This window comes from Rhinatrema bivittatum, chromosome 2 (genome assembly GCF_901001135.1).
Source record: "Rhinatrema bivittatum chromosome 2, aRhiBiv1.1, whole genome shotgun sequence".
NCBI classification, from domain to species: domain Eukaryota; kingdom Metazoa; phylum Chordata; class Amphibia; order Gymnophiona; family Rhinatrematidae; genus Rhinatrema; species Rhinatrema bivittatum.
The window spans coordinates 804412917-804523255 of NC_042616.1; the positions used below are offsets into that span (position 1 = coordinate 804412917).

The window sequence follows — 110339 nt, forward strand, 5'->3', positions numbered from 1 at the left end:
GTATTTTCATTTGTGGCTAATTTTCAGTTCATGCCATTCTTATGAACCGAAAATGGTCTCATATGTTGCATTTTTGTCATTCGTTCAAAACCAATGCACACGCCTACCAGGGACTGTCCTTGCAATAGCTTATCTAAGAAAAGGTTATAAACAGAGGAGAAAGAGCTCAGGAAGTTGCAAGTGAAAGCTTATGATGCCATTGCCAAGGAGAAGCCGGTTCTGATCGAGCTGGAAACCCAAAAAAGCAGGATATAAAAACCCCACACACAACACATTGGGCCAGAAAATACAATAATCACACTACCCCCTATCCACCTCAAGCTTCAGTCGTTATTTTAGCCTAGTGCGGCAGTAGTGGGATCTTGTGTACTTGTGGGTGGGGGAGGCATTTGCCTCCCGCTCCATGAGTTTCCAGCTCAAGACAGAACCAGCTCCTGTTTGGGCGATGGTACCATGAGATCTTCATTCACAACTACCCAAGAAAAATCACTAATTTTTATAACCTTCCGTCCACCATCTATTGCAGTGATGAGCCTCAGCTGCAGTCCATACACCAGGGCTCCCTCCAGAACCCTGCAACTGGTGGGCCCTACATCTGGTCACGGGGTGTCATCATCGTACGATGCCTGAGACTCCCTCCCCAGCAGCAGCCATCGACGCCACTGCTGCAGCATCTCCATTCTTGGAAGACCTATGGGGCGGAATACCTGAGCAAGAAATCAAACCCAAATATCCTTCTCCATGGCAGATTGAAGTGCCGCCACTGAGCCAGCTCCCAACGTCAGGGTCTTGTGTCCTGATGCTGGGAACGTGATACCGCCGCGTGGATTTCAAACCTGTATAGACAACAGAAGCCAAGGTCCCGATAGCATGTTAAAAGAAAAAAAAAAGAAATACAATTTTTTTAAACTGTTGTGATTTCCAAAAATCCAACCTATGTGTAGGGAGCGTGAGGTAGCAGTGCGTAAGACTGGGAGGGGAAGAGCTGGACGGAGGAAGGCAGAGTGGAACAGCAATATGCAAGAGTGGGAAGTTTCAACAATTATCCCAGTGCCACCCTTTCTTCTAGAATTTCTTTTCCTTGGAAACCTTCTTAACTCTTGGCATGGTTTATAGCTTTGGAGGTCTTTCAATGTTCCTATCAAGTCTATATGGCAAGTAGCAGTATCCAGCTTGGCGTGATTAGCGGTTGTAATTCTATGGGGTTTTTTTATTATTGGCTCTCTGCTGCAAGACTGGTATCCAGTTGGTTGCTAGGTTTACATCATCGTGTATGCCATCTTAGTCTATAGGAATCAGTAAGATCCAACAGGTGGGAGGTTGTGTAGAAGAAAACCCCAGAATCCCTTAAGAGAGTGGCTCCAGAAAGCTGGCCCAGTCCACCTTAAGGTAAACAAAGAGAGACGGATGCCTTGATCTTTTTCAAATATTTATTAAAGTAGAGACGTATTCATAAAAATGCCCGACTCAGGCCAAGTTTCACAGCTCAACAGCCGCTGCCTCAGGGGCTTTGACAATCAAGAATCTCAGATGAATTACATTGGCGTTGAATCATCAAGAGACAAAGAACTGTGAATCAGCGATGTGAAACAACTTGCAACACGCCGTCAAGAATTCAGTCTCTACGAGATTCTTGATTGTCAACGCCCCTGAGGCAGTGGCTGTTGAGCTGTGAAACTCGGCCTGAGTCGGGCATTTTTATGAATCCGTCTCTACTTTAATAAATATTTGAAAAAGATCAAGGCATCCATCTCTCTTTGTTTACCTGACGGCCATGATAGATCGCCTACCTCTTTGCTTCTTGGGACCAGTCCACCTTAAGCCCTATAGCAGCAGGGAATACTAATCCAAGAGCAGGTCTCTAGGGAGAGAGAATAACTGGCCAGGCCAGGCTGAGTTATAAACTACATAGCAGTTCTTGAATGAAAAAAAAAAAAAAACCAGCAAAACTAAGCCACAGACCGCTCATGGTACCACAGAGGTATTTCGCGACACTGCTCAAAGAATTGCCGTTTCCTGGGGATCGCAGGGGAGTGGCTTAAGGGATTCTGATGATTTAAAAAAAAAAAAAAAAAAAGTTATGCTGGGCGCACTCTTTTAAATCATTTTCAAGGACAATTTACAGCACCTTCATGTCATCATCGATTTAAAGATGATTTTAGTGCTATTTCTGCAACTGGAAAACAGTGATACAAGGGGCTCTGGTCCCTGGCCAATCAGGTGCGACTAAGGTCAGAGTCAGCTGACTGCACAGCAGTCTATGACATCACAAAGAACGCAGCGGCCAGCAACAAAGCAAAATAGCCCGTCACAGCCAAACCAGGGCCTTCTCTAAATGTCCTTTTAAGCAAAATGCCATTCTGTCGTAGAGCGCAGGGGCAATCTGCACCGGTTCCCAAGCACACACAGCGAATATGTAGCGTAAAGCGGTTGAATAATTAAGCTTCAAATGTATGCCAGATCACCCATTTTTCCCCTGCAGGGCTAGGGGGAATTGTTTTGCCTCTCTGTGTGAGCGACTGCTGTACTGCCTCCTCCGGCGGCAGCGGTGGCCAACGATGCACGTCACGCAGCACGGGGCCCTGCGAGGCGGCACACCCTCCCGGGCTCCACTGTGGCCTTGTCCCCCCACCCACCACCACCACCATCACCACTACCATCCCCCCAGCCTGCGCTTGAAGTGGGTGCAGGGACCCCGAAGGACCCGAGAGGGCGCGCAGGCTCACCGGTCCCCAGCTCCACGAGGGCCCTCCGCCCTCTTCAGGGGAGGAGGGAAGACGTGGTGGGGTTGGAAAAGGGTGAAGTACCGCCTATCAAATATTGTAAGCAGTTTACAAGATAAAACGATCATAAATTGTATATAATTCAAAAAGCTAGAAGTAATATAGGTGGGACAATTGCTCGCTTACACTAGGGGCTGGAAGAGGAGGAGAGAGTCTAAGAGACAGGGCCCGCCCCCTATTCCCCCGTGAGAAATAGTTCTGAGACCTTTCCTTCAGGGAGAAAATTGTTTAAAAATAAAGAATGAATGCTTCTCGCTCCTCTCCTATGCTTACCCTCTTAACAATCCTGGCCGCTGGGCTGCTCGCTCGCCTGCCTGCAGGGGCCCTCGGTGGGCCACAGTCCGAGCTGCGCAGGCCTGTCACTTAGGCCCTCGAGTTAGCTCTGCCGCGCCTTAAAAAGCCTGCCTCACCCACATCCCGCCGCCTCTGCCTCACCCACATCCCGCCGCCTCTGCCTCACCCACATCCCACCGCCTCTGCCTCACCCACGAGTCTCCCCAGCGCTGTTCCTTAGCCCTGGCTCCTGGTGAGGCCTACCAGTGGCCCTCTTGCCTGATTGCTGTCTGCTCCCCACTTTGGCTGGCCATGTACCTGGTCTCGGCCCTGCCTGCCTTGTACTCCGCTTGTTAGAATCATGGCCTTGTCTTGCCCGCTTGTCCCTCTGTCCTGCCGGTGCACTCCTTGCCCCTTGTTCTGTGCGCACTTTCTAACATTCTGCAGCCTGGCCGGCCTCGGTGGGTGTCCTCCTGTGCACTTCCAGCTAAGCCCTGCCGGTCATCGGAATCTGCGGCCTCAGCCCAAGGGGGGAGGCGGGGGTGCCGGTCAGGCAGAAGGCCCTGCTTTGCCCCTGGTCCATGAGTCCTGGGCTGTTCGTGCCTGGGGGTTGCCTATATCCTGGGCTGCCAAAAAAAAAATCGGCCTACAAGGCCATGACATCCTCTTTGTCTAAATCTCTCCTCATCGCCTATTCCCTTCCCCTTTCATTTTCTCTTTTTTGCCCCTCATCCCCCTCTGTCCCTCCTCCCCTCAGCTTGTCCCCCTCCAAACTCCCCTATTTTATTTTTTTTCCTCTTAAGAGCCAATACTGCCCTCTGTCCTGGTCCTGCACAGACCGTAGCCTTTTCTCAGGCTCAGCCAGGCTTCTGCCTTCTCCTCTGAGTTCCTCCTTTCCTGGGCCCTGATCATGCCACTGCCTTTCCCTTCTCCCCCCCCCAGTCTTTTCCCTCTGGATATGATGTCTGTCACCTCCCTCCCATCATAAGTCCTGATCCCTTAAAGCCCGTATCTGGCACTGCTGCCCCTCCTCCCCTTTCCCACAGGTCCTGATCTGCCACCGCCTCCCTTCAAATAAATTCCTACATTGTTCACTCACTTGGGTTTATCCAGGAGTTTTCCAGTGGGCCAGAAGAATGGGTCTGCTAACAGTAAAGGAGGTTCACCTCGTCATGTCCGAGTTCCTTGTCTGTCTGAGCATCGCTTAGTCCTCTCATCCCGTTGTGGATACTCACCGATTCCTTCAAATTGCCTTGTGGTCATGCAGTAGGAGGCAGAGGAGTTGCAGATGCTTCTCTTCATGCAATGCCGTCGCACGTGAAACACATTAGAGAGTGAACTGCAACAACAAAATACATATTCATCTTAACAGAAGAGATATTTTAGCTCTAGCCATTTGAACGATATGCACCCTACAATTTGTTTCCCATGGCAAACATGTTTTTGGCATCGCGTTCAACAGATATAGGGGCTGGTGCCCTCTGTGCGTTGTAGTACGATCGGATCGTAGAGCTGGCAGTAAAGGACCAAAGGGATACTCCAGAAGAAATGATATGGTGCAGAATGTCGGCATTTTATTTAGTTTACGCTATTCACAGACATGTTCAGAAGCACCTCTCAGTCCTTTAAACCATGCAAGACCGTACAAAAGAAACAATTCATCAGCACTCAGTGTCTTACTAACTGGCTTTTACATAGTAACAATACACAGCAGATACAAGGTCAACTGGACCATCTGCTCTACCCAGTTAATTCCCAACTGCCAGTTAAAGAAGCTTGGTCATGTATAGGACATTGCTCCTTATCAGAGTCAGTTTTTGTTCTCTAACATCCTGAGGAGTTGAGCCAAGAGTGTACTAGTCCAAATACTTAATCCAACACTACATCTTACCCCCAAGCTTTGTAACAAAATCTCAACAGCAACCAAACTAGTGGAAGTGTTCCTCAAACATCTGGCTGCCTGGGAGGGTCCCTGTGACCTCGTCACCAACCTGCTGGGATCGGCCCTGTTGGTTTCCAGGGAGTTGTAGCCGATGACTGGTCCCCATGATCTGTGGCGTTGCTTTATCGTGCTTCCTTTATTTGTCCCTTGTCTTTCTCTGTCCACTTTATTGGATGATACCCTGCCAGCGCTACCTTGCTGCTATCTACCCAGATGTTTTAACTGTGTTGTTGCTAGGCTGTGCCTCCTTTATCAGACAGAAGACTCGGCCAAGTGACTTTACCCAGCTGACGTCCCACTCCCCATGCTATTAAATATGGATCCCAATGTTATTATGGGTGTACTGTTGCAGCTACAATTAGCCACTGGCTGCTAGGCCTGTGCACAAAACACAACAGCAATGGATGGCCCGCGCCATTTTTTAAGATGGCGCCGGCCGTCCATTGCTCCTACCATGTGACAGAGGCCGGCCAATGGCACCGATAGCCCCTGTCACATGGTAAGGGCAAAGGGCCACCGGTGCCAATTTGATTAGTGGCAGCCGATGGCCAGAAAGGAGGAGATCGCTCCCGGGACCCCCGCTGGACCACCAGGGACTGTCGGTACATTTTTTTTTGGGGGGGGGGTTGTAATTAATTAAATCTGAAGGGTTGGGATGGGGGGGGGGGGGGTTTCGGTTTGGGACAGCGGAAAAAAAAAAATCGGCCAGAACCGTGGGAAATTTCATTTCCCACAGCGGGCCGATAACGAAGGCCGAATCAAAAGGTTTGGCCGAATCACATCTGTACAAGACACCAGTTAGGATGCGGCAACGGAAGCATTGTTGTCATTTTACCACCACAAAAAGAAAAGGCTTCTGTTGTAAAGCATAGCGTGGCGTATAGTCATTGTGATGGGAAAACGGCCTGCCATTGGTTTTCTGTCCGGAGCAGTGGTTTCCTGCCAGTGGCAGGTCGTTTTGCGATCACAGTGCTTATTTTACATGGAACTAGTGAGGTGGCTATGAATCCAGTCTGCCGCGGGTGCATTTGCAGACTGTATCACACTTCGGGTACCCCTCAGGAAGTTTAACGAAACTCAGCCTGTGTCGGGTCTCTTTGAAGCTGGCATTGTGCTGAGCACTAGATAAGCATCCGTTTTTAAATGAAATAGACATTCCTTCTGAACACCCCCCTTCCCCCTCACAAGAGAAGGAATGTGACCGTTTAATTGAAATGCAGCAGAAAAAAAAATTAAAAAGAAAGACAATGCAGCTATGTAACTTGAGCTGCCAGCTCAGGAAATTGAAAACATTGCATGAGTAAGCTCCAACGTCTGAGGGTCTCAGCATCCTGTGATGTGGGATTCTAAATCTGTAGTTATTAGGAAGCTCATATAAAACAGACAGACCTCCACTGCACTGCAGGACAGAAGAAACAGATTGAATGGAGGATATTAACATTTCTAAGAGAGGCTGTGCTAGTGCGGGAGGATCTCAATCTGCTGGGTGTCGATTGGGAAATTCCCGGTGCGGTGTCCTCTAGATATAGGAGGAGACCCTGGAGGAATCTCCGCAAGAATTGTTCTGTCAGCTGGTACCAGAACCCACATGGGAGAGACAACAGGGGACCTGGTGCCTGCAGACCAGAACGGTATTTCTGATGCAGTGGACGATCGTCTGGGATCCGGTGATCCCCCAGATGGTGTGGCTCAGTACTAGAGCATAGGCAGAGCTGGCTCTTTCAAGAGGAGATGGGCCTAGACTTCAGGAAAACAAATGTTGTTAGATGGGGGAGCAGCTCAAGGAGTCCTTGGCTGGATGGGAAAATCTCAGGGAAGTGGAAGCGCACTGTGCAAAACAAAGGAGAAGTAAATAGAGGAAAGACAGGTTATGCTTTCCTAAAGAAGTGGCTGAAAACGTCAGGGAAAAAAGATTTCCGGAAGAAGACGACGACGATGGGCAACAACATCTGGAAGAGCTAAGAGAACCTGGGAAAGTAGGAATGCAAAAATTCAAGTGGAAGAAAAAAATAGCAAATACACAGGTCGATACTGTAAGGCCGCGTTAGAAAGAGTGCGGCAGTGCCGGGCACACCCTCGTTCCCCGCACGCACAGTTCTCTTTACATACCGCTGGATACTCTATGTAAATTGCTTGCAAATGCAAGCCGCGTCTGCGAAGCGTTAGGGAAGCGTTAGGCCCGCGCAACACATTTTACTGTATAGGTGCTTAATACAGCGCCTATACAGTATCCTGGGTGCGCTGGTACCTGTCATTTCAAATGTCATTTCAAATGACATTTGAAATGACAGTTACCAGGAAGTGGATGGTTCCCCCCCTCCCGAAGCAAGGCGCAGGGCGAAAATTAAAACAAAAGGGAATAAAGTGTAAAAAAAAAGTAAACTTACTGGCGGGAACTGGCGGGCGCACGTTCGATCCAGGCGGCGGCGGGAGCCAGCTGGCACCCGTTCATCCAGGTGGCGGCGGGAGCCGGCGGGCACCCGTTCATCCAGGTGGCGGCGGGAGCCGGCGGGCACGCTTTCGATCCAGGTGGCGGCGGGAGCCGGCGGGCGGGTGGGCGTGCGTTCATCCAGGCGGAGGGAGCCGGCGGTGAAAGCGGCCTCCGGCAGCCCCCGCCGGCAGTGAATGAATGCAGGCCTGTGTACGCCCGTGCGATTTCGGCGCTCAAGGCGTGACGTCATGACGCTTGACGTCACGGCATGTGACTGCCTTGAGCGCCGAAATCGCACGGGCGTACACAGGCCTGCATTCATTCACTGCCGGCGGGGGCTGCCGGAGGCCGCTTTCGCCGCCGGCTCCCTCCGCCTGGATGAACGCACGCCCACCCGCCCGCCGGCTCCCTCCGCCTGGATGAACGCATGCCCACCCGCCCGCCGGCTCCCTCCGCCTGGATGAACGCACGCCCACCCGCCCGCCGGCTCCCTCCGCCTGGATGAATGCACGCCCACCCGCCCGCCGGCTCCCGCCGCGGCCTGGATTGAACGCGCGCCCACCCGCCCGTGTGGAGATGGGGGATTCGGAAAGTGACAGGTATTTATTTATATATATATATATATATATATATATATATATATATATATATATATATATATATATATATATAACAACTTTACGCTGCAAATGTTAGTATATATGGTGCAGTCCGGTACGTAGCTGTTCGAACACCAGGTAGAGGGTAGGCAGTAAACTAACAGGTTAAGGACGCGGCAAAATAGCGGGTTACAAAGGAGATAATCGGAGCGCGCGTCATAGTATCGGAGGGGAATAGCTAATTCCTTCATTAAATAGCTAATTCGTTCGTTTACATATCATATACATGCTGCGTGCAGAAAGGGTTACGCGTCGGTTTCAAGAAGCGCTAAGGACGCGTGAAACTGGAGACTGTATCGCAGGATCGCCTTACGCGTCCGAATTGTGCGCCCACAGCGGGTTACAGACGGGGAATCTCCAACCGCACGTTACAGTATCGAGCTGTCAGTATGGTGCGCTCGGCTGAGCCCACCTTTAGCCCCGGTTTGGCCGCGCATTTTCGACGCCCTATTTTTACCCCTATACAGTAAGGGGAAATAGCGCGTCGAAAAATCGCACGTCCAACCCCCCCCGAAACTAATAGCGCCCGCAACATGCAAATGCATGTTGCGGGCGCTATTAGTTATTCCTGCGCGATACAGAAAGTAAAATGTGCAGCCAAGCCACACATTTTACTCTCAGAAATTAACTTCTGCCCAAAGGCAGAAGTTAATTTCGGCCGGCACAGGGAAAGTGCACAGAAAAGCAGAAAAAAACTGCTTTTCTGTACACCCTCCAACTTAATATCATAGCGATATTAAGTCAGAGGCCCCAAAATTTAAAAAAAATGTAAAATTTAAAAAAAATTTAAAATCTGCCCGCAGGTTGGAAGACGGATGCTCAATTTAGCCGGCATCCGTTTTCCGAACCCGTGGCTGTCAGCGGGTTCGAGAACAGACGCCGGTAAAATTGAGCGTCGGCTGTCAAACCAGCTGACGGCCGCCGCTTCTGTCAAAAAGGAGGCGCTAGGGAGGCGCTAGTGTCCCTGGCGCCTCCTTTTACCACAGGCCCTCATTTAAATACTCGATCGTGCGCCCAGGAGAGCGGGCGCTCCCGCGGTTTTTACTGTATCGGCCCGACAGTAAATAAGGTGATGGGACTGGATGGGATACATCCGAGGGTACTATGGGGACATAGAGATGTCCTGGCAGCTCCGCTGGCTGCCCCCTTTTCAGTGCTTCTTTAGAGGCGGAAAGAGTTTCAGAAGACCGGAGATGCCTGGATGTGTAAGTAAGGAGGAGGCTACCGGCCAGTTACTTTCATCTCTGAGATGAGTAGACTAATGGAATGGCTGCTAAAACAGAACCTGGGTGCAGTTTTTGTTGCAAGGCAGCATGGTTTCACCAAAGGTGGATCTTGTCAGATGCATTTGATCAATTTATTTGACCAGACCACCTGGAGCAAAGGAGAGCGCTAGATGTAGTGTGCTTCTATTTCAGCAAGGCCTTTGACAAGAGTTTTGCAGAGGTGACTGATAAATGAATTGTGTGCCCTTGGTACCGGTTCTAGAGTGACTGAGTGGGTTAGAAAGTGGCTGACTGGGAGGTCTGTCTGTCTGGGCTCGCTGCTCTCTGCCTGCACAGCAGCCGAGCTCCCTCTGGGCTCCCTGCCGCGATCTGCTTAAAGGCAAGGAGGGACGACCCCTCCAGTCCCCCTCAGCGGGGCCCCCTCTTCCTTGGCCCCGCGGGTTTCTTCCGCACAGTAAACGCCCCCGGGCCCGTCCGCCCCCAGCCTGGCACATTTCTCCCAGGCTGAGGACGGATGGGTGCCCCGTGGCCTGGAGCCAGGCTAGTCGGGGGGGGGGGTGGAGAGGAGAGCGGGGCTTACCTGGGAGCGCGCAGAGGGCTGCAGGCAGCAGTGGCCCCCTTCATCCTCAGCCCAGGCGCTCAGAGGACGGGATCCCCCCCCCCCCCCCCCCGGCTGCAGCCTCCGCCCGCCAGGCTGTGCCGCCGGAAAAAAAAACAAACCACAATCCCAAACCAAAGGCTGGGCTTTCTTGTCCCCCTCCCTCGAGGGATGGTTTCCAGCAGCAACCATGGGCGTGCACTCCCCTTCTGCGCTCACATTGCCTCCGCCCTCCACGCCAGCCCCAGAGGTGGAAGCTGCAGCTAAATGCAGACTCCGGAATGCTCTCTTCAGTCTTTTGCCAGCCTGTTTTTTTTTTCATCCTAAGTTATGGTGGTTATCGGGGTAAGAGAGAGATGTTTCCTTGCTCCCTACAAAGAGGAGGGTTTTTGGGGGGTTTTTTGGTGGGGTGTGGAGAGACATATGGCGCGTTGGAATGAGCCTGGGATATTCATGTTCTCCCTGCTCACTCCAGTTGCACGTGTTCGCTCGGTTTAGGTGAGCAGGGAAAGGAAGCTGAGCCCAGCTATGGCAAATAAAGGCGATAGAGGGAGGGGGAGGGACCCTGACCCTGGGCTGGGGCAAGGAATAGCGGAAAGAAACACAAAGCTAGCAAGTGAATTTCATGTAGCCTGGGGCTTTTTTTTTTTTTTTTCCAGGAATTAACCTTAAGACAATGTTCATACCTGGGAGCTTTTGAGTTCTGCTTCCCTGAGATATGTGTGGCTGGGGGGCAGGGCCAGGCGCAGCGATGTTAATTGACTGTTGGGCCTGGGCTCTTAACAATAACAACCCAGCCTATGAAAAATATTTCAGCAGATGCAAGAACATCACTTGAGTACATCTCTTATTGGGAAAAGAGAACAAGCCAGACTGCTATGGAAGTGACACCTGACCCAAGAGAACCTACTCACCTGCCGAACCCCTCGGCTGGTTACTACATGCAGGACATGGACCCTCACCAAATACTCAATTAGTAACCACAAATTAGAAAATATGCAGACGCCAGTCCCCAAATTCCTTCTCTCCACATTGCCCAACCAATCTCAGAGCTCTGCCGCGCAATCCCACAGTCCCTGCTTGCACCCTCCCCTCCCCCACCCAATCCAAAATCCCCGGGGTCCCCTCCCACACCCTCTCCTCCATTCAAAACCATGGGCCTTGCTCCTCTCCCTTTTGAAGTTTCCACTCAATTCTCCAATCATTCCCACGCCAAGAAACCTAATCCCCTGCACTCCCTCTTCCCAGTTCTAAGCAATCAGATGCTTTGGGGTAGTGACTCTCCCCTTTCAGTGCTAGGGTGGGCAGCGGTACCGGGGTTACTGCTGGAAGGGAGTGAGTCAACACCAGAAGTTACCCAAGCTGATGGCTGGGAGAGGAAAATGTTGCTCTTCTTCCGGATGGGAGTGAACCCACCCCGGCAGTCTCCCAGTGTTAGAGCTGGAAGACAAGAGTCTTGAAAACAACAATCGGTTGGGTTACAATTGCTTTAATAATAACTTTAGCTAATAACTTTTATTTGTTTTAACACCCTAAAAAATATTTGCAGAATCAACAACACGTTTGCATTAACGGTGTCAACATCAATATTTTATCACTTTTCTCTTTTGCTTGCATAGGTACCAGTAGAGACATTATTAAGAAAAGAAATAGTTCTTTCAACTAGCTGGAGTACCGGCAGGGCAGCCCCAGGATAACGGGCGAGCCAGGCAAACTACGGCTGCTCAGAGCCGGAGAGGGGAGGGAAGGGATGGTGTGCAAAGGGGGGGAGGTAGGTTTGCGGGCAAGTTTCGGCGCGGCAGCAATTAAATTTGAAGAATGCTGCCGACGTGGCCTCGCCCCATTGGACGGAGGTCGCGTTGACTGTCGGGATTCGCCTGCTTCGGCGGCGAGTGGCATCTTCGTTGCTGAGACGTTTGCGTCGTTATTATTAAAATTCTGTAAAGGAGGGAGGGGGGGGGGGGTCCGGTTGTGCTCCGCGGATTAGTATTGGGGATTCTCTGGCTGGGGAGGCATCCGGCGGCAGTGCCGTGGCTGTTGGGGCCCCTCCCCCATGTCGTGCCCGATGTCAGGGCGTGTCCAGGGCTGTTGGCTAGGGCGGGTGTGGGCAGCACAAATGCTCCTCCGGCGCTGTTTGGCTACTTTTTGAGGGGGCAGAGGAACCTGCTATCGCGCTCTGTGTATAGCCAGGGAGAGGGCAGGGCTATAACTGACCCTGTCACTGGGAGTAGGGTCATTGGTGGGGAAAATGCCACTGGCAATGATGAGCCTCAGCGTGCTGATACTGGCTTGGGGCAGTTGGCTAGGGGGTGCACTAGAGCAGGGCCAGGGGTCGGAGAGTGTAAGTGGCATGGGATGGAGGGATGATGGGTCAGGGGTGTGGCCCGGCATGGGGTTTGACGGATCGCACGGCTCTGAAGCGATGTTTCAGAGAGGTTGGTCTGGAATATGGAATGATCCTCAGCAGACGAGGGGACCAGTCAAGGCACAGTTTGGTCCAGGGGGCCTTATAGCGAGTCTTGTGAAGGCATAATGCCTAGGCTTGGGGAATGGGGAGTTCCCCCTTTGGTGGGTCCCAGTCAAGTCTCTCGCGGGGAGGTGAATTGGGGTTTTCCTGGGTGTTCTTCGCAGATATCGGGTTTTGGTGGGTCAGAGGGTGATATGGGATGAATGCCAATTATGGCATGTGGTGATTGGTTTGGGGGACTGGGCATGTCATCCAGGTGCTACAGAATTGTAGGCCTGGGGGATGCCTTTTAGTGGTGCCGCTGCTTTTGTTCCTGCGTCTGTGTCGGCTGTTTCTTCTTCACAGCTTGGCGCTGCAGGAAGGAGGCAGCCGGGGCCACTGCATGGAGGTTCGGTAGAGCAGTCAAATGATGATGGTATTGCAGCAAGTTCAGAGCTGGGGGAGTGTTGCAGGAGCTTCTGGAGTGGCTTCAGAATCTGGCGCACAGGTTGAGTTGCTGGCATTGGGGAATTCTGGGACAGAAGAGGATGAGTCCTGTGGGCACACGATAGAACAGTGGGAGTACAGGGGATTGAGTAGAGCAGGGGATTTCAGAGAAGGGGCTGTTGAAGGAGCGAAAGAGGGGGCAATCGAAGCATAGGGGTCAGCGAGGTCATTCCCATTCATCCAGTTCATCATCTTCTACGTCGCGTCCTCTAGTTCCACATCCATGAGTTGCATCCATGAGATGCAAAGTCCAGAAGAGAAGATACATTGATATTTTCAAGTCTTTGCAAGGTAGGAGAGGTAGTAGGAAGGAGGCAAAGAGAAAAAGGATAGGGACTGTTTGTTAGGAACCCAGAAGAGAGTCCATTGGACTACTTTGAATTGGATACTTTGTTTTTTTGAGATTAGCCAGTGTCATTGGACATCAGGATTCTTCGCAGTATGGGCCGATGTTAGCTTATGTGGATGCTATTTTGGCAGCACATAAGGATTATGAAGGTTGGATCTGGCTCAACTATGATGGGCATTTTCAGGACAAAATGGAGGAGATCAAATTTATGTCCTGGGGAACTCAGGACGTGAGCTTATGGCTCACTCAAATGACGAACAAAGGCACTCCAACAATGCTGAGTGGTGGACAGGCCGCGACCTTGAGTGGTGGAGCTAGTAGTCGGCCATTTCGGGCAGCAGCCGCAACTAGCAGGGCATTCAAATCCGTATCCACATCAGGGGTTGCCGATGTGTGTTGGCATTTCAACCGATCCACATGCAACTTCCCAGATTTTAAGTTCAAGCATTTGTGCTCCAATTGTGGAGCCGGTCATCCACCCAGTAAATGTACAAAGCGGAATGGAGCTGGGAGTGGAGGTAGTGCGGCGACCGGAAATTCTGGGAAATGATGCGATGTGGAAGGCTCCTTCTCCTATAATTCTGGGTGCAATAGAGCTGTGGTTGCGGGTTTATCCCAAAGTGGAGGTGGCCAGGTTTTTGTGGGAGGGGATTTTGTTTGGTTTTAGAATTCCGTTTGCAGGCACAGTGGAGCAATCTGATTTCATAAACTCTAGGTCGGTTGTCTGGTTGCGTGAAAGGTAAATTGGACACTGAATTGGAAAAGGGGAGAGTTGCGGGACCCTTTGACGAGCCTCCTTTTAAAAAAATGTTTTTGTCACCATTAGCAGTGGTTCCCAAGAAAGAGCTGGTTAAGTTTAGGCTTATTCATAATTTGTCTTTTCCGACTGGGAGTTCCGTTAACTATTTTGTGCCCAAGGAATTGTGCAGTGTCCTAGGCCTCCTTTGATTCAGCAATTTGGTTAGTGGTTAAATGTGGAGAGGGGGCCTTAATCGCCAAAGTTGATATCGAGTCTGTTTTCCGCCTATTGCCAATTCACCCGGACAGTTTTCGTTTATTGGGATTTCGTTTTCAAGATAAGTTCTATTTTGATAAATGTTTGCAGATGGGTTGTTCCATTTCTTGTGCCTATTTTGAAATGTTTAGTTCCTTTGTGCACTGGGTGTCTGAGCAAGTGTCAGGGGTACCTAACATTATTCTTTATTTGGATGATTTTTTATTTGTTGGGTCTAACGATTCCAGTACATGTCTGGATATTATGTGATGTTTTCTGAGAGTGGCTGAAGATTTTGGGATACCCATTGCGGAGGGAAAGTCTGAGGGGCCATGTAGTTACTTGGTTTTGTTGGGGATTGAATTGGACTCAATAGGCATGTGTGGAAAATTATTTTAAGGAGGAAGTTAGCATGCGGAAGAGTATTTGCTGCAGTAGGAGTGAAGCAGAGAAAATGACTGATATTATTAGTGTAATTATTTAATATAAGGCCTATGAATTCTGAGAATAAATATGCTATTTTTTTTAGCCTGCTTGTAACAAAAAAATGTTTGTAACAAAACAAGTCCTGAGAGATATATTGGAGAGCTGTTACTCAGAAAGGCTAACTGCAGATATCTGAACAGAACAGGATTTAGCCTCCTGGCCACACCTCACTGTTGCTGATGCAATAACGGATAGTTGGGGCCTCAACGAACACATGGGTAGTGGTCCAGAGAAAGAAACTAGGACAAAGGTCAGAAGAATTAACTTAAGAGCAACATGAGACTAACAGTTTGAAATCAGAGAACCAACAGCTCGGAGGAAAAGCTTGTTAGACATTACCAGTGTAATGAAGTTGTTGCTGATTTTCCAACATGTTGTCCAGATTTCCAAAATACACCACATTGGGAATTGTGAGGAAAGTATTTTGTGTATATATTCTTTAATGCAAACTCTATGCTTTGATTGCTATTCTCAAACTTATAAGCAAAGCTTCTATACTTGTAATTAAGTGTGTTGCGTATTCTGTGACATATAACCTACCACTCAGCCACCCCCCCCCCCCCTCCCCACCTTGTACTGCATGGTGTCTCATTTGCCCAAAGATAAAGTGGACAAATTGAGAGAATTGGTGGTGGGTGCTCACTTTAGCAAAAAAGTTGACCCTGCAGCAAATGCAGTCCTTGGTTGGAGTCTAAACTTTGCGTGCAAGGTTATACCGATGGGAAGGGTGTTTTTAAGGAGACTGTTCGTCGCTATAGCGGGTGTGCATAAAGCTAATCACCATATTAGAATGACTAAATGATTGCGAGAGGACCTGGACATGTGGCAGGTATTTTTGGAACAGTTTAATGGTGTTTTTGTGTGGTAGAAGGAATTGGTGTCCATTCAGGATCTGGAATTGTTTCTGGATGCTTCGGGAGGAAAAGGATTTGGGGTTTATTTCCAAGGGGCTTGGTATGCGTCCCCATGGCTGGAGGAATGGACACAATCAGGGGTTACTAGGAATATTGCTTTTCTGGAATTGTTTCCGATCGTGGTTGCGTTGCACCTATGGGGAACCCGGCTGAGGAACCGTAGGGTGGTATTTTGGTGTGATAACATGGGAGTGGTAGAAGTTATTAACAAAAGGTCAGCTAGGTGCTTAATGTCGGAACTGATACAAGAATTTGTTCTACGTTGTATGTTGTTAAATGTCACTGCTTGGGCAAAACATGTTCCAGGTGTATGGAACAATATTGCTGATTCTCTTTCTCGTTTCAAGTGGGCAATATTCAGAAGCTCGCCCCGACGGTGGATTCATGTGGGGTCCCCATTCCAAGTTCTCCTTGGAAGTTCGGTTCCCTGAAGCATGGCAATTGTTGCAAACATTCTTAGCTCCTTCGACTTGGGCAGGGTATATAAGTGGAGCGGCGAAGGTGGTGGACTTCCTTTTTCTGAGGGGCTGGACTTGGGGACCTGAATCAGATGTATTGCTAGCTATTACAATACATTGAGGAAGCTCGTAAAATGGGGGGGATCTAAAGCTGCAGGGATGCGCCAGTTAGCTGTGTTCTCTTTTTTCATGAAAGCTCATGGCTTGTGGTATCCTGTAAGGCGTTTTTTGATTCGGAGGTTATTGGCAGGTTGGTCTAGGTCCATGGGAGTCCTGCAAGACAGCAGGCGCCCTATTACCCATGCTATCTTATTAGAATTGTGGGACGCAGCTGCCGCTGTTTGTTCCTCTTCTTTTGAGGTAAGCCTATTTTGGGTAGCATTTGTTTTAACATTGTTTGGGGCCTTTTGAATAGATGAATTGGTCGCTAGGGCTGGAAAAGGGGCGGAACATACTGGCTTACAGTTTAATCAGGTGTAGATGTCGAGAGACACCATTAGAGTGATTATATCCAGATCCAAGACGGATCATGCGGGCAAAGGGGCGGAGCTCATTTTGAGAGCTGTTAGGGCTCTGCGCACTTGTCCATTAGCCACTGTGAAACATTATCTTTCTAAATGTCCTGCTGGGGGATGTCCATTAGTTAAAGGCTGAAGGTGCATAATGACCTTCAGCCTTTAACTAAATACCAGTTTGAGATGGTGCTCAAAGTGTTTCTCACTAAAGTGGGTTTGGAGTCCTCCTATTATGGGACACATTCCTTTTGGATCATGGCTGCTACATCAGCTGCAGGGTCAGGTCTAGCGGGTTATCTTTTCTCCTTAGATCAGACTACCAGTGGCCATCAGATGTGGATCATAGGGCACTCTTTTGTGGTATGGGCCTTCAGACATGCTTGTTAGCGGCCTTATGGTCCACATCTTGGTTTGGCGGCTTATGGTGTTACACTGTATTGGTTGGGACGTTGAGGAATGCGCTGGAGTGAATTGCTGCCGCATGTTCGGCTTTGGCTGAGCTGAAGAAGACATCCGGATGCTGTTGTGGTGCACTTAGGGGAAAATAATAGGGGGAAAATGTCCAACCGCCAATTCATTAGTATGGTATAAAAGGACCTTGCCATGTTGATGATATGGTTGTCGGGCATGATTATTTTTTGGTCAGACATTATTCCAAGGCCTGCTGAAATGGAACAGTGCATTTGGCAGCATTGTTGAGCCAAAGCTAATCAATAGATTGACTCTTGGCTGAGGGTAATGGGGGGTTGTCATATTAAACACGATTGGTCCTGGGATGTGGAGGTGCGTCTTTTTTGACCTGATGGAGGTCACTTGTGATTTATTGGCAGGGACTAGTTTCTCATTTACATTCAGGAGGCCTTGGAATGTGTGTTCTTTGGAGGGTTACAGGATAGGTTTTCCTTCCTGTTCTTGTGGTGGATTGCCTGAGCCTCATTTATGTGTTGTGGGTCGGACCGGGTAGCCAGTTTGACCATTGAACTGGTAGGGACGACACCCATCTGGTGAGTGGTGACATGGGCATGGCTCCTTGATGGCTGGTGGCGGGGGCTAGGCCTCAGGTGGTGTGGTGATGCCTGGAAAGATGTAGGCCAGATGGCCTGTGGATGTGTTGTCTTGCTGGATTGTGGCAGATGACCATCTTGTGGTGTTATCGGGACTCGGGCTGGTTGTTAAAAATTGTTTAAATAAAGCTGCGGCCTGTTGATTCCCGTATCAAGAAGTATTGGGGTAGATTTTCAAAGGGTTACGCGCGTAACCCTTTAAAACCTACCCTTGTGTACGCAAGCCCCGGGATGTGCGTTATGTCCCGGGGCTTTGAAAAAGGGGCGGGCCGGGGGTGGGGCGGAGGTCCAGGGGAGGTCCCGAGTCCTCCGGCACAGCGGCTGTGCCGGGGGTTGGCGCGCCGGAGGCAGGCGTAACACCTGAAATAAAGGTAGGGGGGGGGGGGATTTAGAGAGGGGAAGAGAGGGGAAGGAGGGGGGGAGCGAAAGGAAAGTTCCCTCCAAGGCCGCTCCAATTTCAGAGCAGCCTCGGAGGGAACGGGGAAAGCCATCAGGTCTCCCCTAGGGCTCGGCGTGCACAAGTGTGCACCCCCTTGCGCACACTGACCCTGGATTTTATTAACATGCACATGGCAGCGCGCGCATGTTATAAAATCGGGTGTACATTTGTGCGCGCTGGGTATCGCGCACAAATGTACCCCACACGTGAAAGATTAAAAATCTGCCCCATTGTATTTATTTGTGAAAGTGATTGTAAAAGGGCAGCAGAGTGAAGTGAAATCCTGGTTTCGTCTGTTATCATCAGGTAAATATGTTACTGAAAGAAACTTTATTTTCTCTAAATGCATTTGTTTGACTACTAAACCTCAAAGAATTTGAGTCTTTGTATCCTCCTTTTGTTTTCCAGGTGCTGTGTAATACCGGTACCACTGTTTCTTAGGTAGATGGTAATTATTAAACTGTTTGCTCTCCTGTTTCTGTGTCCGTTTTTCTCTTGACTTTTCCCCTAAAGCATGCAAGTAACCCTTTCTCTTTGCTTTGTTTGTGAATTCTGCACCACTCTGTGTGTGCTCTCTCTCTCGGTTTTGAAGTTGTTGCATCAGAACTAGTGGGTGCTGCTATCTTACAAGACCGATGCATATCGGTGCGGGGAAAACGGACGCTCACGATTGAGCACCCGCCCTTGCCAACGCACGCCGATCGACCTCTCCGGGGCGCCCAATTTAATATTTACATTGGCAGCCATGATAAAGAAGAGGCACTAGGGGAAATTGTGTGCCCCTAGCACCGCCTCGGCAGTGGGAACCCGGGAGAGGTGGCTGTCAGCCGGTTAGGAAAACAGACGATCAATTTTATGAGCGTCCCTTTTCCTAACCCGTGCACAGCCACGGGTTAGGAAAATGGATACTCATTAATTAAGCGTACCTTTTCCTAACCTGACCACAGGCACATTTAAAAAAAAAAATTTTTTTTAAAGGCTGTCTTTTTTGTTCCTCCGACTTCATATCACCACGATCTTAAGTCGGAGGTAGTGCAGAAAAGCATCATTTTCTGCTTTTCTGTATACTTTTTTGAGCTGCTCAAAAATTAACATCTGCTCCGTGCAGGAGTTAATTTCTGAGCGTAAAAATGCGTGCGTCAGGCGCACTATTTTTTTAGCTTCACGGGGGATTTGGACGCATGTTTTGGACGCGCTAATCCCCTCATACATTAAGAGGTTGTGGACTCGCATCCAACCACGGGTTCACCAGTGCGCTCGGTTAAGCGCACTGTATTGCATCGGCCTGTTAGTCTCTCTCTCTCTCTCGTACTCTGTTTCAGGCTGTGATAATATCTCAGTTCTTATTTGGTCGCCTAGCTAGACTGTGTGTTAGTTCCGTGATGTGTACACTCAGCTGGATCCTGCTGATTTCTCTCTGGTCGTCATCTCCTCCACCGGTGCTGGTCCACTGAGCTGGCAAAACGCTGGTAGCGGGCACAGTTTAAGGAACTGGATGGGCTCCTTCTCCAAAGACTGTGTGGCGAGCGCCATCTCCTGGCTTGCTGCTGGACCTATCTAAGCTTCAACTAAAGTAATAGAGTGTTCCTCCTATACTCTGGCCTTGCTTATCTTCCGAAGATGTACTAAATAGGAGTTCCCTAAATTATGTCCACAAAGGCTGATTGGAACTTGGCTAGCTAATTTAATATACAAAAACCAATAATTTAATTTCCCTATTCTCACTAGAACACAGAGGAAATGTGGGAATCAATGTGAGAGAAATAAACTCTCTCCCTCACACACTTTCCTTTCTACTCACAAATCTGGCACACTCGGTCACTTTGTTTTAGCTGCTGCTGCAGGTGAGTATATAAGGACCATTTATTTATTGAAAATGTTTGTATTCCTCCTATAATAACTTTGTTAAGGTAAGCGAGTTACAAAATCAACATAAAACAATGTTAAGGCAAACAACAATAAAAAGTAAAATATGAAAACTAGTCAGAAAACACTTCAGTAGGGTGGCGTGGAGTCTGTAAGTGTCGATTTTGAATGCTCTGCTCGTAACAGAATTTTGTTGCCAGCTCTCTTTTGCTGAATTTGTTTCACCGTCCTGTCATGGAGTTGTAAGCACAGACAAAATTCCCTCTCTTTTCTATACCAACTATGTATTCTCCTTAGCTCAAGAATTGTTTTCAAATTCACACTGTCACTTACTACACAGCTTTCAGTCTTAACGAATCTGGCATCTAAAACCTGTGATCCCTGATTTATGATTTTTTTTTCCTTTCAGGGAAAGCTTAAATTTAACCCTTACAGCTCTACAGTATTTAGGTACAGGATAATGTCTCAGATTTTATTCCAGTGAAAATGAGAGTTTAGCAACAAATCCATCTCATAACAAACTCTCTCTCTCTTATCTTCCTCTCTCAATCTCTGTCTATCAAAGGTGGGCTTCAAATCCCACGTGCCTACCAACATTTTTATACAAGTAACTGACTTTCCTGAACCTATTTCTTACCTTTGACTCTAATTTCAAACACACACATTTTGTTAAACACTCGCAAAACTCTTCCACAGAATGACATGCCGTATCAACTTCAGTGGTTTTCTGGCCCTTTAGAGCAGTCTCTGAAGAGATAAGGTCTGACACCTTCTGCTCCCTTATTTGACTTCTGAACTGACACACTTTAGTGAGATCAGTACTCTATGACCTCAGCTTAAATAGTTCCCAAGGGTACTTTAGAGCAAGTTTTAATCTATATTTAGCCCATAAATGCTCCTCTTTTTGGTATTAAGTTAGAGGCATGAACTTTTAGAAATCTTTGAGCCGGATTATGAATCTGGATGGTATCTGGATTTCTTGATTAGTGGGGAACTTAAATGTTATTCCAGGAGGGCGAGAGCAGAAGGAGGATACCTTTAATATCTGTTCGCAGCAGCTGAGTTTCCCGGGGGTAAGCAGTTTCGTTTGCCCCGACGGTTTTGAGATCTCCAGCCTGCGACTGACGCCGCCGGAGGGGCGTGACTGTGCCCGGACCCGGAAGTGGGATCGTATAAAGAGACTTTCTCCCTCTCACTTCTCTGAGGGCGAGAGCAGAAGGAGGATAACTTTAATTAATTTATTTATTTTTTATTTAGCATTTTTTTATATACCGAGGTATAGCATAGTTGCCTTCACTCCGGTTTACATATAGAACAACTTGTTACATTGAAAGATATTAAACTTTAAATTTAACAATAGTGGGAAATGGCACCAAAAAAAGAGATATGAACAAAAAACATAGTGTAAACAGGGTAGATACACTGAATAGATAGAAGAGATAACTGGGTTCTTCAAAAAGGAGGCATCAGTGGCTTGAGTCAGTAGAGATTGTCCAAATGGAATATTTAAAGTTGGCAGTTAAAGAGATTATAGACAGCTCTGGGTCGCCCTAGCCTCATTTCTCTTTACTCCTGGGATGTGACAGCTCCAACCAGAGGCTCCCCAGGGAACAGGGAAATATTTAAAACCTCCCAAAAAACCTCACCCTTCTTTAAATGTTATCCTCTGGTTACGCAACCATCTTTTGCTCCCTCCACAAATCCCAGAGTTTCTGCTCTGCTAGTCAATCACAGCCCAGTCCCTGCTGGCCCCGCCTCCTCATCCCTGAATCCCATACTCCCTTTCCAAACCTCTCTATCTTCCCTTGTCATCGCTCTCCCCCTCTCCACCTGAGGCCATTCTCTTGTCTCTTTCCCTCCCTCCCTGTTGTACAGTGTAACACATTGTCACTTGTCGGTGAATAATGATGATTTTACATCACTGCTCACAATTACTGCTGTAGTGGAGTGAACCGGTCGTCAGAATCACCTTACTTGTCCAGTCTTTCAGGCCCCAGCAGCCGAGACTTGGGGCCTGGCAATGCATTGCTCTCTCTCTCTCTCTCTCTCTCTCCTCCTCCGGCACCTCACAAATGGTTAATGTGCTGTATGCGCAGCTACCGAGACTGGGTCTGCTTTGGACCCTGCCAGAGTGAAGATCCTCGATCCTCCCGTCCACCGCAAAGGCTGCATATCAGCGAAGCAAGCCGCGGGGAGCACTGAATTGTCGCGTCAGCTGGAGGCAGAGCTAATGTGCACCGAGGGGGCGGAGCACAGGCAAAACACTGCCAAGGAAGCAAACACCGACACTGCGTTTGCGCCCTCCAGCCTCTCAGTGAGTCAGCGCAGCACCCGGAGACTTGCACACCCTGAAGAAGACCCGGAAATCTGTGTACATATCCGAAGTCTCCGGGCTAAATCCGGAGAGTTCCCAGGGTGGAAATTATGTTATATCTAACAAGCAGGCCGATACAGTACAGTGCGGCCGCGTTTACCCCGCTCCTAACCCGCTTTCTACCCACTTTCCGGCCGCGTTAGCCCTTCCTGCGATCCACAATCCCCTTTAACCTACTCTTACCGCGTCCTGAAATCCCCGGGTAACCCCTTCCGCCCGCGGCATGTATATTACATGTAAACGATCGAATTAGCTATTCCCTACCATCCAGTAACGCGCGCCCCGACTATCGCTTTTTTACCCTGCCGTTTTGCCGCGCGTTTAACCTGCTAACTTACCGCCTACCCTTACCCCTGCGTTAGAGGCAGGGGTAAGGGTAGGCGGCAAACTTTCCCCCAGCCCCCGCTCTCCTGCCCTGGCCGCGTCCATGGGTGCCGGTCTCCGGGGCAGCCCCAGTCCTCTCCCCTCCTCCCGAAGCAACAAAAGCGAAAAAAATAAAAAAAAAGCGAAAACAAAAGTTGCAAGAGAGAGAGGGGAGAGAGGACGGGCAATCCTACGCTCGGGATTGCCAGTCCTCTCTCCCCTCCTCCCGAAGCAAGGCGCGAAAAGCAGCCTTGCTTCGGGAGGAGGGGAGAGAGGACGGGCAGTGTAAAGCGATGAAGCGACTTACTTTTTTTGCAGCCGCCCTCCGGAGACGGACATCGGCGAGGACGACCGCGGCTCCCCTGCCTCCAGCTGCTCGCGAAGATGGACGCCTGCACGGGGGAAAGCGGCCCCTGTTCGTGCAATTGGGCCACTCAAGGCGTGACGTCACCATGTTTGGCGTCACGGCATGTGACGTCACGTCTTGAGCGGCCCAATTGCACGCACAGGGGCCGCTTTCGCCCGTGCGTTCATCTTCACGGGCAGCTGGAGGCAGGGGAGCCGCGGTCGTCCTCGCCGATGTCCGTCTCCGGAGGGCGGCTGCAAAAAAAGTAAGTCGCTTCATCGCTTTACACTGCCAGTCCTCTCTCCCCTCCTCCCGGAGCAAGGCTGCTTTTCGCGCCTTGCTTCAGGAGGAGGGGAGAGAGGGCTGACAATCCCGAGCGTCGGAGAACCGTCCACTTCCTGGTACCTGTCATTTCAAATGTCATTTGAAATGACAGATACCAGCGTGACCGTGAAGCGTTAGGCCCGCGCACCCAGGATACTGTATAGCGCTCTATACAGTAAAATGGGTTGCGCGGGCCTAACGCTTCACGGACGCTTCTTAGACGCAGCTTGCATTTGCAAGCTATTTATATACAGGATCGAGCGGTAGGTGAGCTGGACTGTGCGTGCGGCAACCGCGGGTGCGCCGGGCACTAACGCAGCTCTTCCTACCACTCGTTACTGGATTGACCTGAAGGAAAAGAGTCGTCCTATTTCTAATTGACTCCTTTTCACCACCAGGTGGCATCAGAGAGTGGCTGATTTACTACAGACCTAAAAAACCCATTGCATTCTAGAGGCCCCATACACTCCTTCCCTGCAGATGTTAGTGGGTATTTATATTTGATATTCTGCTTTTTGACACTTCAGAGTGGATTACATTCAGGTATTGGAGGCATTTACCTATCCCCAGAGAGCTTTTTGTATGGATACTAGGGCAAAGCTTCCCAAACCTGATCTGGGGAACCCTACAGCCAGTTGGATTTTCAGGATAACCACCACGAATATGCATGACAGAAATGTGCATATATTAAGGTTTGGAAAGCCCTGGTCTAGGACAGTGGGTCCCAATTTGGAGTCTGCGAGACCATCCAAGGGTCCATCCAAGGATGCAAGAAAGTTTAACTGTGGGAAAAAAAAAAGAGTGTGCTGCCGTTCCCTGTGATTAGTTGAGTTGTGATAATTGTGGGTGGATCCTTGGGTCAGTGGCAGATGACCCCACTCCCAGGGAAAGATCCCGAGAGGGACCACCGGTCAGGCTCAGAGTTAGGAGACAGACACACACTAGATCTTTTATTAAACTGTATAGTGAACCACCAGAGGTGGCAGTAGTGAGCTGGGAGAGCCCGGCTGGGCTGTAGTCCCTCAGATACTGGAATAGTGATCCCAGGATGGCTGAGCTGTAGATATAAGGCACCTAGTCACTTGCTCTACTTGAATTATAAAAGCAGTCACAGGTCCATCACTTGAAACAGCTGATGAATTTGCTATTTCACCCCCCACTTGTAGGTTGTGGTATTTGTGGAGGAGAACACACACCCGCACTAAGGGAGATTTCGCTTGCTTCACCCGCAGCTGACTCTTCTGAATGTGCATCTAGTTGAATGAGGTACTGACCCATCTGTCCCATTGTGGGTGTCGAGGCAGAAGGGACTAAGTTAGAACATAAGAACATGCCATACTGGGTCAGACCAAGGATCCATCAAGCCCAGCATCCTGTTTCCAACAGTGGCCAATCCAGGCCACTCTCCACTTCCTCTCTTCCTTTTTTCCCTCATTCTAGCATCCGCACAAAAGAGAAACTGCCAGGTGCGTGGCTTTTGGTGAACCAGCGGCAGTGCGCCACAGGCCAGCCACTTAAATCCACCCCTGAAGGCTGCCTCACTGCCTGATGGAATCTTCAGGCAGGAGGGACAGACACAACATGTTGGACTCAGTATCAGAAGGGACCCCACAAGCACTGCAGGCTAGCTGCTTAAATCTACCCCTGAAGTCCACGTCAGGACCTCAAAGTGCCCACCTCACTGCCTGATGGAATCTTTGGACAGGAGGGACAGAGACAATGCACTGGACTCGATAGCAGCAGGTCCCCCGAAACATCACTACTTTTTTGAGCATTGGTTTGTGCTGCCAGTACATTATTTATTTATTATTTATTTACGGATTTTATATACCGGGGCACGTAAGAAACATCACCTCGGTTTACATTCAAACATTAATTCAGCATATTGCTTTACATTAAAACATTAAAACTGAAAGAATACAAATCCATGTAAAAAACTTTGTATAATAGGAATAAATATCAGAGTATGAGTGTCTGTGGGATTAAACTAGAACGCAAAGCAAGGACTCAGTTCAATAATAGTAGGCTTTTTTGAATAGCCAGGTTTTTAAGTTTTGTTTAAATTTTTGGTAGCAATATTCCTGTCGTAATTCTGATGGCATGGTGTTCCATAGTCTGGATCCAGCAATGATGAAAGAACATTCTTTTGTAGTGGACAGATTAGTCAGGTTGGGTGCAGGGGTCTTCAGTTTAGCTAAATGCTGGAATCTGGTTGGGCGGATTGATGTTTTGAATTGAAGGTGATTAGAGAACCAGTTCATATCTCTGTTGTGGGTGGCTTTATGAATCAGCGTCAAGGATTTATATATTATTCTGGATGCCACGGGTAGCCAGTGTAATGATTGAAGCGCTGGAGTGATGTGCTCATGGCGGCTTGTGTCAGTGATGATGCGGGCAGCTGCGTTTTGTAAAATTTGCAAGGGTTGAATTGTAGTTTTAGGAAGCCCAAGTAGCAAAGCATTGCAGTAATCAATCTTTGATAATATAGTCGCCTGTAGTACAGTGCGAAAGTCGTATTGGTATAAAAGAGGTTTAATACGTTTTAGTGTATGTAACTTAAAGAAACCACTTTTAACTGTATCCGCGATGAATTTTTAAATTAATGTTAACATGTTAAAGTTATTTAAAAGATTTGTGACTGTATAGGCAGGGGTTTAAATTCTTATCATCCTCTTAACTTACATAATCTCAACATCTTGTATTTTGGCTCTAATTTTCTTCAAAGTGCAGGTTTTGAGCATTTTTGTATATTTCCTGCCACTTTTTTTTTTCTGCTGTTCTGATTGATTCTGTTAATTTTAGTAGTATAACTGATATAAAAGTGGTATAGTGAGTAGGCAGGGTATGCAGAGTTCAGGAACAGAGCCTTGATGGTAACACTCACACTGTAGTCTCTTAGAAGCAGCCCAGGAGCTGGAATGGATTAGGCCCTCGAGGAGCGAGCACCTGGTTCCAGGGAAAGCTCTGAGAGAGAGCAGATAACTCACTGGTGTTGTAGGCAGCGGTGACTTCCTGGCAGAAGTTGTATTCGGTAGCAAGTCCGGGAACGTGGGCCCTCGAGGAGCGAGTACCGGTTCCAGACTGCGACCTGAAAAGCAAGAGAGAGAGCGAGGCCCCTGAGGAGCTGGTAAAGTCCGAGGAGGCAGAGTAGCAAGGAAAGCGGAGAGTGAATCCCATCCACAGCGATACCTGGAGGAAGCCCTTGCTAACTCGAATAGCTAGCGAAAACGAAGACCTTAAGTAACTGGTGAGGATGACGTCATCTCAGGGGGACGCCCCTGCGGTTCGCGCCACAGCTGGTACCTGTGGCCTAAGGGCGCAGCACTTGCCGTGCTGCACCCTTAGGCCTCAGGAGAACATGGTGGAAGGCAGCGTCTAGCCGGTCCGGGGATGCCGGAGGAGGTCGACAAGATGACGCCGCGGCAGCCAAACTTCCATCAACCAAAGAGGGAGTCGCATAAGAGGTAAGGTGGGCGGAGTGGAGTCGTCGGGCAGCGACGGTCGCAACAAGTTGCTGTCACAAGAGAGAGAGAGGGGGGCCCATTGCTGCCCTGGACAATTTACCCCACATTGGCGCAGATCAGGAGGAGGACCTCAAACTGCAGTGCCATATTGTCCAGTGGAGGTGGGGAAGGGAGGGACCGATTGCGGCCCTGGAGAAGTTAAAAACTAAAACTGCAACATCGTGAGGATGTGGGAGAAAGCAGAGTGACGGCAGTGCTGAGAAGCATTTCCTCCTGCTGCCGCGTGCCCTGCCGCTGGCCTGACAGAGGGGAGAGAGGAGAGAGCTGCACTGAAAAAAAAAAAAGTGAGCAGAACGACTGAGAGGAAGAAAGGAGGAAATGGTACCGGGGTTCACAATATGAGGAAAAACGCCAGAAATGACGGCAGAAAAGGACCAACTGGTCCATCCAGTCTGCTCAGCAAGCTTAAGGTAGTAACTGCCACTCTCCAGGCCCATGTTTCTCTGCCGTTCTGTGCAGTTATTCCCAACCCATAAAAAATGATGCTAGCAACACTTTTACTGGGTGACGAGCTTTCTTGATAACTCAGACAGTGCTGCTTGATGGGCTTTGCTTATGGGCTTGGTGGCAGAAGCAGTCCTGTGCTTTTTTGCTTATACTGTACCTTCGCATCAGTTCCCCAGAATATAAAACCCGGGGGCCCCCTTGCTTGTTGCCCGAATCCAATTCCCCTTTTTCCCCTGCCGTCAAAAAGGGGAGCAATGTTGCAGTTGCATGAAAAGTATCCAAGCTTATTGGTCAAGGGAGGTAACCACCGCCCCAGCAAGTTACCCCCATGCACGCTTTCTTTGCTTCCTTTAGGACTAGGCCATAGACGCAGTCCTGGGCTTTTTTCCTTTTTTGTTTGCATATCGGTATCCTGGACCACAGATGGCAGGGCACTCAGTTGTTGTCTGAATCCAATTCCCCTTTTTCCCCTGCCGTCTAAGCAGAGAGCAATGTTGCAGTTGCATGAAAAGCATCAAGGCTTATTGGGTAAGGGTAGTAATCTCCAAGCCTTCTGCTGAGGGTACCAACAGCCGCACCAGCAAGTTACCCCCCTGCACGCTTATCTCATTTCCATCCTTTAGCCTTAAGAGATCCACGGTGTTTATCCCATGCCCCTTTGAATCCTGTCGCTGTTTATGTCTTCACCACCAACTCCGGAAGCACATTCCAGGCATCCACCACCCTCTCCATGAAGAAATACTTCCTGATGTTGTTTCTGAGTTGTCCCCCCTCCTCCCCTGCAGTTTCGTTTCATGACCCCTAGTTCTATTTTCTTCCCAATACAAAAGGTTCAAAGTCCGTGCATCACTAAAATCTTTCAGGTATCTGAATGTCTGTATCTTATCCCCCCTGCACCTCCTCTCTTCCAGGGTTTACATATTCAGATCCTTCAGCTTCTCCTCATAGGTCTTGCGATACAGACCTTGTACCATTTTGGTCGCCCTTCTCTGGACCACCTCCATCCTGTCTCTGTTCTTTTTGAGATACAGGTACCAGTACTTGGAGGAGAAGTCCATTAATGGCTATTAATCAAGTTTATTTAGGGAATAGCCACTGCTATTACTGGCATCAGTAGCATGGGATCTTCTTGGTGTTTGGGTACTTGCCAGGTTCTTGTGGCCTGGATTGGCCACTGTTGGAAACAGGATGCTGGGCTTGATGGACCCTTGGTCTGACCCAGCATGGCAATTTCTTATGTTCTTATGCAGTACTCCAGGTGAGGCCTCACCAAGGACTTGTACAAGGGCTTTATCACCTCCTTTTTCTTACTGGTTATTCCTCTCTCTGTGCAGCCCAGCATCCTTCTGGCTTTAGCTATCACCTTGTCACATGGCTTTGCCATCTTCAGATCGCCAGACACTATTACCCCAAGATCTCTCCCTTGGTCTGTGCACATCAGTCTTTCATCCTTCATCACAAACAGCTCTTTTGGATTACTGAACCCCAGATGCAGTACTCTGCAATTCTTGGCATTGAATCCCAGCTCCAAATCACACACCGCAATAAAGACACTCTGTCAATACCTAGCAAAAAACACCTGCATTTCCTTTAGGAACACAGTCACTATCAATATACCAACTCTTCTTTTAAACTTTGTTTCTTTATTATGATTGACTATCTTGTCATTACTTCTATTTCACAATTTTTGCTTAACATTATCTCTAGAATGTCATCATTCCCCACTTTTTATCCCACATACACTCTCAAAAATCCTTTAACCTCTATAATCACATAAACCTCCCCTTTCACATTCATCACATCACCTCTCCATCCACACTCATCCCACATTCAACACTACCACACACTCTCACCATCCGATATCTATGGAAATAGTTTCAACATATAGCAAACTATACAACATACAGCAAAATGCAGCCCTATATGTCTTATAGATCTTATTATATCAAGGGTTGACCCTACACAATGAATTACATTCCCAAAACCCCACAGTCTTTATACAGCAGACTTCAGATGTTTATTCCTTGTTTCACAAATGTAATCTCTTGTGATTGTGCTTGTTATAAATTGTTTCTCAGTCCACTGTGAATTTCCAATTCTAAACCACCTTGCTTGATGTCTCCCCCAGCGATCACTTGTATTGTTCCAATTTCAAATCGGCTCAATGCACGCTTGATTTTCTCTCTCACTTATATAGGCTCTTAATTACACATTTACACACATGCTGTCTATCTTTTCACGCTTACACACACACAGGCTTTCAATCACATAAATACATGCTGTCTTTTTCTCTCACACACAGACTCTCATTCACATGCTTATAAACATGTCCTCTCTTTCTCTCATTTACACACAGGCTCACAATCACATACTCACATGCTCCATCACCTAAACCAGCTCTCAATCACACACAGACACACATGCTCTCTCTTACTTATACACACAGGCTCTTAATCGTACATACACATGATTTCTCTCACACACACAGGATCTCAATCATACACACATAATCTTTCACACAAACAAAACTTGCTTACTTAGTTTTGTTCAATGTAAAAACTTCTTTTTTTTATTCTGTTCTATGTAAACCGCTATATGTAGCGATAGTTACTGTTCTTTGTGAACCGGGGTGATATGTATATTATACAGGAACCTCCGGTATATAAATTATTTAAATAAATAAATAAATAAATAAATAAATTAAATAAACAGGTTTTCAATCACAAACTTACACGTACAGGTTCCCAATGGTAAACTTACATTCATGCTCTCTCTCTCACAGGCAGGCTCTCAATCACAGACATACTCTCTTTCACATATACAGGCTCTCAATCACAGACATACTCTCTTTCACATATACAGGCTCTCAATCATTCACATACATGCAATCTCTCACTCACACACACAGGATCTCAAACACACATGCTTGCTCGCTCATTCACTCTCTCTCTCCCCCACCCCGGGAACTCGCAGCAGCAGCAGCCTCCTCCCAACGCTAACCTCCTTCATTTTCAGCCCTCGCGGAGGCGGAGTCCCATCGGCCACGGTTGAAGCTCTTCATTTTCCTCCGAGCCGCGCTGCAGTCTTCTTTTCGTCGGACACTAGCGTGGCCTCTTCTTGCCGCGCACGCACCCGATGCTCTCCGGGCCGCGGGGGGGGGGGGGAAGGAGCAGGGCCAGGCCGGGGGAGGGGAAGCCCATGCAAGGAATGGGATTTAATGTTAAATCCTCCTGCACACTTTCATGCAAAGTACACAGCTACAAATGCACTTGGCTATCCCTTGCCGGCTTGAGTTTTCAAAAGGGAAACTCTGTAAACCGTCTCCCTTTGAAATTCAGGCTGCGCGTCTGCTGCTACCGGGGCTGAGTTTCTTCCTTTTCCCCCATTGCGGCTGGAAAGGGAGATGGACGTCACTGTTGGCCTCAACCTTCAAATTATTAGAGCAATTGTTAAATAGCTGTAGGAATTCCTCTTCCTGTGCATTCAGTTTAGTTCAGTAAGCATTGTTTAAGATTACATTTTATACACGGTTAACGATTCTGGCATGCATGCCATCATTTCTTTTGTAATGGCATGAAAAAATGAAAAAGAAGGGAGAGGGCGTCTAAGAAACGTTTTGAGGCCGAAAGGGGGTCTGCATTCTCTGAAAGGTTGGGAACCCCTTAACTCTAGGTTATGCTGTAGTTGGGTAGGGGATAGACCCAATTTTTGGCTGAATTTAGCTTGACTACCTTCCAGCTTCCTAAAATGAACGCAGGGAAGATCAAGGTTGGGGATAAGTATCAGGGTGAAAATGAATTGTATTTATGATATTGTATTTTAATTTTGTTTTATTATTCTGCTGCTTTGGATGTTCCCCTATGGTTCAATAATGCAAGATAGAAGTTGAAACAGAAATAGAGGGCTGGGGAAGAAGTGAGAGAGAAAAGAAGGAATGGGAGGGCTGGGGAGAGAGCGGGAGAAGGAAAGTTGGTAGGTAGGTGAGGATGAAAAAAGGAAGACAGATCTGCACCACTGGCAGGGAGAGAAGGAGGGGTGAGATTTAGCGGTGAGTGGATGGAGAGGCAGAGAAGAGGGAAATGAACAAAATGAAAGGGAAAGATTAATGTTGGAGACTGATGTAGGAAAGAAGGGAGGGAAAGAAAGAGAAAAAATGGAAAATGGATAAGATACCCTGGAAAAGGATTTAGGAGAAGGTCCATGAAAGAAACAAGGAACAACCCAATTAGAAAATAAAATGTCCAGACAACAAAGGTAGAAAAAAAAAATTTTATTTTCAGTTTTAAGAGAGTGGAATATGCATTTCGTACATCTTTGCATTTGGCTCAGTACAGGTGCAAATACATGTATTTCTCTCTCTGGTGTCACACAGCATGTAGATTCTGGCTTCTCGGGCCTTTGTCTGTCTTTTTGTTTCTAATTTCTGCTCTCTCATTTTATATTAGGTAAGGATTTGTCCGTGTTTTGCCTGCGTGACTATGGTGAGGGATTCTGCCGGCGTTTAGTGTCTGTGCAGGGATCCAAGGCAGTCTGGCTTGTTCAGTTTTTTCCCAGTAGGAGCTGCATTGATGTTCTAAGGCCTAGTTTACTCTTTGCAGTATTGCCTTTTCCTAGGATGAGTTGCTGTAGTTTGAGTCCTGGGAGTTAATGCTGTTTTGGTACGGCAGGTTTGCTGAATAGGCTCTGAGTGGGTTGGGTTTTTTTTTTCAGGGTTTTGTGTTACTTCACAGAGGTTCTGGCGGTGGAAAGGTGCTTGTGTTGCTGTTACTGAGGTGACAACATTTGTATGGCGAGCTGTAAGGGAAACATCCTAGATCTGTTTGTTGGGAAACCTTCTCTGGCTGTGGAATTTGAGTTATGGAAATGGAGGTACGGGAAGCTAGAATCTGCACTCTGTCTTCACTGGGATTTCGGGACGCTGCCCAGTCTTGGTTCTCTTCTCACCTCTCCCATCACACTTTTAGTGGATCCTCCTCTATCACCATCTCACTATCCATTGGTGTTCCTCAGGACTGTGCGCTGGGCCCTCTTCTCTTCTCTGTCTGTACTGATTCTCTTGGTGCTCTGATCTCCCTCCCATGGCTTTCGGCACCAATTTTATGCCTATGACTCCCTGATCTACCTCTCTCCACCAGAAATTTCATCAGACGCCCGGTCCTAGATCTCAGCTTGTCTGACGTTGCTGCAGTATTGGCTGGCTTGCAAAGATAGCCGGATAATCTTAGCTGGCTTTTTGTCAGGATATTCAGTGGTGCAGTGGGGCCACCCACTATACCCAACTATCTTGAAAATAGCCAAATAACTGTAGGGCTACACTATGGCATGACTAGAGGTTATAACTGGATAGCTTGTCTGGCTAACAACCTCGCCCCAGAATGCCCCTGAATTGCCCCTACATTATCCAACTACCTTTTGGCTGGATAATGAGTTATCTGGGCTAAAATGTAGCTGGATAAGTGCCCAAAATATCCAAAAGATGGCATTTAGCTGGTCAACTCACTAGTTATCTGAACATGGCTAAGACAGAACTCCTTATCTTCACCCACCATGCGCTACATGCAATACGTTGATGAAAATGAAACTTCTTGGTTTGGTTTGAAAGGTTCATGCATCCTGTTTTCCACTTTTGTTTCAAACAAATGCAATCCTTCTCATTGATGGATTGGAAAAGTTGCTCCCTCACGGAGGTATCAATTTATCTACCTCTGTGGTGCTTGATTTTGTGTCCGAGTGTTTCTGTGGGGGCTGATTGTTGCATTAAGGGGTAGATTTTAAAGCTCGTGCACGCGTGTGGTTCCCGGCGCGAGCATGTTATAAAATCCATTGGCCGCACGCGCGGGGGGGAGGGGTGTGTGTGTGTGTGCTGAATTTTAGTAAATTAAACACGCGACGACGCAATCGGGCCTTCCCCCTTTCCCTCCCAGTCAGCGGACTGGGAGGGAACTTCCCTACCCCCCTACACCCCTGCCTAACCTTCCTTCCCTTTCCCCTCTCCACCCCGACCCCTAACCCCTCCCTATCTACCCAAACATGTTTTATTTTTCCACTTACTGCTCCTCCCAAGCAGAAGTAGTTTGCACAGGCCGGCTGGCTGCCGGCGCACACTTCCCCGGGACAGCAGCGTGGCCGGGCCTTTTTGAAAATGTGCACGCCCGGCCACGCGCGTTAAGTCCCGATTTTTTTTTACGCTCGCGGCCATTTTAAAATCCGGCCTTTAATGTCTGGCCTGACTCACCAATGCTTCTCCACATTTTCTGTGTTGAATGATACATTAGAGAAGGAGCTCGAGTAGGGTCCTCTTATGTGAAAGTTTTTCCCAAGTGGGTGACTATGGGTCCTGTGATATGTGTAGGCAGAATATGCAAGGTGATCTACCATTTTCTTCTTCCTGAGTTTATTTTCGTAGCTCGTCTATCCCTGCAATGAACTGATCCTTTGACTGGTTCTTTTCAACATTTTTGTGAGTCCATAGCAGAAGAAATGTCAGGAATGGTCTGTCTTTAACGATGATACCAAAATCTGCATCAGGGTGGAGAGCTTGAAAGGTATGAAAACCATGAGGCGGGATCTAGCAAAGCTAAGGTCTGGCAGCTAAACTTTAATTCTAAAAAAACGCAGAGTAATGCATTTAGGATGCAAGAGCCCAAGGAAAAGGTACAGAATTTGAAGTGAAATTCTTCTAAGCACAAAGGATCTGGGGGTGATTGTATCTGAGGACCACAAGGAAGAATATCTGGTACAACTGAGGGAGACAAAGAAAGTAATCAAGAAGGCAAAAAGTCAAGCAGAAGAAAGGATTGCCAAAGAGGTAAAGCGAGGTGACAAAACATTTTTCAGATACATCAGAGAAAGGAGAAAAGTCCAAAGTGGTATAGGGAAATTGAAAGGTGAAAAGGATCAATGTGTAGAGAGAGATGAAGAAATGGCAGAAATATTAAACGAATACTTCAGTTCGGTGATCACTAAAGAGGACCCTGGAGAAGGACCGTCACTAATTAACAAGAAACTGGAGGGGAGTGGAGTAGATGTAACTCCATTTACAATAGAGAATGTACCGGAAGAGCTGGGGAAACTGAAAGTGGAAAAAGCCATGGGGCCGGATGAGGTTCATCCCAGGATACTGAGGGAGCTCAGAGATTTGCTGGCGGCTCCGCTGAGTGACCTGTTCAATAGATCCCTAGAAACGGGAGTGGTGCCGAGGGATTGGAGAAGAACGGTGGTGGTCCCGCTTCACAAGAGCAGGAGCAGACAGGAGGCTGGAAACTACAGGCCAGTTAACCTCACCTCAGTGGTGGGAAAAGTAATGGAGTCACTGCTGAAAGAAAGAATAGTGAACTATCTACAGTTGGGAGAATTGCTGGACCAGAGGCAGCATGGATTCACCAGGGGAAGATCCTGTAGGCAAACCTGATTGACTTTTTCGACTGGGTGACTAGGGAATTGGATCGAGGAAGAGCGCTCGATGTCATCTACTTGGATTTCAGCAAAGCTTTTGATACAGTATCACACAGGAGGCTGGTGAGTAAAATGAGAAGCTTAAGAGTGGGTGCCGAGGTGGTGGCCTGGATTGCAAACCGGTGTACAGACGGAAGTCAATGTGTGATGGTAAATGGAACTTACTCTGAAGAGAGAGCGGTGTTAAGCGGTGCTGCATGGATCGGTGTTGGGACCGATCTTGTTCAATATCTATGTGAGCGACATAGTAGACGAGATAGAAGGTAAGGTTTGTCTTTTTGCAGATGACACTAAGATCTGCAACAGAGTGGACATGCTGGAAGGAGTGGAGAGAATGAGACAGGATTTAAGGAAGCTGGAAGAGTGGTCGAAGATATGGCAGCTGAGATTTAATGCCAAGAAGTGCAGAGTCATGCATATGGGGTGTGGAAATCCGGAAGAACTGTATTCGATGGAGGGTGAAAGGTTGATGGGCACGGAGCAGGAGAGAGACCTTGGGGTGATTGTGTCTAACGATCTGAAGTCGGCAAAACAATGTGACAAGGTGATAGCTAAAGCCAGAAGAATGCTGAGCTGCATAGAGAGAGGAATATCGAGTAAGAAAAGGGAAGTGATTATCCCCTTGTACAGGTCCTTGGTGAGGCCTCACCTGGAGTACTGTGTTCAGTTCTGAAGACCGTATATCCAAAGAGACAGAGACAAGATGGAGGCGGTCCAGAGAAGGGCGACCAAAAAGGTGGATGGTCTTCATCGAATGACTTATGAGGAGAGATTGAAGAATCTAAATATGTACACCCTGGAGGAAAGGAGGAGCAGAGGTGATATGATACAGACTTTCAGATACTTGAAGGGTTTTAATGATCCAAAGACAACGTCAAACCTTTTCCGTTGGAAAAAAATCAGCAGAACCAGGGGTCACGATTTGAAGCTCCAGGGAGGAAGACTCAGAACCAATGTCAGGAAGTACTTCTTTACGGAGAGGGTGGTGGATGCCTGGAACACCCTTCCAGAGGAAGTGGTGACCAAAACTGTGAAGGATTTCAAAGGGGCGTGGAATAAACACTGTGGATCCATAAAGTCTAGAGGATGTGAATGAAGAGAGAGTGGCTGCGGGAATGACGGCTACTACCTGGAGATAATACCCTTATTCAATAAACATACACACGGTTAATGCAACTTCAACATTGCTCTATGCTTCAATGTCAAGAGAAAATGTGGAAAAAAATGGATTTGCATTCACAAAAAAGCACGGAGTAGCTTGCTTGTTACGGCAGTTACTACCCCAAACCAAATAAGCCTGATACTTCACTTTCAATGCATATTCAACATAGCTCTCTGCTTATCCAGCATAGCTCTCTGCTTCAACGGCAGGGGGGAATGAATGAAAAGATGATTTATATTCAGACAACAACCAACAAGGACTGAATTACATAGTCTGGGTAAACAAATAAGCATGGGTGTAGCTTGCTTGTTATGGCGGTTACAACCCCGAATCAATTAAGCCTGATACTTCACTTCAATGCATATTCAGCGTAGCTCTCTGCTTCAACGGCAGGGGGATGAAGAAAAGAGGATTTATATTCAGACAATAACCAACAATGAATGAATTGCACAGGCTGGGCAAACAAATAAGCGTGGGAGTAGCAAGCTTATGGAGGCAGTTACTACCCCTAACCAATCAAGCTAGATACTTCACTTAGATGGAGCTCCAGCCTGCTCTCTACATTAATGGCGGGGGTGGAAGGGAATTGGAACCAAAAGATTACTAAGGGCCAAAGAGTAACAGTTAAGTATGAGAAAAAAACAAGTGTGAAAGCTTGCTGGGCAGACTGGATGGGCCGTTTGGTATTCTTCTGCCGTCATTTCTATGTATGTTTCTGTGATGATCTTAATGTGGCCAAACAGGTAGATAAAGTGATAAAAGCCAGAAAGCTGCTTGGCTGCATAGGGAGAGGAATGGTCAGCAGAAAAGGGAGGTGATATTGCCCCTTTATAAGCCCCTGGTGAGACCTCACTGGGAATATTGTGTTCAGCTCTGGATAATGTGCCTTCAAAAGGATATAAACAGGATGGAGTCGGGCCAGAGGGAGGCTACTGAAATGGGCAGTGGTCTTCATTCTAAAGCATAGGGGGAGAGACTGAAAGATCTAAACATTCACACCCTGGAGGAAAGGTGAGATAGGGAAGATATGATGTTTCCATGAACAGGTGAGTCGAGCCTTTTCAATGGAAAGGAGGCTATAGAAAGAGAGGTCATGGGATGAGGGTGAAAGGGGGTAGACTCAAGAGTACTCTTAGGAAATAATTCTTACAGACAGAGTAATGGATGCATGGAACGGCCTCCCAGTGGAGGTGGTAGAGACAAAACCAGTATCTGAATTCAAGAAAGCATGGGTTAAACACATGGGATCTCTAACTTAATTGGATGGATTGACAGACTTTTTCTGCCGTCATGTTTCTATGTTTCTGTATTGTAGGACCCCCACAGTCACTTAGGAAAATCATTCAGCATGAGTGGATTCTACTCATGATCCTTATCCAGTGTAGTATTGTGATAAAATTTATTAGGGGTATCTGTTTAGTGAAAATTTACCAGAAGGGTTCCAGGAGGCACAGCTAGGTCTTGAAACTGTCTCACACTTAGATAACAGAAAAGACAAATGTATCATTTTTAGGAAACACAATGAAGAGTTATAAAATCAAGGTTAGTTAGAGTTCTCAGGATATTTAGAAATGTAATGTCAACAAATGTTTTTCACCTTGTGCTCTTAAATCAAAGGAGGGTTGTACTAATCTCCTGGGCAAAATTGTATTTAAGTACAATCAATTGGATATCTGATTAAGTCAGTCTCTCAAACTTAGGAGCTGACTTCCTTATGAGCATAAGAAATAAAGGCTTTTGATCATGAGAAATACAGTCTCTGTTGTCCTCAGTAAACTTTTATATTGCAGTATATTCAGTGTTGTCTGGGTAAAGTTACACACCCGAGTCTGATGAGATAAATCACAGTCCTAACTTTACCTGGATGTAGTCAGACATGTGTATCTTACTGAATATTCGGGACTAGTTACGCTGCTCACCAGATCAGGGAGTATTGAGTTCACCATTTCTGAAAGGCATCTGACTTTAGCCCTGGGACCAGGCATGATCGCACCGCTCTCCTTTGCTCGCCAGATGGCGCTCCAGCTCTCTCAGGACAGATCCACGACGGGGGGAGGGGGGAAGACTGTGCCATGTAAGTAAACAACAAAAATCAAAAACAGCCCTTCCATCTGGAAGACGTACAACCCTTTTCATCAAGAAAGAAATTGTCAGCTTTGCTGGCTGACGAAAATCCGCTTCTCCCACTCCTTCTGGTGAAATCTAAACAGGTTTAATAATGAATGACTTGGTAAGTTTCCTATTGAAGGCTCCACTTGAAGCTGCAGCGGGTCCAGGGAAGGGAAGCTAAGCTGTCACCTCCTGCTTTGCCTCTTTTATTCTTTACAGCTGTGTCTAGATGGGGGGAGGAGTCCGAGGAGTCCAAAGATTTGTCCGGCTAACTTGAGAGCTGTGGAAATTCAGAGACTTAAAAAAGTGAGTGGAAGCTCTCTCCCCATGCAGGGGTGTGTCGGGTTAAATCATCAGAGAGAGACAAAACATAGGAGGGCAGATAAGGATCCCTGGGGCTCATCTTGTCTGAGCAGACCCGTTCCTGTCGGGAAGCCAGAGACCGCAGCTAACGTCTGACTTTCCAGCACGTTTCTCAGGGCTGCGAGGGCCTGGCAGGGAGAAAGGTCGCCCTCGAGTTTGCAGGGCGATGGGGCGTGGAGGGAGAGAGAGTCTCTGGGAGATGCTGGCTTTGCAGAGAGGTTGGGGGACAATGCCTCCTTCTTTTGGTGATTTCTAATGTTGGGGTGTGGCAGTCATCATTTTTCAGATTTCTCCAAAGCTGGCGATGATGCCCCAGCAACCTTTTCCCCTGCCCCCACCTTTCCCTTATATCTGCCTAACTAGGGAAGCAGGGGGTGGGATGGGGTTTTGTGTATGTAGGGCGCCCTCTCTCACACCCGCCATGTGCTCTTGCTCTCCCTCCCTTCCCCTTTCTGATCTCTATCCTCCACCGCTTCATCCTTCTCTGCTCCTCTCACTCCCTTCTCCCGCAGCAATGCCCGATTTGTGTGGTAGGAGCAAAACAACCCCCTCTGGAGACCCCTAATCCAGCGAGAGACACTCGGACTTGACATCTGGGGTTATGATAATGGGGATTTCTGCACTCTGCACCTCCAACGCCTGAATCCTGCTTCCTCTCCCGCATCTCCAAAGAGAACAGTAGGCACGGCCGGGAGCTCCAGGAACCACCATCCCCCTTACCTGGCTTTCTCCGGCAAGCCCCGTAGGACCCACAGCTCGCCTTCCTCCCCGCGGCCCACGCCCCTCTTCCACAGAGGCTGAAAACGCCCTGTGGCTGTGCCGCAGCCTCTCTCCCTGTCTTCAGCCCGATTGGCTCCACGTGCACAGCACCGGTATAATCGATGGTCCATATTCCCTCCTAGCTGAGAAGAGGCTGACCTCTGGACCATAAGTGAGCTTTACTGGTGCATTCTATGGTGCAGTGCTACAGACTGAGAGCTCTGTGGTTGTTTGCAAATAAAGATCTTTAAAAAAAAAAAAGAGTTGCAGATAGGGAATTTGAAAGTTTGTGGGTACAGAGAAGACTTGTGAAGGTTTGAATGTTTGTTGGGACTTTCATGCCCATCCCACGGATGCTGAATGGTTTGTGTCATTTGGTGTTTTCACCGCTCGGGGGTCACCTTTGGTCATTGGTCCACTAGTGGAATATTTTTGAAAGTTTTTAAAAGTTTTTCAATATTTGTCGGGAGAGAATGCTTCCCCCTTCGGCGCGATGCCACGTTTTGCGGCTGCTGCCCCAGGCGCTCTCCGGCGATTCTTATCCAGCGAGGAAAATGTCGATTCCAAATTCAAAGTAACAATTCTTTTTTTCTGTAAAATAGAAACTAAAAATGAAAAACATGGCTTAGACAACGGGAGCAATGTCTGAAATAGCTTCTAAATTACTAGGTCCCAAAAGTTAAAAATAATTAAAAAAAAAAAAAAAAATTTAAATCAGCGGGTTGAAAACCGGACGCTCAATTTTCCCGGTGTCCGGTTTCCGAACCCGTGGCTGTCAGCGGGTTTGAAAACCAACGCTGGCAAAATTGAGCGTATGACAGCCGCCGCTCCTGTCAAAAAAGAGGCGCTAGGGACGCGCTAGTGTCCCTAGCGCCTCGTTTTACCGCAGGCCCTCATTTGCATGCGGGACGATACTAAATCGTGTGCACAGAAGAGTGGCCTGTGCCCACTCTCCTGCGACTTTTATTGTATCGGCCCGTTACTGAGCGCCGTAATGACTTAAGCACATTGAGCTTCTCTGTGTCCATTTTATATACTCACGTATGCTTACGTACAAGATGTGTCAATGAACGTGAGGAAATTAACATACAAAAGAAATGGCCTGTCTTGTATTTCACATGAATATCAACCACTCTTATCTCTCGGTTTAAGCCATTTGGGAGGACCGTTTGAAGACGAAAGATCCACCTTTGTTCATGTTGTCTGAGTCTCTTAACTCGATCTCCCCCTCGCCAATATGGTGGGATAAATTTCTAATATTTTCCACTTTATGTCCTAAACCGGTGATGGAATTCCATAAAATGAGCTACCAGGGAGGCCTCAATTTTACCAGTTTTTAAACAACTTCTATGCTCTAGTAGATGGGTGTTAACCATATGCTTTGTCGTACCCACATATCTCATCAAACAGGGGGCAGATAATCATGTACACTACAAAAGTAGCTTTTTCTTATTGTTTTCAATTTTACCGATTCAGTTTTATGATTTAAATTTTGTATTGATCATTAATTATGTATTTATTATTTTATAGTTGGCTATTTGTTTTATTGATGATTTATTTACAATTCTATTTCATTTCTTTTATATTGTAAACCGTTGTGACAGAATACCCGATACGATGGTATATAAAACCTGAGAAACTAGAAACATAATGCAGGCGATCGGTGGTGCCCATGCACAGGCATGCCCTGCCCACGCCTGTCTAAATGTGCTGCCGCTTGCTTGCTCGACGCCAAATACGTGAGCTGGCGGCAGTAATGGAAATGCACTCCTGGCACTGCCCCTGCAGGCCAGCTCCAGCTCCTTTCTGTCGTCACTGCCGTGGGCCGGATCAAGCTCCTTCTGCCATAGCTGCCTGGGGGGTGCCGGATGAAATTCAGCCAAGGGCCACATCCGGCCTTCGGGCCGTAGTTTGGGGGACCCCGGCTTCACACGTAGGACTCCTCTGAGCTCTGCCCGGGATTTCTTGAATTCAAAAGACCGTTTCGGTTTCCACTAGGAGGCCGTTCCATGCATCATAATTTTCACTCTTATTATAAAAGGGATGCCCTCCTCCTCTCTTCTATAAGGCTTTTTTATTTTTTGTGAAATGGATGAAAGTTTGTGGGCTTGGCTGGTAATGTTCCGTCATGCTGTACTCTTGTGTGCTCTCTCCAAGGGCACCTTTTTCTCCTCTCTGTCGTGATGCACAGAATTTATATTAGGAAAAAAAAAACAAACCTTTAATCATTTGTGTGGCGTTGCTAGGATTTTGCTATTGCGCCCTCTCTGGTGATTCTGCCACTCCTCCTGTCATTCCTGGGTATCCTTACAGATTGTCAATGCCAGCCCAGTCACAAGCTTCTCCCTCGCAGCTTGCCCGTTGACCCTTATTTCTGCGAATCCAAGCGGACTCACAAACGGCAATCACGACACGGCGCCCATTTTCTCATGAAAACGGGGCTGCGGAATCTATTTGTTCTCCGATGTTAATTTAATTCTGCGCGCTCTGCCCTCGGAACAATTATACAGCCAGCAACGGTTTCACAACCAGCTGAAACATCTGCGGCTTCGGGGCATGGCAACCACCATATTTCGGGGAAGGGCGCGGCTTAGTGGTTAGAGCAATGGGCTGAGAAGTAGAGAAAGTAAGGTTCAAAGGCCGTGCACCTCCAACCCCCCCCCCCCTCCCCCGACGCTCCTTGTGACCTTGGGCAAATTGCAGGGAGGGCATTAATCAAAGGCACTTCCCTGGGAAAGCTGTTTTGGATTATTGCCCCCACCTGCCTGCGGGTTAAGGCATGTGCATTTCTCAACAGTGCGTGCACTTTTACCTGTGGGCTGCAGAGGCGTTCCCGGGGGTGGGGGTGCGGGTGCTGGGGGAATTACAGCTTCGTGTGTAGCTTTGTGCTGAAAAATAATGTGCAGCGAAAGTGAGAGGCAAATCCCGGCGCACAGCTTTTCTTTGGGCAGTAATCAAAATAAAATCACTGGCCTGGTTTCAGTTTGATTACCCGGGTTACATTTCCTGTGGAGTTTGCAGCAAAGTGCCCAGTTTTCATTATTTAACCCCTTTATCAGCCATTGTCTCAGGCGCCCACTTGGATGCTAAGCTCTTTGGGGAAGGGGCTTACGGTATCTAAATTCAGATAAATGCTTTCAGCCGCCCCCCAAACATGATTTAGAAATGGTGGACTACAAATCAAAAGATTTCATTTCAGGTTTAATTGGCAACACATAGTGCCATATCACTGGACCTTTGTGAGCGACATTGCAGAAGGGATAGAAGGTAAAGTTTGCCTATTTGCAGATGATACTAAGAGTTGCAACAGAGTGGACATGCCTGAAGGAGTAGAGAGAATGAAAAGTGATTTAAGGAAGCTTGAACAGTGGTCGAAGATTTGGCAGCTGGGATTCAATGCCAGGAAGTGCAGAGTCCTGCGTCTGGGGTGCGACAATCCAAAAAAGCTGTACGTGATGGGGGGGTGAAAGATTAATGTGCTTGGACTGGGAGAGGGATTTTGGGGTGATAGTGTCAAGCAATCTGAAGATGCGATGCAATGTGACAAGGCGATAGCTAAAGCCAGAAGAATGCTGGGCTGCATAGAGAGAGGAATAACCAGCAGGAAAAAGGAGGTGATGATGCCCTTGTACAGGTCCTTGGTGAGGCCTCACCTGGAATTGTGTTCAGTACTGGAGACCTCATCAGAAAAAGGATAGAGACAGGATGGAGGCAGTCTAGAGAAGGGCAACCAAAATAGTGTGGGGTCAGTATCGGAAGACCTATGAGGAGAGGCTGAAGGATCTGAATATTTATACCCTGGAAGAGAGGAGGTGCGGGGGAGAATTGATACAAACCTTCAGATTCCTGAAAGGTTTTATTGATGCACGGACTTTGAACATTTTGTATTGGGAAGAAAATAGAACTAGGGGTCATGAAATGAAACTGCAGGGGGGGACAACTCAGAAACAACGTCAGGAAGTATTTCTTCACAGAGAGGGTGGTGGATGCCTGGAATGCCCTTACAGAGGAGGTGGTGAAGACAAAAGCAGTGAAGAATTCAAAGGGGCAAAACTCATTAAAAAAAAATCCCCAATTACTCGGGGTACACAGGTTTCTTACTGCATTATTAGCAACTATAACAACAAGAGACAGCATTCAGTACTCACGAATCCTCTTGCATCTTCTTCCACTTTTTCTTATCATGGGCACTATCCATGCAAAATTATAATATTTTGATGAATCTGGGGGGTCAGTTATCAAATTTAAAATGATTTCAAATAGCCTGAATCATCTGATAATAAGTAGTTTGTGGATACATATAAAAATAAAGTTACTTTAAAGTGTCTGTATGCAAATGCCGGAAGTCTGAACAATAAGACTGATGAGATAGACTGCATGATGCTAAAGGAAGATATAGGCATCTCAGAGACTGGTGGAAGGAAGATAACCAATGGGACACTGTGATACTAGGATACAAATTATATCGAAATGATAGGATGGATCAAATTGGTGGAGGCATAGACTCAAGCAGGAAAATAGTTTTGCAGGAAACAAACTTTATTCTGGAATCCTTGTGGATAGAAATTCCAAGAGTAAAAGGGAAGAATATAGTAGTGGGGATATTTTACCTGGCCAGGGTGAGGAAACAGACTGTGAAATGCTAACAGAGATTAGACTGGCTAGTAAAATGGGCAATACAATGATAATGGGAGACTTCAATGACCCGGGTATTGATTGGGTAAATGTCACATCAGGACATGCAAGGGAGGTAAAGTTCCTAGATGTCATCAGTGACGGCTTCATACAACTGTTGGTCATAGAACCAACGAGAGAGGGAACCACATTATTAGATCTAGTTCTCAGTGGAAAACAGGACCTAGTTGGCCACAGTGATCATAATGTCACATGATCTGACAATCCCTGGAGGGCAAATATTAAGGAAAAATGACCGCAGTAGCCATTAACTATAAAAAGAGAGATCTTATAAAATGAGGAAATTTGTTAGAAAAAAAATGGAAAAGAGCATCCAAAAGGTTAAAAGCTTGCAGGAGGCTTGGACACTGTTTAAAATTACTATTCATGAGGCCCAGACAAAGTGTATTCCATACATTCAAAAAGGCTGAAGGAAAACCAAACGACTGCCACCGTGGTTTGTTAGTGAGGTGAAAGAAGCAAAGTCAAAAGGGTATCATTAAAAAAAAATGGAAATCAGACTCAAATGAGGAAAGTAGGGAAGAGAATAAGGAGTGGCAAGTTAGATGTAAAAAAGTAATTAAGCAGGCTAAGAGAAAATGTGAAAAGAAGTTTACTATAGAGGTAAAAACAAGTAACAAAAACATTTTTTAAAGTAAATTCTAAGTAAAAAGCATGTGAAGGAGTCAGTTGGGCCACTAGATGACAAAGGAATAAAAGGGAGGACAAGGAAATAGAAAAACTAAATTAATTTTTTTTTTTTGCCTCTTATCTATTGAGGAGGTTGGGTCATACTTACACTGGAAACATTTTTTGATGGTGGTTACATTGAGCAACTAAACAAAATCACTGTGAAACTGGAAGATGTAATAAGTCAGTGTTGCAACCGTCCCTTTCCGATGGCTTCACTCCTCCTACCTTTCTTTATTTGCTCCTCCTCATGCTGCGGATGGACGCCTGGCTGCCGTCCTCTCCGGCGTCCCCGGACCAGCTTGGGTGCTGCCTCCCGCCATGCTCCGTTTATACCATAGGGCGCGCGCGCCGCGTGGCCCTCCTTCTTATTTCCTACTTGGCGCGAACCTTCGGGGCATCCCCCCCGTGATGATGTCACGCTGCCCGGATATTTAAAGCCTACAATGTTTGCTAGCCTTTGAGTTAGCAAGGGGGTAATCCTTGGAGATTCCTATGGATGGGACTCGCTCTCCATAACCAGCTACTCTGCCTCTCCAATCTCTAATTCTCTATTGGACTCTTTAACGCTAATTGGGTACCCGCTCCTCGGGGGCCTCACTTGCTTTCCAGGTCGCTATCAGGAAACCGGTACTCGCTCCTCGAGGGCCCATGTTCCCTGACTCGCTGCCTGCTCCTACCTTCTCTTCTGCATGGAAGGATTCGCTAATCTTCAACATCAGTGAGTACTACCATGTTCACCTCAGAGCCGTTCCCTGGAACCAGGCACTCGCTCCTCGAGGGCCTGCCTCCGTTCCAGCCCCAGTGCCATCTCCGTGGAACCGCTGCGTGAGTACATCATCTACAAGCCTCCCAGCTCTCAGGGATCAGGTACTCGCTCCTCGAGGGTCTGTTCTCCGTACCCTGGGGATCTCCGTACTGGGGTCTTGTATATATTCCACTGTACTCATTCTCTCAGTTCTTTCCACTACAGCACTGCTACCGGAGGAGTCGCTGTTCCAGCGCCTGAGGGATACTAGCCCTGGCGGGCTACTCCAGCTGCTCACTACTGCCACCTCTGGTGGCTTCATCACATTGTCTAATAAAAAATCAATCTCTGTGTGTGTGTTCCTGAGCTAAGCCTGACCTGTGGCCCCTCACGGGACTTCCCCCCGTGGGCGTGGTCAGCTGCCACAGTGTCCAAGGGTCCACCCAAACCTCACAAATTATAACAGTCAGATGGACAGATTAAAGAATAACAAATCACCAGGACCAGATAGTATTCACCTCAGAGTTTTGAAGGAACTTAAACATGAAATTGTAGACTTGTTTCAGGTGATTTGCAATCTATCATTTAAAATAGCCATGGTACCAGAAGATGAGGGTGGCCAGAGTTATGCCAGTTTTTAAAAAGGGCTCCAGGGATGATCCAGGAACTATAGACCAATGAGACTGACGTGAGTGCCAGGCAAAATGATAGAAGCTATTCTTAGCAACAAAATTACTGACCATATGGTTTAATGTGGGAGGAGTCAATATGGTTTTTGCAAAGGGAAGTCTTGCCTTACCAATTTACTAGATATTTTTTGAGGGTATAAATAAACATGCGGACACAGGTGAGCCGGTTGATACAGTGTATTTTGTTTTTCAGAAGGCATTTGACAAAGTTCTTATGTTCTTATGCTATTAATCAAGTTGACTTAGGGACTAATCAGAGAAAATTCTTTTTCTCTCAACGCACAATAAAGCTCTGGAATTTGTTGCCAGAGGAGGTGGTTAGTGCAGTTAGTGTAACTGGGTTCAAAAAAGGATTGGATAAGTTCTTGGAGGAGAAGTCTATTAATGGCTATTAATCAATTATACTTAGGGAATAGCCACTGCTATTGATTGCATCAGTAGCATGGGATCTTCTTAGTGCTTGGGTAATTGCCAGGTTCTTGTGGCCTGGTTTTGGCCTCTGTTGGAAACAGGATGCTGGGCTTGGTGGACCCTTGGTCTGACCCAGCATGGCAACTTCTTATGTTCTTAAGTCATGAAAGACTCCTCAGGGACTTGGGAGGGTATGGGATTGGAGGCAGTGTCCTATCGTGGATTGGTAACTGGGTTAAAAGACAGGAAACAGAGGGTAGGACTAAATAGTCAGTTGTCTGAATGGAGAACTGCCATCAGTGGAGTGCCCTAGGAGTCTGTATCGGGCCCTGTGCTATTTAGTATATTAATAAAATGATCTGGCAAGTGAGGTGACCAGATTTGCAGACGACACAACATTGTTTTGAGTTGTCAAAACAGCAGCAGATTGTAAGGAATTGCAGAAGACCAGGAGACTGAGCTTCTAAACGGCAGATGCAATTTAATGTGGAGAAGTTCAAATTAACGCATATAATCCCAACTACAAGTGCAAGATGCTAAATTCTGTGTTAGGAGTCACAATCCAGGAAAAGGAGCTCTGAGTCCCTGTGAATAATACTTTGAAATCTTCAGCTCAGTGGGCTGCGGCAGTCAAAAAGGCAAATAAAATGTTAGCAACAATCAACAAGGACTGAATTACATAGTCTGGATAAACAGATAAGCATGGGTGTAGCTTGCTTATTGTGGTTAATACCCCTAACTAATTAAGCTAGATATTTCACTTAGATGCAGTTCCAACACTGCTCTCTACATTAATGGCGGGGGTGGAAGGGAAATAGAATAAAAAAGGTTACTAAGAGCCAAGAGAAACAGATAAGTATGTGAGACCAAAAAAAAAAAAGTGCGAAAGCTTGCTGGGCAGACTGGATGGGTCGTTTGGGCTTCTTCTGCCGTCATTTCTATTTTTCTATGATGCTGAGCTTGATGGACCCTTGCTCTTACCCAGTATGGCATGTTCTTATGTTCTTATGTAATTATTTGGAAAGGGATAGAGAATAAAACTGAGAATGCTATGATGCCTTTGTATAGATCCATGGTGCTGTTATGGAGTCTCAGTTTAGTGGACCCTTGGGCCGACCTGCAGGAGACTGAGAAAGATATTCAATGTCTCTGGTACACCGCAGGATGGGAGGCAGATGGTCAGGCTGGACGTAGAGGTGCTCTTCACCCTGGAAGCTGGTGCTCCCCCAGGAGGAGCCCGTAGGAGCCCAGCCACTGGGACTTAGGCGGGTTGATGATCAGGACTGGGAACTGGAACCAGACTAGAACAGTAGACAGGAACTGTAGCATGACTCGGGTACTGGAACCAGGCAGGAACTGTAGCAAGACTCGGGTACTGGAACCAGGCAGGAACTGTAGCAAGACTCGGATACTGGAACCAGGCAGGAACTGTAGCAAGACTCGGATACTGGAACCAGGCAGGAACTGTAGCAGGCAGGCAGGAACCAAGCAGGTACTGTGGCTGGCAAGCAGGAACCAAGCAGGTACTGTAGCTGGCAAGCAGGAACTATAATTATAATTGTATTTAAATATGTTTTATGTTAACCCATATGTACAGTATAACCCTGGTTTCCCACACCCTCTAATCCACCTCCCCTTCCTCCCCGCCCCCTCCCTCACCCCCCTCCCCTGTTCATTGTTTATTGTATCAGGTTCATTGTAAAGCCCTGTTGGCTATTTTATAGTTCTATGGAAACCGATGTGATGTTTTCCTAACGAATATCGGTATACAAAACCTTCAAAATAAATAAATAAATAAATAAATAAGTAAGTAAGTAAGTAAGTAGATACTGTAGCAGGCAAGCAGGAACCAAGCAGGTACTGTAGCTGGCAAGCAGGAACCAAGCAGGTACTGTAGCAGGCAAGCAGGAACGGAGCGAGCTCCAAGGCAGCTCACTCCGGGGCACGAAGCAACAGGGATCCGGTAGGTAGCCCATTGCAAGGCAAAGACTTGAGTGTCTGCGGCCGGTTTATCAAGGCCACGGCATCTGACGTCAGGAACTGGGCGGAGTCACCAGTGGCGGGAAATGGCCTAGAAAAGCGCCCAAGTGGCGCGCGCCTAGAGGCAGGGCATCCCTGAGAGGCTTCCCGGCGGCACGGCCCTCGCGGGCACGCCGCCGAACAGGCCGCGAACTAGGCCACCAGAAGCGGGAACAGGTCCAGGAACTCGGAGGTATGGGTCTGGTCGCAGGGCTCGCGGCCAGAACCGTAACAGTACCTCCCCTCTTACGCCCCCTCTTAGCAGGTCCAGGTTTACTTGGGTGATCCAGATGGAATTGCCGTAGTAAGTCCTTGTCGAGGATGTTACGGGCAGGTTCCCACAAATTATCCTCGGGTCCGCAACCCTCCCAGGCAAGCAAGTACTCCCAGTGTCGTTGATGGAATCGTACATCCAAGACCTCACATACTTGATACGTAGTATCGTCCGTTACTGAACCGTTATGGGTTCAGGAGCCCGGGAGTGGTATCTAGACAGAACAAGAGGCTTTAGTAATGACACATGGAACACATCATATATGCGCATGGAGGAGGGTAGGTGTAGTCGGTACGAGACTGTTCCCACTCGTTTGGCGACTCGGTAAGGCCCACAGAATCTCGGGGCTAGTCTTCAAGATGGGATTCGTAGTGGTAGATTCTTAGTACTAAGCCAGACGCGGTCTCCTGGAAGGAAGATAGGCGCTGGCTGACGATGCTTATCCGCCCATTTCTTGGTGGACTGGGCGGCTTTACGGAGCTTTCCCTGGATAGAGGTCCATAAGGAAAGCTGGCGAGTTGAAAGTTGCACTGCCGGTAGTGCACTAGGTTCAGGCGAAGGCAAGGGCGGTCGAAGTTACTTCCCATAGACAATGAGGAAAGGAGAACTTCCAGTAGTGGCATGTGTATGATTATTATACGAGAACGCCGCCCACGGGAGTAACTTGGCCCAATTATCTTGTCATTCATTCACGAATGAACGGAGAATGGTCTTTAGGGTTCGGTTAGTCCGTTCCGTTTGCCCATTACTCTGAGGATGGAACGCAGACGAAAGACTAAGTTGCACGCTGAAGCATTTGCAAAGTGCTTTCCAATATCAAGCAGTAAACTGTGGTCCTCGATCAGAGACTATATCCTGTGGAAGGCTGTGAAGTCTGAAGATATGTTGAGCGAAGAGATTGGCTAAGTCAGGTGCCGAAGGCAACTTTGGCAAGGGGACAAAGTGCGCCATCTTGGAAAACTGGTCTATGGTCACCCAAATGACCAAATTACCTCCTGAGACGGGAAGGTCCATGACAAAGTCGGTGGAGATGTGTGTCAAAGGTTCCACTGGGATGGGTAATGGTTGTAACAAGCCCCTGGGCCTCCCGATGAGTGGCTTCTGTACGGCGCAGGTAGGGCAAGAGCCCACAAAGGCTTGAACGTCCTGTCTCACCGTTGGCCACCAGTAGAATCGATTCAACAGGTCTAAGGTCCCTTTACAGCCAGAATGGCCTCCAGTGAGGGAGTCATGGGCCCAAGTAAGGACTGCTCTCCAGGAGCAACGTGGAACGACGGTCTTTCCTTGAGCGGACACCGAGGTTGCTGCGAGGTTCACTTTCACGGGATCCAAGATGTACTGGGGAGTGTCAGAAGTCTCTTCGACCTCAGTGGAGCACGAGAGCACGTCGGCTCGAACATTCTTAGAGCCGGGTCGGTAGCGTAGAGTAAAGTCAAACCGATCAAAAAACAGCGACCACTGGGCTTGCCTCAGGCGTTGGGCTTGCTTCAAAAATGCTAAGTTCTTGTGGTCGGTGTAAATCGTATGTGGATGGTTGGCCCCCTCCAACCACTGTCTCCATTCCTCCAGGGCAAGTTTCACGACTAGCAACTCTTTATGACCAACACAGTAGTTGCTTTCTGCCGGCGAGAATTTCTTCGAGAAATATGAACAGGGTAGCAATTGTCCAGAATCAGAGTACTGGCTCAGCACGGCCCCCACGGCCACATTGGAGGCATCGACTTCCGCCACAAAGGGCCAGCTGGGGTCAGGATGACGAAGGCAGGTATCCAACAAGAATGCTTCCTTGAGGGCCTCGAAGGCTTGGCAAGCGGGAACAGGCCAATCCACCGCGTTGGCTCCCTTTCGGGTGAGGGCTGTCAACGTGTCCACAACACTGGAGTAGTTAGGAATAAAGTGACGGTAGAAATTGGAAAAGCCGAGGAAGCGTTGCAACGCTTTGAGACCCCTTGGCCTGGGCCAATTCTTAATTGCCGCCACTTTCTCAGGATCCATTTGGAAGCCTGTTGCAGAGATTATGTAGCCCAGGAAAGGCAGGGACGTCTTCTCGAAACTACATTTTTCAAGTTTCGCGTACAGACTATGTTCCCTAAGTATTTGGAGCACTTGACGGACATGCTGACGGTGTGAAGGCAGGTCCTGGGAGTAGACTAGCACATCGTCAAGATAGACAATTACGCAGGTATTCAGAAGATCCCGTAACACCTCATTCATAAGGTACCTGAACACCGCCGGAGCATTACATAAGCCGAAAGGCATCACGAGATATTCGTAATGCCCGTCTCTGGTATTAAAAGCGGTTTTCCACTCGTCTCCAGGACGAATTCTGACTAAGTTGTAAGCACCTCGTAGGTCCAACTTTGTGAAAATCTTCACTCCCTGGAGCCTATCGAGGAGCTCCGGAATTAGCGGGAGCGGGTAACAATCCCACTTGGTAATAGAGTTTAGGCCTCGATAGTCTATACACGGTCTCAGCAAGCCGTCCTTCTTGCTGACAAAGAAGAAGCCTGCCCCTGCTGGTGACTTGGATGGGCGAATAAACCCCTTGCCCAGATTCTCTGAAATATACTCGGACATGGCCCGGGTCTCAGGTAATGATAAGGGATATACCCTTCCCTGGGGGGCATAGTTCCAGGTAGCAGGTCTATAGCGCAGTCATACGGGCAATGCTGCGGAAGGATCTCCGCCTTGGACTTGGAAAAAACATCCGTGAAGTCCTCATAAGGTGCAGGAGGACCTAGGGCAGAGTGCATCAACGGAAGTCAGGGAGTCTTAGGCACCTTCATACAGCTGGCTAGGCAGAAGGGACTCCACTTGACAATCTGTAGAGTATCCCACTGAATCGTGGGTGAGTGCTTCTCTAGCCACGGCAACCCTAGCACCACAGGGTGGACAGCCTTATCCAACACTAGGAAGGCTATCTCCTCCAAATGGATCGCCCCAGTGCGGACAGTAATGGGTGCCGTGGACATCACAATAGTTCCTGGAAGAAGTGTCCCCTGGATTGAGGTAATTCGTAACGGGACCTCCCGTCTATGCGTAGGAATTCGCAACTGGGAGACTAAGTCCTGCAGGATGAAATTACCCCCGGCTCCAGAATCCAGGAACGCGATCGTCTCAACGGATCCTCCAGGGTATTCCAGGGTAACAGGCACGGTACATTGAGGAGCTGTAGCACAGCCTAGGAGGAGCTCCTCCCGACCTCCTAGGCTTTTGGCGTTTTCCGCATGCTCCTGGCAGCGTGCCAAGAAAGCAAAATTGCTTACCTTGTAATAGGTGTTATCCCAGGACAGCAGGATGTAGTCCTCACATATGGGTGACATCATTCACGGAGCCCTTAAGCGGGAAAAAACTTCTGGCAAGTTTCTAGAAGCTTTTGGTTTGGCTGCCTGAGGCTACTGAGCATGCCCGGCATGCCATGATATTCCCTGCCACAGGTGTCTCTCTTCAGTCTCGTATGTAGCAATAAGCGTTAGCAAAATAAAATAATAAAGTCTGATGCCCAACTCCGCGGGGTGGCGGGTGGGTTCTGTGAGGACTACATCCTGCTGTCCTGGGATAACACCTATTACAAGGTAAGCAATTTTGCTTTATCCCAGGACAAGCAGGATGCTAGTCCTCACATATGGGTGATTAGCAAGCTAGAGGCTGAGTCATTGTCCATGCAGGTAACCGGAATGCTTTGTTGAAGAAATGAGTCAGCCGAAGATCACAGCAGATTGGATGTAGAAGGAGTTGGGATTAAACTGGAAACAAGTTCTTTAAGACAGATTGTCCATAGGCTGAATCCTGTCTTCCTTCCTTATCCAAACAGTAATGAGCTGCAAAGGTGTGAAGGGAACTCCTTGTTGCTGCTTTACAAATGTCAATAATTGGCACTGAACGAAAATGTGCTACTGAAGTTGACATGGCTCTTACTGAATGTGCCTTGACTCGCCCTTGGAGAGGAAGGCCTGCTTTTTCGTAGCAGAATTGTATGCAATCTGCTAACCAATTGGATAGAGTATGTTTTCCCACTGCTTTACCTGGCTTATTTGGATCATAAGAGACAAAAAGCTGACTGGATTTTCTAAGGGATGTAGTGCGATTCAAATAAAAGGACAATGCACGTTTACAGTCCAAAGTGTGTAAAGCTCTTTCCCCTTGGTGAGAGTGAGGCCTTGGAAAGAATGTGGGTAGAACTATCGTTTGATTTAAGTGGAATTCCGTAACTACCTTACAGGTCGATACAGTAACGTGCGGTTGAAGATTTCCCGTCTGTAACGAGCTGGGAGCGCACAATTCGGGCGCGTAAGGCGATCCAGCAATACAGTCTCCAGTTTCACGCGTCCGTAGCGCTTCTTAAAATAGACACATAACCCTTTCCGCACCCAGCATGTAAATGATGTGTAAATGAACGAATTAGCTGTATAATGAAAGAATTAGCTATTCCCCTCCGATACCGTAACCCGCGCTCATATTATCTCCTTACTAACCCGCTGTTTTGCCGCGGCCTTAACATGCTAGTTTACCGCCTCCCCCTAGTAGGAGTTAGGACTGAGAGTCTAGTAACAAATCCATCGACACCACTTAAGATACTCAAACACAATAAAAAACAATAAAAAAAAAGCGATAAAGAGATGATCGAGAAAATGTAATGCTGTGGGACACATAAAACCTGTCAGAAAAAAAAAAAAAATTTAAATACCTGTCACTTTCCGAATCGTGCGGTCATCCAGGCAGCGGCGGGAGCTGGAGGGCCGCGTGGGTCCAGGCGGCCGGAGCCGGGTGTTCGATCGAGGCCGCGGGCGGATGGGCGCGTTTAATCGAGGCCGCGGGCGGATGGGCGCGTGTTTAATCGAGGCCGCGGGGGCGGGTGGGCGCGCGTTGGTTTCAGGCGGGCAGCGGCGGCGGCGGGATCCGGGTGGGCGCGTGTTCAATCTAGGCCGCGGGCCGGGTCGCACAGGCGCGCATTCATTCAGGCGGAGGAGCCGGAGGCGAAAGCGGCCTCCGGCAGCCCCCACCGGCAGTGCATGAATGCGCGCCTGTGCGACCCGTGCGATTCGGCGCTCAAGGCAGTCACATGCCGTGACGTCACGCCGTGAGCGCCGAATCGCACGGGTCGCACAGGCGCGCATTCATGCACTGCCGGTGGGGGCTGCCGGAGGCCGCTTTCGCCTCCGGCTCCTCCGCCTGAATGAATGCGCGCCTGTGCGACCCGGCCCGCGGCCTAGATTGAACACATGCCCACCCGGATCCCGCCGCCGCTGCCGCCGCCCGCCTGAAACCAACGCGCGCCCACCCGCCCCCGCGGCCTCGATTAAACACGTGCCCATCCGCCCGCGGCCTAGATTGAACACGTGCCCACCCGGATCCCGCCGCTGCTGCCGCCGCCCGCCTGAAACCAACGCGCGCCCAGCCGCCCCCGCGGCCTCGATTAAACACGCGCCCATCCGCCCGCGGCCTCGATTAAACGCGCCCATCTGCCCGCGGCCTCGATCGAACACCCGGCTCCCGCCGCCGGCCGCCTGGACCCACGCGGCCCTCCGGCTCCCGCCGCTGCCTGGATGACCGCACGATTCGGAAAGTGACAGGTATTTAAAAATTTTTATTTTTTTTTATAACATTCAGGTTTTTACATATTTTTGTTTTTTTGTTTTTTACACTTCCTGGTACCTGTCATTTCAAATGTCATTTGAAATGACATTTGAAATGACAGGTACCAGCGCACCCAGGTTACTGTATAGGCGCTGTACTCAGCGCCTATACAGTAAAATGGGTTGCGCGGGCATAACCCTTCCCTATCGCTTCACAGCCGCGGCATGCATTTGCATGCAATTAGAAGAGAGTATCGGGGACTAAGTGAAGAGAACTGTGGGTGCGGGGAGGAAGGGTGCGCCTGACACTGCCGCACTGTTTCTACCGCAGCCTTACTGTATCGTCCTGTTAGGAAGGAATTTTGGATGTGTTCGGAGAACCACTCTGTCATGGAGAAACTTTGTGTAAGGTTCGTATGTGACAAGTGCTTGTAACTCACTAACCCTCCTAGCTGATGTGATGGCTACGAGGAAAATAGTTTTCCATGTGAGAAATTTAAGGTCACAGGAATCTATGGGTTCGAAAGGAGTATGCATTAACCTTGTTAAACCAGATTCAGGTCCCATTGTGTAGCTGGAGGCCGAATTGGTGGCTTAAGGTGAGTGAGACCTCTCATGAATCTAGTGACGAGAGGTTGTGTGGATATAGGTGCATCTCCTATCTTATTATGATAAGCTGAGATGATTATTATTATTATTATTATTTTTATTATACCGAGTTTCATGATGGAATCACATCAACCCGGTTTACAATTAACAATGTGAGTAAAGGCAGAGAGTAACATAGTAAAACATTTCCCAATTCAACGTCACATATAGAATGAAACTTAACAGATATAATAACAATATTTAGGATGTGAGAAAGTTACAAAAAACAGATTGCGCTGAGATGTACTCTGATTGATGATGTCTGAAGACCAGAGTCTGAAAGATGGTACAAATAGTCCAAAAGAGAAGTAGTGGGGCAAGTGAAAGGATCAATATGGTTCTGCTTGCACCAAAAAGTGAACCGTTTTCACTTGTAAGAATAATTGCGTCGTGTGGAAGGTTTGCGGGAAGCTATAAGTACCTGAGAAACATTAGTTGAAAGATTAAGGGATTGTAGGATTAAGCTTTCAACATCCATGCTGTCAGGGATAGGGATTGAAGGTTGGGATGGCGCAACCGACCCTGATCCTGAGTGATGAGATTGGGAGCTACTCCCAGGCGAATTGGATCCCTGACTGACAGGTCTAGCAGTGTGGGAAACCATACTTGTCGAGGCCAATACGGGGCTATGAGTATCATGGTCCCCTTGTCCTGTTGTAGCTTCACCAGTGTCTTGGTGATAAGCGGTATTGGAGGATATGCATATAGTAGGCCGGAGTTCCAAGGGCGAGCAAAGGCGTCCTTGGCTGGGTGGTTCTTCTGTTTGTGCAGAGAACAGAAGTTGTGCACCTTGTGGTTCAGATGCGACGCAAAGAGATCTGTTGATGGTTGTCCCCACCGTTGGAAGATCTTGGTCACAATGGAGGGATTCAGAGACCACTCGTGTGGCTGGAACTGGCGACTGAGTCGGTCTGCTAGGACGTTGTGAATCCCTGCTAGATAAGTGGCCTGCAGGAACATTGAGTGGTCTAGGGCCCAGTCCCAAATTTGTGCTGCTTCCTGACAGAGGAGATACGAACCCGTACCTCCCTGTTTGTTGATGTACCACATGGCTACTGTATTGTCCGTTTGGATTAGCACAGTCTTGTGTGAAAGGTAGTCCTTGAACGCATGCAGCGCATAACGTATAGCTCGAAGTTCCAGAAAATTGATTTGATATGTGGCTTCGAGTTTTGTCCAAGTCCCTTGAGTTTGAAGAGTGTGTAGATGAGCTCCCCATCCCAAGGTGGATGCATCTGTAGTTAATGTTATCTGAGGGATCGGTTTTTGGAAGGGTAGGCCCTTGCGTAAATTGTCCTTGATTGTCCACCATTGTAGCGAGGCTCGAAGTTGGTGGGTTACCTTGACTTGATAATATAGCGGTTGAATGGCTTGGATCCATTGTGATCGTAGAGTCCATTGGGTGAGTCTCATGGCAAGTCGTGCCATAGGAGTGACGTGAACCGTGGAAGCCATGTGGCCTAGCAGGATTAGAAGCTGATGAGCTGTCACTTGTGGTTGAATTGATATATAGTACGCCAGCTGGGACAGCGTGTGTGCACGGTCCTTTGGAAGAAAAGCGTGTGCTAGGTTTGTGTTTAATTCTGCACCTATATATTGGAGTAAATGAGATGGGTGCAGGTGGGATTTTTGATAATTGATGAGGAATCCCAACTTGTGTAGTAACTGTATTGTGCAATGAAGAGAAGTTACTGCTCCTTGCTGTGACTGACTTTTTATGAGCCAATCGTCGAGATAAGGGAACACATGAACATCTTGTTTGTGCAAATGTCCCACCACCACAGCTAGGCATTTGGTGAATACTCGTGGAGCTGAGGCTAGGCCGAACGGCAAGACTCTGTATTGGAAATGGAGATTTCCCACCTTGAATCTGAGGTATTTGCGATGAGGTGGGAAGATTGGAACGTGAGTGTATGCGTCTTGAAGATCCAGAGAACAAAGCCAATCTCCTTGTTGTATGAGTGGAAGCATGGTTCCTAATGATACCATCCTGAATTTTTCTTTTCTGAGAAATTTGTTGAGATTTCTGAGATCTAGAATGGGACGTAGGCCTCCGGTTTTCTTTGGAATGAGGAAATACCGGGAATAGAATCCTCTTCCCTTCTGATTGTGTGGTACATGTTCTACAGCTCTTGCTGTCAGAAGAGCAGATAATTCTTCTTGCAATTGAGGATTGTTGTCTAGATAGGAGTTTATTGGTGGTAACTCCTGAGGGGGAGATGTGAAGTCTAGTTGGTAACCTTGACGAACTATTGATAAGACCCACTGATCTGTTGTAATGTTTTCCCATTGCGTGTAAAATTGGGAAATTCTTCCCCCAACTGGTAACTGTGGATGAGGGTTTGGTAGTTGGCAGTGTTCCCTGGAACGGTTTTCAAAAACCAGAGGTTGAAGTTGTTTGAGGTGGTGGCTGAGGCCGTGCGGCTCGTTGCTGTCGCTGTTGAGGACGCTGTTGGGTTCTCGCAGGCCGTGGTCTGGTGTTCTGTGGATAATATCTCCTTGGTCTGTAGAATGGACGCTTTGTGTCCCTACGGGGCGGCCTACGTGGAGGATGAGATGATGTATCATGTGACAAAGTGGAGAGCTGTTTCAAAGTCTCAGAGTGATCTCTAAGCTGTGCCACAGCGTCTTGCACTTTTGTGCCGAACAAATTGTCACCCTGACACGGCAAGTCCACCAATTTGTCCTGAACTTCTGGACGCAAGTCCGAAGCTTTTAGCCAGGCCCATCTTCTTGCAGAGATTCCAGATGCTGCAGTCCTAGCAGAGGTCTCAAAGGCGTCGTATGCTGCTCGAACCTCATGCTTTCCAGCATCTAGGCCCTTTTGGACAATCTGTTGAGCTGCCTCTTGTTGTGACTGAGGCAGGGAGAGTATAAAGTCCTCTATCTGCTTCCATAAATTTCGTTGGTGCTGCGTCATATATAGTTGATAAGCAGCAATTCTGGAATTGAGCATAGCCCCTTGATAAATCTTTCTGCCGATGAGGTCTAGAAACCTGTTATCCTTTCCAGGGGGAATAGAGGCATGCGTTCTGGATCTACGTGACTTCTTTTGGGCAGATTCCACTACTAGGGAATTGTGAGGAAGCTGAGTTCTTTCAAATCCTGGTGCAGTTTGGACCAGATAGGTAGAGTCCACTCTTCTGTTGACTCCAGGGGTTGTGCAAGGGTGTTCCCAGATTCTTTGCTGGAGTTGCAGCAACACCTCATGTACTGGAATAGCCATATTATGTTTTGGGGGATCTACGAATTGTAGGATTTCCAGTGTTTGTTGTCTTTCGTCCTTTTCAGCTTGGAGTTGAAAAGGAATAGATTCTGACATCTCTTGGATGAACGCCGAGAATGATAAGTCCTCTGGAGGGGACTGTTTCTTTGCTTGAGGAGGAGTATGTTCAGATAGGAAATCCTCCGAAGAATGGTCAGATTGTGTATCTGACCATGTATCTGATATGGGCTGGTACTTATGAGAAGTTTGTACTCTAGATGGGGACATCCCAGATGTGCCCTGCAAGGGATCTTGATGGTCAGGTGAAGTGTCACTTACTTCCATTTCTCTCTCTATTTCTTCCTCTTCTTCAGGTCCAACAGGCAGGGATGCCAAAAGATCTTGGTATCGCTTCGTGAGGATTGCATGTAATTTCCTTTCAGAAGAGATGTCAGGGACAGGTTTGGAAGTGTGTTTAAACTTCCCTGGTGCCTTTTTTGAGGAAGGAATTAGGCCTTGTACAGGAGGTTCAGTTGAAGCTATTCTATAGTGAGGTGTTACTGTGGAAGTAACTGGTATGGAGATGGGAATCAGTGAAGAAATAGGCCTGGGAATCCATGACGATGCAGAGGTCATCGATGCCATTGATGGCTGCAGCTGGATCAACGATGAGGCTAGTGATATCGAATCGGTAGCCCGTGTCGTATCTGAGCAGGTCAGGAACGTTGCCGGTACAGATAGTGTTGTTAAAACATCCGTTGATATCGGCATTGTCATCGATGGTTGTAGAGCCATGGAGATGGATGGTGGCATCGACATCGAAATCGATGGCGTCATCGACTCTGTAGTTGGCATCGACTGGTCCTTCGGCATCGGCTCGATGGCCGGCATCGACTGTAAAGTCGGCATCGACCCGGTGGTCGGCATCGACACTGAGGTCGGCATCGGCGATGACGCCGGCATATTCTCTTTGAAGGCCTCCGTAACTATTTGCTTGATTAAAGCCGTTAAGTCAGATACGGATGTCGATGGCAGCGATTCTGTAACGCTGGTCGATGACTTTTTTCGGCGTTTAGGCACCGGTTCCTCTGGCGGTGGAAGTGGAGGAATTAAATGATGTCTACGGTGCTTATGTGGCGGACGAATGTCAGATGCCGATTTTGTCGACGATGTGGATGGGGTTGGCGAGGAAGCGTCCCCCGATCCTTCGGTGAGGCGTTTGGTTATCACGTCCCCCGATCCTTCGGTGAGGCGTTTGGTTATCAATAACTTTTTTGTTACGCCGGCCGGCGAGGATTTAGAGGAAGTTATCGGTGATGGCGGTGTTTGAATTTGAAATATTTGGGCCATCTTTTCGTATCTGAGTTTCCTACCTTTCGCCGTCATTTCTTGGCACTGGGTACAGGCCGCGATGTTATGGTCCTTTCCCAGGCAGCGAACGCACTCGACGTGCGGGTCTGTAATTGACATAGTCCGGTTGCAGGCCGGACATTTTTTGAACCCTGAAGTTCTGTCGGTCGACATCCGTCGATCGATCGGTGTTTCTTCTTGAAGAAAAAGTTATGGTGTTTGTCACCAGCCGGTGACAAACCGAATGAGACCCGGTAGGGTGAAAAAAGTTGTAAAAAACTTGTAACGTTGTGAGGTAATCACAGGCTCCTGAGAAGAACGCGATGCAGTCAGCAGCGCGGAAAAAAGAAGACTGGAGTGAGACCCCTGTGGCAGGGAATATCATGGCATGCCGGGCATGCTCAGTAGCCTCAGGCAGCCAAACCAAAAGCTTCTAGAAACTTGCCAGAAGTTTTTTCCCGCTTAAGGGCTCCGTGAATGACGTCACCCATATGTGAGGACTAGCATCCTGCTTGTCCTGGGATAAATGGCCCTTCTGGCCACAATACAAGCACAACTTCAACGAACGGCGACGTTGCCTCTCTTCAGCAGAGAGCGGGCCCGTCCCAGCTGCATGGGTTCGCAGGTGGGAGCGTCTGAATGAAAAGTCTTCGGAGAAGATGCGGATCTCGCCGACCCAGAGGCAGGACTGTGGTGGGAGGAGTGCTGCTCCTTGGCCCGTTGTTGTAGGCGGCGGTCAATGTGGGCAGCCATCTCTATCAAGGCATTGAGGTCTTCCGGCAGATCTCGGGCTGCAATCTCATCCTTTATGCGGCCGGAATGGCCCTCCAAGAAGATGGTCTTAAGACTACCATCCTGCCAACCTACTTCTTGGGCTAAAGTCCGGAATTCCATAGGATAGTCTGCCAAGGAGCGCGCCCCCTGACGGAGCTGTAGCAGTTCAGACGTAGCCGTAGCTACTCGGGCTGTCTCATCAAAAGCCTGTCGGAAGTTCGAGATAAACTGTTGTAAGTCCATTAGCAAGAGATCATTGTGTTCCCAAAGGGCAGAGGCCCATTTTAAGTTCTTTCCCATCAAGCAGGGACAGGATATAAGCTACTTTCACCGCATCCAAGGGGAACTGCCGGGGCAACAGGGAGAACCGTATGAAACATTGGTTCAAAAAACCGCGGCAGGTCCTTAAATCTCCAGCGAAACGAGAGGGTGCCGGCAGCTGAGTTACCGAAGAGTCTTGACCCTCGGGTGCTGGTTCGGAGGCGGACAGGGCCCTGGCATCCAGTCGGGCTGATAATTCCCCTACCAAACCAGTAAGGACCTCGAGGTATTGTTGTTGATACTGCAGCTGCTGGGCCAACCCTGGCAGGTCCAAGGGGGACAGGCGCATCCGCCGAGTCCATGGTCTTGCAATCTGTTATGGAGTCTCAGTTTAGTGGACCCTTGGGCCAACCTGCAGGAGGCTGGGAAAGATATTCAATGTCTCTGGTACACCGCAGGCCGGGAGGCAGATGGTCAGGCTGAACGTAGAGATGCTCTTCACCCTGGAAGCTGGTGCTCCCCCAGGAGGAGCCCGTAGGAGCCCAGCCGCTGGGACTTAGGTGAGGTTTCAGCCTTGGAAGCCGAAGCCCCCCCGGGAGGAGCCCGTAGGAGCCCGGCCACTGGGACTTAGGCGAGTAGGTGATCTTGAGACTGGAGCGGGCAGGCTGATGATCAGGACTGGGAACTGGAACCAGACTAGAACAGTAGACAAGAACTGTAGCAAGACTCGGGTACTGGAACCAGGCAGAAACTGTAGCAAGACTCGGGTACTGGAACTAGGCAGGAACTGTAGCAAGACTCGGATACTGGAACCAGGCAGGAACTGTAGCAAGACTCGGATACTGGAACCAGGCAGGAACTGTAGCAAGACTCGGGTACTGGAACTAGGCAGGAACTGTAGCAAGACTCGGATACTGGAACCAGGCAGGAACTGTAGCAAGACTCGTGTACTGGAACCAGGCAGGAACTGTAGCAAGACTCGGATACTGGAACCAGGCAGGAACTGTAGCAAGACTCGGATACTGGAACCAGGCAGGAACTGTAGCAAGACTCGTGTACTGGAACTAGGCAGGAACTGTAGCAAGACTCGGGTACTGGAACTAGGCAGGAACTGTAGCAAGACTCGGGTACTGGAACTAGGCAGGAACTGTAGCAAGACTCGGATACTGGAACCAGGCAGGAACTGTAGCAAGACTCGTGTACTGGAACCAGGCAGGAACTGTAGCAGGCAGGCAGGAACCAAGCAGGTATTGTGGCTGGCAAGCAGGAACCAAGCAGGTACTGTAGCAGGTAAGCAGGAACCAAGCAGGTACTGTAGCAGGCAAGCAGGAACGGAGCGAGCTCCAAGGCAGGTCGCTCCGGGGCACGAAGCAACAGGGATCCGGTAGGTAGCCTGTTGCAAGGCAAAGGCTGGGTGGCTGCGGCCGGCTGATCAGGGCCGCGGCGTCTGACGTCAGGAACTGGGCGGAGTCACCAGTGGCGGGAAATGGCCTAGAAAAGTGCCCAAGTGGTGCACGCGCGCGCCTAGAGGCAGGGTGTCCCTGAGAGGCTTCCCAGCGGCGCGGCCCTCGCGGGGACGCTGCCGAACAAGCCGCGAACTAGGCCACCAGAAGCGGGAACAGGTCCAGGAACTCGCAGATAAGGGTCTGGTCGCAGTGCTCGCAGCCAGAACCGCAACAGGTACGACTGCACCTTGCGTATTGTGTGCAGTTCTGGTCGCCACCATCTCAAAAAAGACTTAGTGGATACAGAAAAGATACAAAGGGGATAGAAAAGCTCCCTTATGGAGAAAGGGAAAACAGATCAGCTTGGAAAGGAGACAACTGAGAGGGGATATGATTGAGATTTATAAAATCATGAGTGGGTGCAATGGATAAATAGGGAGCAGTTATTTACCCTTTCAAACAAAGATTAGGGACTAGGCGACACTCCATGAAACTAGCAGCCGGCACATTTAAAACAAATTGGAGAAGGTACAGAGAAGGGCTACCAAAATGATAAGGGGAATGGAACAGCTCCCCTATGAGGAAAGACTAAAGAGGTTAGGACTTTTCAGCTTGGAGAAGAGACGGCTGAGGGGGGGATATGATAGAGGTCTTTAAGATCATGAGAGATCTAGAACGGGTAGATGTGAATCGGTTATTTAGTCTTTCGGATAGTAGAAAGACTAGGGGGCACTCCATGAAGTTAGCATGGGGCACATTTAAAACTAATCGGAGAAAGTTCTTTTTTACTCAACGCACAATTAAACTCTGGAATTTGTTGCCAGAGGATGTGGTTAGTACAGCTGTGTTTAAAAAAGGATTGGATAAGTTCTTGGAGGAGAAGTCCATTACCTGCTATTAATTAAGTTGACTTAGAAAATAGCCACTGCTATTACTAGCAACAGTAACATGGAATAGACTTAGTTTTTGGGTACTTGCCAGGTTCTTATGGCCTGGATTGGCCACTGTTGGAAACAGGATGCTGGGCTTGATGGACCCTTGGCCTGATCCAGTATGGTATGTTCTTATATGTTCTTATTGTTTCAATGAAGCTATGGAATCTGTTGCCGGAGGACATGGTCAAGCCAACTAATATAGCAGGGCTGAAAAGAGGATTAGACAAGTTTCTAAAAGAAATGTCCATAACCCGTTATTTCACTGGGAGTGAAAGTCAACTGTAGTTGTAAAGTAAAATACATTGGTAGTGGGAATATGGGCAGAGCTTGGTTAACACCCCCCCCACCTCCAACCAAACCGATGTCCCACTGCCCCCAGGGAGGGTACGGTTGAGTATTTGTGTGTATGTGTGTGTGTGTCCCTAAGGCTGAGGGGGTGGATGGAAGCTGTGTGTGTGTGTGCCTGTGTGATTCTCTCTTCTAAGAATGGGCATCCTTGCTATTTGTAGCAATATTAAAATATGTAGGCTTGCACCTGGGGGGGGGGGGCACTCTGGCCACGAGCACCAGCGGCTCCTGCTCCTCGGCATGCTTAGGTCTGCCGGCGCCCTCGCTCTCAGCACCATTTCCTTCTACGTTCAGAGCCGACCTTCCGAGCCACATTTCCTGAACTCGGCAAACAGGCCCAGCCGCTGCTTTGAGGTCTGGTCTGCAGTTTCTGTATCAAACAGATGAGAAACTGCAGCCCTCGCCCGACCCCCACCGTACACATACCAGGGCACCCCCATTGCCATCAGAGAGAGCACCGTCTAGTCCAGATTGGAATGACAGGAACTGTTTTGACATGGTTCAATTCATGTTTCCAGCACAGAGCACAACAGGTTAAATATGATCTGCAGCTATGCTCATGGCTCCCATTGGAGACAGGAGTCCTTCAGGGCTCCTCTCTGCCATGCTATTTAATATGTAGCTTTGTCATCTATGTAAACGTTTGGCAGGTTTAGAATTACAGTGTCGCATTTACTCTGATGATATTCAGTTTTTCTTTCCTGTTTCGGCAGATTCCTCACCTGCTTTTGGACTACTTTCCATATATTTATTTGTAATTAATACTTGGCTGTCCTACAGTTGACTCACATTAAAATGACTCCAAAACTAAAAAAAGTGGATCTGAGCAGAAATCCAAACTTGTCATTTCTCTTCACATTTTCTTTTCAAACACAGGATATCCCTATACTGAGTCATGTACAAAACTTAGGAGTTGCTTTTTGATAGAACACTCTCATTTCAAGTTCATATAAAAGAGATAGCTCAAAACTCATATTGGAAATTAAGAAGTTTAAGTAGACTTAAATCTTATTTAGAACCCTCAGATTTTCGCACTGTACTCTTAGGCCCTGATAATATCAAGTACAGATTACTGTAACTCAGTTTACTTGTATTTATTATACTATGCTCTCAAATCTATACAAATGATCTGTTGTGGGTGTGGACAATTACACCGAGGTGGAGTTGGCGCAACCTGCAGGGTGGAGCCCTGCAAGTCCCCACCATCAGCAAGCAGAATCGGAAGAGGCAGAGACCCAACTGGAGTTTCGTCTGTTCCAGCCCATGTTCCCCTCGGGTTGAGCCTTTCGGTGCTGGGACCAGCAGGTCTTAGGTGAAGGCCTCTGCAGATGTTCAGGAGATCCATAGAGGAGGCTGGGTCGTATAGGCGAATTTGGAGGCAGGCTCGGATCAGTGGCAGACAGCTTTCGAGGATATCCAAGAGACAGGCAGTGATCAGAGGCAGGCTGCATTCAAGGAAGGTCCAGGAAGAAGGCAGTGGTCAGTGGCAGGCAGCATTCTGGGAAGGTCCAGGAAGCAAGCCAAGGTCAATAGTGGGTATCCGTCCAAGGAAAGGCAGAATGGATAGGCAGGGCATGGAGGCAATGAGCAGAAGAGGTGGGCAGACGAGTAGACATGGTCAACAAATACCACTGGAACTGAAGACAGAGATGAAGACCAGGAACTGAAGATAAAGAATACAGGAAATTGAGAACGCTGGCAGGAAATGCTGAGTCAACTCACAGTACAAGGACAGTAAGGAGACTTGTTGCCGAGGCAAGGATTAGAGAGAGAGAGAGAGAGGGCCAATTTAAGGCCAAGACTTGTGATGTCATCCATGGGCGCTGCAGGGGATTTCCCACTGTGGGCCCTTTAAGTTTGGGGATGTAGGCATGGCACGCCTAAGGACCGCACTGGGGAGAGTCGGTAGCATCCTGCAAGTGTTGCATTGAGATTGTCTGGATTTGGTGGCCGGCTGCATAGTGGCCTCGGGATTCCTTGGTGGTTTTAGGAACTGGCAACGGGGGCTCGGGTACTGGAGGTAAGAGCAGTGGTTCGTTGGGGAAGTTCGTGGACCACCAAATACAACATGATCCAGAATTTGGCAGCCAGACTCTTAACTAGCACCAGCAAATTTGAACACATTGGTCCTGTGCTATGTGCCTTTCATTGGCTACCAGTAGAGCAACAATTTCAAATTTAAAATTCTTTGCCTGATACATAATGACATTGCTGTATTATACAGCAGTACCCTCTTAAAAAGTTATCGGCCTTCTAGGAACCTGAGGTCTGAAAATCAATGTTTACTAGATGTGCCAAACTACAAAGTTGTTAGACTCTGAGATACGAGATAGAATTTTAGGGCCAGCAGGTTCATTATTGCCCGTTGCGATTTTGTCCCTCTCTTTGCTTTCTTTGGTTTATGTATCCTCCCTCTCCCCACTTCCTGTTTTTTGTAATTTCCATTCTTTAGTTTCGCTGTAAACCGATATGATGTCCCCACGAATATTGGTATAAAGGACGCGTCAAATAAATAAATAAATAAATAAATAAATACATTATTATGGAAGCAGATTCCAGTTACATAGAGAAAGCAGACACGTAGTTCTACATTCATGAGATATGATATAAATATTTAAATCTCTTAAAGGTTTCCATGCACAAGAGGCCAGATATACATCAAAATGGTGCCCTCCGCTTAGGAGAATGCGCTGGAGATAATTTACTCCAGCGCATCCCCAGCAGATAAGCATTATTTCAAGAAAGAAGATGAAGTAGAAAGAAGGTGGACCTTCAAGGCCTGGGCTCCGGCAGCTGGACCTCGGGCCGAGGCCCCGGCATTGGGATTCTGCCTCCTGGCCAGGTCCCGGTGTCGGGCTAGGCCCGGGTTGGGCTCTGGTGTCGGGCTTGGGCCCAGATCAAGGCCCTGGTGTCGGGACCCAGCCTCCTGATTGGGCTCTGGCATCGGGCCTGGCCCAAGGCTCAGGCATTGGGATTCAGCCTCCGGACTGGGTTCTGGCATTTGGCCTTTGTCCAGGCTTAGGCCCAGCTCTGGCATCAGGACCCAGCCACTGGGTTGGGCCCTGGCGTCAGGCCTAGGACCGAGGCTTGACCTAGGCCGAGACCCAGATGTTGGGCCCCGGCCTCTGGACTAGGCCCTGGCATCATCTGGCTTGGACCTGGGCCTGGACTCAGGCCCAGCAATCAGGCTCAGGCCTGGGCCTAGTCCAGAGGCCCAGGCATCAATTAAGTGGGGGCCAAAGAGAATCCAAGCCCTGGAAATTTTTTGGGTGGGGACAGGAGGCCGGGGGAGATCCTGTTTATTTATTTATTTATTTATTTTTTAAAAAATGTTTATTTCATTTTTTTAAACAAAATAAACATTAAACGAAATGAAATTTATGAGGAAAACAGCACCTAAAAATGAAACAAAAACAAAACAAAATGTTTAGTTCTTTCCTCCCCTACTATGCATTCACTATGCTGGCTGGAGCGAATGGGATGCGGTTTGCCTGTCACTCCAAGCCAGCTTTTCATTCGTGGTGGTGGTGGTGGGGCGGCATCGGACCCGAGAGAAGTCGTCACTGCTGTGCAGGCCCTGGCTTGAGAAGAGATGCCATCAGTGCTGCCAGTCCAGCAAAAGAGACAGAGATGAATTGCTCCCTGTGCTCTAGCCTGCCGGAAGGAAAGCGAGCAGGGTGATGGAGGCGAAAGAGGACTGGGGAGGAAGTTACGGAGTCCCGAGTGTGCTGGCTTAGAGAGCATAGAAGGGAGAAAGTGAGAGGGTGCAGGTAAGATGAAGCACTGGGTAGTGAGAGAGGGTCTCTCTAAGGGGAGAGATGGGACATTGGGAAGATGATTTGGGTTTTTTTTTGGGAGGGGGGAGGGGCATGGGGAATGAATGAAGAAATCAGATCACTAGAAGGGAGGGAAAGAAGTGGCCCTAAGCATGGGAGAGAGAAGACGAGTTAGAAGATGGGGGGGAAAGGAGGTCCCTGGAAGGAGAAGGGAGGAGAGGGTGGGCGAAAGAGGATCATGTGGGCGGCAGGTGAATAATAGGATCATGCTGGGGATGATAAAAGATGACATGGGGTGGGGAATGTTTGCGAGAGGAAGGTACTGAGCAGGGTGGGAGGCAGAGGCAGCCTCACGTCAGGGTGGCGGAGAGTAGACTGCGCACAATTTCTTTCAATGTGCCTTGAAGTGTGCCATGAATTTAAAAAGGGCTGAGAGGCACGGCTCTCAAGTCGCTTGCTAAATGTTTTGTACTTTGCAGATGACACCTTCTGGGAACGAATCCCATTATCCTATCAAAAGAAAAATGGGTTTGAATCATATTCCTTTAGTGATGTGAGTCCTGGCAGAAGGCGAAGGATTAGGTTTTTTCCCTTTTTCTTGATCATGATGAAATCTATCTTTTGTATATGGCACGTGCGATGAGTATTTTAGTAACTAAAGCCCATGTCCATGAGAACATCTTCAGTATAACATTGTTTAAAATCAATTGCTATATTAATGGAAAGTGAAAAAAAAAATTGGTATATTCATAGGGAGGCACGCATGTTATGAATTCGGCTGCATGTGAGTAGATGTACACACGGTTTGAAACGGACACGTGCGTGTGCGCGCAATTGCCCGCTCCACCACATAAGTTGGGGGAGGGGGGGATTTTAACAACAACACGCGTTGATCCAAGATGGCGTCATAGCGCTTTCTGCATGCGGCCGTCTCTCCGATTCCGTGGCCAGTTCCCCTTCCAGATGCCTCACACCGGCCGCAAGAGTCGGGCTAAAAGAGAGGGTCTTCTCTGCGGCCTCTCCTGAGCCCCCTCAGCAAGGCCCAATGGACGCGCGCCGGAGGATGAATCGCTGGGAAACGGGCGAGGAAAGGAGTCGCCAGTCTCAGGCTGAGCGGAGTCCCCCACTGAGCCCAGCCGCCGTAAGGGAGTCGACTCCCGGAAGTGACCGGTGCGGTACTTTCTCCGGCGGAGACCGGAGGCCTGACTGCAGTACCGGCAACTCACGGTACAGCAATCTCTGGAGGTGAGACGGGTGTTCCTGCCGTTAGCAGTTCCAGGGCGCAGGAAGAAGAGGAGGTTTTTACACTTCTCAATTTGTTATGGATGCTCCAGTACCCGCCATGATATTTTCCCCTGGCAGACCTTTTTGGTTTACTCTGGAGACTATTTGGGAAGCCATCGCAGGACTGGGGTTTTCTAGTACTGCTCAACTTAACACCCTGGCAGCAAAAATTGCAGATGTGTGAGACTGGGATTCTGTGCGGGAATCTTTTATAATTGACTCTGACACTAGTTCTGAATCTATTAAATGGGAAAGCTGAGTCAGGTACAGAGAAGGGCGACCAAAATGATAAAGGGGATGGAACAGCTCCCCTATGAGGAAAGACTAAAGAGGTTAGGACTTTTCAGCTTGGAGAAGAGACGACTGAGGGGGGATATGATAGAGGTGTTTAAAATCATGAGAGGTCTAGAACCGGTAAATGTGAATCAGTTATTTACTCTTTCAGATAATAGAAGGACTAGGGGGCATTCCATGAAGTTAGCATGTGGCACATTTAAGACTAATAGGAGAAAATTCTTTTTCACTCAACGCACAATTAAGCTCTGGAATTTGTTGCCATACTACCGATGCAATTAATAGCAGTGGCTATTCCCTAAGTAAACTTGAGTAATAGCAGTCAATGGACTTCCCCAAGAACTTATCCAAAACTTTTTTGAGCCTAGCTACACTAACTGCACTAACCACATCCTCTGGCAACAAATTCCAGAGTTTAATTGTGCGTTGAGTGAAAAATAATTTTTCCCATCGATAGCAGGGCTGAATTAGCCATGCTGTTATGGGAGCTGTCTTCAGGTCCCCGGGAGGCGGAGCTTCCCCAAGCAGAGGTCAGAGCTTTCTTCCTCTGCGGCTGCGCATGGGTTCCCACGCAGGAAAGTAACAGATTCTCCTCAGTCTGTTTTTTCTGCGCGCGGGATCGCAAGTGGAGCTTCTGATCGCCTCAGAAGATTTTTTTTCTTTTTTCAAAAGATGTCCAAAAAACAGAGCAGGCAACAGGGGTTTAAGCCCTATGTATGTGGCAAAATCATGTCCATAACAGATGGACATGATTTATGCTACAGTTCCTTAGGTCCCGTCCACATCCAGGCAGACTGCCAACATTGTGGGAAGATGTCGCCGAGGGCCCAGCGACAACGGGCCCAGAAAATCCGGGACTTAAATCGGTAAGAGAAGGCTCTTAACAACCCCCCCCCCCTCCGTCCGATATTCAATCCTCTCCGGGACCGGAGAAGAGACAGGCCCCATCGATAAAACGAGCGGCCTCAGTGGAACCTACAATCTCCAGGCCTGGAGAAAAGGAAAGATCCATAAAAAAAAAAAAGAGGCCCGCTTGAAAATGTCGGCACGGGGCAGAGAGTTCTCTCCAAGCCCTCGGCGCATAAGGGAGACAGGGTAACTTCCATATCTGCACCGAGTCTGTCGATGTCAAAAAGGGCCAAAGCAGCGTCGGGAGCAGCGGCATAAGAGGTGCGGACACACTCGGTGTCGAAGCCGGGATCCTCGACGCCAACGCACAAATCGATGCATCATACCACCTCGAAGCCGACGCATGGAGCGTAGCTACCGATGCATGAAGAGTTGACATCAATGCGGAACTCGAGACCGATGCAAAAGGAGTCGAGATCGACGCATGGAACCCCCAAGTCGACACATCTTGAGTCAAAACCGATGCATTCGACATCGACGCAAGTATTCAGTGGACGCACACGGGACACCTCAGTCGACTCTTTCGACGCAACAGAAAATACACTTGACGCATAAGAGGAAGCATGCGACACAGACAATATCTACACCGAAGCAAAGCAACCTCACGACTCCACAAAGTCCATCGGAATTATCAGAACTGGGTTCTAAACGTAAAAGGCATCATGTTTTCCATAAACACAGGGAGACAACGAAGCCGCCTGTTGATAAATGGACTCGGCCTTTTTATTTACAGAGTCCCATTTCATCAGCAACAAGATGGACTGACATATCCAGCTCGTCATCAGAGAGGAAAGTGATACAATTGTCACCCTCAACTAGGTCTTCTCGGAGTCAATCTGACAGTTCATTCAGATCTCATTCCCATTCCTCACACCACCAACATCCAATTCCTCTAGAGGAAAGAGAGACGACTCCAAAGAAGGTTAGGGAACCAGCTCACCTGCAAGCCGACAAAATACTCTCGCAGGAACCAATTCTTCCTCCTAATCATCCGCTCATGCCACCTCCGATACGGGAAGCCTTTTTTTCAGTTGTCTCAAGCACTGTCAGGATTTTTTGATATCCTGCAAACAAATTTCTCAATGCCATCTGAATCACCTACCACTTCTCCAGAATCTCCACGGTCTACGAAACAACTATCTTCGACCCCCTCAAGGTCTCTTGTTTCACGTCACTCTCCTATACCTGTTGACGTTCTCAATTCACCACGGGACACGGACTCACCATCTTCCTCACTGTCCTTTTCTACGGGGTTTCCATCTGACCTGCCAGATCAACATCAGGAGCCATACTCACCTCCTGAAGACCTATCTTATCCCAAGTTTTTAGATATGGGAGCAATTCTACATCTAGAGACCCAAAAAAAACCCTGATCCCAGAGTGGAAACTTTCGGTCTCCTAAACATTTTTGATGCTCCAAATGAGCCAACCTCACTTCCTCCACAACCAGTTCTTGACAAAGTAAGGGAGAAATCTTGGGAATCTCCTTTTTCCATACCAGCCGTGGCCAGGAAAACAGAGCTCAAATACAAAATGCAGAAAATATCGTGTTATTCAACACCACAACTCCCACACACATCTATCGTGGTAGAGTCGGCGATGCAGTGGGCAAAGAAGTCAAAATTACATGCATCTGCCCCACCTGATCACGATAATAAGTGCTTGGATGACTTCGCAAAAAAGATATACCAGAATGCCATGCTCATGGGTAGATTACAACACTACCAATTCTATATGGTGCAATACTTTTATGAGTGCATCCAAGCAACCAAAGGCATGCTGGTCTCCGCAGCAGATTCTGTACCACGTCCTCTTCAAGACATGGAAGAGTGTACCAGACATTTGCTTTGTTCTATTTACGAAGGATTCGAAAATACATCAAGGGCTTCCGCTACGGCGATCGCAGCCATACGTATGGCATGGCTTAAAGCCAGCGCCATACGGGAAGATCTTCATGAAAAACTAGCTAATCTTCCCTGCACGGATGACAACCTTTTCAGAGACCATTTTCATGAAACACTAACGGAATTAAAGGATCAAGCAGTTGCTGTTCAATCTCTGACGGGTCCATCTCAATACTCAACCTCGCAGTGCACTTTTGGTCCCTCACATCGACTTCAATACCCATGCCGACCATATAGATCTTATCAACCATACAGGACCACTACTTACCAACCTTACCAGCGCCCTCAACAGCAACAACAACAGTTGAGCAGAAGAGGGAAACCAAGAGCTCAACGTACATAATCTCAACAATCAACAACTACAGCAAAAACTTCACAATCTTTTTAACTTCTCTGCCACCACCTAAACATCAAACGCCCCTGGGAAGAATTATGGCTCATTTCCAGGTGTGGACAGAGATAATATTGGATCGCTGGGTCCTGGACATTGTACAAAGGGGTTACCAATTACAATTCCTAACACCTTCCTTACTGCCTCATCCACCGGTACAAACAAACAAGATGTCTCATCCCCACCTCAAACAAGAGATCATCTCACTCAAACAACAAGGAACAATCTGTCATCATATTTCGTAAACAGCCCACATCAAAGGATTTTACTCTCCCTATTTCCTCATTCCAAAGAAATCCGGTGGCCTTTGACCAATCTTAGATCTTCACGAGCTCAATAAATGTCTCAGCAAAGAGAAATTCAAATGGTATCCCTAAAATCAATTCTGCCTCTCCTTCAGCGGAACGACTGGATGTGCTCATTAGATTTGAAGGATGCATACACAAACATTCCTATCCATCCATCTTCCTGGAAATACCTATGCTTCCAATACAAGAAGCAGAGTTATCAGTACAAAGTTCTTCCTTTCGGCAGCCCCAAGAGTCTTCACCAAATGCATGGTGGTGGTAGTGGCACATCTCAGAAAGAAAGGCATACGTATCTTTCCATACTTGGATGACTGGCTTATAATAGCCTCGACCCCTGCTATATTACTAAATCACCGTCATCAGATAATCGAATGCCTGGACAAATTGGGTCTAGTAATACATTTTCAGAAGTCAATGTTAAAACCCACACAGATTCTACAATTTATAGGAGCGCGGCTGGACTCTATTCATTGCAGAGTGTTCCTTCCGGAAGACAGAAAGCAAGAGATGACACGACTTCTTCGCGACCTGATCACTCTGCACAGGCTGACAGCGCGACATATACTCAGAATTTTGGGACATATGGCGGCGGCCAATTTTACTGTTCCCAATACCAGGCTGCACATGCGTCAACTGCAGTGGGGACTAAAATGGCAGTGGAAGCAACATGTCCAACTGTTAACAAAACCCCTCATCCTCACCTCCGAGATGATGAGGGATACAAACTGGTGGCTCAACGACTCCATTCTCTCCAAGGGAATGCTGTTCAGCCTTCCCCCACACAATGCAGTCCTTACCACTGATGCCTCTCGCAAGGGATGGAGAGCACATCTGGACCTCTTAGAAATGCAAGGACTGTGGTCTCCACAAGAACAATGCTTACAAATAAATTTACTGGAACTCAGAGCGATCTGACTTGCTCTGAAAACCTTTCAAACTCACCTAAGAGGCCGATGACTGATGATCCTCATGGACAATCAAGTGGCCATGTATTACATAAACAAACAAGGAGGGTCAGGTTCATGGGCCCTCTGCAAGGAAGCTCTCCAGATATTTCAACACGCACATTAACATTCGATTCATCTTCAGGCAACTTACCTTCCCAGAGTGATGAACACCAGGGCAGACAGGCTGAGACGAATATTCCATCTACATGAGTGGTCTCTCAATCGGGAAGTAGCTCAGAACATATCTAACATATGGGGGCTTCCAATGATGGATCTATTTGCCACAGAAGAAAACACATAAGTTTCATGCTTCTGCTCGGTATGGCCCAGCCAAATAAGAATAGCACAAGACGTGTTTCTGACAAGCTGGACAGAACGATTGATGTATACCTTTCCTCCCATACCTCTCATCACAAGGGCAATACAAAAATGTATCGCAGACTCAGCTCAACTCATACTGGTAGCTCCAGCCTGGCCCAGACAACCACAGTACAGCTACCTGTTACAACTCTCCATCGAAGACCCGAAAACTTTACCGGACAGACCGGATCTTCTCTTACAACAGGAGGGAACTCTCCTTCACCCGCTTCATTCGTCCCTACATTTAACAGCCTGGAGATTAAACGGTTCCTTCTATCAGAACAAGGAATTTCAGTTGCTGCAAAGGATGTGATATTACAATCCAGAAAGCCATGAACCAGAAGAAATTACAGTTTTAAATGGAAACGCTACTCATCCTGGTGCACAACAAGGACATTTCACCAATAGACTGTTCACCGGAGTTACTTTTAGATTACCTTCACTCCCTCCATACATCGGGGTTAGCGACAGCATCAATTAGGGTACATCTTAGTGCCATAGCAGCATATCACCGACCACTAAACGGTCAGTCGATCTCCACGCATCCCTTGCTATCTCGTTTCCTAAAAAGACTTCTTCATATTTGACCACCAGTCGCAAAACCACCAGTGCCTTGGAACCTAAATGCAGTTTTGGAACAACTCATGCATTCTCCATTTGAATCTATGCACTCTTCTCACATAAAATATCTCACATAGAAGGTAGTTTTCCTGGTGGCAGTAACATCAGCTTGCCGAGTTAGTGAACCACAAGCCTTAGTTCATTACCCACAGTACCTGCAGTTTTATCACCACAAAGCAGTACTCCGCACACATCCCACTTTCCTTCCAAAAGTAGACTCACAATTCCATTTGAATCAAACAATAGAGCTGCCCACTTTTTCCCAAACTGCTTCACAATGATAGAGAACGTTTACTTCAGACATTAGACTGCAAGAGAGCTCTTGCTTATTATAAAGAGAGAACAAGATCGGACAACCGTGCTTCACAGTTGTTTGTATCTTTCAATCCAAACTTCCCGGGTCTTCCGGTAACAAAAAGGACTATATCCAGCTGGATTACCCAATGTGTTCAATTCTGCTACAAAAAGCAAAACTTACCACTAACCTCTCACCCAAACGCTCATCAAGTACAAGCGGAGGCTACCTCAATTGCACATCTACGTCAAGTCCAACCTGCAGACATTTGCAAAGCAGCTACGTGGTCTTCATTACACACTTTCACATCCCATTACTGTCTAGACCAACAGTCAAGTGAGGACGCCACACTGGGAAGAGCAATCCTCACATCATTAAGGACAGACTTTGGTCGACAACCACCACATTCAGATCACGCTTAACAGGCAAATTACTAACAGAGCGTGATCGACAGCTTGGGACTCCCATAACAGTATGGCTAATTCAGTCCTGCTACCGATGGGAAAAAGCAGGCTTGCTTACCGTAAACGGTGTTTCCGTAGATAGCAGGATGAATTAGCCATGCTGACCCACCCTCCTCCCTGGTTAGTCACCCTTTAAGGATAACACAAGCTTAATTACAGACTGAGGAGAATCTGTTACTTTCCTGCACGGGAACCCATGTGTTGGGGAGCGCTAGGAGCCCACTCCTGGGAGATGTGTGTGCCCTTGGGCCGCGGCTCGACACCAGAGAAGTCTGAAGAAGCGTCGCGGGAGGCGTGGCATGCCCGAGCATGGGCTGGACGGAAGCAAAACTGGAGCGAAGACTGGAAGACAGGCCCTCCTCCGGGCCTGCACGCTTCGGAACACCCAACAACGCTATGTTGGTCTTGTGAACAGTCCTCCGACCGTTCCCAGCCCTTTCGGACCTGCCGCAGGGGTACGGCATGAAGCGGCAGGCCGGATGGAGGCCAGGGCAGCGAGGACTGGAACATGGATGCAGACGTAGACTCAGGCACGGGTACTGGAAGTGCAAACGTGGACTCAGAGACAAGGTACTGGACGTGCTGATGTAGACTCAGGAGCGAGGTACTGGAAGTGCAAACGTAGACTCAGGCACGGGTACTGGAGGAAGAGACGTGGAGTCAGGAACGAGGTATGATGCATACAGGAGTCAAGGGCGAGGTACGAGACTGGCAACATGAAGCGCCCTACACAGCCCGCCCGTGGGGCTGGTCACGGACCACAACAGGGGTTGCCACAGGATACCAGGCTTTCAGAGAGTTCAGGAACAAGGTAAGGCTTTCTCAGAGGCTCGGGAACGAGGTGCATGGCTTGCATCAAGAAGCGCCCTACTCAGCCCGCCCGTGGGGCTGGTCACGGACCACGACATGGCTTGCCGCGAGGCACCAAGACATCTTGAAGACACAGGAACGAAGTGCTAGCTTTCAGGAGATTCAGGAACAGGGTAAGGCTTTCTCACAGACTCGGGAATGAGGTGCATGGCTTGCATCACGAACCGCCCTACTCAGCCTGCCCATGGGGCTGGTCACGGACCACGACATGGCTTGCCGCGAGGCACCAGGACATCTCGAAGAACAGGAACGAGGTGCTAGCTTTCAGGAGATTCAGGAACAGGGTAAGGCTTTTTCACAGACTCAGGAACGAGGTACATGGCTTGCATCACGAAGCGCCCTACTCAGCCTGCCCTTGGGGCTGGTCACGGACCACGACATGGCTTGCCGCGAGGCACCAGGACATCTCGAAGACACAGGAACGAGGTGCTAGCTTTCAGGAGATTCAGGAACAGGGTAAAAGCAGGTTGCTGCACACAGGCAGCCAAAGGCAAGGGTTGCTGCACACCGGCAGCCAAAAGCAAGGTAAGCATCATCTGAACTGGAACACGGGTACCGGATTGGAAGACAGACCAAGGGCAGGAACAGGAACAGGCAAACATCAGGACTGGTACATCAAGCAGACATCAGGACTGGAACAGCAGGTAGACATCAGGACAGGAAGAGAGCTCCGACAGAGAACAAGCAACACTGGACCTTGCAGAAGGCTGGAACACGGACAATTCCTGGAGCAAGGATGGTAGAATCCCAGGAGTGACCAACTCCTTGCGAAGGCAAAGTCAGACTGAATGCTGGGCCCTTTAGTAGGGCTGATGATGACAACGCCCAGGGAGGGACCAGCAGGGGGCCACACCTGGCTGGCCCTAGAAGAGGAGTAGAAAGGCGCGCGCCCGCACCCTAGGAAGCTGGAGAGACAAGCTGGAAGCTGGTGGCGTCCTCCCGGCCACGTGGAGAATCCAAGGAGGCCAGGCAGGCGGCTTTAGCGGCTCCCAGCCGTGAAGACTGAAGCAGGATGGCAGAATTGAGGTAAGGCTGGCTGCAGGGAGCTGAAGTGGCTGCAGGCACCGGCAGGGACGGCTCCCTGCCGGGCGAGGACCCGGGCTGAAGCAAGCACCGGCAGGGACGACCTCGGGGAGCCTGCAGAGCGTCGGGGAACACCAGAGCGGTGGTAGCTGACCCAGCCGCATGGGAGCGCTCCCAGTGGCCCGGACTGCAGCACGGGCACCGGCAAGGATGCCCTCCCTGCCGGCTGAGGACCCCGGGAGCAGCAGAGCACACCGGGGAGAGCCAGAAGCAGCAGCGGGGGTCCAGACCGCGAGGGAGAGCTCGCGGCGGGTCGGCCCCGCTGCACGGAGCAGAAGGCGGCTGGAGGGGAGCCCGGAGGCCGTGGAGAGACAGACGCGGTGGCAGCAGCGTCAGCGGCCCGACTGGCCGCACGAGGTAAGAGCCTGCCTGCACTCCTCGCGGGCAGGATCGCAACACCATGTGCAGTGCAGAGGAAGAAAGCTCTGACCTCTGCTTGGAGAAGCTCCGCCTCCAGGGGACCCGAAGACAGCTCCCATAACAGCATGGCTAATTCATCCTGCTATCTACGGAAACACTGTTTACAGTAAGCAAACTTTATTTTCTCCAATTAGTCTTAAATGTGCTACTTGCTAACTTCATAGAATGCCCCCTAGTCCTTCTATTATTTGAAAGTGTAATTAACCGATTCACACCTACTCGTTCAAGACCTCTCTTGATCTTAAAGGCCTCTATCATATCCCCCCTCAGTCGTCTCTTCTTCAAGCTGAACAGCCCTAACCTCTTTAGCCTTTCCTCATAGGGGAGATGTTCCATCCCCTTTATCATTTTGGTTGCCCTTCTCTGTACCTTCTCCATTGCAACTTATCTTTTTTGAGATTTGGTGACCAGAACTATACACAGTATTCAAGGTGCGGTCTCACCATGGAGCGATACCGAGGCATTATGACATTTTCCGTTTTATTAACCATTCCCTTGTTAATAATTCCTAACACTCTGTTTGCTTTTTTTTTTATTGAGTCTGTTCACCAGCTGCTGGCAAGGGCCTCAAAAGTCCTCCTTCGAGGCTGCATCAACTATGCCTCAGGACTAAGGACTCACATACCTGCCTCTTCTTACAGGTTGCTGAAGCCATGAGCTTGGCAAACTCGGCCCAGATTTCTTTCCTGGCTGGGATAGTCCACCAGGTGCAGCAGCAACAAGGTCAACTGGATCAGATCACCAGCTTCTTCCAGAGCAATGCTACCCCTCCATTTCCAGTGATGCCAGCTCTGACTCCACCAGTCCAGCCTACTACTTCCACCCTTCATCTGCCTCCACCTCTGAGGCATGATAGGGTTCCCAGAATCTGTAGAGGTTTTCTTTATCAGTGTCAGAAGAAATTCAAGGTGCAGGCACCATTATTTCCAACAGACCACATCAAGGTAACCTATATTCTTTCATTGCTGGGTAGCACCATGCTGGCGTAGGCTTCACCCCTTTGGGAAAAGGATGATTCGATCCTGTGGTTTCTGGTAAGCTTTCTACAAGAAAAACATCTACAGATCATCTACAGATGTTCAATGAACCCAGGCGCACAACCTCCACAGCATTAGAAATCCTACAGATTCAACAAGGCTCCTAGTTGGTGGGAGAATTATGCCGTGCATTTCCACACCTCTGAACTTGAGTAGGGCAGTGACAGCCTGATTGAGATTTTTTTTTGCCAAGGACTCTCAGATCTCATTAAAGGCAATTTGGCTGCTCGAGATATACCTGGTACCTTGGAGGGACTGATTAGCCTAGGTGTACGATTGGATCTGAGGTTCCAAGAACGGGCCAAAGAGAAAGGTGCGGGTCACCGACCCACCTGTCCAGTACCGGAGTCCTAATACCTAGGGAGAACCCATGCTGGCTTCAGAATCTGCTAGAATGCAAGAAGAACCTATGAAAGTGGATCACTTCCAGCTATCTGTAGAGGAGAAGCAGAGGCTTCGTTGCCTCCAACTGGCACATCAGGGCACTTTGTTGACCATTGCCTAGTCAAGCCAGGAAGAATCCTGAACCTTGGACTGGTGCAAGGGGACACCTAGGCCACTTCTGCACATCTCCCCAATTTATTGTATCTGCGTTCTCTCATTTGGAGACACCGACATTGACACTCAAGCATTCCTTGACACCAGAGCTGGAGGAAATTTTATTCATGAATCTCTGGTACAGCATTATGGGATGCCAACCATTCCCTTAGATTCAGACACACAATTTCATTGGTCCATGTGAAACTTTACCTGGGTGTATTGTGAAGTCCACGGTTCCCCTGTCCATGCAGACCCGCTCCCTACATGGGGAACACATCTCTCTGTTTGTTCTTCCTAAAACAATAACTTCATCCTAGGTCTGCCCTGGCTTCCTCAACACTAACATGAACTTGACTGGCAAACTCTATGGATTTACAGTTGGGGGTCCCCACTGCCAAGAACAGTGTCTGCCCAAAGTTCAACCTGCAATCTCCCTGGCAAGAAACTTGGTCCCTGACTCACTTACTCTGCCCACCACCCCATTGGATGCAGCTAATTACCAACTGTTGCCAAATTTTGATACAGAAGTGTCAAACTTTCCCGCCACTGGTGCCAGGCATCCAAAATTAGTTGCCATCCTCTTCATCTTGGGACTAGTGGGAACTTCGTCTATTGCTTGCCCTGAGGTGCTGTGAAACCGTGATTCAGCAAAGGCTGAGATAGCCTTCAAAGGATGAAACTCCGGGGAGCCTGCACCAGGCGTATGGGCTCGCCAATTGGCCATAGAGACCATGAGAGATTTCTTCATGGACCCAGACCCAGAGAACTGAGGAGAGGCTTTGGGGGGGGGGGGGGGCGGGGGTGTACTGTTAAGATTCATGGCTCTTGAGAAGTGCCCAGGACTTTCCCTCCTCGTCTCAGTAACAGGTCTTCGGCCTAGCAGAGTGTGTTGCTATAGCATTCCGGTGTCCAGCCTTGCCTTCCAGTCCAGCCTCGTCCAGCCTTGCCTTCCTTGCTGTTCCTTCCAGTTTCTTCTGTGTGTCCATGTCCACCCTCAACTTGTCACGCCTGATCTTGATCTCTTACTCAGATCTGACCTCAGTTCTCTGCTGCCTGGATCTTGACCTACTGCTTAGACTTGATTATGATTCTCTGCTGCTTGGACCTGACCCCTTGCCTAGCCCTGACTAGGCAAGGGGTCAGGCCATTTAATCACCTTCACGCCTGCTACCTGCCCCAACCTTGGATCTCCCTTGACTCTCCTTAGCCTATTGTCTATTCTGACTTCTACCTTCCTCCCCTACTCACCTATACACAATATTAACAGCTTTTTTTTTATACCGACATTAGAGGGCACATCATATCGGTTTACATCTGAACAAAAAGGTGGAAAATACAAAAAACAGGGAGGGGGAAAGGGGAGCAACAAGAGTAACAATTTGCAACAAAGGTGCTGCAGCTAGAAGGAGGCTCTATATGTGAGCCTGAAAAATTGAAACTAAAGGGTTAAAGATATTTATATATTAACATAGTGCTTAGGGCAGTGAGGGTTAATTGCAATGTGAGGAGGTGAAGGTGGCAGTGGTTAAAGGGAACTAGTCAGGAAATGCCTGGTGGAAAAGCCCCTGTCACATGCTCCTACCATGTGACAGGGGCTGACCAATGGCACCAGTAGCCCCTGTGACATGGTTAGGGCAAGGCTACAGGCCTGGAGTGAGAGATCACTCGCATGACCCCGCTGGACCACCAGGGACTTTTAGTAAGTCTTGGGGAGGGATCAGGGTGGTGGGAGGGGTGTAAGAAAGTAAAATTGAAGGATTGGGGTGGGTTTTTTTGGTTTTTTTTAAATAAATGTGCCCCTACCCCCACCCCCCACACTAACCCAAAAAAATAATTTTCCCCGGGGAAAATCCATTTCGTGGTTCAGGTCCCCCCCCCCCAAACCACAACAAATTTACATGTCTAGAACTGGGTACCCAAGGGGCTGACTCCCCTTGTTAGTCAGGGTGAGAAATACATTTTTCTCACAAATCCCTCTCTCATTCAGAATTCTCCAGTGCTGGACTTTTCCAGTCATAGTTCTGTAATTTGGGGATTTTACTATCCTTGGATTTAAAGCCATATTTCATTGAAATCAACAACAGTATCCAGGGGGCTGTGACATGCAAATTCCCTATCTGAATTTCTGATTCATCTATTCAGTGGTCATTTAAGCACCTTCACAGTAAGGAGCCCGGCAACCTTTTCAGTCTCACTCTGAATTCCCTGGGCTATGGCTCATGTTACATAGCTGCAATTGTTTTTCTGCTGTAGTTCACTTAAATGGTAGCCTGCTCTTCACCCCTCTCTTCTTTGGGAAGGGGGCGGGAGTTTCAGTTGATTATCTTTTAAAGATATCCTGTTAAGTAGTATGTTATATGGCCATACAAGGCCAGATAATTTTGGACCTGCTCAGAAGCAGGTCTAAAGTTATCCGGCTGACCTAGCTGGATATACTTGGTATTTGACTGGGGTAGCCGGATAACTCAACCCTCCCTGAAACGCCCGCTAGACACCCCATTTTCATCCAGCTAAATTCTAGCCTGGTGACATCTGACGAAGTGCTCTTGAAATCTCATGCCTCCATAAACTGGTTAGTCTATAAGATGCCACCTGCCTTTTGTTAATTTTGCTACACCAGACCGAAACGGCCGTCCCTCTGGAGGTCTGAACTAGGGAAAGCGGAAGATCAGTTTCAGATTGTTAGGGAGGTTTCCAGTCTCATGCCAGAGAGCAAAAGGAAAGATGTTTATTTTAATGTATTTATAAACATCTTTTCCTAACGTTAAATGAACAGAGGCATTAGAACAGCTTAGAGTTGAATTACAATTTGCCAGATAAAAAGGGCATGCAGCGTTCATGGCAGGGATACTCCCAGGAGGGATGGAGCAGAGTAATTGTAGCCTGTTTTTCATCATTTTGATGACGAGTAGAGCCCAATAAACGGTGTAAGGAATGCTGGAATTGTTCTGTACAAGAAAGATGAGATTTGCAAGTTTTCTGACTCCTCACAGTAAATAGAGAACGCAGCATGTGACTTGCACAAACCATAAATAATTATAAAAGAGAACCTCATAAAAAAAAAAAAAAAACACCACTCTGCTTTAGGGGTTTTAATATTTCAGAGCCAGCTCCTCATAAATAATTCACTCTGGCTTTACTCTCCGACTTCGAGATAACTCAGAAACACAAACAGAGAGGTTTAAATGCCTCCCCATAACCTACAGAATTCAATATAAAACCCTCACTCTCATGCACAAATCCCTCAACGACGAAAAGACTGACTGGCTAAAGAGCACCCTTCTTCCACACAACTCTCAAAGAAACCTGCGTTCCAAAAACACTGGGCTCCTAGCCGTCCCTTCTATCAAACAGGCACGCCTCACCTCTACGCGAGAACGCGCAATTTCCATAGCAGGCCCCACACTGTGGAACAAACCACCAGCAAAACTCGGAACGGAACCCTCATCACAGAACTTCAAGAAAACCTTAAAAACCTGGCTGTTCCGCAAAGCGTATCCTGACAACAATTAACCCGCACTACTGGGCTCCTACCCCAGGCAACCAGCCCTCTAATCCCCCTCACGTAACCCACCAAGAGAACCCCCTAACACCACCAGCAAAGGTTCCCTCAATCTTGAAAACCTCAGCTATTACAACCATAATGCCAAGAAACCAAACAGCGTTCGTCAGTCAAGGTTTTGTTAAAACGTTATAACTGTTAAGCTTTTCACTTAAATGTAAGGTTCACAATGTTACAATGTAAAGATCATATGACCGCTGTCATATTATCACTCACGTTCTCATGTAAACCGATGTGATACCCATGTTTGAATGTCGGTATAGAAAAAACCCCCCAAATAAATAAATAAATGTATTGCCAGGGAATGTGGTTTCATCAGTTAGTGTTACTGGGTTTAAAAAAGGTTTGGATAAGTTCCTAGAGGTTAAATGCATAAACTGCTATGACGGTAATTAATAAGCAGTAGTAACTTGTGATCTATCTAATCGTTTGGGTACTTGCCGGGTACTTGTGACTTGGATTGGCCACTGTTGGAAACAGGATGCTGGGCTTGATGGACCCTTGGTCTGACCCAGTATGGCAATTTCTTATGTTATGTCTTATGTTAAGTGCCAACACTGGCCAAACATCTTGTCTAACATAAACTGCTATTAATCAATAGGGAATAGCCACTGCTATTAATTGCATCAGTAGCATGGGATCTTCTTAGTGTCTGGGTTCTTGCCAGGTTCTTGTGGCCTGGTTTGGCCTCTGTTGGAAACAGGATGCTGGGCTTGATGGACCCTTGATCTGACCCAGTATGGCAATTTCTTATGTTACGTTCTAACTCTAATTCAAAATGGCATAGAGGTCACAGCCCACTGTCTCAGCTTGTGGAAGAGGCAACCTCCCGTAGCAGTAACTGTCCACTGTTTTACTGGTTGTGAGCAGGCAACAACCATCCCTGCCAGCAAGGGACTGACCGACCCTCCTGCACAGGGGGGCTAATGGTAGAAAATCTCCAGAACTCCTCTTCACAAAAATCTCTGTTCTTCCGCAGACCTTAAAACCTTGCGGCTACGCCCTCTCTCTCTCTCTCTCAAATCCCCTGGACTACTAACGAGCAGTAACCCACCAAAAACTCTCTCAGCTCTTCAATAACACTGAACCCACCCGGACCTGTTCCAGCACGCCTTCTCCCCGATTCCGAGCGCGCTCCCCAGGACACGTATCCCACAGGAGATGAATCCACGGGGAGGACTTCAGACTGCCCCGTCCCTTATCTACAATGGAAAAATCCGGTTGCGCGTTCTTCTCTGAATCTGATTTAGATGTTTGCCATGAAGAGTTGCTTTAAGTATTTTGAGTGCTCAGTTTATGGGATCGTGTGCTAAGGATATTTCCTGACTTCTCTAGGGTTTTACTCAAAAGAGAAGAAAGGGGCTTCCCGCTATTGTGCCAGGAAGCCTGGGCTTTGCCGAGATAGCCATGCAAATGTGTAAGTACAGTAACGAGCGTTGGGCTTTTTCCCTCACCAGAACTAAAGATTTATACAGACCCCCAAAAAAGAGATTTTGTCAGTTGGCTCCTATAGTTTGCCTCCAGGTTAGCGTCAGTACGCTTGAGAACAGGTTATTGCATCATGTTAACGCACTATTTTTTCTTTAGTTTCGTATGTCAATCTCCCTTTCTTTTTCTCTCCCCCTGATACTGGTAGGCTAATTAGATGAGTATTTTTTTCTTATAAGTGATTTGTTTTTTTTTACCTGTATAGTATAGTCACTGGGGCGGATTTTCAAAGCGTTACGTGCGTAACCCCAAAAACCCACTCCTGCGCGCGCCGAGCCTATTTTGCATAAGCTCGGCGATGCGCACAAACCCCGGGACGCACGTATGTCCCGGGGCTTGAAAAAAGGGGTGGGGAGGGGGGGGGAGGGGAGGGGGCGTGGCCAGAGGCCTCCGAAGGCCTGCCAGGCCGGGGAATCGCGTGCCGGCACTCTGCCGGCGCGCACAACCTATGCCTGCCCAGAGGCAGGCTCAACATAAATAATAAAGGTAGGGGGGGATTTAGGTAGGGCTGGGAGGCGGGTTAGATAGGGGAAGGGAGGGGAAGGTGCGGGGGGGGCGAAAGGAAAGTTCCCTCCGAGGTCGCTCCGATTTCGGAGGGAACGGGGAAAGCCATCGGGGCTCCCCTAGGGCTCAGCGCGCGCAAGGGGATGCACAAGTGTGCACCTTGCGCGCGCCGACCCCGGATTTTATAACATGCGCGCGGCCAACCTTCTGTGTTGCACACCCCCCTCTCCCAACCCATCCCACCCCCGGTCGCCATCCCCTACCGACTCAAGTCAAACTTAGTAGTCGAGTCGGGCGAAGACAGACAGATCGTTCGGCAGCAAGACAGGAGACAGCCACGGTCGCCGCCGTGACAGCTCAGCAGATGCCAGCAGGATATTTCAGCAACGACCGACGAGCGACCCGTCCGTCGTGCCGCCCCCCCCCCTTACTAGCCCAGCGGGCTCGAACCGGTAGTCGGGTCGGGTGAGGATGGAAGGGGGTCGCTCGTCGGTCATCGGTGAAATATCCTGCCGGCAGCTGCCACCACCGCCGCGGCAGCGCCTGTCTCTTCTCCCTTGCTGCCGTGGCTGCTGCCCCTTGGACCCTGGTGCCCTAGGCCCCCCCCCCCTGCCTAATTCACCTAGTGCTTCCGCCGGCCCTGCCTGCACGGGCTAAAAAAAGTGTCCCATGTCCATTGGAAACGATATGGTCCAGCCACAAAACTGCCCCAAACATACAGAGTCATTTGGTTTTTCCACTTGCCATAGGGCAGTATGGAAGTTACCGGAACAAATAATGCCAGAGTTGCATGGCGTCTAGGATCATGTTTCAGCTCGCCTGCCTCGGTGCAGAGCTTTCTTAAAGCCATTGCATCCCTGTGCTGAGCAGACAGCACTCAGTCTCTTGGTGCATAATTAAGATGGAGCTGTGAGCATGCAAGCCTTCGAGGACTTCTAAAAGGACGGAGAATACACAACAGCAAAAAAAGCTCCCACGCCCAACGTCAATACAATTGTAAAACAAGCTCTATTCAAGTCTAAACTTACCAGACTAAGGGATTAAATTAGCGTGGGAGGACAATATTATTGTAAATACAGGTCTTGAGATGAGTCATCTCATTAGAATTTCAAATTACATTTTCCAAGCAATGATATAATATCCATCCAAGTATTAACATGTGTATCCCCCTGGGTCCATCGGGGGAGGGGGCACCTTCTCAGCTTTGGGGGTACGGGGGGGGGGGGGGGAACTCCACCCGAAGTGAGGAAAAACAAAATCTCTCTTGCGCAGTGGGCTGAGGACAGGCTTAGCCTGCAGAGCCAAACTGGGCCAAGGACATACACACACACACGCTCCCACACATCCGTGCCACCAAATAAGTCCTCGTTTCCAGTGCACAGGAGTAGAGACCCGACATAGAACTGGCAGCCTTAAATCCCTCCGACTGTCCCTGGTCCCAGAGTGGGGCAATGCTGCCTGCATCGGCAGCTTGCTAGCAGGGTAGATTGGGAGTGAAAAAGAAAATGTGTTTGGCTGCCCCGTGTACCCAGTGCTAATACCCCCTATCCTCCCCCCCCCCCCCCCCCGATCAGTCCAATAGGCTGGAAACTAGGGTTCAGTTTCCACGTTTCCCATGGACACTTCTTGTGACCTAGGGCAACATACTTTATTCTCCATTGTCTCAGGGACTCACTTAGGATGTAAGCGCCTTGAGGCAGGACCTATTCATACTTGAGTACTTATCACCAACATACAGGACTGCATATGTCCAGTTTCATTATAAAATGATATCTTATAATCTTATTTGTAAAAAAAAAAGCAGATGCCTCCCAACTATCTAATTTATATCCATAAACAAGTGGTGTGTGAATATTATTGTAACCTCACCCCAGTGTGCCTATCCTGCACGGGTGGAGCTATAAAAGAATTTGTGTTAGGGATGTGCATGCATTAAAAAAATGTGCGTCCATTTGTTTCATTTGTTTGAGGGTCTAACAAATGGACGAATGTGCGCACAAAACGAATGGTGTGCGCAGAAGTCTAAACTGCATCCACATAGGCGCACACCAATTGTTGTGCATACATTCGTCCATTTATTAGATACTCGCCAGGCACCTAAACAAATGAACGCACGAATGCACATCCCTAATTTGTTTCTCTTCGTGACTGGAACCACTCACCAGCTAGCTCTTTTGCAATCTTTCCTAATCCCAAGGCCGAATCCTTTATAGGAGGGGGGAGGGAAGATAAGAACAAAAGATTGTTACCATGCTGGGTCAGACCAAGGGTCCATCAAGCCCAGCATCCTGTTTCCAACAGAGGCCAAAACCAGGCCACAAGAACCTGGCAATTAGCCAAACACTAAGAAGATCCAGGGCCCAATGTGACAAGGGTGACCTTCTTACACATTCCCGTTTCCTTTGTGTTCCCTTGGGAGAGAGGACTTATCCTCCTGGTGGGTGTAGTGAGTAGAAACAAAATACTCTGGAGTCACTGAGTTAGTGTCGAAAAGTAAAGTCTTTACTGTTCGAGCACTGAATGATGAAGGCCACAATAACTCAAACTGCAGCCCCACAGATTCCTCTCGTTTCCTCTCTTACAGTCTTTTCCCCTCTGTCTGTGCAGGACTCGTGTATCCGGGCCAGGGAAACATCCACTCTCTTGGATTAGATAAAGTGGAGATCCCAGGTGGGCATTGTTTCTTTAGACTGGACAAAACCCCCCTCCAATCTGATAAAAATGTTAAAGGGCCCTGGCACAGAGAGTAAATCCTCTCTCTCTCTCCCCAGGTTGGTGAAACACTGGATAGGTGACCACAGTGATTTCTGGTTTCCCTTGCTCACAGTTAGCAGATCTTCAGGATCTCTTTAGTTCTCACGCAGTCTCTTTAGTTCTTCTCGCTGGATCCCCTGGAAGCAAGCAGCTCTCTTTCCTTCAAACAGGAAGGCAGGGCAGCCAGAAGTTCCTCCTGGATTTTGAAATCAAAGTCTGTTTTCCCCTTCATAATTTAACACCGGAGCCCCTCCTCACAACGGGTCACCAGCGCTTCAGGGCCAGGTCTTCCCTCTCCCTGGGCGTCCCAGACACAGGGTTCCCCGTGCCGTGAGTCCAAGAAAGGCCCAGGTGTCCAGTGAGGCTGCTGCCACTTAAAATCCTAAAACCAGAAAAATAGACCCAGAGGGAAAACCCTAATCAGCCAGTGAGTGGACTGGAAGAGGAAACCCCTCCCGACCCTGCCTGGCTCCTCTGACTGGGCCTGAAAAAACAACTCAAGCAAAAGTCCTCTCTGCCTCCTAATTCTCAGCAAACCTAACGGGACTGCCCCTGAGCTCTGTGTAGGGAGCTGCTATGCAGACTCTCAGGGGGACGGCCATTCCAGACCCCTCAAAGGGAGGGGCTGCATTCGAATGATAACCTCCCACTCACACTAACCTGCACGCTCACTGACTAAACTAAAGGTTCACCCAGTTCTTAATGGTGCCATAACCCAAAGGTCCATCACATAATATGTTTCAATACTTTCAAAAGTAACACTCTCTTTCTTCAATATATTAATCATGAATATGGCATCAGAGTGCCTCTGTGCTGCTTTTAAAATTTCATTCTACTGCCTCTCGCCAGGCAATGGGCCTCAAACAGAATCGGCAATAAGCACTCAGTTTGTTTATTAATTTGCCGATTCAATATAGCTAACTAAATTTGTCTAAAAAACCTTTATTAATATCTATAATAATTAAAGTATGTTACGCTTGGTGGCTCACGGGATGACCCCGAAAGTTACTACACTCACCCCTTTGTGGCCCACTGCCAGAGTCCTCCTTTTTCATCAGAACATCGCGGGAAGAAGACGTCGCTCTCGGCTGCAGCCTGGGACACCGTCACGCCGGCGCCTCTCCGACCTCCCCTCAGGTTTGCATGCGCGCCCAATGTGTGCCTTCTTACAGGGCCTGTGGTGAGAAGATAGCCACGGCGCCCTCTAATGACATCACTGGCCTTCCCCATATGAGGCGCCATCAGAGGAGCAGCCCCACGCCTCAGCAAAGGGTCTCCTGCATTCCTGGGCCTTGTCATCTTGTCTCATCCTGCTTTGTCTTCCTTGTCCAGCCTTGCCTCATCCAGCTCTGCGCGTCTTGTCCAGTGTCTTCCATGTGTCTACATCCACCATAGCCCGACTCTCCAGATCTCGACCTCTTGCTTGGAGCTGACCACAATTGCCTGCTGCCTGGTCCTGCACACTCTTGCTAGTTGCCTACTCCATTCTTGGCCTTTTCCTGACTCTGTTAGTCTGCTGCTTACCCTGTCCTCCGTGCGTCCTTTGGACTTCAGTTATCTTCATCATCCTAGGGACTTGCCTAAATCCTGCAAGAACCCAAGAGCTCAACCTGCGGGGAGGCAGCTGGTAAAGGTGAAGTTTCACACTGTCCCACTACAGGGCACACCTGCTGTGCCACAGCACAAAGAGCTCATTCACAAGCTGCCCTTCACAGAGGACGCAAAAATAAAAAAAAAAACTACTCAAAAAATGGACACCTATCTATAATACTAGATATCTCAGGGCATTTCTATTGCTTTCGTTCTTTCTGATGTCGCCCAACATAGACCCATGTTTCGGGGACTCGGCCGCCATCTTCAGGGGTATCAGCAGCACAGCAGCCTCTCACCCCCTCTGGATTTACAATGGTCAGAGTGGCACAGTAGGAAGACGCCTCAAAATCTTCAGAGCCTAATCTTGCCACAGGAATGCAGCAAAAATCAGAATGAAACGGGAGTCCCAGTGGTCTCACTCCGTGATACGCCGATTACATTACGCAATGGTTTTCTTTTTGCTGATACCGCTGCTGTAGCCTGAGACAGTCGCTGACCATTAGGGTGGGGTGTTTTTTTTTAATTCTGTAAAATATTGTCTAACTGAACAGCGGAATATTATGTTCTTGTCTGTTTCACCTTGCACTCCAGAAACTGGGGCACTTTTCCTGCTTGCCTTCCGCCTGGGCGATCAGGGTTGGCGATGCAGGCCTGGGAAGAGGGTGCTTCAGTTCTTTTGCGTTGTGATGGACCGGAGGTTTCCGTCGTGTAAGATGAGCTGCATGGGTTGTCTTGTTTTGCAGTTCCCACATTTTGGGGGACACAGCCACCAGTGCAAGGCGGTGGCGGGGTATAAAAGACGCTGAGCTGAGCGGCCCACGTACGGCTTGCAATGCAGGGTTGTGCTGGCTCTTTTAAGAAGTGCCACAGGGCATGAAGACTGAATCATCCAAAACTGGAATTATGCAAACAACTTCTAGTCGAAGTAAATGTCCTGACTTCAAGCAGAAGTCCTGACTTCAAGCAGAAGTCCTGACTTCAAGCAGAAGCCTTGGAGATGGGCAGGATACAGACAGGCTGAAGGAGGTCCAGAGAAGGACCAGCAAAATGGTTGCGCAGTTTCCGCACTGAACGCTATATGAGATGTGGCTCAAGGACCTAAATCTGTAGACCCTAGAGGAGAGAAAGAGGATACGATGGAGAAACTCATATACCTCAAAGGTATAAATCAGGCATAGGCAGCAAACCTTTTTGGAGGAAAAGATGTTCTACATTAGTGGTTCCCAGTCCTGTCCTGGGGACCCCACGGCTGGTCGGGTTTTCAGGATACCCACAATGAATATGCATGAGAGAAAATTTGCATGCACTGCCTCCATATCATGCCAATTTTCTCTCTTTTGCATATTCACTGTGGATATCCTGAAAACCTGACTGGCTGGGGGGTCTCCAGGACAGGGTCGGGAACCACTGCTGTAGAGCAAGATGTCAGGGTATTGGGGGGCAAGGCCAGAAAATAGCGCTTCAAGGAAGAAGTGGCGGAGATAAGGAAGGGCCTCCCGCTGGAGGTGGTAGAGATAACAGCTGTACCAGAATTTCAGAAAGCCTGGGATAAGCCCAGGGATCCCAGGTTATGAAGAGGGCAGAGCCAGAGATGAACTGGGGGGGTCTATGGCATTACGAGAGGAAGGAAACCAGGCAGACTGGATGGGTCTTAGGGCCCTCAACTGTCCTTATATGCTGTGCTCCTATTTGTATATTATCCGACCAAGGTGGAGGAGTAAGACAGGAGAACTGCAAGGGTGAGAAATGCAGCAAAGTTGATGGATTAGGAAGGAAGGGATACTCGCTCCTTGCCCACTTCTCCCCCTATTTCTAGCCTGCCTCCCTCTCCCCAATCCTCGTTCATTGAAATTTTCCCTTCTTTTAGTTACTTGTAAACCGGTGTGATGTGTCCTGCGAATGCCGGTATATAAAAGTTCATAAATAAATAAATAAGATAAGATAAGAAGGTGGGCACAGATTACATCCGTCTCACTTATTAGCAACTCAGCCCCTGCTCTGGATTAGTTGGAATGAGGAGAGGAAGGGGCGGAAGAGAGGGGGAGCAGAGAAAGAGACATAGAAACACGATGGCAGAAAAAGACCATATGGCCCATCCAAGCTGCCCATCCATCCAATTCATTTAGCTTTTAATTCCCATCACTCCCCCAGGGATCCTGTTACGTGCCAGCCTCGAACGGCCTTGCATTCTGTTACGTGGCGGGTGTTTAGTATGCCGTTGGGCCTCAGCTGGCAGGACGAGATGGTTCAGGAGCACAGGACACCAGTCCACCTGCAGGCCACTCCAGCCTGGGAAAGACGTCATTTGAGGGAGTCGGGTCTGACAGGTACCAGAAGACTCAGGAGCGCTGAAGCAAACACTAAGAAAGGCAGGACACCAAGGAACCTGGGACATCAGGAAGCGGAGGATCAAGACGAGACACCAGGACACCTGGACGAGGACCTCAGGCACGAAGACATGGCATGACGAGGAACAGATGAGATGAGATGAGGAACTCCATGGAGAAGATAGAAGACCTGACGGAGCTCTGGCAAGCAGGAGCCTTCAGAGTGAAGTAACTCCTATGCAAGGCGAAGACTGAAGTGAAGGAGCAGCCCTTTATAGGGCTGGAGCAGGAAGTCCAATCATAGGTGGGGCCAGCACACTTCCTGTGTCTGGCCCTTTAAATCCTAGAGAGAGGCGCTAAATCCTAGACGCTGTGCAGGACCGTGGACAGCGGCCTGCACAGCGTCATTGCGTAAAGAGGCAGGGCTGGCCTGAGAAGCAGACCCGATGACGGCAGTGGCTCCAGCTGCTGCAGGAGGCCCCGGGGGCGGCTCCAGCCACTAATCCAGCCCGGGGCTGCGGCCTCCTGGCTATGAAGATAAGATGACATTGGCAGCTGCTTCCAGCCACGAAGAGGACGCTGAAAGGCTGTGGCTCCGGCCGCGGTGAAGAAGGCAGAAGTGGGCGGCCACCGGGCCGTGTGGTGAAGTCGAGTCTGCGGCTCCAGCCGCGCTAAAGGCCCGACTCCGGTGGCACCAGCCGCGTCAGGCAGAAGAAAGCAGCATGGGGGAAGGTGAGTGCAGCCTTGACGAGCTCCGCGGGCAGGGTTAGCTCCGCGGGCAGGGTTCCATAACAGTACCCCCTCCTCAAAGAACCCTTCCTCAAACCTTCTCTCAACAGTCCGAGGAAAAGGGTATCAGTCCATACCGGATGGAGGTATTCGAGGGTCCAAAAAATGGAAGCTGGTATATCCAGGGACAGCATGAAACAGAGCAAGAACAGTAGAAACACAGAACACAAGAAGACAATGACGAGAGACCAAAGAACACGAGCCTGAGAGAATACAAGACCGAGGGAACACGAGACCGCGCGAATGGGGACTGCGTAACAGACACACAATAAAACCAAAAGAGGGAGCAAGGGAACAGAGAGCAAGGGAACAGAGAGCAAAGGAACAGAGAGCAAGGGAGCGGAAAGCGAGCAAGCAAAGAGCGAGAGAGCGGAAAGCAAAGGAAGCGAAGAGCAAGGGAAGGGAGAATGAGGGAGAGAAACACGGGAACGAGGAGGACGGGAAATACATAACCGGAAAGCAACAAGCGGGAAACAAAACAAACGAAGAACAAACAGAGAACAAGGCATAACAAGCAACAAACAAGACCCAACAAGAAGCACCAAGAAACATCAAGAAGACCTGGGGGAGTGAACCCAGGGCGGGCAAAAAAACCCCCAGCAAAACCAGTAGGGGTGCAGGCACCTCCTGCAGGTCGAAAAACCCCAACCTGGCAACATGATAAAAAGTCTGGATGCAGGCGCCTCCTGCAGGTCATACAAAAAAAATCCAGACAGCTGGCGCCTTCAGCAGGTCATAGCAAGGGCAAAGCTGGTGCCTCCAGCGGGTCGAGTACATAAAATCCTGAAAAGAATTTTCGGTCCCATAACCAGTCCGGGAACAAACAAGACTCTGGAACAAGGCGGATCCATTGGCGGAGCACCACCGTCGGGCACATGGCCTTGCATTCTGTTACGTGCCGGCCTCGAATGGCCTTGCATTCTGTTACGTGGCAGGTGTTTCGTGTGCCCTTGGGCCTCAGCCCGACCCCAGAAGGATCCAGGACCGAACCGAGGGTTGACGGCGTGTTCCACCATGACTGACGGTCTTATCCTCCACCAGTCCTGCAAGCTCCCAAGGCCAACAACATGATGATGTTGGAAAGTGAATGGTCCTCGACCATTCCGAGCCCTTTCGGACCTGCTGCAAGGAACAGCATGGAGCAGCAGGCCTGGCCTGAGGATGAGGGCAAACGGGCCTTGACACAAAGACATGACAGCAGGATCGATGCAACGGCATCGTGGATGAGGACTTGAAACCAAGGCTGATGCAGACGGCATCAGAGACAAGGGCTGGCACAAGACAAAACACCAAGGTAGCTGAAGACGTGTCACCAGTGTCGATGCAACGGCATCGTGGATGAAGACATGACACCAAGGCTGATGTGAAGACATCACGGACCAATGGTCGATGCGACTGCATTCTGGACCAGGGTCGATGCGATGACATCAGGAACAAGACGTTGACATGATACCAAGAATGATGCAACGGCATCCAAGACGAGACGAAGAACTTGACGAAGTCCAGACGAAACAAGAAGCTGGGCGGAAGGACATTGGCACTGTCTCTCAGGGCGCCCTACTCAGTTCACCCACAGAACTGAGTCGCAGACCACCCTGTCCCACTGCGCGCCCTACACAGCCCGAGGAGGCTGATCACGGACCACGCTGAGAACGGGACGAGCGCAGGGAAGGATCCAGTCGAAGCAGAACTCCAACAACGGAGCCGATGTCATCTGAAGCTCCACCAACGGCTGGCAGGACATGACGGCTCAGGAGCATAGGACACCATTCCACCTACAGGCTAGTCCCCACTCGGGAAAGACGTCATCCGAGGGACTACCGGCCTACAGGACCAGAAGGCTCAGGAGCGTTGACGAAACAGCAAAGGGCAGGACATCGAGGAACTAGGAACAACAGGAAGCGGAGAATCAAGACGAGACACCAGGACACCTGGACGAGGACCTCAGGCACGAAGACTTAACTTGACATGGCGTGATGTGACAACAAGAACTCCATGGAGAAGACGAAGAAGACCTGATGGAGCTCTGGCAGGCAGGAGCCTCCAGAGTGAAGCAACTCCGATGTAAGGCAAAGACTGACTGACTGAGCAGCCCTTTTTTAGGGCTGGTACAGGAAGTCCCATTAAAGGTGGGGCCAGCACACTTCCTGGGTCTGGCCCTTTAAAAGTAGCAGAGAGGCGCGGCCGCACGCCTAGAGGAAGTAGGAGAGTTATGCAGGACTGCGGACAGCGGCCTGCACCGACGTATAGCGAGCAGAATGCAGGGCTGGCCTGATACACAGGCCCCGATGGTGGCAGCGGCTCCAGCCGCCACTCGAGCCCGGGATGCGGCCCTCGCACCGCGAAGATCACATGGCGTCGGCAGCAGCTCCCGGCCGCAGGGAAGGCAGGAAGGTCCGCGGCTCCGGCCGCGGTGAAGAGGACAAGTCCAGGCGGCCTCCGGGCCGCAGGAAGAACTACAGTCCGCGGCTCTGGCCGCACTAAAGGCCCGACTCCAGCGGCACCAGCCGCGTCGGGCAGATGAAGCAGCGTGGGTGAGTGAAGTCTGCTTGCGGGGACCCGCGGGCAGATTCATAACACCAACCGACTCCCTCACAGGTTTCTTGCTTCGGATATATTTTCAAAAGTTTTTATTATGAGTTTTTGCCTCTATGGCCAACTTCATTTCAAATTCTCTTTTAGCCTGCCTTATCATTGTTTTATACTTAACTTGACAATGCTTATGCTTTTTCCTATTTTCTTCAGATGGATCCTTCTTCCAATTTTTGAAGGATGTTTTTTGGCTAAAATAGCTTCTTTCACCGCACCTTTTAACCATGATGGTAATCCTTTTGTCTTCCTTCCCACTTTCTTAATGTGTGGAATTCTAAGATTGTATTTTTAAACAATGTCTACACCTATTGTACACTTTTAACCTTTGCAGCTACAGCTTTCATTTTTTCCTATTTTCCTCATTTTATCAAAGTTTCCCTTTTGAAAATTTAATGTTAGAGCTGTAGATTTACATATTGTCCTCTTTCCAGTCATTAGTTCAAATTTGATCATGTTATGATCACTATTGCCAAGTGGCCCCACCACCATTACCTCTCTCACCAACTCCTGCGTTCCACTAAGAATTAAATCTAAAATAGCTCCCTCTCTCATTGGTTCCAGAACCAATTGCTCCATGAAGCAGTCGTTCATTCCATCCAGGAACTTTATGTGTCTAGCATGTCCTGATGTTACATTTATTGAAATCTCTCATTATTATTGCACTGCCAAATTGGTTAGCTTCCCTGATTTCTATTAGCATTTCCTCATCTGTCTGACCATTTTGTCCAGGTGGGCAGTAGTATACTCCTATCACTATACTCTTACCCAACACACATGGGATTTCTACCCATATAGATTCTACTGAGCATTTACTCTCTTGTATGATCTTTATCCTGTTGGACTCTGTACCCTCCCGGACATAAAGTGCCACATCCCCAGCAAGTTGATCCTCCCTATCATTGCAATATAATTTGTACCCTCATATAGCACTGTCCCATTGGTTATTCTCCTTCCACCAGATCTGTGAGATGCAAATTATGTCAATCTAATCATTTACTGCTATACACTCTAACTCTCCCATCTTACTTCTTAGACTTCTGGCACTGGCATACAGACATTTGAAAGTGCATTTTTGGTTTGCATTAACAACCTGCTTTTCAGTTGACAGGGTTAATTTGGAATTCTTTACCTCAGGTAATCCTTTAATTATAGGCACTTGGACTACGTTTGCTTTTATTGGAACCTCTCTATTGGGATGCCCTAACTCTCCTGTTTCATTAGTATCCTTCAAAGATACCTTCCTCTGAACCATGCACTGCTGAGTGACTGTCGGCTTTCCCTCTTGTTCTAGTTTAAAAGCTGCTCTATCTCCTTTTTAAAGGTTAGCATCAGCATCCTGGTTCCACCCTGGTTAAGGTGGTGCCCATCCTTTCGGAAAAGTCTCCCCCTTCCCCAAAAGTTTCCCCAATTCCTTACAAAACTAAATCCCTCTTCCTTGCACCATCGTCTCATCCACGCATTGAGACTCCGGAGCTCTGCCTGCCTCTGGGGACCTGCACGTGAAACAGGGAGCATTTCAGAGAATGCCACCCTGGAGGTTCTGGATTTAAGCTTTCTACCTAAGAGCCTAAATTTGGCTTCCAGAGCCTCCCTCCCACATTTTCCTATGTCATTGGTGCCCACATGTACCACGACAGCCCGCTCCTCCCCAGCACTGTCTATTATCTAGTGCTGGGGGAGGGGGTGTGAGAGACAGCAGGAGGAAGGGGGTATGAGTGAGCAGCTAATGTGTGTGAGACAGTAGGGTGTGTGTGCGAGAGAGCATTGGGGGGTTGGGGAGGGGGCTGAGCGTGGATGCCAGAGAGAGGGAGCCTATGTGAGGAGATTGTGAAGGAGTGTGTATGTGTGTGAGAGATTGAGAGCTAGTGTGTATGAAAAAGGGATCGTGTGTGTGTGATGGTGCTTGTTTGTTTGCGATAGAGCGAGCTTGTGTGAAGGGATTGTGTATGTGTGAAAGGGGTGTGTGAGAGAGAGACATAGGTAGCCTGTGTGAGGGTGTATGCATGAGAGAGAAAGGGAGCTGTGTGGGTCTGTATGCAAGAGTGAAGGGGACCCTGTATAAGGGATGTGTGCGCACGCAAGAGAGAGAGAGGGACCCTGTATGAGGGTGTGTGTGTGAGAGAGTGAGGGAGCCTGAAAGAGGGGGTATGCATGTGCACTAGAGAGAGGGAAACTATGTGTGAGAGAGAGAGAGAGAGAGAGGGACAGAGGGAGCCTGTGTGAGGGGCAGTACTGAGAGTGGGGTCAAACTCTGCGAGTGGAGAAAGAGTGGAAGGGGTTGAGCCTAGACATTGAGGGGAGTGATACTGGCAGAGGAGTTGGGGCCTAAGAAGGCAAAGTGGTCAAGGGGAGTGAGGAGAGAGAGTGGGACACTCTTACAGTGAATTTCTAGGGAAATTCTGCATCTCTAAGAAATAACTTTTTTCTGTATTAATTTAAAATGTAATTACTTAAAGACTGTCATGTATATTGTGTTATTTTGACCAATATAAAGTATGCAGAATTTTGCAGAATTTAAAATTTTTTTTGCACAGAATTCCCCCAGGAGTAATAAGAACATAAGAACCTGCCTTACTGGGTCAGACCAAGGGTCCATCAAGCCCAGCATCCTGTTTCCAACAGAGGCCAATCCAGGCCATAAGAACCTGGCAAGTACCCAAATAATCCTATCTAGATGAAATGTGAGGTCCATCTTTGCACCAGGCAGGCAAGTTACCAGGCGGTCCTCACGTCCACCAGCCACCCTGCTATCTACATTTCTAAAAATGGAATCACCAACAATGATGACCGACCTAACCCTTCCTTCCTGGGCAGTAGCCCTGGGAGACTTGTCCTCAGTGCAAGAAGACAATGCATTACCTTATGCTCTTATGTTTTTATGTTCTTAGCAGGTCCTTGCTACAGGATCACTTCCTGCTACACCAGGGTGATGTTCTCCTACAGGGAGATCTTTCTGATCCAAGGCAGCACCGGGGCTGCCAGACTGGATTTGGGACTTGGCTCTACCGGACTAGTTCTCAGAGCCAGGAGCTCTTTACACGCCGGGTGCACACATACAATCTCTCAGCAGCGGGTAAAAAATCATACACGTGACACTCGATGCAAAAGACTGGAAAGCCCCCCCCCCCCCCCCCCTTGCTACTGGACTGCTTCCTTCATCTTAATTTTGTTGCGTTCCTCGTTAAGGTTAAGTTGCTAAGGGAGTTGGAATTAGAGTAATTTAAATGTATAGGTATATTCACTAATTAATCTGGGGATGATTAAACTCTCAATAAGGGCTGATGCAATAGTATGATTTAGATAAGAGCCTGATTGATTTTTAGTGAAAAAGTGTCTCTTGCCTAAAAATCAAAGGTTGAACTAGGGGTGGGTAGGTGAGAGGGAAAGACATCTCAGACACACACATACTATAGAGAATATAGCCCACAATTTCACCTCTTTCCAAACTTTAAGTCCTAAGATTTCCCAAAGCTATACTTACCAATCCTCTTTAACCACCATTAAGTTGATCTTCACTCAAAGGATTGAGAGACTTGAGATTCCTCTCCCAGGAGATGCTAGGAACACTATGCAGATGAGCTTTCCAGTTCTCTTTTACTGTAAAGGGTGCGGGGCCTCTGGAAGCTGGGGCTGTGAAACTCAATCCCTGGATCGCTTGCTGTGACCTCTGGAGTCCTCTCCCAGGGGATGCAGATGAGCCTTCTGGTCCTCTTCTTCACCCTATGATTTAGAACGAAGAGCACTGACCAGTTTAGCAGCTGCCTTCTTGACTGACTGCATCCTGTTTATATCCTTTTGAAGATGCGGTCTCCAGACCTGTACTCAGTATTCCCAGTGAGGTCTCACCAGGGACCTATACAGGGGCAATATCACCTCCCTTTTTCTGCTGACCATTCCTCACCCTGTGTAGCCAAGCATCGTTCTGGCTTATACCATCACTTTATCCACCTGTCTGGCCACCATAAGATCATCAGACACAAGGCCTGGCGCAAGGATCCGTCGGGCACAATTCAAATCCTCGCTACATCATTACAGTGAAAGGCTAAATAAGGCGTAAAGAGATTACTACTCTTCCAGAATACACCAATTCCAATACAACCCACGTGCCCTCTACGAGTATGTTACCAAGCTCACTAAGTCAGCATCCCCAGACATTCCTGAAGAAGAAGCTAAATCCAAATGCAAAGAACTCGCTATATTCTTTCAGGATAAAATCAACAAGCTGCTTACTCGTTTCCCCCCCTCCCCCCCTCCCATGCAAGCCCACCAAGAAGCTTACCAAGCTCCCCCCCCCAGGAACCTCGCCAAGGGCCTCACCTCACTAGACTGCACCACTGCCCTCGAAATAGAATCATTTATCAAGAAAGCCAGACCTTCCACCCACCCCTCAGACACGATCCCTACAAAACTCCTCCTATCTATCCCCAACCTAATTGCAAAACCCATAGCCAACATTATAAATGCCTCCATTAACTCAGGCCATGTACCTGACCTGCTTAAACAAGCTATTGTCAAGCCAATATTGAAGAAACCTAAGCTTGACCCCACAGACCTTTCCAACCACTGCCCCATCTCAAACCTTCCATTTATCTCAAAACTTCTCGAAAAAACCATCAACAAACAACTCACGGAATACCTTGAGGACAATCAACTCCTTGCCCCATCACAGTATGGTTTCCAGAAATTCCATAGCACGGAGACCCTCTTCCTCTCCCTCTCCGATCAACTTATCAAAAGCATTGACAAAGGGAAGCTTCTATTCTAGCCTTTCTAGACATCTCTTCAGCATTTGACACCATCAGCCATAGTATCCTTCTACAACGATTAACTGAAATTGGAAACACAGGTGTCGCCCTCGACTGGTTTAAGTCCTATCTCATAATCGTAACTTCAAAATCAAATTAGGAAACCACGAGTCTAAAGCTATTGCACTTGATCATGGAGTCCCTCAAGGCTCCTCCCTGTCCTCCACCCTTTTCAACATTTACCTCCTACCCCTCTGTCATCTTCTATCCAGCCTCAAGCTTCCCCACTATATATATGCTGATAGAAACATAGAAACATAGAAATGACGGCAAAAGAAGACCGAATGGCCCATCCAGTCTGCCCAGCAAGCTTCACACATTTTTTCTCTCATACTTATCTGTTTCTCTTAGCTCTTTGTTCTATTCCCCTTCCACCCCCACCATTAATGTAGAGAGCAGTGATGGAGCTGCAACCAAGTGAAATATCTAACTTGATTAGTTAGGGGTAGAAGGGGTAGTAACCGCCGCGATAAGCAAGCTACACCCATGCTTATTTGTTTTACCTAGACTATGTTGTACAGCCCTTGTTGGTTGTTTTTTCTTCTCCCCTGCCGTTGAAGCAGGGAGCTATGCTGGATATGCGTGAAGTATCAGTTTTTTTCTCCCCTGTCGTTGAAGCAGAGAGCCATGCTGGATATGCATTGAAAGTGAAGTGAAGTATCAGGCACATTTGGTTTGGGGTAGTAACCGCTGTAACAAGCCAGCTACTCCTCGCTTTGTGATTGCGAATCCTTTTTTTCTTCACCCCTGTCGTTGAAGCTATGCAGGATATGCGTGAAGCATCAGTTTTTTGTTTTTTTTGTTTTTTTCCCCTGCTGTTGAAGCAGAGAGCTATGCTGGAAATGCGTGATGTATCAGTCATTCTCCCATGCCGTTGAAGCAGAGAGCCATGCTGGATATGCATGGAAAGTGAAGTATCAGGCACATTTGGTTTGGGGTAGTAACCGCCGTAACAAGCCAGCTACTCCCCGCTTTGTGAGTGCGAACCCTTTTTCTTCTCCCTTGCCGTTGAAGCAGAGAGCTCTGCTGGATGTGTGCAGATACTTATTCCAGTATCCGACACACTCCCAAATGCCACGAACATCTGGTCTTCCACACTCCTCTCAATCAATAAACTCCTAACTACTATCCATCTTGCCCTGAACACTACGAAAACTGAAATTATGCTTATCTCACCCCAAAGCTATCCCAATCACTCTCCCTCAATCCCCTCCTATTCCATTCTCCCAACATGTACGAGACCTAGGGGTCATCTTGGACAATCACATCAACCTTAAGAAATTCATAAGCAACACACTAAAAGACTGTTTCTTTAAACTACACATACTAAAAAAACTGAAACCCTTACTCCACACCCCAGATTTCCGCACAGTACTTCAAATGGCTATATTCTCCAAACTTGATTACTGTAATTCGCTCCTCTTAGGTTTACCTAAAAATTCGATCCACCCTCTACAAATACTACAAAACACAGCCGCCTGGATCCTCACCAACACACACAAAAACGAACACATAACTCCCGTACTAAAGGAACTACACTGGCTCCCAATTGCATCCCGCGTTCAATACAAGACCCTCTCTCTCTCATCCACAAAGCACTGTATAATCCAGAGATGAACTGGCATAATGATTCCCTTAGCTTCCACCAAGCTACCAAACCCAACAATACCTCGCTTCCATTCAGACCCCCTCACCCAAAATCACCAGCCTGGCCTCCACCAGAGCACGTGCGCTCTCGATAGCCGGCCTTGCCCTTTGGAATACGATGCCAGTAGGGCTACGCCAAGAGGACTGCCAAAAAACATTCAAACAAAAACTAAAGACGTGGCTGTTCACAAAAGCCTACACCTAACACCTAGCACCAATCAGCCTAAATTCCAACCCAGTTCACCCCTTCCTTCCCACGCCCCCCCCCCAAAAAAAAAAAAAGCTCTCTTCCTGATTAAATCTGACCTTTCACAGTTGATCCCTCCTTACCCTTTTTTATTGTTTTCCCATGGATACACTTTCAGCAACTTATACAACAATGAGCTTAAGCACTCAACTACTGTATCTTCTACAACCTTTTCAGTTTCAATAATGTATATAATTTTACAGTCCAGTGCATTTAATCTATGTACATAGTTCTCCTGTATATATTCTCCTCTCTCCCCCAGTTGCCGTTTATGATTTCTAGTTACTCATGCCTGTTCTTTGTCAAACGCTTTACATGCGTAGGTTTTTTGTTATTCTGTAAACCGATGTGATATCATTGATGAATATCGGTATATAAAAACCAATAAATAAAATAAATAAATAAACAATCACCCCCAGATCCCGTTCTTCCTTTGTGCTTAGAAGAATTTCACCTCCAACACTGAACCTTTCCCTTGGATTTTTGCAGCCTAAATGTATCACTCTGCATTTTTTAGCGTTAAATCTTAGCTGCCAGACCATGGACCATTCCTTGAGCTTTGCTAGATCCCTCCTCGTGTTTTCCACATCTTCCTGGCTGTCCACCCTGTTACAGACTTTGGTATCGTCGGCAAAAAGTCAAAGCTTTCCTGACAACCCTTCCATTATGTCGCTCACCAAAATGTTGAAAAGGACCGGTCCCTGAGGTGCACTGCTAGCAACATCTCCCTCCTCAGAGGAAATTCCGTTTACTACTGCCCTTTATCACGTCCCACTCAGCTAGGGTCTAAGCCAGTCAGTCACCCTAAGGTCCATATGAAGGGCGCACAATTTATTCATAAGTCTTCAGTGAGAAAGCTTGTCAAAGGCCTCGCTGAAATCTAAGCACACTCCATCTAGTGCTCTCCCTTTATCCAGCTCTCTGGTAACCCAATCAAAGAAATTGATAAGGTTCATCTAATAAGATTTACCTCTGGCAAAACCATGCTTCCTCGGATCTTGCCATCCACCGGATTCCAAAAATTGCACCATCCTCTGCTTTAGCAGCGATTCCATTTGTTCGCTCACCACAGAGGTCAGACTGACCGGCCTGTAGGTCAGTCTGACCTCTCCTTACTTCAGCCTCCTCCTTACTCCTTACTTCATCCTCCTCCTTACTTCCAGTTTTATAAATAGGAACCACAATCTGCCCCTTTTTTAAGTCCTCTGGAACTGCTCCAGACTCTAAAGAAGCACTGAAGAGGGGCAGCCAGCGGAGCTGCCCAGGACGTCTCCACGTTCCCGTAGTACCCGCTGATGCATCCCATCCGGCCCCATCGCCATAGTTAGCTCCTTACGAACACACTGTTCTGGAAAATCTCTCCCCCCTCCCCCTCTGTGACTGTCAGATTTCAGCCTGGGAGAGCAGAGGGAGGAAAGACATCATCCATCCTCCCATTCCGTTTTGCCTCTTGTGGGTTAGAAGCTGATGCTTTGGAAGGAGTCCCTGCCTCACTTTATCAGCTGATCCCAGTTCTCCGGCTTTCCCAGGCTGAAATCTGACGGTCACAGAGAGGAGAGAGTGTCCTGAGGGAATCGGTGGTGGTGGTGGGTGGGTCACCACCCTCTTTATGCTGGCAGTGCTGACCTGCCCTGAGGTTGTCCAAGCCCCCGGGAAGGACAGGGCAGGAGAAACCAGGGGAGATAAAGGTAAATATAATATATACAGAAGCTGCAGCACAAAGATGGCAGTGGCGCAAAATAATACAAACAGAAAGAGGAAGGAAGCAGAGCACAGCCCTAGCAAGCAGGGGCTTGGCGAGAAATGGAAGCGAAATAAGCCAGGAGTAATCTGGCAAAGCTTTGCAGAGTGCAATTAAAATGAAGTAAAGGAACGAGGTTAACTCTTGATTGTCAGTCCCAGAGAAGGATTTACCAGGCAGCCGAGCAGGAAGCTTCGCATTCAGGAATCTTTCCTGGCAGGGCAGTTTGTCCCTGGGCTGCGGAGTAATTAGGGCTGCCAGCTTTTTTTTTACAGTCCAGGAGTGCCCGGGTCCTTCTGAGCTAAAAATAGCATTCCCAGCATGCACATTACATTGACAGGCCCTGCTTGCGGTAACAAGCACAAAACCCTGCAGAAAGAGAATGCTTGGAAGCCGAATAGCATTAGCCCTGTTACAGCATGCACTGGGTGTGGGCTTGCACCTCAGAAAGCCCCGAATAAACAAATACAACCTCCCGTACTAAAACAGCACTAACTGTCAGCACTCAAACGATAACAACCCTACCTAGGGAAAGGAAAAACTACAAATACCACACAAGGCCCTAGGACACCAATACATCTCCTATTAGGAAAGCAGAACAAGCCAGGCTACCTAAAAATACTTGTACCTAAAAGCTTTTAAAACTATATAGGTCCTTTCAGATCAGACACATTCACATCTGAAGATGGGTCCTATATTGCCTCAACAGCTCACGTACAATATTGGTGAATAATACTCACTTAGATCCAATGAAAGCTATCACTACCTGCCAAGAATACTGTTTACCCCAGGACAAATCTGCCATATGAAAACAACGCTAACTCCCAGGACCAAAACAGCAACCACCCTACCCAGGAAAGAGCAGCCCCCATGAATATTACCCTGGGCCTGGGAAGACCATCTCCTACTGGAAAGAGAACAAGCCAGCCTGCTATAGTGTCGGCCTACTACTGTAACCAGTGGCGTGGCCATGGCCCACCCAACCAGGCCTGTTGGGGTAATGGAGTCGCAGGTCGCATCCCCGCGAGGGCGAGGAGAAGGGCCTCGGGGGAAAAAACAAGGCCATCGCAGGATCCAGTCCCGGGGGGAAGCTGTTCTGATGGCCTCTCAGGTACCTGTTGCGATCTCTAATGATCCTCCTGGGACGCTAGCTGCTAGCCCTTTACCATCATTGAGCCTGCCTGAGAGACCTGCGTAGATCACCATGGAGACACTGTGGGCTGCCGTTAAAGGCCTGCAGCAAGCTTTAGGATCTAACTTTGAAAATATCACTGCAGCGGTTGGCCAAATTCAAACTCAGGTTACGGGGCTAGATTTATTTACAAAGGATAATTAATAGATCGTATTTCCCTAGTAGAGAAGTAATGTGAGGCTTTGGCTAAATGTGATGCAGTTTTGATTGGAGGTCGGGAATTTATCCAACGTAAAATAGAAGCCTTAGAAATTAATTCTAGGAAATTCAATTTGAGAATAGTTAATTTTCCTCAGTCAGTTCATATTTCTCCAATTGAGTTACTAAGGAAATGTTATACTGACTTTCTTAAAGTGCCTCAGCTTTCAATTCCACCTATTACTGAGGCCTTTTATAGACCTTCTGGTCGGGTGGCTTCCTTATCTAGTAGTTCTCCTATTGGATCTAATATTTTAGACAATTTAACTGCTCTGCTTCAAGATTCTCAGATTGAAATTCAAGGCACTGCTGCTTTACTCACAGTTTAGGCCTTAGAGCATGGTAACATTTGGACAATGAAAGTGTTTTTTTCGTGCCTCTGACAAAAGCTTTTGTGGCCAGCCGCTAACTTTATTTCCTGACTTCTCTAAGGTGATGCAGCTTAGATGGAAAGCTTTTTTGCAAAAAAAAAAAACAAAAAAACAACAACAATGTGTGGTTAATATTGGCGCATCATTTCTTCTTCAATTTCCTCATTAGATGTATTGTTAAATTAGGTACACAGTGAAAATCATTTTCTTTGACACTGATCAGCTTGAAGGTTTTTTGCAGAACAGAGAGAGACCTTTGCTTATTTCCTCTTTCATTAGTATTATTAGTATTTTGTGACTATGAGATTGCGGATTATATTTAGTTAATTGGGAGCTCTGTATTATCTTTATATGTTTATAATAAATCTCCAATTTCAGGTCCATTTAGGAGGAAGGGGGTATGAGTGAGCAGCTAATGTGTGTGAGACAGTAGGGTGTGTGTGCGAGAGAGCATTGGGGGGTTGGGGAGGGGGCTGAGCGTGGATGCCAGAGAGAGGGAGCCTATGTGAGGAGATTGTGAAGGAGTGTGTATGTGTGTGAGAGATTGAGAGCTAGTGTGTATGAAAAAGGGATCGTGTGTGTGTGATGGTGCTTGTTTGTTTGCGATAGAGCGAGCTTGTGTGAAGGGATTGTGTATGTGTGAAAGGGGTGTGTGAGAGAGAGACATAGGTAGCCTGTGTGAGGGTGTATGCATGAGAGAGAAAGGGAGCTGTGTGGGTCTGTATGCAAGAGTGAAGGGGACCCTGTATAAGGGATGTGTGCGCACGCAAGAGAGAGAGAGGGACCCTGTATGAGGGTGTGTGTGTGAGAGAGTGAGGGAGCCTGAAAGAGGGGGTATGCATGTGCACTAGAGAGAGGGAAACTATGTGTGAGAGAGAGAGAGAGAGAGAGGGACAGAGGGAGCCTGTGTGAGGGGCAGTACTGAGAGTGGGGTCAAACTCTGCGAGTGGAGAAAGAGTGGAAGGGGTTGAGCCTAGACATTGAGGGGAGTGATACTGGCAGAGGAGTTGGGGCCTAAGAAGGCAAAGTGGTCAAGGGGAGTGAGGAGAGAGAGTGGGACACTCTTACAGTGAATTTCTAGGGAAATTCTGCTCAAAATATTTAAAATTCTGCATCTCTAAGAAATAACTTTTTTCTGTATTAATTTAAAATGTAATTACTTAAAGACTGTCATGTATATTGTGTTATTTTGACCAATATAAAGTATGCAGAATTTTGCAGAATTTAAAATTTTTTTTGCACAGAATTCCCCCAGGAGTAATAAGAACATAAGAACCTGCCTTACTGGGTCAGACCAAGGGTCCATCAAGCCCAGCATCCTGTTTCCAACAGAGGCCAATCCAGGCCATAAGAACCTGGCAAGTACCCAAATAATCCTATCTAGATGAAATGTGAGGTCCATCTTTGCACCAGGCAGGCAAGTTACCAGGCGGTCCTCACGTCCACCAGCCACCCTGCTATCTACATTTCTAAAAATGGAATCACCAACAATGATGACCGACCTAACCCTTCTTTCCTGGGCAGTAGCCCTGGGAGACTTGTCCTCAGTGCAAGAAGACAATGCATTACCTTATGCTCTTATGTTTTTATGTTCTTAGCAGGTCCTTGCTACAGGATCACTTCCTGCTACACCAGGGTGATGTTCTCCTACAGGGAGATCTTTCTGATCCAAGGCAGCACCGGGGCTGCCAGACTGGATTTGGGACTTGGCTCTACCGGACTAGTTCTCAGAGCCAGGAAGTCTTTATGCCAGGTGCACACATACAATCTCTCAGCAGCGGGTAAAAAATCATACACGTGACACTCGATGCAAAAGACTGGAAAGCCCCCCCCCCCGCCCCCACTTGCTACTGGACTGCTTCCTTCATCTTAATTTTGTTGCGTTCCTCGTTAAGGTTAAGTTGCTAAGGGAGTTGGAATTAGAGTAATTTAAATGTATAGGTATATTCACTAATTAATCTGGTAGTGACGCTCAAGGGGATGATTAAACTCTCAATAAGGGCTGATGCAATAGTATGATTTAGATAAGAGCCTGATTGATTTTTAGTGAAAAAGTGTCTCTTGCCTAAAAATCAAAGGTTGAACTAGGGGTGGGTAGGTGAGAGGGAAAGACATCTCAGACACACACATACTATAGAGAATATAGCCCACAATTTCACCTCTTTCCAAACTTTAAGTCCTAAGATTTCCCAAAGCTATACTTACCAATCCTCTTTAACCACCATTAAGTTGATCTTCACTCAAAGGATTGAGAGACTTGAGATTCCTCTCCCAGGAGATGCTAGGAACACTATGCAGATGAGCTTTCCAATTCTCTTTTACTGTAAAGGGTGCGGGGCCTCTGGAAGCTGGGGCTGTGAAACTCAATCCCTGGATCGCTTGCTGTGACCTCTGGAGTCCTCTCCCAGGGGATGCAGATGAGCCTTCTGGTCCTCTTCTTCACCCTATGATTTAGAACGAAGAGCACTGACCAGTTTAGCAGCTGCCTTCTTGACTGACTGCATCCTGTTTATATCCTTTTGAAGATGCGGTCTCCAGACCTGTACTCAGTATTCCCAGTGAGGTCTCACCAGGGACCTATACAGGGGCAATATCACCTCCCTTTTTCTGCTGACCATTCCTCACCCTGTGTAGCCAAGCATCATTCTGGCTTATACCATCACTTTATCCACCTGTCTGGCCACCATAAGATCATCAGACACAAGGCCTGGCGCAAGGATCCGTCGGGCACAATTCAAATCCTCGCTACATCATTACAGTGAAAGGCTAAATAAGGCATAAAGAGATTACTACTCTTCCAGAATACACCAATTCCAATACAACCCGCGTGCCCTCTACGAGTATGTTACCAAGCTCACTAAGTCAGCATCCCCAGACATTCCTGAAGAAGAAGCTAAATCCAAATGCGAAGAACTCGCTATATTCTTTCAGGATAAAATCAACAAGCTGCTTACTCGTTTCCCCCCCTCCCCCCCCTCCCATGCAAGCCCACCAAGAAGCTTACCAAGCTCCCCCCCCCCAGGAACCTCGCCAAGGGCCTCACCTCACTAGACTGCACCACTGCCCTCGAAATAGAATCATTTATCAAGAAAGCCAGACCTTCCACCCACCCCTCAGACACGATCCCTACAAAACTCCTCCTATCTATCCCCAACCTAATTGCAAAACCCATAGCCAACATTATAAATGCCTCCATTAACTCAGGCCATGTACCTGACCTGCTTAAACAAGCTATTGTCAAGCCAATATTGAAGAAACCTAAGCTTGACCCCACAGACCTTTCCAACCACTGCCCCATCTCAAACCTTCCATTTATCTCAAAACTTCTCGAAAAAACCATCAACAAACAACTCACGGAATACCTTGAGGACAATCAACTCCTTGCCCCATCACAGTATGGTTTCCAGAAATTCCATAGCACGGAGACCCTCTTCCTCTCCCTCTCCGATCAACTTATCAAAAGCATTGACAAAGGGAAGCTTCTATTCTAGCCTTTCTAGACATCTCTTCAGCATTTGACACCATCAGCCATAGTATCCTTCTACAACGATTAACTGAAATTGGAAACACAGGTGTCGCCCTCGACTGGTTTAAGTCCTATCTCATAATCGTAACTTCAAAATCAAATTAGGAAACCACGAGACTAAAGCTATTGCACTTGATCATGGAGTCCCTCAAGGCTCCTCCCTGTCCTCCACCCTTTTCAACATTTACCTCCTACCCCTCTGTCATCTTCTATCCAGCCTCAAGCTTCCCCACTATATATATGCTGATAGAAACATAGAAACATAGAAATGACGGCAGAAGAAGACCGAATGGCCCATCCAGTCTGCCCAGCAAGCTTCACACATTTTTTCTCTCATACTTATCTGTTTCTCTTAGCTCTTTGTTCTATTCCCCTTCCACCCCCACCATTAATGTAGAGAGCAGTGATGGAGCTGCAACCAAGTGAAATATCTAACTTGATTAGTTAGGGGTAGAAGGGGTAGTAACCGCCGCGATAAGCAAGCTGCACCCATGCTTATTTGTTTTACCTAGACTATGTTGTACAGCCCTTGTTGGTTGTTTTTTCTTCTCCCCTGCCGTTGAAGCAGGGAGCTATGCTGGATATGCGTGAAGTATCAGTTTTTTTCTCCCCTGTCGTTGAAGCAGAGAGCCATGCTGGATATGCATTGAAAGTGAAGTGAAGTATCAGGCACATTTGGTTTGGGGTAGTAACCGCCGTAACAAGCCAGCTACTCCTCGCTTTGTGATTGCGAATCCTTTTTTTCTTCACCCCTGTCGTTGAAGCTATGCAGGATATGCGTGAAGCATCAGTTTTTTGTTTTTTTTGTTTTTTCCCCTGCTGTTGAAGCAGAGAGCTATGCTGGAAATGCGTGATGTATCAGTCATTCTCCCATGCCGTTGAAGCAGAGAGCCATGCTGGATATGCATGGAAAGTGAAGTATCAGGCACATTTGGTTTGGGGTAGTAACCGCCGTAACAAGCCAGCTACTCCCCGCTTTGTGAGTGCGAACCCTTTTTCTTCTCCCTTGCCGTTGAAGCAGAGAGCTCTGCTGGATGTGTGCAGATACTTATTCCAGTATCCGACACACTCCCAAATGCCACGAACATCTGGTCTTCCACACTCCTCTCAATCAATAAACTCCTAACTACTATCCATCTTGCCCTGAACACTACGAAAACTGAAATTATGCTTATCTCACCCCAAAGCTATCCCAATCACTCTCCCTCAATCCCCTCCTATTCCATTCTCCCAACATGTACGAGACCTAGGGGTCATCTTGGACAATCACATCAACCTTAAGAAATTCATAAGCAACACACTAAAAGACTGTTTCTTTAAACTACACATACTAAAAAAACTGAAACCCTTACTCCACACCCCAGATTTCCGCACAGTACTTCAAATGGCTATATTCTCCAAACTTGATTACTGTAATTCGCTCCTCTTAGGTTTACCTAAAAATTCGATCCACCCTCTACAAATACTACAAAACACAGCCGCCTGGATCCTCACCAACACACACAAAAACGAACACATAACTCCCGTACTAAAGGAACTACACTGGCTCCCAATTGCATCCCGCGTTCAATACAAGACCCTCTCTCTCTCATCCACAAAGCACTGTATAATCCAGAGATGAACTGGCATAATGATTCCCTTAGCTTCCACCAAGCTACCAAACCCACTAGACAACAATACCTCGCTTCCATTCAGACCCCCTCACCCAAAATCACCAGCCTGGCCTCCACCAGAGCACGTGCGCTCTCGATAGCCGGCCTTGCCCTTTGGAATACGATGCCAGTAGAGCTACGCCAAGAGGACTGCCAAAAAACATTCAAACAAAAACTAAAGACGTGGCTGTTCACAAAAGCCTACACCTAACACCTAGCACCAATCAGCCTAAATTCCAACCCAGTTCACCCCTTCCTTCCCACGCCCCCCCCCAAAAAAAAAAGAAAGCTCTCTTCCTGATTAAATCTGACCTTTCACAGTTGATCCCTCCTTACCCTTTTTTATTGTTTTCCCATGGATACACTTTCAGCAACTTATACAACAATGAGCTTAAGCACTCAACTACTGTATCTTCTACAACCTTTTCAGTTTCAATAATGTATATAATTTTACAGTCCAGTGCATTTAATCTATGTACATAGTTCTCCTGTATATATTCTCCTCTCTCCCCCAGTTGCCGTTTATGATTTCTAGTTACTCATGCCTGTTCTTTGTCAAACGCTTTACATGCGTAGGTTTTTTGTTATTCTGTAAACCGATGTGATATCATTGATGAATATCGGT

At 48.1% G+C, this 110339-nt stretch overlaps 2 long non-coding RNA genes across 2 annotated transcripts in view; one reads left to right on the forward strand and one right to left on the reverse strand.

The window, feature by feature from the left end:
- LOC115085766 overlaps positions 1-714 on the forward strand; it is a 16106-nt gene extending 15392 nt beyond the window's left edge. Inside the window, exon 4 of the long non-coding RNA XR_003854961.1 lies at positions 527-714. This is a non-coding gene — a long non-coding RNA (uncharacterized LOC115085766). The remainder of the gene's footprint in view (positions 1-526) is intronic.
- Positions 715-39411: 38697 nt separating this feature from the next.
- Positions 39412-102154, reverse strand: LOC115085767. Its single transcript, XR_003854962.1, has 3 exons — positions 102005-102154; positions 97817-98055; positions 39412-39767 (listed from the first exon to the last, which is right to left on the reverse strand). It is a non-coding gene; the product is annotated as an uncharacterized LOC115085767 (long non-coding RNA).
- Positions 102155-110339: the final 8185 nt, after the last annotated feature.